The 142,226-nt window shown below is 37.6% G+C and overlaps 11 protein-coding genes across 22 annotated transcripts in view; 6 read left to right on the top strand and 5 right to left on the bottom strand.

Moving 5' to 3' along the window:
* The window catches only part of LOC131770168 (uncharacterized), a 34,643-nt gene extending 7,730 nt beyond the window's left edge, over positions 1 to 26,913 (top strand). Inside the window, exons 1-4 of one of the 4 annotated variants that reach the window (XM_066160114.1) lie at positions 20,929 to 21,006; positions 21,638 to 22,102; positions 23,111 to 23,581; positions 24,504 to 26,912. In XM_066160114.1, the coding sequence (XP_066016211.1) occupies positions 20,949 to 21,006; positions 21,638 to 22,102; positions 23,111 to 23,581; positions 24,504 to 24,604 (1,095 nt within the window). In that variant the 5' untranslated portion in view covers positions 20,929 to 20,948 and the 3' untranslated portion in view covers positions 24,605 to 26,912. Of the gene's footprint in view, positions 1 to 20,928; positions 21,007 to 21,460; positions 21,482 to 21,637; positions 22,103 to 23,110; positions 23,582 to 24,503 lie in introns of those variants that run through there. The other 3 variants (XM_066160115.1, XM_066160113.1, XM_066160112.1) reach the window with 3 other exon arrangements.
* Positions 1,332 to 6,552, bottom strand: LOC136277678 (uncharacterized). Of its 2 annotated transcripts, none has more exons than XM_066160116.1 (6): positions 6,433 to 6,552; positions 5,648 to 5,698; positions 3,937 to 4,269; positions 3,482 to 3,580; positions 2,520 to 2,627; positions 1,332 to 2,100 (listed from the first exon to the last, which is right to left on the bottom strand). In XM_066160116.1, the coding sequence occupies exons 1-6, from the start codon at positions 6,491 to 6,493 to the stop codon at positions 2,051 to 2,053; spliced, it is 702 nt and encodes a 233-aa protein (XP_066016213.1). In that variant the 5' UTR covers positions 6,494 to 6,552; the 3' UTR covers positions 1,332 to 2,050. The 2 variants fall into 2 exon arrangements, with proteins under 2 accessions (XP_066016213.1, XP_066016214.1); XM_066160117.1 differs by lacking the exon at positions 6,433 to 6,552 and adding an exon at positions 5,964 to 6,027.
* Positions 26,914 to 28,224: 1,311 nt separating the features above from the next.
* Positions 28,225 to 32,794, bottom strand: LOC131770165 (uncharacterized). Of its 3 annotated transcripts, none has more exons than XM_066160108.1 (5): positions 32,664 to 32,794; positions 31,912 to 31,962; positions 29,986 to 30,312; positions 29,379 to 29,480; positions 28,225 to 28,951 (listed from the first exon to the last, which is right to left on the bottom strand). In XM_066160108.1, exons 1-5 carry the CDS (start codon positions 32,776 to 32,778, stop codon positions 28,902 to 28,904), a joined length of 645 nt encoding a protein of 214 aa, XP_066016205.1. In that variant the 5' UTR covers positions 32,779 to 32,794; the 3' UTR covers positions 28,225 to 28,901. The 3 variants fall into 3 exon arrangements, with proteins under 3 accessions (XP_066016205.1, XP_066016206.1, XP_066016207.1); XM_066160109.1 differs by lacking the exon at positions 32,664 to 32,794 and adding an exon at positions 32,090 to 32,332; XM_066160110.1 differs by lacking the exon at positions 32,664 to 32,794 and adding an exon at positions 32,134 to 32,332.
* Positions 32,795 to 38,382: 5,588 nt separating this feature from the next.
* On the bottom strand, positions 38,383 to 43,359 carry LOC131770156 (N-alpha-acetyltransferase 20). The gene is made up of 6 exons (XM_059085860.2): positions 43,195 to 43,359; positions 42,114 to 42,138; positions 41,813 to 41,903; positions 41,090 to 41,225; positions 40,137 to 40,273; positions 38,383 to 39,524 (listed from the first exon to the last, which is right to left on the bottom strand). The coding sequence occupies exons 1-6, from the start codon at positions 43,272 to 43,274 to the stop codon at positions 39,439 to 39,441; spliced, it is 555 nt and encodes a 184-aa protein (XP_058941843.2). The 5' UTR covers positions 43,275 to 43,359; the 3' UTR covers positions 38,383 to 39,438.
* A 309-nt stretch (positions 43,360 to 43,668) lies between these two features.
* On the top strand, positions 43,669 to 52,595 carry LOC131770162 (uncharacterized). Its single transcript, XM_059085869.2, has 7 exons — positions 43,669 to 43,863; positions 44,288 to 46,641; positions 47,169 to 47,378; positions 47,927 to 48,087; positions 49,167 to 49,470; positions 50,044 to 50,248; positions 50,695 to 52,595. The coding sequence occupies exons 2-7, from the start codon at positions 44,316 to 44,318 to the stop codon at positions 50,963 to 50,965; spliced, it is 3,477 nt and encodes a 1,158-aa protein (XP_058941852.2). The 5' UTR covers positions 43,669 to 43,863; positions 44,288 to 44,315; the 3' UTR covers positions 50,966 to 52,595.
* Positions 52,596 to 55,956: 3,361 nt separating this feature from the next.
* On the top strand, positions 55,957 to 79,829 carry LOC131770167 (uncharacterized). Of its 4 annotated transcripts, none has more exons than XM_059085876.2 (7): positions 55,957 to 56,061; positions 72,702 to 74,219; positions 75,476 to 75,529; positions 76,533 to 76,686; positions 77,344 to 77,435; positions 77,744 to 77,835; positions 78,804 to 79,829. In XM_059085876.2, the coding sequence occupies exons 1-7, from the start codon at positions 55,981 to 55,983 to the stop codon at positions 78,982 to 78,984; spliced, it is 2,172 nt and encodes a 723-aa protein (XP_058941859.1). In that variant the 5' UTR covers positions 55,957 to 55,980; the 3' UTR covers positions 78,985 to 79,829. The 4 variants fall into 4 exon arrangements, with proteins under 4 accessions (XP_058941859.1, XP_058941863.1, XP_066016691.1 ...); XM_059085880.2 differs by lacking the exon at positions 55,957 to 56,061 and adding an exon at positions 56,141 to 56,292; XM_066160594.1 differs by lacking the exon at positions 55,957 to 56,061 and adding an exon at positions 59,359 to 59,516.
* A 1,112-nt stretch (positions 79,830 to 80,941) lies between these two features.
* Positions 80,942 to 95,862, top strand: LOC131770155 (uncharacterized). Its single transcript, XM_059085859.2, has 17 exons — positions 80,942 to 81,073; positions 83,083 to 83,206; positions 84,276 to 84,374; positions 84,812 to 84,877; positions 85,304 to 85,369; positions 86,150 to 86,241; positions 86,938 to 87,035; positions 87,262 to 87,389; positions 87,515 to 87,571; positions 87,853 to 87,927; positions 88,972 to 89,034; positions 89,568 to 89,624; positions 90,042 to 90,113; positions 90,542 to 90,601; positions 90,749 to 90,787; positions 91,684 to 91,775; positions 94,032 to 95,862. Exons 1-17 carry the CDS (start codon positions 80,961 to 80,963, stop codon positions 94,147 to 94,149), a joined length of 1,419 nt encoding a protein of 472 aa, XP_058941842.1. The 5' UTR covers positions 80,942 to 80,960; the 3' UTR covers positions 94,150 to 95,862.
* Positions 95,863 to 99,532: 3,670 nt separating this feature from the next.
* Positions 99,533 to 101,504, bottom strand: LOC131770154 (chondroitin sulfate N-acetylgalactosaminyltransferase 1-like). The gene has a single exon (XM_059085858.2). It carries the CDS (start codon positions 101,444 to 101,446, stop codon positions 99,716 to 99,718), a length of 1,731 nt encoding a protein of 576 aa, XP_058941841.2. The 5' UTR covers positions 101,447 to 101,504; the 3' UTR covers positions 99,533 to 99,715.
* Positions 101,505 to 108,380: 6,876 nt separating this feature from the next.
* Positions 108,381 to 114,087, top strand: LOC131770170 (cingulin-like). 2 transcript variants are annotated; one of them, XM_059085884.2, is made up of 6 exons: positions 108,381 to 110,471; positions 111,321 to 111,508; positions 112,202 to 112,286; positions 112,887 to 113,033; positions 113,561 to 113,647; positions 113,951 to 114,087. In XM_059085884.2, exons 1-6 carry the CDS (start codon positions 108,705 to 108,707, stop codon positions 113,954 to 113,956), a joined length of 2,280 nt encoding a protein of 759 aa, XP_058941867.2. In that variant the 5' UTR covers positions 108,381 to 108,704; the 3' UTR covers positions 113,957 to 114,087. The 2 variants fall into 2 exon arrangements, with proteins under 2 accessions (XP_058941867.2, XP_066016279.1); XM_066160182.1 differs by having other exon boundaries at positions 113,561 to 114,087.
* A 115-nt stretch (positions 114,088 to 114,202) lies between these two features.
* Positions 114,203 to 128,583, bottom strand: LOC131770163 (uncharacterized). Of its 2 annotated transcripts, none has more exons than XM_059085871.2 (7): positions 127,821 to 128,583; positions 122,643 to 123,106; positions 121,046 to 121,865; positions 120,000 to 120,270; positions 118,652 to 119,537; positions 117,520 to 117,984; positions 114,203 to 117,052 (listed from the first exon to the last, which is right to left on the bottom strand). In XM_059085871.2, the coding sequence occupies exons 1-7, from the start codon at positions 127,942 to 127,944 to the stop codon at positions 115,904 to 115,906; spliced, it is 4,179 nt and encodes a 1,392-aa protein (XP_058941854.2). In that variant the 5' UTR covers positions 127,945 to 128,583; the 3' UTR covers positions 114,203 to 115,903. The 2 variants fall into 2 exon arrangements, with proteins under 2 accessions (XP_058941854.2, XP_058941853.2); XM_059085870.2 differs by having other exon boundaries at positions 121,046 to 121,868; positions 127,821 to 128,581.
* Positions 128,584 to 139,415: 10,832 nt separating this feature from the next.
* Positions 139,416 to 141,270, top strand: LOC131770164 (multifunctional methyltransferase subunit TRM112-like protein). The gene is made up of 4 exons (XM_059085872.2): positions 139,416 to 139,553; positions 139,753 to 139,854; positions 139,964 to 140,056; positions 140,935 to 141,270. The coding sequence occupies exons 1-4, from the start codon at positions 139,479 to 139,481 to the stop codon at positions 141,034 to 141,036; spliced, it is 372 nt and encodes a 123-aa protein (XP_058941855.1). The 5' UTR covers positions 139,416 to 139,478; the 3' UTR covers positions 141,037 to 141,270.
* Positions 141,271 to 142,226: the final 956 nt, after the last annotated feature.

Below are 142,226 nucleotides of genomic sequence, written 5' to 3'. Positions count from 1 at the left end.
ACAGTCAGCACTCAAATTTCACCTTTCTGCACTGTTTGGGATTGACTGACAGGCATTCTCACCCAGTAAGCATGCTGTAATCATTTATTGGACATTATATTTGATCATTTGTGAAGGATTTTGTGCAGGACTTCCTGCTGATTGCAATGCACAGTGCAATCATAAAAAAATCCCTTGTTTCCCAAAAAGGTGTACAGTGCTCTTAGAGCACAGATAACTTAAGTACTTTCAATTGCTGGAGCTCAGTGGCCACAAGACACCAAACCTCAAATTGGGTTCCATACCATACAGGAACTAGGAGCATTACTACTCCTTCCTCCTGGACAGGACCTAAGTCAATGCAGAATCTCCCATCCCCTGGTACCCATTTCTTATCCGGGAGAGAGGCTCTGTTGAAGGAGTGCCTCCCCTTAGAATATGACAATAACTGAACCATGGCTGAAATAAATGGGACTTTTTGACTCTTAGACCACAAGCAGTCCTTCCTTTTTCAGTAAAATGCATTGCAAGTAAAAAAAATCAGAAAAAAAAATATTGATGTACATATGCTATGCAGAACTCTGGGAGTGAGGCACATGCAAAGTATGTGCTAGTTTTCGAGGTTATTTTGAGGCCACATCGTATTCCCTTGATGTTGTCAAACGTATGATTACTTCTTACTTTCAACATTGAGAATACCATTAACTGGAGCTGCTTGCTATCGAGAGGATCACTTTGCACTGTGTTGCAAAGAATTCCAACAGGTGTTGTTCCAAGATTGTAACATGCACTGTTTCTATAATTACCTGAGGTTTGAAAGGTGGTAGAGAGGATGGAGAAAGACTTCAATCAGGTACAATTAAGTACTTATAAAGTTTGTGTTTACTCAGACACAAGTTTGAAGGTCCTACATGGAAGAATTGCCCTTCCTTATGACTGGTGTTTTGTTTTTGTGCCAGTGAGATCAGGATAACCTTTCAAAGTTACTAACAACTTAGACTTAGTAATAATCTAGATAAGCTTTGCATGTGTTTTTTTTGGTAGCTTTGTGACATACTACTCCCTTAACAGAGGAAATTGCTAAAGCCCTTTGTGGTATTTCACTATTTTAAATACCAAAAAGGTATTTGACATTACATAGAATGACATAACTGATGGTCACCAGCATACTTTTACAAATCCCTAGCTTGCACCTTCAGGGATACCTCTCCAAAGTAATGGAGGAAATGATGAATGTCAGGTTGTAGGCAAGTCCTTTGCTAATTTTGAAAAACAACTCTGCCTTTACTACTCCCCTCTCCAATAGTTATGTTCACCCAGAGTGGATTCACTATTGACCAACAATTCTCTCCTTTTTAATCAAAAGTTAAGCAAAATTTATTTCCTATTAAAAATGCTCCTACATATACCTAAAGACTACAGAACACTTTTTACATCAACACTACCAAAAAAAGTCTACTTTTTATAACACTAACTCATGTTCAAGCATGTCTATCTTTAAAAGCTTCCTAACTTGGCTTTCATGCACCAGCTGACAGCAAGAAAAGGTTGTCAGTAACATTTGTTACTATGTATTTTGACCAAAAGCGAATGAAACCTGTACAAATATTTCTATAAAACTAATTTATGCAACTGTACTTTGTAAGCTTTGGTAACTGGTTCAAGGGAGAGGCTTTTAAACAACACCTGTAAAATCTCAGGAATCTTAAAACTCTTAAAACTGAGTAAATTGAATGGTGGGTTTAAACCCTTCCCTTTATATTTTCTACAAAATTTAACATTCAAAACACAGAAGAAGAGTTGCAGATTTGTTTTATAGCAAAAACAGATACATAAATGAGAAAGAAAAGGAAATTCATGCCCAGATGGGCTCCAAATTGCAGTGAGCAGCTATTTCCCACAAAAAAATAAATTTTAACCTTTAAATACAGTATCCATTTTGTGATAACAATAACCTCTACCCAAGTTTACACTGTACAGTCATGCAAAATTTGAGCCAAATCAGTGAACCTGCCTGTCCTCAAATTTTAATCTGGCTCCTTTTTGCAGATTATCAATCTTAAGCTGTCAGTTAAAAAACCCAGTATAGCACAACAACCATTGACACAGATGTTAACTTTGCTGAAAGTAAAAAGAAAAGTCACCATATAAGTAAGCATGTTGATTATACTTATGGAAAGTGATAAGATTATGGTACAAACGATGATTAATCAAATTTGACCAATTTTTTTAAGGCAAACACTGAGCTGATGAGAATAGTGTAACAAGGTAGAACAAGGGTGTTATCATGATGATAACTAACACCACACAATTTCCCAACTAATTTACAGCAAAATTTGTCCACTGGCCATAGGTTAAGAATACAGGTCTTGTAAGTTAATTAAAGGAGTAATGAAATTCATGACATGAACTTTGCTGGCTTTTTGTGGTAAGAATGATAAAACAACTTACACTGTATTTAAAACAGCATGCATTGGCCTAAAAACAAAATATTTTTCTGCAGAAGCTGAGGATTTGCATATGGCTCAAATTAGCATTACCTAACCAAGGTGATTGTTGAATGTTCATTGCAGATCCAGTGAAAACCACTTGTGTGGGGCTTTTCTCAGAAGTATTTCCTTTTTTTCCTTGTGGAGTGTTTTGCTCATCTGAAATTATGAAAATAGGAAGATTTTCTCGGTGAAGTTTAAAGGAATAAAAGAACTTTGGGGTTTCATCTCTTCCATAAATGTAGGAAAGCAAACTGTATGAGGGCACTCCAAGTGTACAATTTCTTTGGAAATTAGTTATTGTTAACTACAGCTAAAATTAGTTATTGTTAACTACAGCTAATATCCCATATAGGCTAAGCTACTTGTCCATCACAAACTACAATAGCTCATTCTTGGTCAAAAATTGGGATCATCTGTGTTTATTGGCAACAAATTATAGTATGGTCAATGTTAGGCTCCATTTTTGCAGAGTATCACTCTCAAGCTGTCTGTTGAAAAAACCAGTATGCACAATGATCATTATCAAAGATATTACCTTGGCCGAAAGTAAAAGGAAAAGTACCTATATTAGTAAGCATGTTGATTATACTTTTGTAAAGTGATTGGATTAGGGTATTTCTTTCCCAGAATTAATTAAAAGACCATTAAACATGCGATGACTGATCAAATTTTAACAATTTTTTTTATGCAACCTCTGAGCTGATGAGAATATAGTGACAAGGTAGAAAGAGGGTGAACTTATCATGATGATGATTAACACCATACAATTTTCCAACTAATTTACAGCAAAATATACAGACTGGTCATAGAGGAAGAATACATGTAATTCATCAGGTCTTGCAAGTTAATAAAAGGGCTAATGAAACTCATGATTACATGAACTTTACTGACTTTTTGTGGTAAAAATAAACTAACACAACAAATACTGTATTTAAAACAGCATGCGTTTGCAAAATCTTTTTCTGCAGAAGTTGATGATTTGCATTTGGCTCAATTAAGCATTACCTAACCTGATTGAAGAATGTTCACCACAGATCCAGTGAAAACCACTTGTGTGGGACTTTCCTCTGTCATATTTTCTTTTTCTCCTTGTGGAGTGTTTTGCTCATCTGCAATTAGGAAAATGAGAAGGTTTTCTCAGTGCCGTTTATAGGAATAGTAGAACTTTGTGGTCCATAACTATATGAAGAAAATTGCATGAGGTCACTGCAAGTGTACAATTTCAATGGAAATTACTTATTGTTAACTTCTGCTAATACCCCATATAGGCTAAGCTACTTGTCCATCTCAAACTACAATAGCTCACTCTTGGCCAAAAATTGGGATCATCTGCATTTATTGGAAACAAATTATGGTATGGTCAATTTTTGCATCACATTTAGGGTAAGACAATGTACTAAGTGACCACTGGGGTATTCTAACAACAAATGAATTATCTTAAAATAAGTAAACCATCTGACTTTACCTTCAATGATTAACCCAAATGTTTTAATAGCCCCATCTCTGGTACAGTTGTGGTTGCCCCAATAGCAGAAGTTGTACAGTCCATAAACACCCTCCATCGACTTTAAAAGTAGTCTAATTGTGATTTGTATAACATTTTCTCCAATGTGGTGAAGACTGTAATACTTGTGGCATTCAGGTGCCGGTTTGTAACATGTGCCATTTCCAGATTCACCTTTGTTAAGCTTTATGAGGCGATTTTCAGAATGGTTTCTACCCTCTCTTTTGAGGTAGATGTAATTTACCCTTGGGTCTGTTATGTGGAGTTGTATATTCCATGTTCCTCCTAGAGGAACTGTTGAAGAAAATTTTGAAGGTTTACCAAATAATTTATCAAAAATATTTTCTGTCACTTACTTGATTTACCCAGCTTTGAAATTCATTCAATAACTAACATGCCCTCTCTGATTAGCCCCACCCATCCCCTCTGAAACACACCCTCTTTTCTCCCACTTTCCCAAAATAAAACCTATGAAATCACCGATTCATATTAAGTAGCATTTCTGTGCAAAAATGTACATGACATTGTAATTAATTGACCACATGTAACACTGTAATCCTGTTTTAAGGTGGTTTGCCAGCATAACATTGCACACCATTTCCTGTTTATAATAACACATGCAAAAAGCTAAAAACTTGCATGTTGGCACCCTATCATTTCTGTCCAAAATCTTTAACCCTGCAACCCCTAAGAGTGACTAGCATCTAATTTCTCCTGAGAATATCATCCCTGCATTACTCATTAAGGCTACAAGAATAAATGAAATGATCACCACCTAAAGAAGATCTTGATTGTGAAACAAATTCTCCTTGTGAATATTGTAGAAAATGTATAGAAAACAGTATTCTGTCCCAAAGCTTTAACCAAATATATTTACATCAAGGAAAAATTAGTGATCTTCAACAAAAAGATGCCTATAGTATATCAGGTATTCACTTATTCTGGCAGCCTCCACAAAGTTTTTTGTTTTTGGTAACCTCCCTTGCCCTTCTCTAAGAAGAAACCCACAATGAGACTCTGGGAAATTAATATGCTCCCAAAAGCATGTTCATTTGAAGCAAATAAGGCAATTTAAACCTTGGTACATACAAGACACAGTCCAGAAACTGTCTTGTAAGAGAATAAGTTACTATCAGTTGCATATCCAAAGAAAAGTGGTGGAGAGGGTATGCTTTTAACACCACAGTCATTTTCAGTTTAATTATACGTAGGTAAAAAACATGAGTTATATAATCATATAAAGGCCCTTCTTTGATGGTAATGGCTGATGCCTAGCTGGAGCATGATTGAAAGGCAGTCTGGTAGTGGGCTACAGCTAAGTCTTTGTAAATGCACAGAAGGACTGATAGGTGCAAAAAGGAAACGTAGGTTCACATTTAACCCTTTCACTCCCAAGATCTGATTGGTAATTCTCCCTACTGTCTGCCATACAATTCTTCTGAAGTTAGTTTGGAGAATTTTGGTTGATATTTTTCTTAATTCTCATCTCTTGTCTTCTTGATGTTATTTTGATATTGTAAGGAGAACTTTTGTCTTCCTCACCAATGGGAGTTGAAGGGTTAAAGTTAATTAATGGACATAGAATTGAGCTTGACATCAAACATTTATATATGCCTTAGCAAATCAGTGCTAGTGAGATGAATTTTAAACAAAAATGTAGTTGTGAACTTGCCAGAAAAGTTTTGAACAGCTGCAGGCTTGACAGCACCTTGTCCCATCACACCTGGGAAGTAAATGGAAAACATTGCGACTGTGAACATTAAAGGAAATCATCCACAGGTGAACTGCGGATAAAGAAGTAAATATGAGATAAACATTGTGTTACCAAGGTCTTTTACGGGTCCCTTAACGTTAACCCTGTGGACATACTTAAACCCAACTCCAAGTATCATACCCTTTGTGATGGGGTAGTTCTACTTATATGAAACAACTAGTCGATAACACAGTTAAAATAGGAACAGATTACTGATCTAACTCCTACGAAATACCCATATTAAGTAGATCCCAATAGAGTCTACTTTACAGCCGTTCTTAGCAAAGTAACCAAATTGTTGGAAAATCACTAAACAGCAGTATTTGAGTCAGCTTTGAGTAGTTTAACGGTAATCAATCATTGAAATGATGAGTGGATAGCTGGAAAACTGATTGCGCATGTAGTGTTGAGAGGGGTTTCACAGTCATGTGACAGTAACACCATGTGCTTGGCATTCTCAATAATATTTCCCTTCGTTCGGTCGAATACAGGCGATCAATAACAGCAGGTCAAGTAAGATAATAGCGTATTAAAGCCTTTATGAACATGGGGCTGTGTGGAAATTTTTCCTACCGAGCTTATAAACCTCTCTCCTTGGTGGCGCTGGTTCGACTTACTAAACATTGTATACTCAAAGCCAGCTAAAGCGAAAATAATCGAATAAAAAATACCGCGAGTACTCGCTATTTACAATGAACACTCACCTACACAGATGTATATGAAAGCACTGAGCCCAAAGATAATTGTTTTTAGCGTAGAAGCCATGTCTTCACTCCACAGGAACGAGCGAAAAGAGGGCTAAAATTTCACAACAAGGAAATTTATAACCCTATACACGTATGACGTAACCCAAGAGTGAGGCTCTAGAAGGTTCTACAAGGGTTCTAGAATAATCCTTTTGATCTTTATTTGACAGATGTTCAATTTTCAACCAATCAACAGACCTCGCAACTGCAACATACAATCGCATTCATTTCAAAAGCAACGTGAGATCACCGAAGCGCCCTTAACTACAGAATCAGAAGCGATTTTTTAATGATTGCCAATTTTCCATTAAATTTCCTCAATAGATATAAAACATTTTCTGCCAAAAGCTTGTCTTAATATTATACTCATCCAATTCACGATGAAAATCGAAACGATATATATTTTCATCGGCTATTCATTTCGATTTTCACTTGTGGTTACTCCAAACCTTTGCCGATATGCCTAACGATTTTCTACGCCGAATTTGTACATCCATGTGATGTGTTTCACAAATATTTTGTGGTTTGTCATCACTCCCCCGATTGACGAATTGAAAATTTGGCAGAAACAAATTTTTTCGAGACTTTCGGTGGAGCTAAACAAATTTTGTCAGCCCAGCTTCCCTGGGCCCTGAAACACAGAGTAAATATTAACTGGACCTTAGAACTATTAAGCTAAATTTTGGCCATTTTTTTCGCCAATTTTTTTTTTAACACTAATTCTTAGAGAAGGGTGAATAGGTATATTTTTCATCTGTGGTGGAGGGGGGGGGAAGGTGGTTGTATAATAAAGGCTCTTGATTGACGGAAATTTTGCAGGCTCATACAAATTATTCAAATCGATTTTTTACCATTGATTCCTTTTTTAGTCAAAATGTTTGGGGAGGGTTGGGCAGGTATATTTCTTTACTTTGTTTTCGTGCAAATGTAAAACAGGCATCGAAACACACAAGCGAGCTGTTAAACATTTGTCGGAAACAGGATAATTAGTATTTATTGGAGCTAAGCTTAGCTGATGTAAAGATTGTGGAATGTCTGGCCGGAAATCGAGCGTACGTCTGTCTGCTCTCAAGTCTGGTCTGGTCTGCTCTGATGAATTAGCTTGTTTATCTTTTGTCTGGAAAATCTTTACAGCCAATCAGCTTACGTTTTGATCAAGGTAGTTTTTTTTAGTCAGTCTGAGATATAATTTGTTGTGCACGCGAGAGGATCTCAAAAAGAGAATTAAAATCTGGAAGAGAAAAGCGGCAGTGTGGGTTCCTTACTTATTTCACACACATTGTTGATAAATATATCACCGCAATTTGAATCTACAGTTAATTTCGATCGACTTGTGCCAGTGATAAATGTTGCTTAAAGGTTATCATTTTATCTACAAATTGCGAATCACCCACCAGTTGCTTAGAATTTCCCTTTGTGAAGAAAATCATTACAAAATTTATTTCAGTAATAGTTTTTGTCAGCGATCTTATCAGTGGACGACAGACAACAGAGATCATGGAATTTTTTGTCCTGAGATTGACAAGCGCTCTCACAAATTCAACGTTTACAGCTTTCAAGACGTTCTGGGTACACTCGTACAAAGCAATCTTCTAAAACAAGACAGTTCTCGCTTTTAAGATACACTTTTAAACTCTTATCTCTTTCACACATACTTTGATTTTAAAATAAACAAAAGCTGATTACATATTATGTTTCAGAAGCTATACAATTATGTAATTTGCGAAACGAAACGAAACGAAACTAAAAGGAAATATGTAAGTTGCGAAATGAGAGATCTATAATCAGCGAAATGAAAATCTGAAATTTGGGAAACGAGAATCTGTTTGGAAAACTTCACCGGTTGGAAGGATAGATCGGTCAGTTCACCTCTAGTGTGGATTGCATACGAAAGACTACCCAGCAAATAATAACGACTATTACTAAACATAACTGTTTTTTTATGGAGTCATACCATCATCGAAGCTTTTCTATTTAAAAATGGAAAATGGCATGAGTTTGTTTTTTGTGTTTGATGGAGAATTCGAATGCTTGACGCTTCCAATTTTCTGTCGAACAGTGAGGGAAAGTGTTAGTCACCCATTCAAATTATTCATCGACGATGTAAATTGACGACACCTTTAGAACAGCATAGCTACAACGCCAGATAACTTTTCAAATTATAGATTTGCATTTCGTGGTTTAATGGCGCAATTCTTTCTTCTCATATGAATAAAGGGGTAAGTTTCTAAAGAAACTGTGGTGCTGCGTCGGTGGGAGAGTATAGCAGGTAATTTAGTATTAACAACTGAGTTGAAAACGTAACGTTAGCCCTTCGTCTATCGCTCTGACGAAGGGCTAACGCTCGAAACGTCAGCTTTTTTACCCTTTACGGTGACTAATTTACGTTTTTAACTCAGTTGTTAACACTAAATTATCTTTCTTCTCATAGCCGACGCATAGATTGATCCAATCCACACAAGTGGTGGAATGACCGATTCATCCTTCCGACCTGTGGAGTTCTCTCTTCCAAACCGGAAAGTTTGAAGAAATTTTCGGCCCCCCATCCGCCTTCCCTTCGGTGATGTTTTTCGCAACAAGCACTTTAGCATCCAGCTTCTACTTGCCTCGGCCACAATCTTTTCCATAACTTAACCACGCTAGACAATGAACGGCATAAGTAATGATTTAATGAAGATGGTTTGCTATTCCGGCGATAGCTCATATCCTACTCTACCATTTCAGCCAGTGTTTCGATGCCTGTTTTGCATTAGCGTGACAACAAAATAAAGAAATATACCTACCCACCCCTACCTAATAATAAATGGTGAAAATAAAATGGTCCAAAAATTTTCCCGAATGGCCCAATCCATATCTATTCAGCTCTTTTTTAACTGATGAATGATCACGTTGCGAGCAGAGGTGCCAAGCTTTTAACTGTTTTTCATCGGTAAAGCCATAGAGCGTGACGCCCACTTCCTGTCTCAAGATCATGAAGAATGAGGTCTTCGTTCTTGGTTTTCTGGGTCTTCGTTTTCGCTACAACCTATAAAATCGCTGATCTGGCATGTCAGATATCAGCGTTTTTACCGGCCATCAAATCTGCTGCGATCGGCGAATAAAATTGTCAGGTTGTCACCGATTTCAGGGAAAAATAGACGTTATTGAAGCGATAACTCGAGCTTCCTTTAGAATTTGTTGTGGACTAAAAGGCGATTTTCATGCGAGGTGGCAAACTAGTTTTCGTAGCTGGTGGTTTCATTGGGGAGAACCTGAGCAAGCTACGAAGCCGCGAGGGGACTGATAAACAAACAAAAAAAGAACGTCGTAACGCAGGTTACACAAATGGTACTCTTAGCGCAGCTCAAACCAACATTACAATCGCTTGTACAATAATAGTAGTGACTATAAAGGCAATATTTAAACAACTGTTGTTAAGGGTAAAGTTGACTTAGTTAGCGAATTTTGCTCGGAACGTCAGCTTTCAAACGCTTTACGGTGTCCAAATTACGTTGTCAACTTAGTCGATAACACCAATTTACCCTGTTATACTCTCCCACCAACGCAGTACCGCAATTTCTTTAGAAACTTTATTCATTAGTTTGCAATGAAATTCTGACCTAAAAGCAGCTTATGTTTTTGTCGCGTCTGAATGAAATTAGTGGAGGTTGGGGATCATTTTGAAGGAATTTAAAAGTTTCTTAGAATGAACGAATTTAACTGCATGCGTGATTGTACATTACGAAGGTGAAATGTGTACCGTTTGTAGTGCTGACTGTCGCTCAATTTGTGGGGTGCGGTGGTGGCCCTCTTGAACGACAGAAGCAGGGTGGCCACGTTTTTCGAAGAACTGGCACACCGACTATTATCTACTGGAAAAACCAAAGACGTCGCTACGTAAACGACGAGGTCTGACAGACATGCTCGTTCCCAGAATCCTCGTCTTTATCGGTCACATGGTTGATGGAAACAAATGTCAGAATGCCTTACAAATAATAGTCTGGTCATGCGCGATGCCATCTCCACGCTCCACGCAGGGAAGTGGCTCGCTTCCAGCCGATTTCTGAAGAAAAACGGGTGACTGATAAAATAATTATTGACCTTGCTTATCGTGAAATATCGAGACTCGTTAGATCGACCTTCGGCCTGGGAAAACTTGTGATCTCCACGCCACCGCGATTTTTTAGTTAAGCTCGTCTCGTAAGTGTTTCAACAATCGAGATGTTTCTACCCTTTTTGAGAGGGGTAATAGCGAGGATAGTTTTTTAAAGTTCTGGGGTAATCTGTGGGGAATTTTGATGAGAAAAGCGTTAGCTGGGAAATCTTAGCGATATCAGTCGGAAATCTGACCAGCGGTGTCATATTTCATAGTGAAAGTTTTTTTATAAAACAATTCAAATAGTACGCGCGCTCTGATTGGCCATAAAACCATTTTACATGAGCGTATGTAAACACGGTTTTCGTTCCTCTTTCATTTGTTATTTTATAAAAGAAGTGTAAAATGGTTTCCGTGTTTACATAGCCTGATGTAAACACTTGGGAGGTTGGGAGAACATGAGATAAGCGTAGGAAACCACGACACGAAGCGGAGTGGTTTCCAGCTTATCGAGTGTTCTCCCAACCTCCCAAGTGTTTACATCAGGCTATGTAAACACGAAAACCATTTTACATTTCTTCAGTGTCAAACATACATATTTTCAATCTCCATGTCGCACGAAGCGAATTTTGAAAGCTAGAGGCTCTTCCGTGCAAGTGATTGATATCATGGGGGCAAAAAATTGGATTAACTTGCAATCTTTCTGACGGAATTTTAAGTTAATTTTTTAAAGAGGTCGATTGAATCGGATTTAATGAAAAATCGGATAAAGTACGTACGAGAAATTCTCTGGAAAGAACTGATGTTGAAGCGGATTTACTCAGTTCGCAAAACATAAGCGAGGAATGGTCAAATTCGACGTCGACTAGGGGGAATTGAGCTTTGACTAGATCTTGGAGAGGGGTGGGGTGGGTATTCCCTCGTAATAATCTCGTCCTCAGATTCTACCGTGTAACTGAAACGTAGTACAACCGCTTGGCCGTGGAATGTCTGGGTATAAAACTGCCCTCGTATGGATTCTCCAATCATTGCTTTTGCATCGTTTTGTACGGAAGCCGAAAAGGGACAATCCAAAAATATTTTGCAAATCCGAAAAAATATTTAGAATCGATATCTTTAAGAAAAATCGCTTTTGAAAAGATTGTCAAATCGAGAAAACAATTTTAAATCCTGGTTTTATTCGCAGATCCACCAATAACCTTCATGAAAATTAAAAATAGTTTACGATCCAGGAATCTTTCCAAAATTCCAGAAAATTTTCGCAAATCGAGAAAAATATTGTGTCACGTGACACTTGTGCCGGTAGTCAGCATTTCGTCACGATACAGTACATCGTGTCGCACTAGGTTGCACTTAGTCGTTTTGGAGTCACTACGCGAACGGACTTAACTGTACCAAGTGTATTTCGATGTTCTGCAACAAACTTGGGAAAGAATTTGTGAGCAATTAGCTATTCTGCCGTCGATGTATTGTTCAGTTTTTAGAAAAATATCATGGCATTTCTATGAACTTAAGGACTCTAAAGAGAAGGTTGCGTGACTTTGGGTTGAGAAAGAGAAATGAAGTTTATTTAGAGCACGAAGTTTGGGAGATAATTGAACGTGAAATCGAAGGCCCTTCATCGCATCTTTTTCTAAAAACTTAACAATAGTATCATAACGAAATCCTCTTTCAAATTAATGTTCAATGGCAGATCTTTCATTTGACGAAGTTCCATATCGACGGCATAATAGCTCATTGCTCACAATGACCAAAACTTTTCAGTCGTGCTAAATTTTCTAGCAAATCCTACACATTTTGAAATTCTCTACCTCGGCTAAAATAGCGCTACAATAAAGCCAGTCAAGCCAGGTGACAAAAGGTTTCGTACTGCGCATGAAGTTTCAATAAAACAATACTGATTTATTTGACCCATGAGTATTGACCCCCACAGCATCTAAAACAAGAGCTACACGTCAATACAGTGGTGAGATAATAAGTTTATTGAATATAACACTGGAAGATCCATCATCGTTTCCGGACAAAAACTTTCACAACATGTTTTTAATCTATACGAGTAAACACGGCAACGGAAAAATTTATCACGGACCAACTGCAAGCTGACAGGGCAAGATGAAAGAAAAGATTTATGGCGACTTGGAAGTATGCTATTTCCATATGTATTAACATTCAATAGTATCAACGGATGAACAATTGCACCTTTGAACAATCAAACAGAACAAATATACTTTCAATCTCGCGTAATGGTTGATCATTAATACCAATAGAAAATCAATTGCATAGTATGACAATCAATTGCGTATTAGAGACATTCAATAATACAATTTGCATAGAGACGTACATTCAATTGCACCTTCATACAATCGTTTATTCGATATGGTCAATCATTAACGTGAACTGACAAACGTGTGTAGTAATAACAATCAACTAGGGAAAAAGAAATTTCAAAATTGTTCGATTACAGTGTACTGTAATGTAATGTTTTGTAATTATCCTTCAATTTCTTCATTATTTAAACATCTTGGAATGTACGTTTGCATAAATCTGTACCACTGTCCATATTTAGCAGCCGTGATGGTGCCTATGTTTCTCTGCAGGGCCTGAAGTAGCAATTGAGTGCGGAAGTTGCCTAACGCGATTCCTTGTCGTCTTGCCTTAGGGTTGATACATTTAACGAAGCTAATTAGTTAAGCAAATAGTTTTTGCATACTCACTGACTGATTATCTCTGAAGTCCAGAAATCCATGTAAGTTTAACAAGTGTGACAAGTCAGTCATGCACGTTCATTCAAGAAACAGAAAGTTACATAAAAAAGTAATATATAGATTTTCCCAAGCCTAAAAGCGGAGCTAGCATTTTTTTTTTCTCGTACGTCTCAAGGGCACAACGCCTTGCCCTAGCCAGGACTAAAACCCAGGTCGTCTGACTCGGAGCCCAGTGCAATGACCACTAGACTACTGGACAAAGCCGTGGCATTGGCGTGCCCGCGGTACAGTTGACCACGCATGTTAAAAGTAGCACCCTGTGCGGTCGTAAATCCAAATTTTTTTCGGCTTGATGGGTTACTACTATTTTTTATAACTATGGGGCTGCGCGAGCTCCACTGTCATTGGTGTTTACTTTTGTTGCAATTGTTGTTTTGTTTAATTTGCTTTCAGTGAATTTTGTTGCATTTTTGTTGTTACTTTCTTTCATCCAATTTTATGAGATAAGATTTTTAGGTTGAGTCATGAGAGCAGCTCAGAGTTAAAAAGCCCCACAGAATTGCAACCATATATCCTCTGATGGCACCCTTTAATTTTGGCCCATTGTTTACCCCAAGTTACTTCCAAAAAAGACAGTTACAGTGAAAATAATTAACAGGCTTGATTCTTTTGTATAAAAGTTTCGACTTTGTATAAATGGTTGTAAAATGTTCACCCACGATTATACAGTACATCACTAAAAACAATTGGTGACTCTAACAAACTTTAGAGAGCCACCTTTAAGGGTATAGTTAATTTCATCATAATATTGACTCCACATACAGCCCCACACCTGCAACCCTACGGAGTATTAATGAGAGCTAACATGTGTGGAGCCAAATGGGTTGACATAAGCCTGACAAAAAAACACCATCTAGCCCAGCACTCTTGACCACAACACTCGTACTCTATTCGGCACACAGGGAACGCACATGTTAAGTAAGATTGACTTCCAGTTTCGTACTCCATTTGGCACGCACAGAAAACGCACAAGTCGAGTGAGATTGACTACAACGCTCGTACTCTATTCGGCACGCGCACAAAACGCTCGTGTTAAGTAAGGCTGACTTCAAGTCTCGTACTCTATTCGGCACGCACAGCAATCTCACATGTTAAGTGAGATTGACAACAACATTCGTACTCTGTTTGGCACGTACAGAAACGCACATGTCAAGGAAGTTTGGCTTGAGTCTCGCACTTTATTCGGCACGCACAGAAACGAACATGTCAAGTAAGATTGCCTCAAGTTTCGCACTATATTCGGCGCGCACAGAAAACGCACAACGGTTAAAGGGGATTGACCACAAGTCTTGAACTCTATTCGGCGCGCACAGAAAACGCTCATCTCAAGTAAGATTGACTTCAAGTGTCGCTCACACAGAAACCTCACACGTCAAGTGAGCATGACTTGTCGCACTCTAATCGGTGCGCTCAAAAAACGTACATGTCAATTAAGGTTGACTAAAAGTCTCGTTCTCTATTCGGCACGCACAGAAAACGCACATGTGTTAGAAGAAACTTCCTAACACTCGTCGTTCAGTTGCCTATTTCTTTTATTCCCTCTTTTATTACGCAAGTTAATACAACGTGGACTAGCTCTGATCTCTCAAGGAAAGGTTGGGCACCGCTTATAAAGTTGACGCTTACTGAGCTGTCAATCTCTAACCTTCGTTATGTTTTTACACTACTTAACTGGCGAATCACGCTAAGCTACGCAGAGTGGAGTTCACATACTAAGTAGATACCTTCGCGATTTTCACGCTTTACAAAACGACCTTCCACCTTAAATTCCTCAGTCTTACGGTCAAGGTCGAGCGAAACAAAAACAAGATTGACAATATAAAAATTATAATAAACTCACCAAAGGAATTAAAACCATACTTGAAAAGATATCTTAAGAGATAATAAACTCCACCTGTAAGGTAAGACCGCCAAAAGGAATGAGAAATGATCAGCTGGCTTATTACAATGTTTACTGAAAACTGCTATTTACCCAAAAACATCTGTCTCCATGTCAAATTCACGATCATAATAAGAAAGATACAAAAAGGGGCCAAACTCCACCTGTAAGGTAAGACCGCCAAAAGAAATGAGAAATGATCAACTCAGTGGCTTATTACAATGTTTACTGAATGGCTTATGATAATATATTATTTCCATTTATTTTCACGTTCAAATAAGTAAAAAATCACCTATAATGAAAATTCTTGCTAGATGCCAATTTTGTCTTTTAACACATGTCAAGCAAGATTGCTTCAAGTCTCGTATTAGGCACACACAGGTTGTGAGGTTAAACTTCAAACGGTTGAGCTGATACGATCATCTCTTACTTCATTTGAGAGATAAGTTTTGATATCTTTTTACAGGGACATAGCGAAGGATTTTGCAACTTAAAGAACAAGTTACGAATGGTTCTGTTTCGTAACTGAGAATGCATGTAGATATTTTCGATAGCGCCTTTGATAATCTGCAATCGCAGATCGTTTTTACCAAAACCAGGGTTTTCGTTATTTTAGTTTGTAATTACACACTATCACTGCTATGTGACTGCATCGTGGTAGTGATAGGTATTACGCATTCAATTAGCATTCATCCACCATGAACACAACAAAGAATAGCTACAGCCAGCACGGCAAGTTTACGGACGACTTCATCACGCCGCCGTGCAAAGTGTGATGAAAAGTACGAGAGTGTAAACTAACACAGTGGGTTTAGTACAGAACAACAATGTAAATAAGTCTCGGCCTTAGAAACTTCGAACTTTCCTTGACAACTGCGAAAACTACGTCTTACTTTGATTCTCCATGATTTCAAAAGCAATTTATTCATGACAGTGCGCACGTGCAATCATTTGACCGCTGTGTACGCTGTGTTGTGCCTCGCCAGAGACCACACAATCTCGAGCCCAGAGTAATTTTGGCTACTTATCAGAGGTTTGGTCGTCAAATAATGACCTCTGGGATAATCGCAGAAATCGTGGGATTCCGGTTTTAACTGCGCATGTCTACACTGTTTAGTTATTGCTTCCTGTTGACTTCTGTGCGTGCTCAAAACAGAGCACGCGGTCCGCTACGCCAGCAGAAAAAAAGAACAAATTACCTTTGTGTACGTGAACTTGCGATTCTTCGTAACTAATCAAAAATGTAATTTATAAACCAGAAGAAAATTCCGAGATTTTTTCTAGTGCACCTCCTAGTGCTCCTGGAAGTTTGGAAGTGAAAAAAAAAAAGGAATAAGCGACAGCCTTTCACGCAGCTTTTACGCTGTTTCCAGGTTTTCAAGCTAGGGGTTGGTTTTGTTTATGAAGAAAAAAAACATTTGGAAGGTGCAAATTTTGCAATTTTTAAGCTTGTGATGTTTCAAGGTCAAAATTATATCATAGCTTCACTGAAAAGAAAGGTAACGTAAAATTATTTCTTTCAGTCTGTTACAACTTTTAGCTCAAGTTCTATGTTTCAGATATTGCTTGTAGTAACTAAAATGATACTCACCTTACAATTGGAGTGTTTAATACCAAGAATGATAGTAATGAGTTTTTGTACAAGGTTCAGCTCCCAGCATTGGGTATTCATTGCATAATCATATATCACACACAATGTACTTGACCTCCATCTTCTTGTACAATAGTACACTCACAGTGGCCATGAAATCAAGCAAGTCAGGAGCTCAACCTCTCATTTCTTTAATAAGCTGCTCCAACTGAAATCTTCAAGGGAAGACTTGGTACTATTCCTTGTTACATGTAAGACATAAAAGCCAGCAGTCCCAGGTTTCTGCACACATAGGCTTCTGCACTGTTTTTCAGTCTCGTCCAGAAACTGGTATTTGGCACATGCTTTGACAATAGAAGTAGGTAGCAACATAATAATTTTTGCTTTTGCAGCTTGAAAGGCTTGTTTGCGATGCAACTCATAACATATATGCTTCATCCTTTCTTAATTGCATGTATTACACGTATTTGCATGTTCTTTTAACCAAATGTAAACAGAATGTAACTCTCCATATATTGGTAAATATTTCATTTAGAATGAATTAAACTCTGGTGAATGTTTCTGATCGTAATAAATTGGACAAAAAATATATTTACGTTCTAGCTCGTTACTCTCAAACGAACATTACTTTTCCCTTCAATACTAGAAAGACATAACCACAACAGCTTGATGGTTGATTGCTCAGGCAATCCAACCAACGCATAGAATTTTAAATGACACACGTGTATTGTAATTGTGAAAAAAAAATGCTTATCACGATGCAAACTAGCTGTAAATGTAGCATTATGTAAACCTTCATACTTAGGGACCTCAGGATTTCGATGGCCAGCCTTCTCAAGTATTTCAATCCCTGTTGACTGCTTGGTTAAATTAGAGAGTCCCCAGTAGGTTTTTCGGGATCCGGAATCGGGCTTATTTAGAGGCCGGGTTCCGGGAATTTAAAGCAAGAGGGGAGAGATGCGGGATTGCTATCATGAACGGGACACGAGTATCGGCGATTTTGAGGTGCGGGATTCGGGAAATAATCACTTAAACGAACCTAGGACCGATATTCGATGTCGAGAATTTGTATAGGTAATCACATGAGGCCAAGTACTATTAAGGATTAATTGCACGAGAGTTTTCAAAATTTTCCAAAATTGCCCGAGTCGCGAAATTACGCCTTACGGTGACCATAGACTTCAACAGATCAATGCTGATTGAAAAAATCATCACCCACCGAAATGGCTCTGCTAGGGCTAGGAATAAGACTTAGAGAAAACTGCATGATCGGGATTGGCCGGTATAAACCGTCGGGATTACGGGATTGTGAGAATTTGAGTCGGGATCGCGGGATCGAAGAACCCTATTGGGGGCCCTCAAATTAGTGTTAAAGTATAGGTGATAGAAAGAGCAGATTGAATGTGTTGCAAGATTCGTAGATAAATATGAAACGATTACCTCAGTGTTTCCATCAGAAGTGTCTTCTTGGAGTACCCGAGACGTGGGTATAACGGATCTCTTGAGTAGTTTACTTGCGGTAAAGCAGATAGTGAAACTGTGGCCTGAGAAGGGCTTTGGATGGCAAAAGACCTTATTTCTGTTTTTTTTTTAAGAACGGAACCCTTTTCTTCGCGATTTATTTACATATTTAGGCTTCTCGATTTCTTCTTTGATACTCATCACTAGGCTATTCTGATGTTGAACTCTTTTACTCTAGTACATTCCCGTACGCTCGCAGGACCTCAACGATTCCTTCTTTTCTGTGCTTTTCTCTCAAAACAAATTAATATAATGATTAATTTCTACCTATACGTCTCTGACAATAATGACAGCAATCCATCGTTCCATGAAGAACAGCTTCCCGCCATTGCAGCGCGCAGGGGCTCATGGTGGATGTTTTCTCACGCATCGACAGGCAGTTTACAAGTGAAAACTTTCACACAAAAAAAAAAACAACAACAACAGCAACAACAACAACAACAACAACAGTAAAAACAATTCAAACTTATCGTTGTTAATGCTCTACTTACTCCGATCAATCTCTTCTGTAAATCGCACTTCCTGTGTGGAGTCTATTGTTTTCCTATTAACCAATCGAAAAAACTGAATATTTTGTCTCCACTACACAACAAATAACAAAGTAGTGTAAACCAAATAAGTTTATTTAGGGAAGCCTGCCGAGAACCAACCCGAGGCATATATTGCCCGAGGCATACATACATACACTCGCAACTGATATACCATATACAATCCTGATATACAATAAATTCCCTACACATTCAAAATTAGGTATACACACTAACATGTTAACTTCACCAAGTAGGGATTAACAGAGATGGGCAACCGTTTACAAGGACACTACTATGGTAGTACGACGGCCAGAAAGAGACCTGCCAGAAAAAACTCCTGTGGAGAAAAATATGCCAGGAAATCTTGGTAGGAACCATGGCCCAAACTCTACGAGGCTTCACATTCAAACAAAATAAGTTTTCAAAAAAAAAATAAATTTGGCATTAGCCAAAGGTGGAAGGTTGGAGGCCTAGATGGACATCACGTGCTACACTTCCCCTTATACACCACCGCATCATTACCCATGATGCTCGGGCCTTAGGCCAAGGCCTTGTCGTATCTCGTGCCGACAAAATGTTCATTTCTGCCTTATTCGCAGACTCAATCGTCAGTAAAACCATTAATCGATTATGCCAGAGATAGAGAATAATACATGGGCGTGTGTAGATATGGAATTACTCTTCGAGTGTTTAACTCGATAGCTCACGAGTGAGATGTTGAACACGAGAAGAGAAATTCCATATCTACAAGCAACCATGTATTATTTTGTTTATCATATAAACACAATAGCCCTTCACTGGGAAGAAAAGTCGACTTCATTAATGAATGAAAGTAAAATGAATCAACAATTCTCGAATAACAATCATAGAGTGCGTTGGCGCTGACTCTTAAGATGGAAAAATGCGTTGAATCATGATTACAAATACAACAATGGTCGTAATTTTCGATTTACAAAATTCTCATTTATTGACTTTGTCCTTACCGACAGAAGAAGTCTTTCAGGTACACGGCCAAAATCGGCTAGTTGCAAATCTTCCAATAACAACAATGATAATAATAAATTACTAGTATTATTATTATTATTAGCATTATTAGTATTATTTTTAGTAGTAGTAGTAGTAATAGTATTATTATTTTTACTCCATGGCTCACAGGTCATGCTAGGCGCCCTTCGTTGGTAGTTTAATTTTTAGCATACAATAGGCCTTGTGTTAGCTGAAATGGTTGGCAGCATGTATTCTCTTATCAGAGAGATTTTACAACTCAGTTTTATAACTGTTCCAGGCTGTCTTGTGTATATTTGTGATTTCCATCGAGAACAAGCATGGGTACAGTAGATCAACAACTCAAAGAATGGCATTAACAAAGACAAGAAAGACAACCTCCTGAACAGTTTGCGAAACCTTGCAAGAACTTCCACAGAAGGGGACTTCAATTTAGCACTTTCCTCAAGGCCGGAAATCCTTGTATAACACCGCAGTTTACGTGATAAGTAATTATTATTTGGCAACCATACCACTGACAGGGTGCCAAAATGACCCTGGGCTCGAAATTGACTCAAGACCACGCCGTCACTGGCATAGTAAACTTAAAAGTGGATACTTCGCAAAAATGAGTTCTTTTCAACATAGTAAGCGGTCAGCTAACAAGCGATGCTCTGTAAGGTGAGGTACTTTTTTTATTAAGAATTTGACTTATTATATATTCGTAAGAGCGGTCGTAAGTATTCCCATGCATACTCTTATAATTTCGCCATGACTCTTATTCCTCAAGAGCCTGCGCCCAAAACCGATAACGTTTTGGAAATAAGTGTAAGAAATTACAGTCAACTAGGGAGGTGAATATTGTCTTGAAAATGGTGCAAGGGGAACAAAAAATGGCCAAATGTTATTTAGCAAAGCGGATTTCTAGTCAATTACCGTACCCAGTTGCTGGGTGCTATGATATTCCTGTAAAGGCTTACGCGGTTCAACGAATCTGTAGTTTGCGTGACAAATATTGGGTGACAACATGGTTTCGATTGCATAATCAGTCATAAATTATGAATATAACCGTGAGAGTATGGTACCCGATGATACATGCTCGTTTGTTAGGAACAGAATCTAAACAACCATGCATCCGTACGCTTTGATTGTGATCTATGTTTTTTTCCATACTTCGTGCACGGACGGTGAGGAACCTTTTAGTTTTATATTTATACAAGTCTCGAACTCTATGCGGCGCGCACAGAAAACGCACGTTTTAATTAAGATTGAATTCAAGTGTCGCACTCGCAGAAATCTCACACGTCAAGTGAGCATGACTTGTTGCACTCTATTCGGCACGCTTAGAAACGCACATGTCAAGCAAGATTGCCTCAAGTCTTGCACACTCTATTCGGCACTCACGGTAAACGCACATGTCGAGTGAGATTGACCACAACACTCGAACTCTATTCAGCACACAGGGAACGCATATGCTAAGTAAGATTGACTTCAAGTCTAGTACTCCATTCGGCTCGCACAGAAAACGATCAAGTCGAGTGAGATTGACAACAACACTCGTACTCTAGTCGGCACACACACAAAACGCTCGTGTTAAAACAACCATGCATCCGTACGCTTTGATTGTGATCAATTTTTTGTTCCATACTTCGTGCACGGACGGTTAAGAACCTGCTAGTTTTACTCATATACTGGTATGATTAGTCAGCATTTTTCGTAGTGATATCCCACATGGCTTGATCTCGTACATTAAAAATCAAGCTAACTTAGTACATCAAAGGAGTTTTAATTAAAATTACGTACGCTTTATGATTGTAGGGCAAGGTGTGAGGAACGACGATGGAAGTTACACCTTCCCTACTGAAACCATCCAGGTAACGAAAAGTCAACACAACTTAACAATAATGAATGTTATGGTACTCACGAATGCCATCATTTCGGTGGACGAAGTCCAGCTCTATATCTACGCAGAATCCGAAAATAAAAGCGGTAGCCTCGTTTCCCTACTTCCCAATTCTGCTGGAGTGTTTGAGGCTAGGGTGAACCCGATAGTGGTTGGTAATTTCGAATTGGAAGAAGCTGATATCCTTATGAAAAGTGAAGTAAATGTTACCTCAACCGGCCAGGTGCAAGTTTCTACAGAATTCACTCTCCGCCTCTCAAAGACCACACTAGGAGGAAATGCAATCGTTGTACATAAACTTGTTTTTGTTGTGACTTCTCACGACAAAAATAAAACAGAACATCGGCACGATCAAATGTATTCCCTGGAGTACACAAAGGGTAAGTACCCTCTTTAGTTGCTTAATTTACGTTGACTGCCCCCTATTTTTACACAAGGTGATTTTATGATTTAAATTAAGACAATAGATACCTCTTAACTGGATATGTTTAGATAAGTTAGATAAATTAGATAAGTACTTACAAAGTACACTCCTTATATTTAAGATTGACAAAACAAACATGAATACTACTGTAGACATGACATCAGGATGGTTTTACACTTTTTTCTTTGAGGGGAAAAATTCTAATCCCAAATGCTGCTCTTCTCATTTGCCCTTTAGTGTAATAAATGATTAAGATATAATGTAGCAGTAGAGCACTGTGTGAATAGGTTCATTGTGGCATCATATATTAATAAGAAGAACATCAAATTGGAGTGTTGGGTGTTGAAGGTGTTGTATTTCATTGGAGCTAAAACTATTTTGCCACAAATTGTTAACAAATTTATCGCAAGATGTACTTATTATTACCTGCAGATGAATTGGAAGAGCTATTTTTAATCATAAAAGTCATTAATGTCAATTTATCAAATTAATTGTGGAGCTCGCAGAGCGTAGCCCCCTAATTGTACAAAATGGTAGTAGTAACCCATCAAGCCAAAAAAATTTGGACTTACAACTGTACCACTGTATGACCGACCATACAAGGTTCTACTTTTAACATGTGTGGTCAACTGTACCGTGGGCATGCCAACACCATGGTTTTGTCCAGTAGTCCAGTGGTCAGTACACTGGGCTCTGAGTCAGTCGACCCATGTTCTAGTCCTGGCTGGGGCAAGGCGTTGTGCCCTTGGGATGTGCGGGGAAAAAAAAAATGCAAGCTCCGCTTTTAGGCTTGGCTAAATCTATATATTACAAAATGGTAGTAGTAACCCATCAAGCTGAAAAAAATTGGACTTGACACCATACAGGCGTCCGTACAAGGTGCTACTTTTAACATGCGTGGTCAACTGTACCGCAGGACTTTTTAACTTTGAGCTAAGGAGATATTTATGCTATCTGATTATAGGGCAAGGTGTGAGGAACGACGATGGAAATTACACCTTTCCACCTGAAAACATTCAGGTGACGGAAGGTCAACGTGACTTAACAATAATGAATGTTATGGTACTCTCGAATGCCACCATTTCGGTGGATGAAGTCCAGCTCTATATCTTTGCAGAATTTGAAAAAAATGGCGACAGCCTCGTTTCCCTACTTCCCAATTCTGCTGGAGTGTTTGAGGCTAGGGTGAACCTGATAGTGGTTAGGGATTTTGAATTGGAGGAAGCCCATATCCTTATGAAGAGTGAAGTAAACCATACCTCAACCGGCCAGGTGCAAGTTTCTACAGAATTCACTCTCCGTCTCTCAAAGACAACACTAGGAGGAAATGCAATCGCTGTACATAAACTTGTTTTTGTCGTGACTTCTCATGACAAAAATAAAACAGAACATTGGCACGATCAACATTATTACCTGAATTACACAAAGACACAGGGTAAGTACCCTCCTTAGTTGCCTAATTTTATTACCTGTAGATGAAGTGGAAGAGCTATTTTTTATCATAAAAGTCATTAATGTCAATTCATTAAATTAATATTGTAACAAATGGAATGATCTACTGAACAGTTCCTAACAATGGTCCACAAGTGGAATTTTCTCTAGGAATCACTAGCAATTGATCACTTTCATGATCAAAATATTAATTCCCTTCATTGTACTCCATACACTTCTTAAAATGTTGGCTTGGATATATGGTTGCAATTCTATAGGACTTTTTAACTTTGAGTGGCCCTCATGACCCAACCTAAAAAATTTGATGAAAGAAAGCAACAACAAAAATGTAACAAAAATTCACTAAAAGCACATTAAACAAAACAACAATTGCAACAAAAAACAAACACTGATGACACTTTTTTTATGTAACTTTCTGTTTCTTGAATGACTGGTTTGTCACACTTATTAAACTTAAATGGGTTTCTGGGCTTAAGAGATGATCAGTCAATGAGTGTACAAGAAGAATTTTTGTAACTAATCTTTATTAAATGTATCAACCATGGAAATGGCTATAAAAATGATATGCATTGTTTACTAGCTTTCTGGAAGTGACAATTTTGACCAACCGACCATGCATAGTTCTTTTTTACAGCAACACAACAACATGACAATGCATCTCAAATCATTCAATACCAATAATTAAAAATTTTAACTTCAACTACTCAGAAATGACATAATTAAGAAATTTATAGACTGAAGAAATGACTAACTTCATAATATTAACTTGCCTTCTTTTTTTTAGGTCAAAAATATGGTTGTTGAAAATTGCTTAGTGACTATCAACTGATTACTTGGGGGCAATTTTTATCCTAGAAGGTCTCTCTAATTTGTTTTTTCTTGTCATCGCTTTTTGATATTTTTAGGAAAAGGAACTTCAACTAATCAGGCTGTGCCAACTGCTGCAGCCACATTTTTAATACCTGTGGTAATCATGCTCTGCATTGCATGCATGGTTCAGCAGTAACAAAAAGACTCCAAAATCATGCAGCAGATGTTGCTGAAAATCCCACCAACACATTGATGGACAGGTTAAATGAACAGTAGGAATTACCATAGTTTAACAATGAAATGAGAAGTTCCACCTTTTTATGAAAGGCAATTAATTACTAAAAACTGCAAGAGTTTATTCTGACTAACTTATACCAATACACCGATGTACCAATCAAGGGAACAGTGCTAGCACTGTTGGTTCTTGCCCCCACTCTAGGGGTTTTTCTGCAGGTCCTTTGGTTTTTCTTCCTCCACAAAAGCTAACATTCCAAATTTCAATTTGACCCGGAAAAGTGAACAAGAAAAGCTGCAAATGTCAATTGCTAAATTCCCATCTATTTTTTTTTCCATTTTATTTATTTATTTATTTATTTAATGGCAAATTGCAGAGTCCACATCTTGTAAACTTGTGAATATGATTCAAATCTTTAGAAACTACTGTAAGTTAACCCTTGAAACCTAAACATCAATATGCACATTCTCCATACTGTTCTCTATACATTATTAACTGTGCTTGCAAGGAGAATTTAATCATTTCCTTTATTCTTGTGACTTAAGTTTGTGATCAGGGGTGATACTGAAAGGAGAAATTAGATGCTGGTCACTCTTTGGGGCCAAAGGGTTACAGGGTTGGTACTGTGGGCTTCCTCATCATCTTCTTATATTTTGACAGTTGATTGTCAAGTTCTCAAAACTCATGTCAAGGTGGAACTTCTTGTTTAAATTTGTTACTGGGGAGAAGTAGGGTTAAAATTACATTATAACATGTTAGTAAATTTGTCTAATCAAATTCAATTGGGTGAGTGTGCTTCATATTCCTTGGTATGAAGCCCCTTGGGAAGTTTGGAGAGCACTCAAGAAGCCAGAGTTGCTCTTGGCTATGCCTCAAGCAACTCTTATGCATCTTTTGTGCTCTCCAAACTACCCGTGTGCTTCATATCTCAATGAATGCACGCTGACATATGAACCAATTGTTGAAGGCTCCAAGTCTCAGGGTTGATTTTGAGAAATACTTCAATCCAAATATGGAACTATTTTTAACAAAACTTCCATGCATTTTTGATACTTGATCTAGCTTGTGATTTGATTGGGAGAAACTAGATGTATAGTTAAATGTTTTAAGAGGATGACTCACTGAAACACAGGAGAAAACATGTTGCAAATCATAATTTGTCACATGGATACTTTTGTAACCATTTATTCCTGTCATGGAATGCAGTATCCAAAATATTTAAAAGTTGTTCAAATTCAATCTGGTTTTGATTGTATTATCATTATGATAAATTATTGTAATGTTACATTAGTCAAAGCTAACATAAACTTTGAGAGCAGATCAACCCATTTTTGTTTGTAGGAAAGACTTGATAATCAGTGAGTTGTCTCATCCTTTCCACCACATTTATCAGGTTAAGCTAAGGGTTACTTTAATTTAAAATCACATTAGTATGATTTTAGACTAAAGTTTGAACAGCACAAAGTGCAATTACCACTTTATTGCATCTATTTTGAAATCAGGACACTCAGTTGCTTAGTACAAGTTTTATAGCCTGATCCAGTGGTATTGAGCTGGTTTCTAAAAAGTTCCAAAAGTCGTCTTATTTTCCTGAAATTTGATTGATTCTTTAAACAAGGGTTGAAATTTAATTAGTTGCTGTGCTTTAGTAAAGCTGTCTGGCTTTGGCTGGGGAAATTAAAATGGTGCAATTTGTGAATAAATAACACCGTTGAGAGCCAATCAGATTTCAGGGAACACAAGTGATTTCAAAATGGATGTAATAAATAAAAATAAATGTGGTAACAGTTTCAGAATGATTTAACTGTGGTCAGAGGTGAATGATTGAACTACTTTTAATTATTTATTGTCACAGTAGTTGGCTGGAATAACTTTATATGGATACTGAAAGTGTAATATATTCCTATCATCTGTGAAAATACTCAGTTGTTCAACTATGAACAAATTCCTTAAATTGTAAGAAATTTTTTAAATAGAGAAAGATGTTTTTCATCATCATGAGCGTGGGACAAAAAAAAATTTTGAGTCTCCATGAGGCATCAACACCTCAGACCTTGCTTCAGATTTCATGTTCTGATGCTCTCTCATTAATATATTTTTCAAACTTCTTACAAAAAAATAGTTTTTTTTTAAGGAAGAGTCAGATAAAATCTAAAGGGGAAATTATTTTGTTTTAAACAATGAAGGTCATTACTCTGCAACATTGATAATAAAAGTTATATGATAATCACAGTTGCTATAGAAATATTCTCTTGGCAGATTTGCTGCCTTTGCAATTAGGAAAATTTGTGGGAGGAAAAAGTCATTGAACTTCATGCTAAGTCAGTAAAATTTTAAAATGATAAAAAGTCAGGAACATTTTAAATTATAAAACCACCAGTTTAACACATGGACCACCATAGGCTGTAACTACATTTTTCATTCATTTTGATCTTGTTATTCAATTTTTTTTTAATTCTGACATTCTTTCATTTTGTTTAGACCATAATATGGTTGCTTTACTATAAGGGTTTTTATTGAATACTATATTAGCTAGATTAAGGGTGAAAGAGGAGACTGCTGGCTGCTAAATTTAATTTTATCAGCCAACAGGAAAGTCAGCGAAGTTATGTTAGATGTGGCCTCAACTTTGCTTTGAGGAAGCATCAATCATACAGTTTGTAAAATGTTTTATGTGGCACAGTTTAGCATCATCAATATCCTTTTATTTTTTTGGTTATTACTCACGATGTTAATTTCATAAGGTGTTCCATTTCAGTTTCATTTTAAAACAGATCTGGCTCACTTAATTGTTCCCAGGATAACAATACAACAGTGGAGTCAGTGGACAATGCTTAATTCAAACTTTTCTGTTGGTGATATGAATTGTAACTACAGGTAAAAGTTAGGAACACTTTCAAAGCATGCTCTTGCCTCATCTATGGGCTTGTGTATCATGCAGTGCAAAAGTTTACAGTTGGCACTCAAATTTCACCTTTCTGCACTGTTTGGGATTGACTGACAGGCATTCTCACCCAGTAAGCATGCTGTAATCATTTACTGGACATTATGTTTGATCATTTGTGCAGGACTTCATGCTGATTGCAATGCACAGTGCAATCATAATAAACCCCTTGTTTCCCAAAAAGGTGTGCAGTGCTCACAGAGCACAGATAACTCAAGTACTTTCAATTGCTGGAGCTCAGTGGCCACAAGACACCAAACCTCAAATTGGGTTCCATACCACACAGGAACTAGGAGTATCACTACTCCCTCCTCCTGGACAGGAGCAAAGTCAATGCAGAATCCACCATCCCCTGGTACCCTGGTATCCATTTCTTATCCAGGAGAGAGGCTTCATCGAAGGAGTGTCTCCCCTTAGAATATGACAATAACTGAACCATGGCTGAAATAATTGAGACCTTTTGACTCTTAGGCCACAAGCAGTCCTTCCTTTTTGAGTAAAATGCATTGCGGGTAAAAAAAAAAAAAAAATCAGAAAAAAATAGTTATGTTAACCCAGAGTGGATTCACTATTGACTGACACCTCTCTTTTTTACTCAAAAGTTATGCAAAAGTTTAATTTCAATAAAAATGCTTCTACTTATGCCCAAAAAACTACAAAACACTTCTTGCATCAACACTTCCAAAGAATTTCTACTTACAAAAACTAACTCATGTTCAAGCACATTTATCTTTAAAAGCTTACTAAGTTAGCTTTCATGCATCAGCTGATTGCCCAAAAAAGTTATAACATTTGTTACTGTTTATTTTAACCAAAAGAAAAAAATACCTTTTCAAATATTTCTTTAAAGCTAATTCACGCAACTCTACTTTGTAAGCTTTGGTAACTAGTTAAAGGGAGACTCTTAAACAACACCTGTAAAATCTCAGAGATCTCGAGACTCCTTAAACTGAGCAAACTAAATGGTGCATTTAAACCCTTCCCTTTAGATTTTTCTACAAAATTTAATAATCAAAACACAGAAGAAGAGTTCCAGAATTGTTTTATAGCAAAAACAGATACAAACATGAAGAATAAAAGAAAGTCCAGGCATTGAAAGTTACTCTTAGTAAGCCTTGTTTCCATGTCCTAGACAGGCTCCGAATGGCTGTGAGGTGTTATTCCCCACCCAAATAAATTACTACCTTTAAATATCCATTTTGTGATAATAACCCCTTACCAAGTTTACATGCAAAATCAGATAGAAATCATTGAACTGTCCTCAGATTTTTGATACCGCTCCATTTTTGCGGAGTATCAATCTAAGACTGGCTGTTAAAAACCCCAGTATGGCACAACAACCATTAACAAAGATGTAAGCTTTGCTGAAAGTAAAAAGAAAAGTACCTATATTAATAATTATGTTGATTAAACTTTTTGAAAGTGATTAGATTATGGTAAACACAATGAGTAATCAAATTGGAACAATATTTTTAAAGCAAACACTGAGCTGATGAGAATAGAGTGACAAGGTAGAACAAGGGTGTTAATATGATCATGATTAACACCACACAATTTTCCAACTAATTTACAGAAAAATGTATGGACTGACCATATAAGAGGAAGAATGCAGGTCTTGCAAGTTAATCAAAGGGCTAATTAAATTCATAATGACATAAACTTTGTTGGTTTTTAATGGTAAAAATTAATAAATACAACATAAACTGTATTTCAAACAGCATACATTTGCCTAAAAACAAAATATTTTTCTGCAGAAGCTGAGGATTTGCATTTGGCTCAAATAAACATTACCTAACCAAGCTAATTGTTGAATTGCAGATCCAGTAACAACCCAAAGGGAGGGGCTTCTTGGAGTTGTGTTTTCTTTTCCACTTTGTGGAGTGGTTTGCTCATCTGCAATTATGAAAATGGAAAAGTTTTCTCAGTGCAGATTACAGGAATGGAAGAACTTTGGGGTTCATCTCTTCCATATAATTATGTACAAAAGCAAATTACATCAGGTCACAGCACACAATAAACACAAGCTAAGCTACTTGACCATCACAAGCTAAGATAGCTCATTCTTGCTCAATTGTTGGGATTATCTGGTCAATGATTGCCTCTAATCTGGAGTAAGGTCTATTAACCATTTACCTCCTAGAGGTGATTAATGTGTAACCTCTCCCTATAATATCCATACAACATCCAGTAAAAATGTAATGAGAATACTTGAACTCATCAGGTTGAAGTTGTCATCTTGATCTAACACCAGATTCTCATAACTAATTGACAAGAAATTGTGTAGCAGCAAGAAGGGAGAATCAACAATCAGATCTTGGGATCTAAAGGGTTAAGTGACCACCAGGATATTCTGACAACAAATGAACTATTTCAAAAGAAGTAAACCATCTGACTTTACCTTCAATGATGAGCAAAAATTTCATAATAGGCCCATCTCTGTTACAGTTGTGGGCAGTCCACTTGCAGTAGTAGTACAGTGCATAAACACCCTGTACTGACTTTGACAGTAACCTTACTGAGATTTCTACTACATTTTCTCGGATGTGGCGAAGACCGTAATATTTTTCGCACCCAGGTGCCTGCTTGTAGCAGGTGCCATTTCCAGCTTCCCCTCTGGTGAGTTTTATAACACGATTGTAGTTTTGATCCTCTTTTATGAGGTAGATGTAATCTGCCCCTGGCTCCGTTAAGTTGATTCGTTTATACCACGTTTCTCCTACAGGCACTGTTGAAGAAAATTTTGAAGTTTTACCAAATAATTTATTATCAAAATTATTTTCTGACAATTACTTGATTTACCCAGCATTGAAAAAATCCAATCCTTCACTCAATAACTCCCACAACCTGCATTTAAAAAATAAACTGTCTGATTAGCCCCATCCACCCCCTCTTTAACACACCCTATTCTCTCACTTTCCCAAAATATAACATATGAAACAACTGATTTGTATTAAGTAGCATTTCTGTGCAAAAATGTACACGACATTGTAATTAATTGACCACATGTAACACTGTAATCCTTTTTTAAGGTAGTTTGCAAGCATAACATTGCACACCATTTCCTGTTTATAATAACACATGCAAAAAGCTTAAAGCTTGCATGTTGGCTCCTATTATTTCTGTTCAAAATGTTTAATCCTTTAACCCCTAAGAGTGACTAGCATCTAATTTCTCCTGAGAATATCATCCCTGCATTACTCATTAAGGCTACAAGAATAAAGGAAATGATCACCAGCTAAAGAAGATCTTGATTGTTAAACAATTCACCTTATGAATACCATAGGAAATGTCTAGAAAACAGTATTCTTTCCCAAATCTTTAACCAAATATATTTACATCAAGGAAAAATTAGTGATCTTCAACAAAAAGATGCCTATAGTATATCAGGTATTCACTTATTCTGGCAGCCTCCACAAAGTTTTTTGTTTTTGGTAACCTCCCTTGCCCTTCTCTAAGAAGAAACCCACAATGAGACTCTGGGAAATTAATATGCTCCCAAAAGCATATTCATTTGAAGCAAATAAGGCAATTTAAACCTTGGTACATACAAGATACAGTCCAGAAACTGCCTTGTAAGAGAATAAGTTACTATCAGTGGCATATCCAAAGAAAAGTGGTGGAGAGGGTGTGCTTTTAACACCACGGTCATTTTCAGTTTAATCATAGGTAAAAAAAAACATGAGCTATGTAATCATATAAAGCCCCTATTTTGATGGTAATGGCTGCTGCCTAGCTCAAGCATGATTTAAAGGTGGTCTGGTAGTAGGCTACAGCTAAGTCTTTGTAAATGTACAGAAGGACTGATAGGTGCAAAAAGCTATAGGATACATAGGTTCACATTTAACCCTTTCACTCCCAAGATCTAATTGGTAATTCTCCCTACTGTCTGCCATACAATTCTTCTGATGTTAAAAGGGTTAAGTTTCTAAAGAAACTGTGGTGCTGCGTCGGTGGGAGAGTATAGCAGGTAATTTAGTGTTAACAACTGAGTTGAAAACGCAAATTAGCCACCGTAAAGGGTAAAAAAGCTGACGTTTCGAGCACTAGCCCTTCATCAGAGCGATTCTGATGTTAGTTTGGAGAATTTTGGTATTGGATCAACTATGAATACCCAATTGATATTTTTCTCAATTCTCATCACTTGTTTGCTTGATGTTATTTTGATATTATAAGGAGAACTTTTTTCTTCCTCACTAATGAGAGTTGAAGGGTTAAAGTTAATTAATGGACATAGAATTGAGCTTGACATCAAACGTTTATATATGCCTAGGCAAATCAGGACTAGTTAGATGAATTTTAAACAAAAATGTAGTTGTGAACTTGCCAGAAAAGTTTTGAACAGCTGCAGGCTTGACAGCACCTTGTCCCATCACACCTGGGAAGTAAATGAAAAACATTGTGACTGTGAACATTAATGGAAATCATCTACAGGTGAACTGCGGATAAAGAAGTGAATATGAGAAAAACATTGTGTTACCAAGGTCTTTTACGGGTCACTTAACTTTAACCCTGTGGATATACTTAAACCCAACTCCAAGTATCATACCCTTTGTGATGGGGTAGTTTCTACTAATACAAAGCAAGAACAGATTACTGATCTAAATCCCACGAAATACCCATATTAAGTAGATCCCAATAGAGTCTACTTTACAGCCGTTCTTAACAAAGTAACCAAATTGTTGGAAAATCACTAAACAGCGGTATTTGAGTCAGTTTTGAGGAGTCTAACGGTAAACAATAATTGAAATGATAGCAAGAAAACTCACTGCGCATGCGGTATTGGGAGGGGTCTCACACTTACAGTCATGTGACAGTAACACCATGTGCTTTATACTCTCGATAAGATTTTTCATCGTTCGGTCGAAAACAAGTGATCAATAACAGCAGGTCAAGTAAGATAAGAGCATATTAAAGCTTTTATGAACATGGGGCTGTGCGGAAATTTTTCTTCCCGAGCTTATAAACCTCTCTCCTTGGTGGCGCTGGTTCGACTTACTCTACATTGTAATCCAGCTAAAGCGAAAATAATCGAATTACAAATACCGTGAGTACCCGCTATTAACAACGAACACTCACCTACACAGATGTATATGAAAGCATTGAACCCAAAGATAATTGTTTTTAGCACAGAAGCCATGTCGTTCACTCCGCAGGAACCAAAGGCTAGAAGAGGACTAATATATCGCAACATGGAAATTTATTCTCCTCTACATATGACGTAACCCAAGAGTGAGGGTTCTAGAAGGTTCTAGAAGGTTCTAGAAGATTTAAGAAGCCTGGAACAATCCTTCTGATCTTTATTTGACAGATGTCCAATTTTCAACCAATCAACAGACCTGGCAACCGCAACATACAACCGCATTAATTTCAAAAGCAACGTTAAATCACCGGAGCGCTCTTAACTAGAATCAGAGGCGATGTTTTAATAATTGCTAATTTTCCATTAAATTTCTCAATAGATAGAAAACATTTTATCCCAAAAGCTTGTCTTCCTATTATACTCATCCAATTTACGACGAAAATCGAAACGATATATATATTTCCATCGGCTATTAATTTCGATTTTCACTTATGGTTACTCCAAACCTTTGCCGATATGCCTAGCGATTTTCTATGCCGAATTTGTACATCCATGTGATGTATTTTACAAATATTTTGTGGTTTGTCATCACTTCCCCGATTGACAAATTGAAAATTTGGCGGAAACAAATTTTAGTCGAGACTTTCGGTGGAGCCAAACAAATTTTGTCAGGCCAGCGCTACTGGGCCCTGAAACACAGAGTAAATATTGACTGGACCTTCGAACTATTAAACTATATTTTGGCATTAATTCTTAGAGAAGGGTGAATAGGTATATTTTTATCTGTGGTGGAGGGGGGGAGGGAAGGTGGTTGTATAATTAAAGCTCTTGATTGACGGAAATTTTGCAGGCTCAAATTATTTATTTTCCATTGATTCCTTTTTTAGTCAAAATGTTTGGGAAAGGTTGGGCAGGAATATTTCTTCACTTTGTTGTCATGCAAATGTGAAACAGGCATCGAAACACACAAGCGGGCTGTTGAACATTTGTCGGAAGCAGGATAATTAGTATTTATAGGAGCTAAGTTGATGTAACGATTGTGGAATGTCTGGCCGGAAATCGAGCGTATGTCTGTCTACTCTCAAGTCTGGTCTGGTCCGCTCTAATGAATGAGCTTGTTTATATTTTGTCTGGAAAATCTTTATAGCCAATCAGCTTACGTTTGATCAAGGTTTTTCAGTCAGTCTGAGATATAATTTGTTGTGCACGCAAGAGGATCTAAAAAAAGAGAATTAAAATCTGGAAGAGAAAAGCGACAGTGTGGGTTCCTTACTTATTTCCCACACATTGTTAATATTTATATCGCCGCAACTTGAACCTACAGTTAATTTCGATCGACTTGTGCCAGTGATAAATGTTACTTAAAGGTTATCATTTTATCTAAAAATTGCGGATCACCCACCAGTTGCTTAGCATTTCCCTTTGTGAAGAAAATAATTACAAAATTTATTTCAGTAATAATTTTTGTCAGCGATCTTATTAGTGGACGACAGACAACAGAGATCATGGAATTTTTTGTCCTTAGATTGACAAACGCCCTCACAAGTTCAACGTTTACAGCTTTCAAGACATTCTGAGTACACTCGTACAAAGCAATCTTCTAAAAAACAGTTCTTGCTTTTAAGATACACTTTTGAACTCGTATCTCTTTCACACATACTTTGATTTTAAAATAAACAAAAGCTGATTACATTTTCCTTTCAGAAGCTCTACAATTATGTAATTTGCGAAACGAAACGAAACGAAATCATCGACGATGTAAATTGACGACACCTTTAGAACAGCATAGCTACAGCGCCAGATAACTTTTCAAATTATAGATTTGCATTTCATGGTTTAATGGCGCAATTCTTTCTTCTCATAGCCCACGCATAGATTGATCCAATCCACACAAGTGGTGAAATGACCGATTCATCCCTCCGACCGGTGGAGTTCTCTCTTCCGAACCGGCAAGTTTCAAGAAATTTTCGGCCCCCCATCCGCCTTCCCTTCGGTGACGTTTTTCGCAACAAGCACTTTAGAATCCAGCTTCTACTTGCCTCGGCCACAATCTTTTCCTATAACTTAACCACGCTAGACAATGAACGGCATAAGTAATGAATTAATGGCTGTAATGAGGATGATTTGTTATTCCGGCGATATCTCATATCCTACTCCACCATTTCAGCCAGTGTTTCGACGCCTGTTTTGCATTAGCGTGACAACAAAATAAAAGAAATATACCTAGCCACCCCTATCTAATAATAAATGGTGAAAATAAAATGGTCCAAAAATAGTCCCGAATGGCCCAATCCATATCTATTCTGCTCTTTTTTAACTGATGAATGATCACGTTGCGAGCAGAGGTGCCAAGCTTTTAACTGTTTTTCATCGGTAAAGCCATAAAGCGTGACGCGCACTTCCTGTCTCAAGATCATGAAGGGGTCTTCGGTCTTGGTTTTATGGGTCTTCGTTTTCGCTACAACCTATAAAATCGCTGATCTGGCATGTCAGATATCAGCGTTTTAACTGGCCATCAAATCTGCTGCGATCGGCGAATAAAATTGTCAGGTTGTCACCAACTTTAGGGAAAAATAGACGCTATTGAAGCGATGACTCGAGCTTCCTTTAGAATTTGTTGTGGACTCAAAGGCGATTTTTCATGCGAGGTCGCAAACTAGTTTTCGTAGCTGGTGGTTTCGTTGGGGAGAGCCTGAGCAAGTTACGAAGTCGCGAGGGGACTGATAAACAAACAAAAAAGAACGTCGTCACGCAGGCTACACAAATGGTACTCTTTGTTCAGTTCAAACCAACATTACAATCGCTTGTACAATAATAGTAGTGACTATAAAGGCAATATTCAAACAACTGTTGTTAAGGGTAAGAGGGAGGTGCGGATTATGAAACAAAAATCTACTTATACTGGTTACTACTCTTATATAGTAATTACCGGCTTGATACAATCGCACATTACCTGTAAACAAAGCTGCAGCCAAATCCCGAAAATATGACACCAAAGAGAGTTGATACGTATAGCCGTACCCACCCACCCCCGTTTCACTTTAGGGGAGATTGTACGGCTACACGTAATTAGTTGCACGTGTCAAGAAAAGTTTTGGCCGACAAAACCTTCATGATGAAAAAATTCACACGATGCGAAGGAACAATCACTTAAGCGAGGTAGGTTTGTCTTAATTAAAAACTAGTTCAGACTTTTTAAGTTCGGGTTGATCATTAGTTGACTTAGTTCGCGAATTTTGCTCGGAACGTCAGCTTTCAAACACTTTACGGTGTCCAAATTACGTTGTCAACTTAGTCGATAACACCAATTTACCCTGTTATACTCTCCCACCGACGCAGTACCGCAATTTCTTTAGAAACTTTATTCATTAGTTTGCAATGAACTTCTGACCTAAAAGCAGTTTATGTTTTTGTCGCGTCTGAATGAAACAAGTGGAGGTTGGGGATCATTTTGAAGTATTTTAAAAGTTTCTTAGAATGACGAATTTAACTGCATGCGTGATTGTACATTGCGGGGGTGAAATGTGGTGGAGGATGGAATCGATCGTTCTTTTCCTTCTGTGCCGTTTGTAGTGCTGACTGTCGCTCAATTTATAGGGTGCGGTGGTGGCCCTCTTGAACGACAGAAGCAGGGTGGCCACGTTTTTCGAAGAACTGGCACACCGACTATTATCTATTGGAAAAACCAAAGACGTCGCTACGTAAACGACGAGGTCTGACAGACATGCTCGTTCCCAGAATCCTCGTCTTTATCGGTCACATGGTTGATGGAAACAAATGTCAGAATGCCTTACAAATGATAGTCTAGTCGTGCGCGATGCCATCTCCACGCTCCACGCAGGAAAGTGGCTCGCTTCCAGCCGATTTCTGAAGAAAAACGGGTGACTGATAAAATAATTATTGACCTTGCTTATCGTGAAATATCGAGACTCGTTAGATCGACCTTCGGCCTGGGAAAACTTGTGATCTCCACGCCACCGCGATTTTTTAGTTAAGCTCGTCTCGTAAGTGTTTCAACAATCGAGATGTTTCTACCCTTTTGAAAGGGGCAATGACGAGGATAGTTTTTTAAAGTTCTAGGGTAATCTGTGGGGAATTTTGATGAGAAAAGCGTTAGCTGGGAAATCTTAGCGATATCAGTCGGAAATCTGACCAGCGGTGTCACATTTCATAGAGAAAATTTTTGTGTCAAACATACATATTTTCAATCTCCATGTCGCGCGAAGCGAATTTTGAAAGCTAGAGGCTCTTCCGTGCAAGTGATGGATATCATGGGGGGAAAAAATTGGATTAACTTGCAATCTTTCTAACGGAATTTTAAGTTAATTTTCTAAAGAGGTTGATTGAATCGGATTTAATGAAAAATCGGATAAAGTATGTACGAGAAATTCTCTGGAAAGAACTGATGTTGAAGCGGATTTACTCAGTCCGAAAAACATAAGCGAGGAATGGTCAAATTCGGCGTCGACCAGGGGGAATTGAGCTTTGACTAGATCTTGGGTGGGGTGGGTATTCCCTCGTAGTATTCTCGTCCCCAGATTCTACCGTGTAACTGAAACGTAGTACAACCGCTTGGCCGTGGAAGGTCTGGGTATAAAACTACCCTCGTATGGACTCTCCAATCATTACTTTAGCAGCGTTTTGAACGGAAGCCGGAAAGGAACAATCCAAAAATATTTTGCAAATCCGAAAAAATATTTAGAATCGATATCTCGATTTTATATAGAAAAATAGCTTTTGAAAAGGTTCCCAAATCGAGAAAACAATGTCAAATCTGGGACTGCACTAGACACATTCAAAAGGAGCCTCAAGACCCTTCTTTTTAGACAAGCTTTTTATCGTTTTTTGTAACTTTTTATTTATTTTCAAAATTGTAAAGCGCCATAGAGCTTTTAGGATATGGCGCTCTAAAAATTTATATATTATTTATTTATATATTAATCCTGGCTTAATTCGTCGATCCACCAATAACCTTCATGAAATTCAAAAAGTTGCACTAGGTCTACTTGAAGTCACTACGCGAACGGACTAAATGGTACCACGATGTTCTGAAACAAATTTGGAAAAGAATTTGTGAGCAATGAACTATTCTACCGTCGATGTATTGTTCAGTTTTTTGAAAAATACCATGGTATTTCTATGAACTTAAGGACTCTAAAGAGAAGGTTGCGTGACTCTGGGTTGAGAAAGAGAAATGAAGTTTATTTAGAGCACGAAGTTTAGGAGATAATTGAACGTGAAATCGAAGGCCCTTCATCGCATCTTTTTCTAAAAACTTAACAATAGTATCATAACGAAATCCTCTTTCAAATTAATGTTCAATGGCAGATCTTTTATTTGACGAATTTCCACATCGATGACAGAGTAGCTCATTGCTCACAAATTCTTTTCCCTTTTCGGCTTCCGTGGTTTTGTTCAGAAAACGGGTATAAATTTTGAACGACCAGATCGAGTGTGGTTTTCAAGAAAGCATCGAAAGCGTATAAACATATTCGTCTTTTCAACTCCAAAAGAAAAGCGAGTGCCGATGACCAAAACTTGTCCCTCTTGATAAATTTTCTTAACCTCGGCTAAAATAGCGCTACAATAAAGCCAGTCAAGCCAGGGGTGAGAAAAAGTTTTGTTCTGCGCATGAAGTTTCAATAAAAGAATAATTAATTATTTGACCCATGAGTATTGACCCCCACAGCATCTAAAACAAGAGCTACACGTCAATACAGCGGTGAGATAAGTTTATTAAATACAACACTGGAAGATCTATCATCGTTACTGGACAAAAACTTTCACAAGACGTTTTTAATTTATACGAGTAAACACGGCAACGGAGAAAAATTTATCGCGGACCAACTACAAGCTGACAGGGCAAGATGAAAGGAGAGAGTTGTGGCGACTTGGAAGTATTTGCTTCAGTTTTAACCCTTTACTCCCTTACATCAGTATGCATATTCTCCGTACTGTTCTCCTTACGTTTCCGACAGTACCAACAAGGAGAGTTTGACAATCAAGGGCTTCTTTAGTTGGTGATCATTTCCTTTGTTCTCGTGACCTACATGTGTGATTCCGGGATGATATTGTAAGGAGAAATTAGATGCTAGTCACTCTGAGAAGTCAGAGGATAGTTAAGCCTCACTCTTTTCATCTTAGCTTTAACTCTCCCTACGAGATTTACACACTTCCTGGTAGATTAGTAAGGAAAATTTGCTGTTATATTAACAAAACCTTTGAATGAAAAGGCGTGATATTTGTTATCACCTGTTTTTATTGAGTGTATTGATTAAGTAAAGGATGCTTTTGAGTTAATAGGCATCTTATAAGGACGAGCCCGCGTTGCTAGCTCTCTATTGATAATCCGCCCGCCAATGTATGATTTAGAGTTAGAGTGGACGACAATGGGAGAGGGTAGCGAAAAACACGATTTCTATTGCCCTACCCCTCCCCTCTCATTTCTTTTGACCATCCCTCAATCCCTCTCCTCTCTTTCTACCAGCCTTCCACTACAGCAAAATTAAAAGATGGCAGTTATAATTTACTAGCTCCCCGGTATCACGCCTGTTCTGCAGGCTACAAATTTAAAAGATGAACATTTGTCCTAACCAATAAATAATGTTATAGGGTAGCAAAAAGCAAAAAGTCACAAGAGAAAGTGTTCAGAAACTTCTTAAAATGTCCTTAACCCTAACCCTAACCCTAACCCTAAGGTGTGTGAGAAAGAGTTCAAGCAATTCCTCTACAAAACCTTAAGTCCTATCTGCTGGCAGTTGGTCCCTTGTTTTATTCAATATCTTCAGGTCTAACAGGGTCCTTTAGTGGGACAATGGACTTCTGGTCTTTGTCACGTGACAGTGCTTTACGCATGTCTATATTCCATAGAGAAAAAATACCATTAGTGACTACCACACCATTCAATTATCTTGTGTTCTCCAGGGAGGAGGAGTTTCTGTATGAATGCTAGGCTGGTTGTGTGCCACAGGGACTTGGGAATACCACACCAATTTCAGATGAGTTTTGCAATCCTTCTTTATAAACTTGACAACTCTAACTAACAAAGATATTCTTGCATACCAAATACACTTAACTGGGCCAAAGAGAGATGATGTCTGTTTGTTACAGTTGAAAAATACAAATCAGTTTCTGAGATTCTTAAGTGGGCAGGACCTTGATTTAGAGCATTTCCTGTCCTGGCAGTCACTGCCCTAGTCCAATTGTAGAGTCATTCCATTTTATCAGTTTATTACTCACCATCAGCTTTGTCAACTCCATTCTCCAATGGAGGTTAACCTCCTGACAGAAAGTTATTTTTCATCTGCAAATTTGCAGTCTAGCTGACCAATTTCAGTACATGACTTATGGCCATATAAAATGCCAACTGTTATCAGATTACTCAGTTATTCACTCCTAGGATTTAGTTTCTTGCATGAAAGACAAAACCATCTTTAGAGTAAATTTCAAATTAGAAATAGAATTCTTACCAAAGGCATCTTCATCTGGATCTCCTGAATAGTACTCAAGGACTCGTCTATAAATCACATAACCTAGTTGCTTGTACATGTCTACAGCAACATTGTTACTCATGCGCACAAATAAGTCCACAAAAAAAGCATCTTTCCTAAAAAAAAGTTCAAGATATATATATTGAGTGCATTAATTGAGAGAAAAATTATTGTATCTATGATAACACCCTTGTCACAAAGTAACATGGTCATTAGACATCTAGATCAAAGAACTATCCCACAACATTTCCAAATCCACAGCTGTTTCTTATCCATACCTGAAGGATGTTCAGGTGTTGCTTTACACTACTCTCCTCTTATTAAATTTCTTAACCCCTACAAGTGATAAACATCTAATTTCTCCCAACATTCTCACCCCTGAATCAAACATTAAGGTCATGAGAATAAAGGAAATGACCACAAACTCAAGAAGTACCTGATTGTTTGACTAATTCTCTACTTAAGGATCATAGGAAATGTAGAAAGATCAGTATGGAGAACTTGTATTCTCATCTTAGTGTGCAAAGGGTTGAAGTGAAGACCTCAAGAACTGTATTTTTGCGTTTGAGTTCCCAAACCACACAATCCTCTGGAAATTTTATGTCCAATGCAGTGTCTCTGATAACAGCTACTTGAAGATCAGCTTTTTGATCAGGACTGGACATTTAATTTAAGGTAACTTATCAGTCCAGGTCACTTTTTAGAATTCAGTCTTAGACAGATGACCAACAGGTCCTTTTTTTTTAAGGTTAATAAGCCTTTGACACAGATCAATTTTGGTGTAAAGTAAAGCACAAGTCATCTCTGGCTAGCCTCTAATTACTGCATAGTGATCTATAGTTTATCCACTAGATAGCCTTACACATGTTATACATTATCAGGCTTTCCATTCAGTGAATAATTCTAACTCTTTCAAAAATGCAGTGCCTTACTTTTCTGAGATCTCTTCCAAGTTGGAAATCAGCTTTGCTGCTAGTCCAAGTCGTCGATACTCAGGGGCTACGGTTACTGCTGTCACATGACCATGCCATTCTTCTTGTTGCACACTTCCTTCAGCTTTTCCCATAACTGAAATTTAAATAGTATTGGAATGCTTACCATTTACACCTGAAAAATGGTACCTCTAGTCTCATGGTAAAATCAAAATAGATTGATAAAGTTGTATGTTGTGGGCCACAAGATAGCATCATGGTTTTTTCTTTCTACAGCATCTCAGTGGGTTGGAATCATAAGCCCTCTACTTTAATTGCCTGAATGCATGCTTATAGATTGGTGCAATTACAAATGGTTTGTAGAAAGTGCATTATAAACAGTGTGGTTCATAGCTAGTAAAGATGACAGCTTCTGGAGCTTTTAGAGAAATATCCCCAGCCCCATCCCCACCAGAGTCCAACATGCTGATAACTAGACCCTGAATCAAAATAGCCTGTGCTTATTTGCCTTCACTTTCATTTTAATTGGTGACATTGAAGACTTATAATGTTAAAATGAAAAAGTCACAAATGTTAATTTTCATCCCTCTCAATATAATCGGTCAGACTTTAAGCCACTATCCAACACTAGTTCAAGGCGTCATTCGGAGTCTCAATATTATCATAATTCTGACTTAAAAGTACATATTAAAAAGAAAAACAGTTCAATATTTTAGCACTTACTGTAACCCATAATTTGTCCTGTAGGTGATTCTGTTACTTGAAAATACTCTGGCCAGTGTGCCAGATATTGAAGATAGAATGCTAGTCCATACTGCAGTAATGTTAAGAAAAAAATTTGGGAAATGTTGCTATAAATAAAAACTATTGTATATTAAATTGTAATTACTTCATTTTTTTTGTACAAATACATCATAAGATCCATTGTTCTTATTTTTCCAGAGGTTCTATTCCAAAATGGGCAAAGTTGGTACTGGTTTAATACTTCTAAACTTTTGGAAATGAAAATTACATCTAAGGATACAGTTTCAGTCAAGGGATCTAAGTTCCTGGAAAAAGAAATGGAAACAAACACAGTCACAAATTAAGTTGATCGCATTTTCTTGAATGTATTCAAATTGGAGGGCAAGGAGAATAAATTTATCCTTCTGTCTTGCTAACTTTCCAACATAATTATTTCATTTTTTTCACGTTCCCCTCATTTCATTCAGTCATCATCATCACCATTTGATTGCTGTCAAGATCATCACACATTGCTCTACCACTGGCTCTTCAACCACATGACTGAATTATTCCAAGACAAGGCCAATGTCATGTTAGGGTATCAGGGTGTGTTGGTTGGATGATATAAAAAGTTTTCTAACTTCAGCAGATTAAAATACCTCATTGTCAAAGGATAATGTTACCTGGGGTAATGAATAGTTAATGGTAGAGTTAATTTTAAGAAAATTTCCATGAGAGCAATAGAGGACTTTTTTTCCATGTTTACATAACTCCATCTTAACACGATGGGACTGGGGAGAATTCGAGAGAGTTATTCAATTCTGAGACACAAACCTACCCAAAGGGTCAACTTAAAGCTATGTTAAAAAAAACCCAGAAAAAGCATAGAAATAACCATAGAAACCATGTCACAAGTGAAGTGCAGGCTTGCAAAATTTTGACCTTGATTTTAAAAGAAGTAGGAATCATACAAAGATGTTGTAATGTTGTTAATTAAATGCAAATTAGAATTTGAAGAGTTTTGTTGCAAATTCTGCAGCTTGGTCAAGATACCTTGGTCTGTTCAGTAATCAATGACTGAAGAAGTCAAAATGGGGCAAGAGCGTCAGTGACACAAACAACTGCGCCTCTTATACCACTATTTTGTTCATACCACATTTTGATATCATCTACGATCTACTACTGAACGGACGTACGGAAGTATGAAATCTATTTGTTGAAAAGACATCAGGTCATAGTTGCATTTTATGCCATTCACTTGGCTAAGCAATGTCAATGAACTGAATATACACTGTGCTCTTCTGATATTCAACTGTTATTCCCATCGCATTTACCCGATATCAGACACTTCAACGTTAACGAAAATATATCATCGTACTCACACATTGCTGAAATGAAACATATCCTCGCATCTGAAAGGTCTAACAGTGGTCATTTTAGAAAAAGAAAATTGGCCACACATTCACAGATACATTTGAAGCGAACAACTGGCAAATACTACAAGGCGTCAACATACTCCTGACGAGACTAGTAACCAGTCTCACCAATCACCCCTCCCCTGAAAGTAGTACGTGACATCAGCATTTGGCTCTCCCATGACAAAAATAAACGTAAAACAACCAGATTTCTTTTTGCGGTTAAAATTCCAATGCGCTAGACGTTAGTGAAGTCTGATATCCACAACGTAACCGCGCATTATGAAAATAAAATGTTTACAATGTGAAGTTACCAAATTTCATTACAAATTATTTGTAGGCGGGGGCTTATGCAATTACGCACATCCGATTCCATCTCAATTTTTTAAGTTTTTGATCCACGCTGAGTCGATAAAATGGCCATTCTAAAGATATGAGTCCAATTTGAGCCAGCGAGGGCTCACGTTAACGTCAGTTTATTTAGTGATAAAAATAGTAAGGAATCAAGCAGCTGCCTTGAGAAACTGAATTGCGTGACATCACATCCGTTGTAAATTGCGTTTTCATTTCACAAGAAACTTCGAACCTTTTAAGGCCGTAAGAGGGGTTAAGCTGCCGAAGAATTCTATTGCAAAGGTACCCACAAAATTCCCTATTTCAATAATTCTTAGCTTGAACAATTAGTTAGATTGATTCCCCTGCGATGCGACATTGTGGAAACTTTCACCACAGGCGCGATATGTCATGCGAGACATATGACTAAATCTTGTCACGACTCGCCAACGACAGATCGTTTTTGTCCCAAGTGAGTAGCACACGACATTGTATAACATTTTTTACGAAAAGGACGCCGACTTCGTCAACTGCGTGGAAAAAATATTTTAACCACACAAGTTTGTTTTCCCACTTCAATTTTCGCGGCACGTGCAGAGTCGATTGTCATAGAAATGAGGCCGTGTCATGTTTTGTGAGGACGAAAATAACATGGCGGTCGCTGTTATTTTGGGGAAGGGTTGATAGGGTTAAAACGGTTTTACAGCCATATTTTACTGAATTGAAGGATTACAAGATATTCAAGCCAGGTAATCATGTTTTACCTTTCTCCATGGACGCTTTTCGGATTAATTTTTTGTACCGCCTACTTCGTTTTGGTCTTGTGTGGTTTCGGGAGAAAAGGCGATCAGAGGAAAGTGAGTCAGAAATCCAATGAGGAATCGGTGTCCTCGACGAAATACTGCGACGATGAAATCGAGGAAACACAAGCGAGGATAGCCGACCAGAAGTTGAATAGCATTGATCTTGGAAATGACTCGCAAGGCGGCAGATCGGACACGCAAAGGCAAATTCACGAAGGCACGTTATCATGCGAAATACCTTATGCTAACAATTCGTTAGAGAGTTCAAAACAAGCACCTGCCCACAGTGATGAAGGGGACAATTTAACAGTGAAACAAATTCTTGCACCTGTGAAATGCAATGCTTCTTTGCGCAGTCAAGATACCTTGAATCTACAAGAGTTTAATATCTCCGAGGACTTTGTCACAGAGAGAGGGGAAATCCGAGGTCGAGGGAATAACACATCGAACTCGAACGCGAACGAATATTTTTCAGAATTTTTAGAAGGGAGTACCAAGCATTTTGAAGAATTGAAATTTTCTCGTGAGAATCAGGGTGAAATATCCAACATCGTTACGAAGACCTCTGTGGGCACGGTTTCATCAGCTCCGGAGGAATATAACTTTGCAGCGTTTGAGAATGAGCAACCAATATTGCACTCTGAACCATGTGTCGACGCTGTGGAAGCAAATTATTCCGAGACAGATTTAAACAAAAACAGCTTATTCGGTGACTTCGCAGAATTGTTGGTTACCAAAGCTGCGACAAATGCCTTAAGTGACGTCGACCTGGAATTGAGAGCCAATGTTTTGGCTGAAAACATTTCCACACAGATAGTTTATGATGCCATTGGTCAGTTATCAGCTGATTCTGGCAAAGAAGAATTTGACGCAGAAAATGTCCAGGAAATACACAGTTTTGCGGGAGATGTGATTAATTCTTTGTTCCAAGGTGCCACTGGCAAGGTTTCTTTGGTTAAAGATGTTGAGAGTTTTGCCAAAGATTTGAGTGAACAAATTATTAGCGAGGGTGTACTCATCTACACTGCAAAACAGAAGTTTGAGCAAGGGAGAAAGAAAAAGGTATCACTCGGTGAAATCAGAATTTTCAGTGAAGATGTTGTGAGTGAAGTTTTATCAGATGGCATTGAAGAGGCAGCTCTACTGAAAGATGAACACATGGAGGATTACTTGAACAATAAAAACACTGCCCAGGTTACTGGCTTGGAGGACCCAGTTCCACACAATGCTGACAGTTCAGGTGATGAAGTTTGTCAAGCTGCTTATCAAGAAGTCGCCATATCAAGCTCCTTACAACCCCATTTCAGTGGTGTAGTGGAGAATCTGGTGAATGGGGCAATCTATGAAGCTTCCTTGCGAGTAAGGGCTCATCCAGAGAATGAACCATTACAGGAGTCAGAGTTACAACCATACTCACAAGATGTTTTGGAATCTCAAGTCGATGAGACAGTGAAGGAGTTAATTTTTTCAGCTGTAAACGAAGCTGCTGATCATGAGAACCAAAAAAGCAGCATTGCCCAGGAAACAATGCCAATGATTCAGAATGAGCTTGAATCTCAAGTGGGGTCATATGTGGATAATGCTTTACAGAATGCAGTCAGCGAAGCTTCTGTGAAAGTTCTAGAAGGACATAGTGAAGCTACTCACCAACATATAGTATTAAATGGTCATGTTGATCTCTCTCAACACTCTGTTGTGGAGTCACACAGCTGCCAAAGTACACCTGAAGATGTTGGTCCAGTAGAAAAGGAAACTGAAATTGTAGACCAATCAGAAGGATATGATATTGTGCCTTCTAAACACAAAAATTTACAAACAGAATTAACAGGGCAGAAAAGTGGTGATAATGGTGACTTCTGGAGAAGGAGTTTGATTTTAGACTTAGAAGGAGATGAGGAATTTGATGAGGCAGTTGAAAGTGAAAAATCTTTGCCAAGTGCAGGAGATTCAACCTCACCTACCAATGATGACGAACTTATTTCTGATGAAGATGTAGAGTTTATAGATTCTTCGGAAGATGAAGTCATTGATCATGCAGAGGATGCCAAACTGGGAGCAGTTGGGGGGTCAAATGCAGCAAAGCATGGAAGAAGTGATGATGACAGACTAGAAATTGAAGATGACATTGATGATGTCGATGAGGATGATGATGATGACACTGATGATGATGATGAAGAGTTGTTTGTACCACAGTCAACTGTAGATGGATTATGTGTGAGTAAACCTAAAGATAAGAAGAAAAAGCATAAAACACTTCCAAGAGCAAGGATACAATCAGGTTAGATAACTGTTGGCAACTTATTTCATTTATTTTATTTGCTAAAAAGCAGTCTTTAATTACAAGTAATATTGCATTGATTAAAAAATTTGTTAACGATAAAAAAATAATTATAAGTAATGTAGCAAGGAAACTTTGACTTATGCCAAGTTTTTTTTTCATCCCTGGTTCAAATTTTAGTTCCTAAATAAATGTTTTCTTGTGTGGTAATTCTTGGAAATGTAAATACCACCAAGAGCATCTACCCTTCCATGTATGTCATACCAAACTTCTATGTTTTGTAAGTCAGTGAATAATGGTACACCACTCTTGAAAGTACTGCTTTGTTTTTTTACTGCAAGCTCAGTTTAAAAAAATGTCTTCTTTGTTTGAAAGCATTTGCTTGACTATCTTGAATTTAGCATTCATGAGTTAAAAGGTTGAGATTTTTTAAAATTACATGAACTTTAGAGCTTGACTTTAATAGGAGTTCTGTTGACCAGTGTCTTAATGAGTCAAAAATTCTTTATTCAATTATTTACATTTAGCTGGATCACATTACAACAGTGCTGTGGTGATAGACAATGGCTGTGGTACCATTAAACTCGGCATGGCTGGGGAAAAGAAACCTAGTGTTGTACAACCGGCTTTGTATGGAATTCCTAAAAGATATTCATTGCAAATGGCTGGACTGGACAATAAAAAAGACAGACAATTTGGGGATGCTGCTGCTATGAAGGCTGGCGTTATGCAACTTGGTAAGTTAATGACAGAATACTTGTATGCCAGTTTATTTAGGAAGGTAAAGTCTGTTAGCCAAGTGGCCCATCCAGCTGGAGCTGATCTCAGTTTCCAGAAATGAGATGACTAGGACTATTACTACTCCTACCTGCCAGTCAATTGCAAGGTTACCCACCAGCATTTCTTCAGCCTTCCCTAACAATTGGCCACTACCCATTTATACTCCTTTTGTGAGATGACCCAGAATTACTCAGCTAAGCCTCAAACCCAGACCTGTTGACCAGGAGTCCAGCGCACAAATCATTAGGCTGCAATGTCTCACAAATGCTAGGTTCTGTACTCCTTGAAAAATTTTGGTTGATGTAACATTTTTATATGTGAGGCTCACTGAAGAAAATCCAATCAATAAATGAATATTAATCACATATAATGTTAAATAAACTTTTCAAAAATATATTTGATCCTGGGAAAAGCAGTGATGAAACTTATGAAGGAGTTTCCATTGTGATCTTTCTTTCTCCAGCCTTTAAGAATGATTACTTAATTTTTTTTATTTCATTTGAAGAGTACCCAATGAAAGCAGGACTTATTGAAAACTGGTCTGACATTGAAGATATCTGGGAATACATGTTGTACAGTGAGCTTGGAATTGAGGAGGGAAGCAATCCAATTTTGGTCACTGAAGTTGCCAATACTCCAAGGAAGAACAGAGAGAAAATGGCTGAGGTGAGATTTCATTGGATGTGTGTATGCAATGCAAGGACTATGTTCCTGTGTCTATTGATACCTTGATTGGCAATGTCTTGCACTAGTGAAGTTCTGTCAATATGATGAAAAATTTCACCAAATGAATTTAATTATCTAGAAATCCTTTGCAGGAAGATGGTAGGGGTTTAGCTGTTTTAACTCCCAGAAAGAATTTCACCCACAATGTAACGATATCAAATTGAATACAATATCAAACATGCAAATAATGAGGAAATAGAAAAATATAAATTAAGGAATTATAAGGTGATCCAAAACCAAACTCTCTGAACTAACATCAAAGGAATTTTATAGTCAAAAGAAGGAGAATTACTAAATAAATGAGATCTTGGGAATGTTAAGTTTTTCAGTACTATTCTCATCAATTAGTGATTGTCAAAATCTCTATCTGTTAAGAAAGGAAAGGAACTGAACTGAGAAATATAGAACTTTCTTTTGAATAAGGACTGAAATATTAAATCAATTGTGTAACTAGGTTACTTTGTCAGAAAGTGGTTTTAAGCCATCTCAGTGTTGTTGTTTTTGATAGCCAGATTCAGTCAATCAACTTACTGATCACAAATATTGGAATACATGAAACAATTTGGTAGACTTCAAACTAGGCCAAATTTAATATTTAACTTAACATAGTTTACAACACTATACAATTTATAACACAATACAAATATTAAAACTTAGGTAGTGAGTGCGAGTTGAGGTCATCCAAATAGCAAAGCTCCCACCCCACCCTCCTCCCCTAAAAAAGAAATACGTTGACACATGATATAACAAGGTCCATACTAGGTAAAAATGATTTCTTAATGTGCAAAAGTTATAATAAACCTGTATAAAAATTAAGCATAAAGGTTTTAAGAGTATTATGAAATAATTTCTTGTGAATTTACAGTAAATTTTTTGATAGAAGGAAGTAAATAATTCTAAAATGCCAGCCGCCAAATTTTAACGAGTGTAGACCATATTGTGAGGCTGACTCCTGGTTGTCTCTTTGATGGTCTCTAGTCTTGCAGATGTATAGTTGTGTATCATATTTTGGATTGCAGATTTTATTTGAGCACTTAAGTGCTCCTGCCATGTATCTTGCCAATCAACTTGTATTGTCTCTGTACGCCTCTGGCTTGACAGTGGGCATGTGCCTGTCCTCTGGGTTCTCTGTCACTCAAGCTGCAGCAATTTATGAGGGATGTCTGCTGGCACATACTGTCCAGGAACTTGACATTGGAGGCCAGTCACTCACAGACAACCTCCAGAAACTGCTAAGGGATAACAAAGGTCACAACTTCAATTCCTCTTCTGGCTGGCAGATTGTGAATAACATGAAGGAAAAAATGGCATATGTGGCTCAAGGTAAGCTTAAAATAGGTGTAATATTTAAAATTTCAAAGAGTTTTACTCGTGAGTTTTTAATTTTGTAAATAATAAATGTACATTTTGAGTGTGGGATATTTTAGATCACTTCAATTGTCATCTAGGTACAAACAACAAGCTGCTATCTACTTAATAAAAAAAGATGGAAAAGTTTGTATTCTGTTACTACTTAGTGAGCCAAAGATTCAAGTCTGAATTTGTCTACTGAAGTGTATCATTGCTTCTCTTGCATTATGACACAAGGAATGTTTATTTATTACTGCTTTTTGATGGAAGAAAGTTTGTTGATAGTAACCCCAGCTCCCCCCTTCTCATAAACAACCTTCCACCTCCTGCATCCTTGACTTCATCTCTTTATTTAATGATGAAACACAACTGACTACAGATTAGCATATGCTCACAGTTTTGCCCCTCCCCCTGCATCCTACCCTCACAAACACCTGCACCCCTCACACTCTATTCACTGGACCTTTCACCCCCTTGTTTCCCTGTCCCAATACAATATACTATAGTTTCGTTGTCTTTTTTTTGTTTGTTTGTTTATTTTTACAGATTATCCCAGTGAGTTGCGTCAGCACAAGACAAGTGCTGCACTGACTCAGCACTACAAGCTGCCAGATGGGCAGTTTGTAGACATCAGCAGTGAAATGATAACCACTGCTGAACCTTTGTTTACTCCTGAAACTCTTCTTGGAGCAGATGACACTGTTGCCTCACAGTTCCCTATTCACAAACTGGTCAACAATGCATTCAGGAGGTGAGATGAATTCCTTTATCTTTTTTTTCTGTAAATGAATTGTAAACAAAGCCTAAGCTGAGTGATTTTAAGCCTTTTACTTCCATGAGCGACCAAGACAGAAATTCCCTTTACAATATCAATACAATATCAAGCAGACAAGTGGTGAGAATAAAGAAAAATATCAATAAGGGGACTGTTAGTTGATTCAATACCAAATTCTCCATAATACAATCACAAGAATTATATGGCAGACAGTAAGGAGAATTACTAATGAGATCTTTGGGGTGAAAGGGTAAAGAAGTTACATTTTCTTTAACTTTAGTCCTTTACCTATAGCGTAAGCTTGATCACAAGATCTGCAACTGGTTAGTTTTAGAAGAAAAATGTTTTTAATTGAGCTTTGGTTTATTTTGAATCCTGGATTGTTTTAATAAAGGTTCTATGATTATTTGCTTATTGCCCAGATGTTCTCCAGAGCTTCAAAGTGTTATGAGCCGAAACGTTGTATTATCTGGCGGTACGACTCTAATGAGAGGACTGGTGCCAAGACTCGAACACGAACTCAGCAAAATCAACCCCAAGGTACGAACCGTACGTGCGCCTGACAATAGAAGGTATTCCGCTTGGATTGGAGGCTCAATATTGGGTGCCCTGTCGACTATAGACAGTATGTATGTCACAATTGATGAATATGCTGACTATGGAGGGCGAATTGTGAATCAGAAATGTTTCTGACGTGATTATTGCAAGGAACATCATGTCCACAATCCATGAACATTTTTTTTAGCATATAATGGTTGTAGCCCAAAGCGAAGAAAGTAATTTTGAGCAATCACAGTTTGTGGCAAATTAAAATAGTATGCCGTGTCATTGTTAGTAAATCAAAATAGAAGTTGCTTGTTTTCCCTGAATTTGATATACATAAAGTGAGTGGAGTGTTTTGGATCAAAGTTTTTATTAATCATTCTATACAAACCCCAGGAAAGGTTAAAACAAGCCGATTTTGACTGAAATTTATGGACGAGTGTCTATTGAAATGGAAGAGTCACTGGCCATTTTATTGATTTAAGGAAAACTTTTTGATGACCCGGGAATAGGTATTGGTTATTATTACCGATTAAGTTGTGGACATTTTTATAAAAAATATCACCCCCTCATAAAAATGAATGAAAGAAAAAGGAAAATAACCGGGAAAAATACTGGCTCAAAGCCTTCTCCAAAATTGTTTTCGGACGACAAACAGTCGTTGAAAGTTAAAGTTGAAATTAGCCATTCAATATTCGTAATTATGATAATGATAATATCAATGATGTCTCGAAAAGCTCAAAACTAGTTATAATTTTTTTTTAGTATTATACATAAAGGATTAGTCCACGCCTATTATTTCTAATTCTTGTAGACGAATTTCTAGAATGCGTAGAGCTGAAGTAAAATTACAATGTAAGGTTAATCGTACAAAGTTCATTTCTATTGGTGTATTTTAATGTATATGGCAGTCCTTTGCCTGTAGAGTTCCAATTGTTTGCAGTTTTTGGAAGCAAAATTTTCTAGATATACATGTACACGATCGAATAATTTGTAATCCATGTTTAATTAATGCCTTACATTTCATGCAACTACATGTAAATGTTGCATGGGAAGGATGGTTTAATTGCTTTCTTCCCGCCCAGTTTTTCGTAAGGTAGCTCAGTATTGGTTTAAAGATTTTCGCTGTAAGTCTGCGAAATGGTAGGATAGTCTGCGTAACTGGTGTGCAGTGAGAAGGGAGAGGGGAAATTTAATTTCCAACGCTGGAGTTTAATCAGGCAAAAGACTGTATAGATCGATGGGAATTAAAATTATCTGAGAAGCTATCCATGAATATTGGATAATTTTTGGTACAGTTGTGTTACGATTAGTTTGAATTTGAAATATATGAGTCTGTAAGAAGCGCATGTACGAAATATAAGCGAAAACTTGTAAAAATTCCTTAATTTCGTCATTAAGATAAGACGGAACGGAAAAACCCTGAATTAGGGAAAAATATAGAAATTTCGAAAAGGAGGTTTCTTTGGAATCCTCAAGATCGAGCTGTAAGATGTTCACGTTATTTCAAACAAGGGTTATGCACGAATTAAGGCAGTCGTGTTTTTAATCATCTTAAATGCCAAAAGTAATGCAAAAATGTGACCCAACAACTAATTATGTCGGTGTGATATGAGATTGTCATCAAAAATTTGAATTATCCTGAACATCTCCATGGATGATTTTGGTGGCGTATTAAGTTAAGATCAATTCGGAAATGCTACACAAATGCACAATTTGCAAATTCAATGATCAATATTAATATTCGTAGTTAATCAATGCTATTAAAATTTTAACAGAAGATCGTTCTTTGTTGCCGTAATTTTTGTTATTAAGAGTGAAGGGTCGAACCAGGATGAAGATTATTTAAAAGTTTAGACCGGTTTTCAATTGAGTATCGAAAGCGATCCTAAATTGCTTTGATTTTGCTTTACTTCGCTCGGTGATCAAATACTAAAACAATTAATAAAAATAATTAAAACAAATCCTTGGTCACTCGCGTTTTCCCACGCTTCAAGCAGGTTGCCTGTTTTTACTCTGAATTTCAATGGTTATGATGGTTTTAATCTTTGTTCTGATTGGTAACTGCGATCACTTTGGTTTTTATTTTTTTCGAAACTCAATTGAAAAACGCTCTCATCGGTGTAAACAATGCTCAGGGAAAATTAAATTTAGCCGTTAGTTTTCAAGTTGGTCAATTAAATTCGTGTCAATACTTTCCATCCTTGGCTCTCCTTTTCCCTTTTTAGTTATTATTTTCATTTTTGTAATTTTTTTCTTAACCAAACTAACCTCTTTCATACTAAAATTAGTTTTGCATAACGCAGAAAATAAATCAAAATATCTTGGTGTTGTTTGTTTTTTCTTGGAATTGCGTTGTTATCGTAATTAGCAAAATTCCTCGAGTGATTCAGTACATTCACATTTAATCAAAGATTTTATTCGGGCCTGTGCTTCACAGTTTGTCAGAACGATAAAGTTTTAAAGTAAAGATTTATGATCTACAGGGAACTATTATGTCTAGAAATTACATGTAAATTTCGTTAAAATAACAGATACTGCGAGCGCCCTGATTGTTCAAAAACCTATCGTTCATTGCACCAGTAAACCGACTGAAAATTAAAGGTTATTTTATAAAATGCATAGAGTACACCTACTGTCAAATTTCGGGGCGTAATAATCCACTTGGAATGGTGGGAGAACGCCTGCAAAGTTTATAAATCACTCGCCTCCGTCTCGTCGTTTACAAACTTCTCTCGTGTTCTCCCAACATCCTGCGTGGTTTACTATGCCGGTAAACCGATGAAAAGTGCGATCTATTGTTGCTGCCCCTGAAAAAGCAGGGGAACCCCTTGGTTCTATTTAAGAAAAAAACGCAATTGCAAAAGTTTTGAAAAAATGAAACCGTCCCTGTAAACATTCGTGGGTTCCCGACTTATTAGCCTTTGTAAGCATGGTATAGATGTTAGGACGAGATGGCTTCTGCATTTCAAGAAAGAAAATGGTCCAAGTGCAAGTGAAGGCAGTGTAACACAATAACACTGAGATAGATTACATGACGTCGCGTTAAATTTTTAATTTATCCAGTCAACCTTGAAACAACATCGCGCAGTACCTCACAGTATGTAGCCCACGGCCAAATTACGCCATATATGCAGTGTTGCGTGAAATGTTACGGTTGGTTAAGATTTTTGCGCACAAAGCAACTTTAACTCGCATCAGAACACACGTGTACACTGAAAAGCTCATCTCTAGGCCTGTTATCTGAAAAATATTTATGGATAAATCGACAAGTTATTTTGGGTCGTTTTCCGCGACTAGCAAAATCCTGCTAATCTTGAAGGGAATCACATAATGTAAAGTTGACGAGATAGGAAAAAATTGCAAAATGAGAGGAATGATATTAAACAAAAACAGGAGCCATTACTTAACTAATGGGCTCCTGACAAAATCGAGAGTAGAAAAGGCAGATAATAAACGCCCCGGTTGTTCTAAGGTTGGATAAAGGTATTAAATCTCTGTCCAGTGGAGAACGCAGTACGTTTTGCCGTCCCTCACAGTTATCCGCTGGATAGCGACTTGTCCTGAGGATATTGGAACAAGTGAGCCCTGAAATTCCCAATATAAACACAACGCTTGAAATACGCCCTTAAATAATTTTACGAGAGGACGATTAGCCAGAGAAGCGACTCGTACAATCCAGGCCATGGACAGTTTTGTCTCTAACATGACGTCATGAAACATAGTTTTCCATCGACAACATTAACGAGTGCAAAACTCACGTTTCCACGGGCTTTATTAAAAACCTTTTACCAGCTGATTACAGCCCCCTATAAGACATCTTATCACCTTCTGTTTAGCGTGCGAGCAAAATCTTGTGTTTGGGTTTCATGAATCGCAGTGCTCAAGGGCCGGGAGTATTTTGTGAGAAGAAAACAAGAAAAACCCGCTTGATTTAAGCTGCAACTGGTCTTAAACCCTAATGCAATTGAAATGGTAAAAAATAGGGCTTGTCCGTTAACTTCAGTCATAAATGATTCAGTTGCACTTTCACTTTTCAGGCTGATTAGTATTTCGTTAATGACAAGAGTCAGTTGAAACAAGAAATATCCTCCAACTTCCGGTCGCAAACTGCCGAAAATAGCCTTTGACGTTGCCATATGTTTTGGGATGGATATTCAAGACAGCTTCGAATTGCAATCATTCTGGGAGATAACCTATGAGTTTTCACTGAAGAATACTAGGAACAGTCTTATTTCATTACCAACGCATGTTGTCAGTAAGACAAATTTTCCCATCAACAAATTCTCAGACAGCGTTTTCGGGGAAATACAGAATCATTTTCTATTGAAAGCTAGGAAATAAAAGTGAAACTGCTGTTCGGGCACTTCCTAATGTTGTTTTCATGATTCCACACCCTGTCTAACGTGAGAAGAGCGATTTTTTTACCTGCTTTTTTTTTTCCCCCCGAAGGCTTTTTCCCTTTTTCAGGGACCACGGCTGCTTGCTGTAACGGTCTATAACGGTAAGTCTGCATCAATTGGTGACGTACAGGGACGAGTACCAAATGGGATTGTGAGACTGTAACGCGAACCAATTTGTCTCATATATTTTTATTTTAGTTTCTGATTACGATGTACTGAAGCGACAAAATTAAGGTTTGGCCTTTTAGAACTGACTGAAGGCGGCATTGTTATTTCCAGGAGTTTTATACAAGCTCACTTGTATTCATACTAGCTTACTACTGAAATACGTTGCAACTCGCGTAAAATCATAATTGAGTGTTCAAGTCCTCAGATCGAACGTTTTTATCCTGGCGCACTTGTACTAAAAGAAAACATCCGAGGAAGGTAATGCATTTTAAGTATCAAGAATTGTTTAGTGGCAAATAGGTTATGATTTATTCATTGAATCAAAACGCAAGCAGTTACCGGGTTATTGTTGATACAAATAGAGACTGACACATTTTGTTTCTGGAGAAGAGTGTGAAAGATTATGCCCGAAAATTAAATATCTCGGTAAAGAGAAATGCGCTGTGCCAATATAAAATGTTTCCTTTATTAGCTGTCTAATTTTTTTGTTAAAAAAACTCTAAGTTTATCGCCATAAAAACTAACATTTAACAGAAACTCATTGTCATGCATACGTCATTTCTCCACCAGTTTGAAGGGAAAAATAAATTCAATATGGCGGCGGCCAGGCATTCAGAAACAAGAAAGCTTCGCAGAGACAAAGAAGGCACCCACTTCAGCTCTCAACTCAGACAGGTTGTGTGATTTATATTTGATATTCTGTCTAGCCGGTTGAATAACGAAATTATTCATGTGAAGGTCTAAAAATCCTAATCACATTTCGTCGGCCGGTCACTGAGATCGTGTGAGCCATGAATGATCAGTAGGAACAATAAGCCGTCAGTTTAAAAGAAACAGCACGTTTAAAGAGCATTATTTGTGACCCCTTTTGTCATGATATGATAAATATATACATGCATAAGAGAGGTAAGTGGTTACTCTTTAGTCTTTTGTAATGCTTGAAGCCTTAAACGTCCAACTTTTAATGCAACTCAAATTGGAATATTCTGAAGTGTGAGTGTGAGCAATGTCGGTTGGTGTTAATTACGACAAAGATTCAATGTGGAAATTTCATTTTCAGATGAATACGCATGTTATTGTATCAGGGCCGTTTAATGATAAGCCACGGATTTCATACGTTTATTTACAAGATAACGTTATTATCCTATACTGTTTATTTTTTATGATTTCTGTAATATGTGCGATCAAACATTTGGATTTTCAATTGAGGGCCAGAGTTCTCGGCCTTTGACGCCGGCTCGCTGGTGTTCCGCTCAATCACTTCCCAGTTGTATTTCGTTCCTCTTCGGTGTTGAATGCATTCCCACAGTTTGCCCGCAGTTACCTTTACTTCTTTCTAGAAAGAAAAAAAAAGAGTGTATCTCAAATTATCCCATGTGGCTATCACACAACTGTCACCATGAGCTAACCGCCCGCAAACCATATCTTTCCGGCCTCGCGGCATGTGACGCCGACTGGATGTTGGCTGCCCAAACCTACTCACAGACCCCTACAAACATTTTTTTAAACTTCTTAACAATGGTTTTAAGCCACACATGCAGTGCTGAGCGTTGCCTGAAGTACCGATTTGAAAGACAAATATTTACTTGTCGGCCATGATCACTCACATGTTTTATACGTGACAGTGGCGAGTAAACACGAATTGATAGCAAATCAATCAAATTTCTTTATTCTGGCCAACTCACGACTGCCTGATTTTAGAAGTTAGTTAGGACTCTAGTTCGAGTAAGAGCAACTAATACCCGATCATCTCACCAAGATCGCCATTCACCGGGCCTTCAGTCTATCCTGATAATGAAGGACCAAAGCGTAGTACTTAACCTGGAAGAAACGCCAAGTTTTTGTAAACTGAGCTTACTTAACTTTAATCTCGCAAAGAAGCTCTGCGACATATTAAACAAAGACTTTGAGCATTGCCCTGTTGATCTATTTTTGTAAACCTGTCGGCAGTCCGAACATCTCCGAAGACACACAGACTTTGTATGTAGAAAGATCTTGTAACCTTCATCGTTGAGTTGTCGTTTAGAGCTAGTGCGACCAGTTTCATTTTTGTTTCGTGGTTTTGTTAGTTGTGTTATTATACAAAGTACCTTTTAGTGAGTGTGCGATTTTCAACCAAGAAAAGGCAAGGTAATTTGGTATTACCAACTGAGTTCATGATAACGTACTTTGGCCACCGTAAAGGGTTTCAAAGCTTACATCTCGAGCGTTAGCCCTTCGTTAGAGCGAATGAAAGAAAAGACATCCTTCTTTGCTCAACTGATTATTATTACCGTTAGGGAAACGGTATACTTTTCGAGATACCGAGAAGTTCGAGTTAGCTGATCATTGAAAATGTCTGTTCCGCAAGGGAAATGATTGAACGCTCGGTGATGAGCAGGAATGTTTCTGAACGCTGGTGGTCCTGAGAAAAAATCAGCCGAGATCGATATGTGATGTAGGCTTGTTCGTGGTTTATATGTTAACTCCTTATACCTCAGGTGAAAGATAGCAAGTATACCAGGTATTGTCTTATCTCAGACCTTTGTTAGTTCACGGTAAGAAAAAGTACTGTATCTTGTCTATCTTGTGCGCCATGTCATGAGCTCAGTCAGAAGTTAAAACGACCGGCTAACGGTCCTTTCACTTTCTTTTGACCTAAGTCGATCCTGCTTGCAATCAGTCGCTCTGACGAAGGTATAACGCTCGAAACGCCAGCTTTAGAAATTCTTACGATGGTCGATTTACATAATCAACTTAGTTGATGAAGCCAAATTGTCCTTTAATCCTGCTTGTGTCGACCATTTGATGGTAGGACAACAGCAAGACAAGCCAATGGCTATCGAGAGCTGGCATACGAAATTTGTTTATCAACTGACCGAAGTTACCGGTAGAATTTTTACCACAGCTAAACTGGTTACGTTTTTACTACTCAATATTTCAATCCTGCCTCTGAATTTTGAATTTTGATGTATTCATTTAAATTATTCATCCGTGTGCAATTATCCTGAAAAATTGAACTGATTTACAACTGATCGGCTTGAATCACTAGTTGATTCACATTTTAGCGAAGAGAGAAATTGTTGTAAGAGAGAAATTGGTAATGAAACTGGACTGACTTGAAACAATCGCCTTCACATGGTGGCCACGCAATATTTTCGGTGCTGACCATTCCGACAAAGAATATACTTTCATGGATTTCTCTGGAGAAGAAGTCCATGACTAATGCCGGTCTCCCCAGGAAATGAATTGAGGATGAAAATTTCGGCTGTTCATTTCTGAAAGAGGTCTATAAATAACATGCTCCAATTATTGTTGGTGGAAATAAAAGCGCATTGATGAAACAGTATGTTATGGACTAAAAAAAGGAGATCTGATTCCCCTCTCTATTTGAGAGGCCGTTACCACAGGTTAAACATCATTAGCGAGATGAACAAATTAAAAGTGATGCGTCTACAATTATTTGAATAACAACGACAGTCTTCCAAAAAGAAAAAACAATCGTTTTTGATGAATGGTGGAAATGGCTCAAAATGATGAAATTCATAAAGAGTTCCCGTGCACATCATGGACACATTGTTAACCCTTACAAATTCCCATAATCCACACCCTTGGAAATAAATAACTAATTTAAGATTTTTAGAGAGTGTTAATCAATATTTACAACTTAACAAACTCCCCGGCTGACAATCATTTATTTATGTCTAACAAAAGGAAAACAGAGGGTGGAGGGTGCTATATTTAGCACAAGCGTCATGTGACGAGAAAGGAATTCAGGAACTAACTGAGACCGACAGAGCTGAGACAGATCGAAACCATGAAACTTAAGTTATTTGCGCTGCTATTTCTGTTAACATTAAACGGCATATAATTAGCATATGGGAAAAAGTTCCAATTAAATCTGAGGAAGATAAATATTTTTTACGATTTCTCGATCTATGCTACTAGCACTAAATGAGGATATTCAAACGACGACGTGTCGAGCATCAGTTTCCAATTCCGTGTAAACAAGAGTGACGTGTAAGTTTTTTTGTTGCACATCAATCACATGATCTTGTTTGGATAGATTTTACTGTCCTTGATGCCGTCACTTTAGTCAAATTTTGGTTCGTGTTGGATAAACAGGCCCCTACCATCACAGAGAAATAAAGGTAAGTTTTGTCTCGAGATAGACCATGAACATAGTCCAACCGGTCTGACTGTTCCGCACAAACAGCGGCACTGAGGCCTTACTGATTTTACGTATGCAAATGTTTGGATGTTGTTTTGAACTGATATCAGAATAAACTTGCGGGCTGCCGAGGCGAGCTAAGTTTGCTGCGACGTGGGAAATACACAGTATTTGTTGCGTTCTATTTTAAAGATATAACATGCTTTACAGCATTTATTAGGTTGTATTCGCCAGTGCCGATCAGTTAAGCAGTGTCTTCTCTAATACTTCCTTGATTGGGTTCGATTACTGCTGGAACGATGAAACTACCAAATCGGAATATTGTCATGAAATTTGTGTGCAAATTAATTTTGTTGAACGTCATCTTAGGTGGTTGTTTTCTGCTTTCAGTGGATTTGAAGCAATAACATGCTCTTTGCGGCCTCCTGCAAGCGCCAATTCTACGTTTTAAAGTCGTGTAAGATTTGAATATAATTTGGTTGATTACGTTTACGGTCAATTCATGACATAGCAATATCATTGTGCATGTGCATGACTACCTTTAATTCGTTCCGTTTCAAAACATGATTTCAAGTGATAAATATTTTTGCATGATAATTCGTCTGAAGGATTGTGAGTTTTCCTGAAATCGGTCTCAACGAGTGGTTCACTCTTAAAATGAAAATGTATGCAGCGACCCTACTAAGAATGTAGAAGAGCCGATGGACCGCAGTACGTTGCTTGGTGCTCACGGAAAATTCGCTGTTAACATCAAACATTTATGACGTTTTTTTTTTATCAAACTTCTTAAGATTTCTCATAAGGGTTACTACAAACTGCATGTAAAATTGAGTCTCTTTTAAAGCAGCCCTACATCAAAAATGAAAAGTTGGGCGCCACTGAATTAACATTCGTGCCCTCGTGTAAAAACTGTCTTCTGCACTCGTATCCGATGATGTAATACGATTATCCAACAATTCAGTATGTAGTAGGTGGTTCACTGCTGTCCTTATCAAATCCAGCGAAATACGGCAAATATTCTTTTAGGCGGCTCTATCAGTAATTTCCGGATAGGAGGAACTGTTCAAATAGATGTAATGTGTCACGATATAAGTTGCATTACACTCCGCTGTTGAACAACCTCCTTTACCATGGCCGAACTTGACAGTGTGCATTAAAAACTCAGAAGAAATCAAGATGAAAATTTACACAAAATACCCTTAATGAGGAGCGCTTGAAAACTGTGGCCTTATGAAAATTTAATGAAACGTCTTAACTCTCTACTTAAACTCTTACTAAGGTCTGATTATTTAAACAAAGTTTAGCCGTTGTTTCACAAAACCGCGTCCTAAATTACCTCAATTTAGCTGAACCTTTTATCTGTACATTTATTCTATGAACAGCGTCAAAAGGAACAAAAGCTAACAATTGAAAGACATTCATTTAATTCAATCAACTCTCTTATAAAGAAAACCTGAGCCCCTCTGATTAGATAAATCCGCGGTTTGAGTTAGATTTCGTGCAAATAACCGGTCCTTAACCTTTTCATTCTTAGGGGGTGACGCGAAAGAAATTTCGCCCTACAATGTTAAGCAGAAAGGTAACGAGAAAAAAGAAAATGTATAACTGCTTCCATTTTTTGATTCAACACCAAATTTAATTATAAGAAATGCATGGCTCCTTCACTTCATTTAGCTCCTTCACTTTAAGGTTTAGCCATACTAATGAATTTAAATTCCGGAAGTTGTTAATGCCAATGTGTGACAATCTTTTTCCATCCTTAACTCTTTACACCCTAACATTAGTGTGCAAATTCACCATGATGTTCTTTATTTATTTCCCGTAGTTCTGAGAGGGAGAATTTGTTGAATAATGAAATTTCTTAAGTTGGTGATCATTTTCGTTATTCTCGTGACCTTAATGTGTGATTTAGGGCTGATATTTTTAGGAGAAATTAGATGCCAGTTACTTCAACATCTTCGCTTTCTTCTCTATTCATTCTCTCAGCAGTTTTCCATCTCACCAAACATATTTTTTAGTAAATCTCGCTCATAACTGAGAAAGTTTTTGGCATCGCGAAAGAGTTTCTCCGCAACATATCGTGTAGTTGTAAATCTGAAAAGCAGAAGGCGTTTTTATCACTAGGTTCGTCTACGCTTAACCCTCCTGTGTTTGTTTTTTTACCAAACTGACCACGACAAAATTAAAGAGAAAAAAAACACATTCTCACTTGGTAATTGTGACCGAAGGGAAGAACAGATTAAGATGATGTAAATAAACAGAACATTTACAAGTACAGGAAGGGTGTAACTAATATCTACATTCCTTTTAGCCTTGCCCTGCACTTAGCAGCTATCAACAGAGTCTCAAACTGACCAAAATTTGAAAACAATTTACTTTCCTGCTTGCTTACCCCAATACTTCTCACTTTGCTAGTAAGGATTCGATACGAAGAGGTTTTGTCAGAAAGCAAAAAGTTGAAAACTATATCGCGTCCACTTGTAAATAGCACAGTCTACTTCTGCTTCCTCGTTCCAAGATAACCAGAGAACATTCGCTATGCTCCTACAAATGATATACACACTTCTAGCAATTTCCAAGATCTGTTGACTTTAGTTACTGATTAACCGTGGCAAGTTAACTTGATAAATCTCAGACCTAGCAACGAAGATATAGTCGTCGATGAAAAAGAAATTTTCTGGCGGACAGTTGATTAAGATTTCCTCTGAGTTGAGCTGCCAAGCTTTTTCTTGAAACAGGTGCGGTCTGTAAAGGGAACATGCCATCTTGCCGTATATGCAGTCCTCAAGGAAGGAAATTTCACCGCTAAGTTTTAGTGTTAAAGTTACACCAGCCCGATCTACGAATGTTGCGTCCAGAGTATTTTGCACAATAAAATCCAAAGTAAAATTTTCAACAGAATTTAACACTTACATATTGAACACTAATTGAACCTTGCATCTTGGTGCTTCGCCTGAAAGCTGAATACAACAGGCATAAAAATTGTATTTATTCATTTACTTTGGACAAATACCTGGGATTACGCGTGTAACACAAGCTACATTTTTTTTAGATTATAAGACGTTGGTTCGAATCCAGGAACTTTCACGCTAGTGACGCGTTTCCTTATCATCTCCAAACTCCGGATACACATTTCCTTTCGTTTTGAAAAGTTCTGTAGAATGCAATGCTTTGGAGGCGTTGGCAGACATTTTACACAACTCGCGCGAATCTTCATGCGTCACTATGACGTCAGAGTAATGCTTTCATTTCTAAAATTTTCGTGTAGACAGATTAAAATGCAAATCTAGAGAAGACGGTTTAGTTGAACCTTCTTTCGATCTCGGAGAGATTTAGCAGACTGCGATCAGTGTAATTTGATTCAGAATTATAGGAATTACGGTGAATAACAGGGTAATGTATATCATTCAACTGCCTTTTACCTTCGTAGAATTCGTGTTCTAATTATTATTACACTTTCCAACCATTGAAAGCCATAGTCAATCAACCCTTATGTTGTTACATCTACTTTCAATAGTCTTGAATCCTGTTCACTCTCAATCTGTCCAATTCAATCAGAACTGCTTTCTGAATTTACTCCCATTGAGAAGGACCGCGGAGTTTAGCCAGCTTCGAATGATTATTTATTCAGATGTGCCAATAACATAATTAAGTTTGAGTATTTTGACTTGTTTTTTTGTACTTCATAATATCATGCTTGCCGAGTAGATTACATAATCAAACGACATTCAAGGGTCATTTGACTGCAACTTTCGACCGTGCGAACTTTAGCTACAAGTGAACAGAACAGGATACAAACACCACTGCTTTTCCAGATATTTCGTTTTCTACTTTCGCTATTACATAAACATTTTGCCACCTCACAGGGCAATTAAAAATCCTAACTGATAACAGAATTAAAACACGCACTATTATTTTTAACATCAAGCAAAGATATCACTAAAAATAAATTTTACCCAGACAGTTGGCTGTCTGTTCCCGAACTCTTGTGAACGTCGTTCGCCTTTAGGCTGTTTTCTGCTATCCGTGCGCTTAGTCGAGGAAAGCCTGTTAATCCGGTTCCTTGCAGTTTAACATAATCTTCGCGTGGTAATCAGCGCTCTATTGATTGGAATAGGATTAACTTGATAACGGAACTCGTTTAGCAGGAAGAAGAAACACTGACCTCTGCACTCATACTTTTTTCATTCTGAGCATAAAAAAGCCGTCAGCAAGCTCATAGAATGAAAAAAAAGTCAGAGCGGAAAGTCGAAGTGGAATTTTGAACGTTGGCTGAGAGGATCTAGGATACCAATAAATCAGTTGACTCAACGTATCTTCAACGGAAATTCCAGTTCTGCTCAGCTTCCTTTGCTTAGCTCAAAGTAGTTAAGAAGATTACAAACAATGAATGAATCGAAGACCCAGCGCCAACGCGGAGGTTGAATGATCTTCTCACAAATATACTTGAGCTATGCTCGACTGATCTGCGATCTAGACCGTGAAAAAACCGACGTAAAACTTCTCCCAGGTTTGATAAAAAATGTGCCTTTTTTTTTAATGTACTTTTATTTTATTGCAGCGAAAAAAGTACACTTGCCTCAGCTGTCATTTCTGAGGTTGTCTGTTATCTGCCGGATTTCACTCGGCCAAGTTTTTCATTGATCATTCCGACTTCCTTTTCAATTTCGAACCAAGGCGTTCTTGACGGGAAATTGTTTAGCGAGTTAATTATGATTAACTGACTCTCAACGACCTTGCAGCCGACGGCTCCAGTTTAAATGCTTGAGATTTTTTCACCTAAGATACTTGAGTAGCGACGTGGAGTAGATAGCTGACGAGTTGTTGCAAGAGATTCGAGATGCTTATAAGGTCCCACATGAGGCAATATGGAATTTCATTTCGCAGTGTAGTGACGTTGTGCGGTTATTTCAAATTGACTGTGGTGACTTCTCGTGAGGTCTATCTTTAACGATAACCTCTTGAGGGCCCCGGTCAAACTTTGTGAACTGCGCAAATAAGTCTAAATTTTTTAAGGTCGTAATTTACAATTAGTGTTGAGCTTACCAATTCGCAAACGTCTGGGTTCCTCTCTTATTCCCTTTATTACATTTTCTTCCTTAATACCAAACCATAACCCTTTAATTTTTCATAGCGCGATGCAGGACTCCCCGCTTTTGAGCACCGAGATAAGGAAAGATAATGCGCAAGGCGCGCTTCTGAATACGTTCCAGCTCCTATTTTTCGTTTCATTTCAGCTAAACAAGCCGGTTTTTGATACTGGGATCACCTGCCTGCGATCGAAGTACAACTAATTTTACTCGGAAATCTAGAAAGAAAATAGGACTGGTCTTCTGGGCCGCACTCGATCAAAAGAAATTGATGAATTTGTTTGTTCGGCATCTCTTCAATTCGTTAACTATGTTACCGGAGGCGACAGAATTGTTCTAGAAAATTTATGTTTACCGCGAACAATTTATGCGCTGGTATGTATATGCTTGCACAGACTTGAGTTTAACACACCCAGTGACGTTCGTGACCCGCGGTTACCTTAGAGAAGAAACGATTCAAATTGGCGATGCACTGAATGACTCGCTCGTTTATCACAGCGTCGATATGACATTTTCAGTAATCCTGATAGTATCTGCTGATTCTTTGTACTTGTTTTGTTATCATTATTATTCCCTTTCTACCTCGTTACTTTCTTACTTCCTGGCGTACAAAGAAGAACTGAGTTAACCAAGTAGTTATTGAAATTACCTCGGCTTTTTCCGAGATCGATAACATTTTTGAATATTTTCGAGACACGAAAACCTGAAGTACCAAAAGCACTAGTATCTTCTTGAAAGTTATTAAAAATACCATTTAAATCCTTAGCAGCCCGACTCAATATTAACATGGAGCGTTTTTGAGTTGTAATTATAATTGTTTGCCTTCCTATCCATGGCCCAAGATAAATTGTTCCTTTTTTACAATATTCAAAAGCACTTCTGTATGATTTTGTCGAAGTCAATTATTATTAAATGGTTGGTAGGTTGTTTCATCTCCAGTCTTTTAATACGACAGAATCTTGGTTATTTGTACTGTTAGCCAATCTAACTTCCTTGCATATCAAAGACGCATTCACTCCTCTACACGAAACAATGAAAAACCGTCCGACTGAAACTTGGTGTGCGGCAACAAATAATTATCCATATTAACCAAATGTAAATTACGACATTTATCTAAATTAAACGTGGAATCACCAGATACAGTGTACGAAGTTCGATTCACGATTGGACTATTTCAGTCGATCTTTTTTTATTTGTACAAAATTGTCGTCAGAGTTAAGCCGGCTAATGTTTTAGATGAGCGTTCATTTTCCCTCGCGCGAATTGTTAATTATAGAAACGTGTTTTCCAAGCCAGCTGGCCAAGGACGTAATTTTAAAGCAAGTGTTATCTGTATCGGTGATAAAAAAAAGGAAGAAGAAAAAAAAACATCTGGGAGGTTGGCAGCCATATCATCGTTTAGTGTTTCGTGAAAACAATAAGATTTATCTCGGAATAAACGAACCGACTCGCCTAATACTCACATCTGAAGCCATTTTGATGTCAGATCATATTGTTAGGAACAAGAGAAAATGAGGAGGAGGTATCGTGGGTTGAAATAAATAACTTTTCACGCGTCAAGTTACAGTTGGATGGCAAAAGAATTATTTTCCCTTTCAGAGATGAGAGGCAATTCATGTTGTGGTGATCTTTATGTTTTTTTTTTCAGTTGATTTAAAAGGTGAAAATGGCGAAGTTTGGTCCGCCATTTGCCCGGCATAAATCCGGGCGAAAAATAGCGGCTAATTATTACGAAGGAAGCGAGATCTTTTCATTGCCGTCAATCAGTCCGCTGTACCTCGGCTGTTCAGGTTTTAAATTTAAGCGCCTTGAGACCCTTATACATTAAAAATTTCAATTTGAATGACTGTACTACAGACACTTACCGAAGACACGCAGGGAGAACAAAATTTTAGTTTTAATGTGTCCTTTGCCCCCAAGATTTCGACACTCATAGTTCTAAAAACCCAAAAATAAAGAAGCGGAAAACGAAACGTTATGAACTAAGTTTTGAACTGGGATCTGCTCCACCATTCCACAGATGTAGCTGTATTTTAAAATGTTGATTCGCGGCGTGCCCGCAAAGTTTCTTTCGAGAAAAGGGCCTCTGGTTTAGTCCTCGAGAACTCGAGTTTGCTTGTCTAGTCGTAAACTTAATTTTCAACATCATAAATCTGTATCCATGATGAAACTGAAAAAGAAAATTCTACAAGTTTTTTTGAAAAGAAAAGAAAGTTACCGGGCAATAATTCTAATCATGTTTTCGTCTACAACTTCCTTACACGTGGCTTTAACCTATGCCTCGTTACAGTGTAAATTTCGCCTTCGCAGTGCATCGTGGGACTCGAGGGATCTCGAAGTTCACTCGTTAAGTTCAGTCAGGGCATATGTAATAGCGTTCGTTTCAGCCAGGTTTGTCGTGGTTTTTATTCAAAATTCCCACGTAGACGTATCTTATGAACAAGTATACCTTCCACCTGGAAAGATTTTCCTCAAGGTAAGCTCTTTCGCGCCGAAAATGTCGCTGCGATAAGGAAATATCGAGTGGCACCCGCGTAATTAAGTAATTTATTCAACACGAATGGCGCCAGCCGCTTGTTTCGTTTTCTTACAACCCTCGTGATATCACTCTAGCCGGTCTTTTGGCAAAAAAATTCAGCAAAATTTAAGTTATAGACTAATCTGTCGTATATACGAGCTTTTTGTAAGCTTTTCCGAGGTATTATCGGTTCACGCGTGAAAAGGTTTTGGGCGCGAGTGGATTTACTGTCACACTTAAGAAGAGGCTAGACGATTTCAATCGGTTGAACTGTCCGTTATCAATGTGACTTGGCTTTGAGAACTCTTTATTGAAATACAAAGTTACTGAAAGCTGCAAGGTGTCTGAAAACCTACAATAGGGGAATCAGTGACATATTTTGCCTTTAATCCGACGATATTGAACATCTACTATACTACGTTATTGGATTAGGTAGACAACTGTGCCCAATGTTACTCAGAAAAACGCGAAATCGGGTGTTTTCGCACATCTCTAAAACTTGTTATCCATTAGTTTAACAAGTTCAGTAGTTTCTGCTGCTTTGTGGTCAAAATTTCCGTTTGGAAAGGAAATTCCTTTCCTGTCTTCACCCTAAGGAGGTTTCCTTGGGATGTTGTTAAAACCCTAATTTGGATATTTTCAAGTGCGTTGTTTTTTGTGATAAGCGTTGTGGTAGAGGAAGTAGCTAAAAGAGATAATTTATGAAGCCAGTTGAAGCTGAACATGCTCTTATAGTTGGGCTGCATTCAACTCTATGGGATTCATATCCTGTTTTGAAGGTGTCATGGAAGACCAAGCTTTCCTCATCACAGAAAAAAAGGCTTGGAAAGGGTGGATGTTTTTTGTGTTGCCAAGGCAAGGATGAATTGTAATATGTAATATGTTAGAGTTTCTCTCCGCCCGATCCTTCGGACCTAGCATTTCCTAAAGAAATCTCTAACAGCCATCATTATGCTGTACCCTTCCTGTCTGTGAGGTTAGACAGAATGTGACCCTTTATTGCCATTCATCCTTGCCTATCTGTTTTTTGTCTGTAGTGTGTGCAGAGTTTCTTTTAGTTAAACTTGAATAAAAACTTAATGAAAGCTGGGTTATCACCAGTAAATTTAAATATTCAATCACATAGTGGAGGGGAATGTGTCTGAACAATGGTTTGTTTATTAAGCTGGTCTGAAAGTCACCATGACCTAATAGCAATGATAAGTTTTTGTTGAGAGTTTCACATACTTAAACCTGTATTTCTTAAGATCTGATTTTAACTCTCCCCTCTAACTGCTGCACATTTCCTCGCAAATGAGTCACAAACAAAAATTTGGTGTTGGATCATGATAACTTTGAATGTTCTTGTTACTTTTTGGATGGTTGTTGTATGGATAATTTAGGGAGAAGTTACATGTTCATCACTTTTGGAAGTTAAAGGGTTAGAGTTGAGATTAGTTTAAGGCTTTCGATATTTAGACTCAAACAATGCATGGGCACATATTTTGCCATGACTTGTATTTCACAAGATGACCATCTCACAGCTGGAGCTTGGGCCATCTGTGATTGGATATGAACTGTCCTTGCATTCTAATATTGTAGCCAATGCACATTGAAACTCAAATGCTGCCACAGTCCTAAATTTCTTATTTTTATATCATTCTTTTGGCTCTTTTGCTATGGCAAATCACAATCTCAGATATGTGTTTGATCACAAAGATTTGATATAATATTTATCTGAGGACAATTTAAGCAAAATTAACAACTGTAGGCCTATCTATTAGTTAATGTATTTTTGTGATGTGAGGAAAGTTAGGAGCTTTCACTTCCTCATTATGCATCAAACACAAAGGTGTCAAGCTGGGAGGTATTCATGTGGGAGTTAGCGATCCATACAAATTTTTGCGAGGAAAGCTAAGAGCATTAACTCAAAGTTATGTCCTTAGCTGGTCATGATAATTTAAGATGCCAATTTTTCTCAAGCGCTTAGCTTTGTATTTGGTTTCATTCAAGCATTTTCAGAGTTTGAGCATCCTCAAAGGGCATATCTGCCAAGAAAGATATTGTGAAATGATCTGAAAAGTCCTGATTTTCGTCTGTTAGGGAATTGCTTCTGTGAGTTTGTCTTTTTTATCATGTTTTATGAAAAACTTGATAGCAGCAATTAGTCATGTCCATTATGGTCTGTTGACCAAGGAGAAGATGTGCTTATGTTTTGATTGGATAAAAGGTGATTGTCACTAAAACTTGCTTAATTTTAATAATGTTGCTTCATCTCTTAGATCAGAGTGCAATGCTTTTCTTTGTTATGCAAATTATGCCCAGCAGCACACTGGGTGTTTTTCACATGAACAGCAACACCTTGAGCCTTTAATAACCTTGGGTTGGCTATCTAAACTAAATGTTGAATGTTTTTGATTACTAGTCCAACTTATGTTGGGATTGTGGTACTCAAACTTGCTACTTAGTTCAAGTTTATCTGGTTTTCTGACTGAAGAGAAAATTGCTTTTTTCCTCTTCTGCCTATCATCATAACCATCATTTACAAATGAAATGTATTTTTTTAAGCAACTACTGCATTTGACTGATTGCAAACAACAAATCCTATCACAGACAATAGAATAGTCCAATCTTGTTACTGAACTTTTAATGTTTACAGCAAAGGTCCTGTTGAAAAATAAGTATAAGCGTGCCACTAGCTTCATCCAGTCAATTCTAGTAAAAACAGCATTCTGTTTGTGTTCAGTGAGCAGAAACTGATAAGGTGTTTTGAAGTTAAATTTCGAAAAGCACAAAACTGTTAGATCATTCCTTTTATGTAAGGTGAAGTCATTTACGGCTATATTTGACTCTTATCTTTTTGTTGAATTGATTACTGTTTCAACAGCCATATTCTGTTTTCGTGACGCTTCTTTCGAGTCTTTTTTCTCACCGTGGTCAGGCAGAGACATCCTCTTTGCACGTTGTTTATTTTCAGTATGATTTGATGTACATTCGCCAACATTTCAAGGGCACTGAAACAGTATCAACTGATGAAATAACATTGATTTTTCTTGCCCAATAAGAATTGGTTTAGGAAGTAGAACACCAAAATATGGTCCGTCAGAGTAGCAATAAAAGGGTAAAATTTTGTAAGTATTACTATTTAAACTACCATTATAAATTTCTACTCAACGCAAACAAAATTGTCGTCAAATTTGAAGAGTTTCACTGTGATGACCGAAAGCCGGGTTTTTGTTTCCTTCTGAAGGCGCTCTCTGCTTGGACTTGATATCAACACTAAAATATTTACAATCTACGGCTGGCAAATGTGATATTTTATTCCACTTAAAGTGAGTGATTGTGTAAATGAATTCACCAGAACTTGTGTCTGGAATGATACATCGTAACTGAAGAACAACTAAGAGAAACATGGGATTCCGAGTTTGCCTTTGTCCCTAGATCTCAATAAGTGCTAAGTATTTTCACCTCTTTGTTCGACGACCCAGCGCACACAATGAACAATTTTTCCGACTGTTTCGACTCAGTGCGCTTTCGTTTTTGAGATCCTCGCAAAGAACTTGCCCAAGCTCATCAAAGGGTTTTTCAACTGCAAGATCGGAATGTTCGCTGATGTCAGTTCCCTCGCGGACGACCTAGTGTTTTCTTTGTCACACGCTCGTGACGATTGTGCAACATCATTCTCGAAACCCTTAGGATATTGCGAAGAATCTTGCCGTATCACTCGAGGTATGTGTGTATTACACAGGTTAAACCGGTGTTAGCAGCTCTAAACGATTCAGTGCCAAAGTAAGCTATAGTATCCGTGACCTTGATCGTGGGTGGGAAGTAATGTTTCACACCTCAATGATCGCATATTTGCTACTCTTGACTGTGTCTTACATAAGAATACCTCAATATATTAGTTCGGTTAGAAATTAATAAACAAAAGAGACCATGATGAACGCCGCTTAGAGAAGAAGGAACAAGGATGCCAGAGGATAAAGAAGATTGACACCGATGGCGAATGATGAACTTGAAAACTCAGCGCGTAATTGTGTTAATTCCAGAACTGATCTCCGTTGCTTGTTTCTCCCAATCTCTCCTTTTGTGAGTAACCAAACGGTTTTGTTTAGATTGTTTCATTTACGCATTACGGTCCTTCCTTCCTGTTATCTTTCATGTAAAATGCCAACTTGCAAACAGCCTTGAAACAATTTTTTTGCTTCCACCGCATAAGGGTAGGAAGTCAGTGTTGGACAGCCGCTCATTTTATTGTCTGATCATTTTGTGTGCGGCGATGACCTTTTTGTAAGCCGTTTTACGGTGAAATTACTGAACGCTTTTTATAAGATAACGCCGCTGATATGAACCAAGGGAAACGAGAAACAGTCAGAGATAAAGGTTAGCTCAAGTGAACTGATTGTAAGGGCTGTCATGGCTCAGAAAGGCACTTAGGGAAATGTGTGTGGTTACGTTTTGGCGATAAGTTAGTGTCAACGAGTTTGAAAGTTGATACGAAGCCTGGGGTCTGATTGCGTAACGTTGTAATGATTTCCCTCTGCATTATGTTAACTTCACGCAACCAAAGGATTTTCAAGTTGATATCGAGTGCTGAATTCCTCGAAGTTCACCAGAATATACAAAATTGGTTTCGTTTTTTATTTTTTATTTTTTATTTCTGTGGATTTCGATTCCGATTTGAGAAAGAAGCTTACATTTATTGCGGGCAAATTACGTGGGAGATCTTATTTGCATTTAAGTTTTTCAAACAAGAAGGTGCCAACGCATGTTATGCAAGAGTTATCAAGTTTATTTTTCGTTTTTTTGGTGGCTTGCCTGATACGACTTGTTGAGAATTCGTGTAATGAATTTTATAATTAAACACAAAGCAAGTTTTTGTGGTCAAAATTAGTCTGAGCATGTAATTGCAATTGTCAACTACCCGGAAAAAACTTCTACTTGGTTTGTTTGTTTTGACAATTTTTTAAGAGCTTCATCACGACTGTGCCTCATTTTAATTTTTTAACTTCGTCATCTGTGGCAATCTTCTCCATATTAAGACATCTTTTTTCCTTCCTCTGTTTTAAATTTCCCCAGGTGTGTTTTTCTATCTCACCTGACTAACATTTTGTAGAGTCCTTCGAGTTCAACATAATTTTTCTCGTCGTGGTAAAATGACTCGGATTATTGTGACGCAGCCCCGTGTTTTGATCCTTGATTTCTGATTATGATGAATTTTAACTGACAACGCGACAGCACCGTAAAGTGGCGAATAAGGTCTTATATCGTTGTGTGCCAAACCCTTTAGAGAGACCTAACAAACATGTATAGGTTACCTAATTTTTATGTCGTTTAGCATCAAGTGCAAACCAATTTTTCGACAATGAAAACATGGGAGTTTTTTTTTCTCCTTGTCGTTATTGTGTATTTGTCAGTATACCCATAAAACAAGAGTAAATACTTGTAGATTGGTAGAAGTTTGCGCATCAAAGTTAATTTGTCGGAAAGAATTAGTAAATGTTGTAGTATTGCTGTCTTGGGATTTCATGGGTTTTTGCGCCGCAACTTATGAATAGCTGGTTTTTCTTCATTTCAGACACGATCAGGAAGGCAGCTTGAAAAGACTTTCAGTGAACAATATCCAATATTAAGACGAGCGAGAAAACCAAAGTCCCAGTTAAACGAGGAAGGGAAGAAGCAGAGTTGGATTAATAGTGAATTACACAATGATCACAGCGTAACCACGGATTCTACTCACTTGGAGTTTCTCAGTTACGCGAATTGCCCCACATCAAAATTACCGATCACTGAAGAGAGCATGGAAGTACAAGAGAGACATACAGTGGGAAATACAGTAGATAACCCACCCTTATTTGACAGTGAGAAAGACTTAACAGAACACAAACGTACGCGGCGGACGCGAGCGCGGCACACGTCGATGTTGGAACGTCTGGCGCCCACACCTGGGTACGTAGATAAAACGCCTGTGGACTTTGAGGGCGGTTCTCTGGCGCAGAGGCGAACGCCGCGGATGGCGAGTTTGAACGCTGCGGCGAAAGTAAATGTGTTTTTTGAACCTTCAAGTCCCTTGGCTGGTAGGAGTATGTTTGAAATTCAACAACACGCCACAAAGAAACCTCCTGGAAGGCTTCCATCTGAAAGGAAGCTCTCAGACAGATCAAATTCGAGTTCCAATGCGGCATATGGAGCCGACATAAAATTTGACAGAGAGGATTTTCCTGAGACAGACGTGTTTCTACAAAGTGAAGTTACTTCTACATGGGACCCACCGGCGGGCGCTGGAGTGATCGTCAGTCCTAAGGGACTGGGCACCTCACTAGATACGGAACTCGCCGCTAATAATTTAGAATTTGTTCCCAATGGGCACAAAGCAGGGAAAGAAAACCACAAGCGAAAACCTGAGGCAGACTCTACCTCTGAAGGTGAAAGGAAAACGAAGAGGATATTCCTGGAAGGTAGTAATGAAACAGATAATACTGCAGAGAAAGAAGAATTGTTTGAGTTTGAAGACGAGCAAGAAGATAAGGACATAGAATGCGACACAACTACTGACTCACCTCCTAAGACAATGAAGGACGCGTGTATCCAAGTAGACCTTCCACGTCCCCCGCTCAAACATGTGCGTGTGCTCTCTGTACCAATTAAAGGACAGCTTGTCACGTCAGGCGGTCCAGTACCCTTCACAAAGAGTCACTTGGTCACGCCTGTCACGCCATCTAAACCTCCACCTGAACTTAAAATGAGTAAGACGGCCACTACCAAGCGCGCTGTCGGGCTGAACCATCAGGCGATGGAGAACGTATTTTCGGCAAATGATGGGCCTCTTGGCCGTTTTAAATCAGTGGGCGGATTGCTTCACGAGCGCAACAAGGCTAGGAAAGCCAAAGAGTTCATCAAAATGCCCGACTCCTCATCTTCTGTGAAGCTTAAGATCCCTAAAATAAACTTTGCGGCGACTTCCACGTCCACTATGAGTGCGGGACGAAGCCGACCCGCGGGAAACCCGTTAAAGAGCATCCAGCTAAAGAACTTGAATATTCATCTTGAGAAGCTGGCTGCTGAGAGAGCCCGCGCGGAACCAAAGCAACCCAAGGTTTGTACGAGGAAAGCAAGGGAAAGTCGTAAAGATCTTGCTAAAGCTATCCAAGGGTATCCTTAATTAGCCTGCGAGCATTTCTTAAATAATTGGTGCTGCAGCACGCGAGTTTCTCCACCCGCGAGAAGATTTGAAACATGTTGCCGGCGAGGTCTGCCGGGAGTTTAGCATTATCAGCCCCTGACCCCTCGCGGACCTCTCGCGGCTCGCGTTGCTCAAAGATTCAGACTTCGGGCAAAGCTTCGGGCAAAGAAACGCACGTGCAGAAGTGCTAAAATTGAGGTTGGCTCGAAGGCTAATCCTCAAGTAACATGTAGCACATGGCAACTTGGGCCTTTAGCAGTGAGAGTATATCTTCCAAAGTTGTCCGATTTTGGCTTCAGAGCCTTCAATAAACAGCAGACGGATTCGGCGAACGCGTTTACATCATCGTCTCCACCCGATTCAAATGATTTGATAATTGCTTCGGAAGGTTACACTTGTGCAGTGTTTCACACAGATGAGTAGAAGCGAGTATGTGTGAACAACACAACTCTAACATCCAAAATGAGCGATAAAATGATCTGAATTCGGTGGCTTGTATCGAAGATGACACGTTTACGCTTAGTTGAATCCGTCTTTTGTAGAAGCTTCTCTTTTAATATTCCGCATCCAAAAGAAAAACTGAAAAAAAACAAAAGCCATTAATGACTGTACCATGATCGATTCAAGTCTGTGTTAGAAAATAGTGTATTAGCACGAGCTGGTACCCTAACCATAGGGAGAACTGACCCTTATGCAGGGGTTTCAATAATTTTCGGTTGCCTGCGGTCTACCGCTGACTGTAAGACCTCTTATAGCCGTCTGTTTAGCCTGCGTGTAGGCTCTCGTGTTTGAGTTTCGCCTTACGGCCCCTCTCCAGGTACAGTCGCATATTACACCATTGGCAGCCACTTGTGGGAAAGTTTTTGAAACCCCTGCTTATGCTGTTATTTGGTTGGAATTGAGTGGTATGCTTGTGACTTAAATCGAACGCTTCTCTTATGCGTTAACTATAAATCAGCTTTCACCAGTAATTGATGGGGCGGACATGTCAACTGCTATTGTTTCTTTCATTCTCAAACAAAACACGCCGATTTATTAACTAGTTATGTTTAAGGTCTTCATCATTAGCGCTGCGAGACGAGCGTTTCTCCGCCTGTGAGAAGTTTTGAGACGATTCGGTATGCTTGCATATCGACTTATTGACGAGATCGTTATTGTTAACTTTACAGAGAACGAATGGTTGGATGTTCATCGGCGAGCCTCTTGACAAACCGTATTGCTACGTAAGTAACAGTACATACGTTTGCTACATTCAGTTAAATCTGTCTTATTATTACTGCTGTAACCAGTCTCCTCAAGGAAGGTTTTTGAAAGTGTCCTCCCCTGATACACTCTTAACTATGTAGATATGAAGTATGTGAAACACAGTTGCATAAACAGTTATGGGAGGCACACACCAAACAAGTCCAGCGTGCAATCATTGGGATAAGTGCCGAGAAATTAAATTTTAAATTTGGAGGAAGTCGTCACAGACATATTTATAGATTAGGCATATACTTTACCCAACACAGATGTCAAACGTCGGGCATAGGCGAGAGGAACAATTCTGATCGGCCAGCCAATTTCCCGCGCAAAATTTTAAAGGAAAACATAAGAAAAAACGGCCATTGTCTCGCAAAATAAGCGAAAAAAAATTGATTCGTTCAAAAGTAATAAAAGTAGGGAAAGGTAAAACTCGAGATTTTTCGAACGCAAAGCTTATTTAAGTACGGGTGTCCAGTTGATTTACCAGTTTGTTTTGAGTTTTGCCTAAAAATTAAAAGTTTTTTTTACAAAACAACGTGATTTACTGGCTTGTGTGGTCGTTTGTAACTCGTGTGAGACAACTTGGTTCTGACGAGAACACTGCCTTGGTATTACCACGTTCACACATGCGCAATTTGACCGCTGCCCTACTATACAACAGCCCCGTTAATTTCTGTAAATATGATAACGTTCAGGCCGTCAATTCTCCAATGATATGACTTGTATTGACCTTACATGTTTTGTACGCACTATTTGGATAAATTACCTGTTACAATGGCTTTAATGTTTCCTCATGATAATTTTAAATTTGGCCGTCTGTTCGGTAGTCTCCTTCGCAGCCGTTCATGGGTTGTCACTCAACATCTCTTTGGGGTAGTGTTGCAGGGTATTTCAAAGAACAGCGACAAAGGAGGCTATAATGTTTGAAAAAAACTCTCGAATTTCGTCCTAACAACTAACAAGACGTGACCTCACTTTCAGGACGAGACTATAGTGATACGGCGGTATTACAGCGGTGTTCAGCGTGGAGATGAGATCATCAATGTGCGCGACTCGGTTCTCCTCAAATCAGGAACCCGAAAGAAGGATCCACCTTTCGTTGCACGTGTTTCAGGACTGTGGGAAGAAGACGAAGGTGGGTTTGTTGCTCCTTGTTTTTTTAGTTACGCAACCAGTGCCTCTGACTTTTATCAATCTGCATCGTTTCGATGGGGAAGGCTTTGATATTAGTTTTAAAAAAAAGTCTTCTCACAAACATTTAAAACAGATACGACCGGTTTTGCAGGATCACTTGAGATTGCATGGTAGTCAGTTAAATTTGATAGCGCAACTTAATTAGGCGCCGTTTTGAATTTTTGACCGAAGGTGACATTTAGAATGTTTGTTTGTGTTGGACGACTGCAGCTCCCAAAATAATTTGAAGACTATCGCACCCTTTTATAAGGTAGATGCTATCACAACCATGGCAGAATTCCTTTACTCCATGTTAACAAGGATCAACATATTTTTTAGCAAGTAGTAATAGAAGTCTTCTAAGTAAATTTGTTACTCTCCAAACTATTAAATTTTAAATCATTAACATTAACCTTGTTCCTCGGGTTAGTGTTGTTCTGTAGTGGCCGCTTTATTATGTACTAATCATTAGGCAGGTGTTTCAGTTTATCAAACTAAAAGTAAAAAGGCAAATAACTTTTTTCTTGTGGCATGGCCTGTACTCGTGAAAGAAACCTTCTTTTCGTTTACACTTTGGCATTGGCATGTGTCGACTGACACCGCCTTTTCCCGATTGCAGGTCCGAACGCTGGCGAGATGATGATGAGTGTGTTTTGGTATTATCGACCAGAGCAGACTGAAGTCGGGAGAATTCCAAACTTTCATGGCGATGTAAGACACCGTTTTTTTTAAACTTCATGTTCTAGTGTTGATTGAAGTAGTTGAACGTAATATTTCATGAAATGTGTACGGCTGCTTTACCTCGGCAATGATTCCTTATTCTTTTTTATTTTTTCCTTCCTTAAACACTTATTTTTGTTGTTTATGGACTATAAGTGTTTCATGTAACACTGTTTTAGAAAATGTCGTTCACGTTGCAATTCGTGCGTTCGTGCGTTTGTTATCCGTAAATTGTAACGATTACTCTAACTTGTCTTAGACAATGTTGCGATCGCCTTTTTTTTATGAACTATCAATAGATGGAAGTGATGGCATCGAGGCACAAAGATGATAACAGTGTAGCGTGTATTGTAGACAAGTGCTACGTTCTCAGTTATCCAGAGTACTGCAGGTAATATTACTTAAGAAAACAACGCCTTCTTTTATTTAACCTACATGTCGTATTGTCTCGTCTCTCGGCTTCTTCGCCATATTTTTTGAATTATGTATGCTTTTCTAAATTTTAAAACATATTGAACATCCAAACAAAGAGCCGGCATGGGAATGCCCTCCACTCTTCACCTCCTTGTCGGTCACGGGATAATTAATATAGAGATTTAGCCACGCCTAAAAGCGGAGCTCGCATTTTTTTTCCGCACGTCTCAAGGGCACAACGCCTTGCCCCGGCCAGGACTAGAACCCAGGTCGTCCGACTCGGAGCCCAGTGCACTGACTACTGGACCACTGAACAAAGCCGTGACGTTGGCGTGCCCGCGGTACAGTTGACCACGCATGTTAAAAGAAGCACCTTGTACGGTCGTACAACCAAATTTTGTCGGCTTGATGGGTTACTACTATTTTGTATAATTATGGGGTTACGCTCTGCGAGCTCCGCTATTAATTACATTGGACACTACCTTAGACTAATAAATAAAGGATGTAAGTTTGTAAAGAAAGTGTAGTGTTTTATCGGTGGCAGAGTTTAACCGTAGACTGATGTCATACTCTAACACACTTACACATGCAGCTGTTTCGAGAAAGTTTGTTGGAAAAGAAAATACTAAAAGTACGCGCAACAATCTCGAAAAGTTACCTGGGTATCCGTTTATCAACGAATTTTAAAGAGTCAAATAAATAATTAAATAGATAAATATATTCATCAAACCCTCGTCCTTGCTGTGGCGTTATCTCAGATTTCCTTGAAATCCAGAGGTCAAGAAACCATGATCTGACAATTACCCACGATATATTTCGGGGTTGTCGCGTGGTACTTTTACGTATTATTTAGACAACCTTTCTCGAAACAGCTGCATAACAAATTTGCTGTTAACTTTAAGCTTGATGTTAATGGCACTTTTTATTTTTTGTCGTACTTGGCAGGTTCCGTGCTCTTAATAGACTCTTTCGTGAATTCAGAGAAGCTCCACTCTCTCCGGTTCCCCCAGGAGAAAGTACGAAACCTGGCTCGGTTCCTCAGCCTCGAACAGATCCCAATCTGGTGTTCTTCTGCCGGCAGGTGTACGATTATCGTATGGGTAGAATCATCAAAAATCCCGTGTGACATACCTCAGGGATAAAAACCTGGAAGTACCGCACTTGTGGCGCGTGACTCAAATATAAATCACTGTAATTAGGTCGCACTCTGGAGCAATTTCTTCAACACTACTGAATAAATGTCCACGGGGCAAATAGCCATGGCCACTTATAAAATGGTCAAATTCGAGTAGTATTCGTAAAGAGAGAAAATTACACTTGATCACGAAACTTCAGGAGCTCATCAAAATGGGATTTTCCTATGATAAAACTTTCTATTCATAAAAATTGACACGTCAGTTCTCTTGTGTTGGTTGATTTGTACCATTTGTTTCTATTTAACCAGAAACTCGCTCAAAGCAAATTTATAGACAATTATTTATAGACGAAAACTAAAACAGTTCACCTACCTCGGTAATTATGTATTTTGTGTTACTTTGTCAACGACGGTTACTAGTTGTAGTGTAGAAACGATCCAAATGATGTTTACAATGTGATAACGACTATTGGTGCTGCACTAATGAGATATAGACCCCGTTTGTGTCACTTTTCTTGTCAACAGTGTAATTTTTTAAGTTTTCTGCCCAAACTTTATGGATTACTTTTTTGACGTGATGAGGATATTCATTATCCTCTTTGGACATTCCATAAGTTAATCTTTTAAAAATTTAAGTTGCAATGATTATTTTTAATTTGTAAAACAAATTAGGGAACAACGGCGATGTTATTCCAGCGAGTGTTACGAGTTGCGCGTTACTTGATTAAATCGAAGGTTTCCATATCTGATATTGTGTTTTCTGTTGGCAATCATGAGTGATATGCCTCGGAAATGTTACTTTAGAGATAGAGATAATAAAAAAATGTTTTGTAAAATTGTTTCCAAACATACAAGTTGCCATCAGCAGCATTTACACGCGCAACTTTGAGTGTCTTTGACAAGTTCTCTTTTTCAATAGCTTTTATACCAGATCCATAACGAGAGGGTTTGTCGGGGACGATTTGTTAAAGTGTAGATGTCATTATCCTCTCAAGAGACACGTTCAAGTTGGAATCCTCTTTCCTATTGTACTAAATCTTGTTATTTGTTTCCTTGTTTTATTATTCATTGAAAGATATTGATCTAAGGAAAGGGTGTCGCAAAAGTCAAGAAACATCTTTTTAGCCGAGTGCTTTTATGAAGGAAGACCTTTTGGCTCTCATTTACTTTGCAATTTAGAAACACATTGTCTCACACTTCTGCACCATACGTTTGTTCCTAGATTTGTTAGATTACGTTCATGAATGAATCCATCGTCCTGTTTCAACGCCCCTTGCAAAACCATCCGAAGTGGCATGGCCTGCGATGTGGACTGACGTATTTCTGCGTGGCAAGAAAAACGATGGAAGCGTCACATAAGAGAAGACCTCGTGGGGTAAAAATTCTGTGCAAATATATTGCCTTGTGCCTTTAGAGGAAAGTTCGGATGTTTGCGCTTCGAGCTTGGATTAAAATTTCCTTTATTCTTTCCCATTGGGTGTCGACAAGCTTGGTTACCTTGTCACACGCTGGTTAGTCTCGTCACACAAAATGCTGATTGGGGAGCGATGGAGAATGCAGACGGAGCCTAGAGCTTTGAGTGTTTTCAGTGTGTCAATGCCGATATTGTCCTTTTTTCTTCGATATCTATGTCTCTGTTAGCCATTGCATTCGTATGCGATGCCTAAGTTTATGAGTACAAGTTCGCAGCCGTTTTTAAGAAGTATCGCGCGACTAAATTACTACTATCGTGGCAGAAACAAAAGGATTTCGAGAATCTAGTTTAAATGACAGCGGTGAGTTAGATGCTCAAAAAGCTGTTCTTCGTTTGTTGGTCATTTTATTTATTTGCTCTATCTGTTTTTTTTTGTTTTGTTTTTTTATACCTTTGCGTGACAAGTCCTCAAAAAAAACTTGCGTTACAAGAGCTTGAACTTGTTTGAAAATCGCCTATTGATTGAAGGAAGACTGGGTAGGAAGATTTCAACATGGCAAGCAACTCAAACAGGATTCGTATTCACGACAGAGATGTTTTTGCTGCAATAACCGAGGGTCCAGCAAATGTATTTTCAAGCACTCCTTTTCTTCTCGTAAAGGCCAGGTGAGAGCCAAAATGCTAAAGATATTAAAGTTGTTTTCCCGCTAATTGTATTTTTGTGGGCTCGCTGTTCATTGATGGTTGTAGGTAGATCGGAGTCACCCCCTGCGAGTAGTGGCCTGAACGTTGTAAGAGTCGCTATGCAGCATTTGGTTAAAAAAAAACAAAAATAGTGGAACAGATTTATAAACTACCTCGTTCGTTATATAAAGCAATATACTGTTTTATGTAGGGGTCGAATTTAAATTTAAAGATGGGCGCCTTAAGTATGTAAAGTAGGATTAACAGGCCTCTGCCCACAGCTCTACTAATGGTCGATCAAGCAAGTACCTGATCGACCTAACAAGTGATCTACCAGTCTATCACAGAGTTCTTTCTTCCAAATACGTTACAGAGGCTTAGCTTACAGTCTAAACAAATATTTATTTGTCTCCAAGTTGAGTTTTACTGTCAACATAATTGCGAAGCTCTCGAGCTCTGTCTTGGATATACTTACACGGTTTTGCGCTGGATTAGTAAAAGTTTTCCGCCAGCAGCTTAGTATTTCGCCTTCACTCTTTAAGAATCAGTCGATTGGGAAAGGAATAGTAAATGTACCATTTTATATCGGAAATCTACTTCAATACAGCTGACTTTCTTCAAATAGTAAACTTCTTTGACTTGTATACTTTATTTATTTTTCCAAGGCTAATTGTATTCAATTCAATCGGATAAAATTTCACAAACATTTTATTTATATTCTTGCTCATATCTGAACTCATTTCAGTTTTTGAGCAAGACTTTGCCTATGTAACTATTAATATTGATTTCTATGCCTATAAATAATTTTGCCTAATATGAAGTTATTCAACACCCATGCAAGGGGATAAGTGTGCTCTAGAAAAGAAACATATTTTTTTATCTCTGCCGTTGAAAGTCTTGAAAATTATCTTAATTTACATATGTGATTTTTTACGCTGAACATTTAAAAATTGTCTTCGAATGTGATGAATGCTGTTGTTTTGATAACAACTTAGTAACCAGGCCATGTAGGTGAAACGAAACGCTCAGTTCATAAACAGCTCTGATAATTGTCAATGAGCTATGATTGGAGTCAAAAATCCCTGTCTGCCTAACTCCTAATTGTTATCTTAAAATGGAAATAAGAGGCAAGAGACTGTGTTACAAACCTTTCTTTAAATATTCATAAAAATTAGCCCTTTTGGCTCTGACAACATGTCTGGAAGCATTGTGTTGTAAGCTAAATCATATGCACATTTCAAATGGTTTTTACTTATGGAGTGTTAGAGACATAGATGACATCACCATTAACAACATTTTGCCTTCTTTGTTATATATAAAGCAAATAGATTCCATGCTGCTATGGGTTGGTTCAGTAATACATCAAAGAAGACATCAAAATGTAGTAAAAACCCTTTAACTCTCAAGATCTGATTGTCAATTCTCCCCTGTAGCTGCTGCACATTTCCTTGTAAATTAGTTATAAGAACTTTGTGCTTGATCAAGATAGCAGCTTCTACATGATAAGTTTGAATATTCTCATTACCTGTTTGCTGAAGAATGTATGTATATTGTAGGGAGAAGTTTTATGTTAATCACTTCTGGAAGTTAAGTTTTATCAACTGAGTTGATAACATAAATTGGCCATTGTAAAGAGTTTAAAAACTGACACATTGAGCATTAGTCCTTCATCCTTTGAATCCAACGACAGGTCAATGACATTTTGACATCATCTGTGATCTATTAGTGGACAGATGTGAAGCACGAGGGAATCCATTTGTTATAAAGAATGTTTCCTGAAAAGCAAAGCTAAGAAGGGTTATTTGAATGAGCATTAGGGAATTATTATTATGCTGACCATGTCAAATGTGACCAGGCTAGTGAACAATGTTCATATATGTGGTTAAATTTCCCAACAAGGTTTTGACAAATTATATCTCATTTTTATTGCTTTGCTTTAATTATATCTCAGCACACCATATGATGATCAACTCCAATATATTTTTTTTCAGGTGGCTTGCAGATGACTCAGCCCAAGTCTGTCCACTTTGCTCTCAGAAGTTTACACAAATCCGGAGAAAACATCACTGTAGGCAGTGTGGAAAAGTTCTTTGTAGCAAGTGTTGCAATGAGAAGGTGACTCAGTTAACTGTTAACTTCACCCCTGTTATCATATAATGCCTTCTTGGAGTGCCTTCCTTGTCGATTAAATACCCTTTATTCTCAGTTACATTACAGTGTGGTTTGCATGGAAATGTTGTTTTAAAATTCTTGTGTTCATCTCCAAGTTAGATTTAGTATAATTTGTTTTAAGTCTCCAGTTCTTCATATCATGGTAAATTAACCCTGTGATCCCCATAACTGATTAAATTGTAACTTCTCCCTGTAATATCCATACAATATCTAGCAAACAGGTGACGAGAATACTCAAACTTATCAGGTAGATGTTTTGTTCATTAAATGCCAAATTCTTGTCACTAGTTTACAAGGAAATGTGTATAAGCAAGAAAGGAGACTAAATGATCAGATCTTGGGAGTTAAAGGGTTAAGATATTATTGGGTAGTGTGTAGGGTAAGGATAAGGTGTAGTGAACACACCAATAAATTCTCAAGTTTTAATTACATAACCAGTGGTATCTGAAATACATGAAGTATTACACATAATAGTAATTTACAATGAGAACAAATAAGGTAAGTGAAAATCAAACAATGAAAAGGAAGCAAGAACTTACCTGACAGTTAGGAGACATGTACTAAATGACACCCAAGGATTAAGGATAATTTGCGCGAAAACTATTTGAATAAGGTGATGTTGTGCAGAGGTTGGGGACCAGCTAACAGCTCAATGACATCACAACACTAGGGGTTTCCATAACTTTTTCAGAAGCGGCTGCCCATGGTATAATAGTCGACTGTGCCAAAAAGGGGGCTGTAAAGTGAAACCCAATGGCCATTTCATAGTCTAATCAGAGTAAGGCTGGGGTAGACTGCTGTTGACAGCTTTTACCGAAACTCAAGGTTCTAACTTTTCAATTGTGTGCTTGTAAAATATTCATTTGCCAAATTTGCTGTCTTCATGCAGCCATATAAAATTTAAATTTGTTTTGTTAAGTTCCCCTTCCACAACTTGAACATGTTGGCATGTACAATATTAATCTGAAATTTACTGTCTTCAGTATTATGAAATAAAAATGTGTTTTGCTAGGTTCCTCTTCCACAACTTGGATTTGATGAGCCAGAGAGGATCTGTGACTACTGTCTTGAAGTAACTTCTCTTGTCACAAAGTCAAGATCACTTCAGATGGTAAAAATAATTAATACAACCTTGTAATTGCAATGCTTCTGTTGAATGGTTTTTCTACTTCTTATTTACTGGTCACCAATTTAGCCTTTCAAAGCACTTTTCAAATGAGTGTCAAAAAACCAAAACTAAAGTAATCACAGAGGCCAAGCAGAAGAGAGGAGGAAACTGCTTAACAGCCAAATAGAACTCAAAGTAAAATGGACCAAACTGTTTAATGCAGAGGGAAATGTGGGAGAAAAGTTTTTCTTGTTTTTTTTATTTTGTATCTGGTTGGTTAAAGATGTGGTGCAAGTTTTCTGGCCCAATTATAGAGTAAAATAAACCAAAAAAAAGCAATCCAAAATTGCTTTCACAACTCAATTGAAAACTGCTCTATTACGAACATTGAATAATGTTTCGATGTTACAAACAGTAACCCTTGTACAATGTATCTGTAGACATTCAAACTAGAAGCAGCAAAAGCTTTAACAGAGTTATGCAAAGATCCTGATGGACTCACAAAGGTAAAACATAGTTAAATGCTTTTTTTACTTTGTTGTTTTAAAAGTGTTGTTTTGTAAATAGCTTGGTAAGTTTTGGCAATGGTGCACAATGGTTTGAGAATGTCTTTTAATTTTTCTTTATTGAATTAACATGTATTGAGTTTTATTTCTGGTTTTTGATTACCCAGCCTTTCAATTATCCCAACTTTAATTCAGCTCAGTCTCCATGAGTCTGTAGTTTCCTGAATTTGGCTGAAAGAAGATTTTCTCCAAGAAATCAATAATGGTTAGACTAAAGACTTACATTCCAAATCAAATGATAATTTACATTACAGCCAATGGATCATATCATAGCAGTCTGTACTATTGGTGTCAAATGTTTTCAGAAGTTCTATAAATTACAAACTGCCTAATTCAAAGATCTTGATGTTTGCTTTTTTAATGTAGGTTGTGGAGATGGGTGGGGTGCAGACTCTTATATTTCTCAGTCAAAGTGAGAATTATGACGTAAAAGTAAGTCTATGGATTTAACGGCTCTCATAAGTTAGATTAGTTGAATTTTGTCCCTGTTTCCCTTTCAGGTTTTCTAGCATGTTCACTTTTATTTTTGCTGATGTACTTGTAGGTTGCACACATGACATGGATGATTGCTGGAGTAACACTTAATTTCTCCTTGACCAGTGTGCATTTGATTGCATGTTACAAAACAGAAACCAAAGTTATGATCAAGTTATGGTCAATTAGAACAAAGTTAAATACAAGAAACCCTTGTATTAGAACTCATAGTAAATTATATAGATTTGAGTGGAAAAGTGTGGAGTTGTGTCAGTTTGTAACTGATTGGTCAAGAGTGCTGTACAAATTTGTGTAGCTCATGTTAGAGAGTGCTGCACTGCCATGTGGGATGGAGGGCAATTTACCTGAAAATTTTGGAATATGACTGGCAAAAGAACATACTCGTGATTGCATTTCAACAGGATTTCACACCTTTCATGCGCATGATCTGCGCAATTGTTCACCAAAGTGGAGGCGAATAATTGTTTTAGTATCTACCACACAAAAACCAAAAAAATTACCATTAAATTATTCCTATCAACATACCAAAAAAATGGTTGGAAACTAAATTGTTGACGAGTGATTTTGTCTCTATGGCTGCTCAGAGGTGAAAAGTACTTGCTAATCACTTCCTAATTAGCCAATCAGGGCACACAAGAAGCACCATTCACCTGTGTGGTATAGACTAAATATGGCTAAGGTCCATTGTAACTGAGGATGTTAATTCTCATTTGTTAGGCAGCTGTTGCATCAGGACTTCAGATCCTTTCTACTCATCCTCCATTGCACTCAATGTTGGCCAAATGTGGAGGCATTAGAGCCTTGTGCAGGTGGGATTAACTGTGTTTTTATTACTACTTACACAACAAGTGCTCTTACAATAACCACTTATATATAATAAATATCCTATTGTTTTAACTGACCTTAATGAGATTGAAATTTTAGAGCACACAGTGCTCTCTTGATTTCTGTTGACTTTATTAACACTCTTAATTACATCACTCCACTGTTTTGTTTAAGTTAGAGCAAAGCTCTGTAAGATTAGCCATGGTGTGACTTCTCCAGAAGGATGCAGTTTTTTTATTAGCTGTTTCAATAGCAGCCAGATAGCTGGTAGATTTGCTGGATTGTGATAGGCTAGATACTCGCATATAACCTTTACATGTGGTTGTCATTTTACTCCTGACATACAAGCAGTTCTCTTCAAATCTGTTTAAATTGCTTGACCTCAAGGAACAATGTAGACACAAATTTGAGGAGACATTGAAATATAGGAAAATGTGGCTGCAAGAGTGTCAGTAGCACTTCAAATTTTTTACCTGGGAAACTCTGGACAGCCCTTGGAACAGGAGGCTCTCCAGGCTGTCGAAATGTTTTGCCTGTTATTCTAAACTACACATTTATACCAAATTGTATCAAAACCACTGTGATAGACTTGATATACCTTTCTGACTACTTCCTTGTTTTAGAAGTGTTAAATGGGTTATTGTTGGTTAATATGAATTAAATTATTTTGTTTATTGCAGCATACTTTCCACTGTCAGTGAGAGTCAGGAGCAAACCTTGATTGATGGAATCAGTGCATTGATGATATTTTGTAAATCACCTGAATTAAAAGCACAAGGTCAGTTTAACCATTTGACTCCCATGAGTGACTGAGACAGAATTACTCTTTACAATTTCAAGCAGACTTTTTTCTTTGTCACACACTTGTGGCAAGAAAAAAAATCTTTCTCCAGAGTTACAATACTTTATGAAGCTGTAGTTGTGAGTTAGCCTATGAAAAGCTTTGTGTAATTCACAGCAACAGACATCCACTAATTAAAAGCACTGCTTTCTTTTTCTTCTAGCCTTAGCTGATGGTGCATTAGATCCTGTGTTAACAGTGTGTGCAATGAAAGAAGCCATTGCCCTCCTTGCCCTGATGACATTGAGTCACATTGTTGAGCATCATGGCAATGTAGCTCCTCTTATAGAGGTTTCAATTTGTCTTTTGAGCTTCACATGTTTGTCATAATTATTTTATTATTGATTTTTGTACAAGCATTATCTAGTATTCTAAAAATGATTTTTTTTTTTTACTTTTTTTCATTGTGCTGACAGAGCAATCGGAATGCCCTGCCAAGAATTCTAGCTTTGACAAAAGCACAAGATGAAAAGGTACATGACTAAAGTATTAGTGGATTAAACATATGAACAGATTTATCTTTTTTAATCCCAAATTGGAACTAATAAAACATTTGTCTATATTCCCTTGAAGTCAACAGAAGCTAAAGAATTTTTAAGTTTGTCTTTACCTTTTCATAAGTTTCAACAAGAATTCTGATCATCTTTGTTTTGGTGTTGCACTGTTACTAATTTTGCACAGAACTTGCAGATAGCTCTGTACCCTTTATGTTTGTTACTTTATGAGATAAAATGTAGATGTACATCCATTATAGATTCAAGAAATATCCTTGAGAATTTTGGCACAGATGTCTGTTGGTACAGACTGGCAGAGGCATCGCATTGTTCAGGTGGTCTTGCCTTTTTAAAATTTATTTTATTATGTAGCTGGTAAATATTAGAAGCAGATCGATGTGCAATTAATATGTGTTAAATATCATGATCAGTGCTGCCTTTTTTCTAAATTCAAAGAAGATTTAATGTTGTTCTCATACTGAATTTTTAAACAGTGATTGATAAGAATCAATTTGTGCTTTAAAAAATTAGTACTTAATTTAAAAATGGAGTTGAATATAATTTTTTTGGTTGTTAATGAATGGAGTGGACTTTGACATTCTCTCCAATGAACCCCCCTTAGGCATTTGAACTTTAAAAGATTGATTTGTTTGCATTCCCATTCCTCCCATGGGGCAAAAGCTGTGTTAAAATGCCTCCCCCCCTTCAAAAAAATGAAGGTAATTTTTTTAAAGGCTAAATCAGTGACTGTGACTCTCTACACATTGACAAGGTGATAAAACCTAGACCTTATAGACCTTTTCTTCTGAGCCATTTGCTTGCACAAGTGAACTATTTACCTTCAAACTCCCCCATATTTAAATATGAAATCCTTGTATTCCACTGGAAAAACTTGTAACTTCAGGTTCAAATTCCCAACCCCATCCAGTCAGGTAAGGTTCAAATTCCCCACCCTAGAAGATGGTTATGCAAATACCCATGGGTTGCCCAGAAGATGGGGGCAGATAATGACCTTGGCTAGTGAAATTATAGATTAATTTAACCTTTTCATTCCCAAAATCTTATCCCTTTCAGCAAATCTCCTTACTGTCTGCCATACAATTATTATGATGTTAGATTGTAGAATTCATTATTGGATCAGCTAATAATCCTTAATTGATATTTTTATTACTTATCTGCTTGATAATGTATTGGTATTGTAAGGAGAAAATTTTGTCTGTCATTTGTCAGTTGTCAGTGTTTATTCTGTCTCCGTCACTCATGAAAGTTAAGTGGGTTAAGATAATGATATAATATACCATTTGATTATTGGTATATTACTTGAGGCTTTCTTTGTAAGTATAACAGAATAAATGTAGCAGCACTAATTCTGTTTCCAGGAAGATTTCTCAGCTGGTCGATGTTTAGTTGAAGCCCTTACAAGAGGACCAAAAAATTTACAGGTAACAAAAATTGTATTTGGAAGGCCTAACTCACAACTGCTCATTGCCAGATTTTAATTTCTGTAATATTCTGACTACAAGAATTTCCAAGTTCTACCTCAGCTTGTTGTTACATGGCAGTCTGTGTATTCATGAAACATCTAAGCTCCCATAAGTGGTTTCCCTCCAACCTCACATTTTGATATCAGTCATGTTTTCCATGATTTAGTTAATGAAAATATCAGTGAAAGGTAAATTTATTAACAATTGAGATGTAATAGAATATTCTCTCATGAAACCAATTCTTGATGAGGAGAATTGATAATCAGATCCAATGTGTTTTTGAGATTTTTCTTCTTTTTTTTGTTATGGTTTATCAACCCATAAAAAGTTCAGAGGATACCTAACTCTTTGTACTTGTTATTTCTTTCTATCAACAAAGTGAAAAAGAAAAGTGAGACTTTAAGGCTGACACTCAAAACATTAGCTTTAGAAAGTCTTTAGAGTGGCTAATTTTACAATAAACATATCAAATAATGTCTTTTTCTCATAAGGTCCTTGTAAATGCATCCTGTCTGATTGCAAATTTGGCAACAGGGGACCAAGATCAGGTACAGTGCCTTGGCAATGTACATTACATTCACATGTTTAAGAGGATTTCAGACGAATTGATCTGGAAGCTTAAATATGTACCAGACATCCTCCACTGTGAATTTTGCTCTTGTTAATAGGTCTCAGGCCCTTTCAAAGACCTGGTTTCTTAATGTAAGCATGAAGCTCCTTCATGTTGCCTCTGATATCTGTACTTCTCTTTTTCATCTTGATTTTATTTCTTATAAATCTTTAATTGCTTTTCCTATGGTCCAGCACTTCTTTAAGCTTCCAAAGTAACAATATTGTATTAATCATGTGTTCTCTTGACTTCCCATCTTATGAAGTGTTCAAATGGTTGACTCAATCACAATGTGTAGCCTTTTAAAAGGCTTGTCAGCAAATATTTGTTTATTTTCTTGTGTTTGTTTATTCAGATGTCCCTTAGGGATTGTTTACAAGCCATGTGTTCTCTGACGTCATCTCACACTGGTCATAAAGATGTCCAGGTACCCAATGATTAGTAGTTGATAGCTCTTTACTGAGAATTACCACTACCTCCATATTATGATAATTTGTCACTGACAGTATATTCTTTGACTCTTTACACCCTAGCATCAGTAAGCATATTCTCCATTCCGTTCTCTAAACATTTTCAAAGCTGCTGACAAAAAAAACTTGTTTAACAATCAAGAAATTCTTTTGTTGGTGATCATTTTCTTTATTCTCACAAATTAAATGTTTGATTCAGGGGGGTACTGTGAGGAATAACTGGATGCTAGTCAATCTTAATACTTCTTTTATGATCTTAACTGTTCTTAACTATGAATTTAAAACTCTTGACTTTTAAGAGATTTTTGGAACAGTTCCTAATCATTGTCACTATTTGAGTTATTTTATAACATCATAGTTAAAAACAGTTTACATATTTTCACAGACACATGTATCCAGAGCCCTTGGTAACTTTTCAAAGTTTCATCAGAATTCATCTATTATGGTATGTCTTTATTTTTCAATATGGTGCGGGACTGTATTGGTAACTTTTCTCCAAAATTCACTTAGTTTTTATACTTGACTCTGTTTGCATGAAAATAAGAGGTTGTCATTTTTTATTTTGTAATAATTTATCTCTTTTTTCTTTTAGATACAATATCTGCCAAGAATTATAGAGACACACCTGAAGGTACTTGTAAATCTAAAAGTTGAAGAAGCTATACATTACTGACTGAGGGCAGATAACTATAATCAACCTATTGAAAGGTTCCATTACTGGTCCATTAAGGGCTGATATTTTGGCACTATTGGACTAAGCATTCTCCCAAGTGATTCCACTTCCTTCAGGGGAGGAGTTTTGCCATTTCAGACAAGACTGAAGTCTGTAGGGATGACATTCTTTGGAGAAATTGCACTCAGCCAAAACTCCATCACCAATTTCCATGATTATAGTGTCATGTTCTCACCTAGAGCTGAGAGAAATTGAAAGATGTTGAATTGAAAGATTGTTCTCATGAAATCTTTAAGTAATGAGTAGCAAGCAAATATGTTGGGTGAGCCCACCTGATTTTCAAACACACTTCACAGTGGGGCATGTATGCAGACATGCAAAATAGTTATTGTTCGATTAATTTTTGTTGTTAATCATCATTTCCAAGAAATACCTGGAAGCAGCTTTCATTTTGCTATAACTTTGAAATGAATCACTAAATGGTAAATTTAGCAGTTGGATAATGAATTACTTACAGTAAAGAAGCTGATGATCATTGTAAGTCTATTGCAAAATTTTGGGTTTGGCTTTTGAGTTCCAGAAGAGCTTGTAAATCTTACAAAAGCAGGAAGACAAAACAGCAAAAAGTTGAGAAACCAAAGGCAGTCTCTAGTCATGTAATAAATCTTTTACTAAACAAATGTGCTAAGTGCCATACTGGTGGAATATTGGCTCTTGGTTCCTTATTCCCTAAGAATTTTTTTTCCAATGTATTGTGGACCCTACCATCCTTACTCACTTTTTCAATGGTCTCTTGACTGAATTCAAAGTGTAGGCCACAGAAAAATTTTTGATGTAGCAACTTGCTTTTGTAGTCAACAGACAAGACGATCAAGTGTCATGGCCTAAGGACTGTCATGTACCTTCTCAGCCATCAAAGAGAAAAGGCTGTAGATGTTCTGATAAGGTATGAAAAGAAACTAAACTAGGCATATTGAAAGAGGAGTAAGCATTCAAAACATTACCATAAAATAGTGTCCTTTGCCATTATAAATTAAATTAAAGGTGGTGATAAAAATTGAACGGTGTACATGCATGTTTCTTAGGGCAGCTACTCTAGGAAACCTTTAACTGCTAAGATCAAAATATCAACTCTTTGTACTGTTCTTTATAGTTACATTGTTTACAATTTTAGCTCTTATAATTTGATGTCATATCAAACAATATCCCCAAATTTAACCCTTTAACTCCCATAAGTGACCAAAAGAGAATTTCTCCTCACAATATCAATATCAACCGGATAAGAGATGAGAATAAAGACAAATATCAATTTGGGGATAATTAGTTAATCCAATGCTAAATTCTCTGAACTAACATTATGAGAATTGTATGGTTGACAGTAAGGAGAATGACAAATTTGATCTGGGAGTTAAAGAGTTAATGTTTTTCTTTCTTTTCATCTCCTTTTTACTTGTAAATGTTACAATATTTAATGGAAAATTTTCTTTCTGATCACTCCTTGGAGTGGAAGGGTCAATGCAATGCATTCATATACATAATTGCAAGTATAATTATTGTACTGTGCAAAAGCAGGCAAGCCCCTTAATTCCCCACCCTAGTTTTTTTTAACTCATCAGCTGTTTTGATCACTTTTATTTACCAGCCTGGTGCTGGATGCCAAATGCTTGGTCATTTGAAATACATGCTACAAACTGAATTATGATTTGCACCTCACTGGTAAAGAAGTTATATATAAAAACCCAGTGACAATGTAACGAGGAATCATGCTTTTACCAATTGGTACATTAATTTGTTTTATTAGTCAAAGCTCTTTGATAATAATGTTAAGTCAAATTTATATAAGAAAAACAAAGGTTGTGCTTTCTCTGCTTGAGATTGCCACTGTTGCGAAGGACATTTAAGCAAAGTTTTTTAATTGTGTGAGCAATATTTAATCCGTTAATTACGTAACCGTATTTATTTGATTAAACACCGCCCTCGAATAAATACTGCATTTTAGAGCAGAAATATTGATAAACACTGTCCTTGAATGAATGCCACAGCATGAGGCTATGTTTATTCAAATAATAGACTCAAAAAGCACACAGCAATCATTGCTTCAATCACAGTTGGAAATTTAAAGAGAACCAGACACAAATTTTTTTTGAATGTACAAGTTCTGACGTCGAGAAAGTGTATCCAACATAAGGTCTTTATTCACTTTATGTATTGACATGCAAATTGTGAAATTGAGAACAATATAAGAAATGACTTTTTAGACAAGAACTAAAATAAGTTTCTGTTTTTTTAAGTTAAAATGGTCAGTTACCATACTATTGTTTGCAAGAAATAAATTGGATTTTAAATGCCACCTCTTACATACCCCTCCCTTGAATAAATGCTGCACATGAATCACAGAAAATTTGATAAACGCTGCAGCATTTAATCAAATAAATGCAGTAATTATGTCATGTTTGGACTGCATTATCTTAGAAAGAAATTACAGGAATTACTGTAGAGTAACTTGTCATATCAACAACGATCAGATGCTTATTGGGCTTTCATGGACTTCAACATTGAATTTTTATAAATGTTATCACATTCATATAAATCGTCATTAAAGATTGGGACATGTTTATTAGCTATGTTCTAAAACTTTAATGTTTATCAACTAACATATTTACCAACAGTTCTAGTTATCAGGGTAAATTTGAGGCAAGAGAAAGTAAAATTAGTTCAAATTAATGGGAAGTTTGAGCTAATCGGGAGTTCAAGGTAGCTGATTGTAAATGATTTACTGAAACAATAAGGTCAAATCCAGAGTAAATCTGATTTTGTTCAAGTTAGTAGGGAGTCAAGTAAACAGAGTTTGAGTTAAGGGGGTAATTTTTTAAAGAAACTGTGGTGCTGTGTGGGTGGGAAAGCATAACAGAGTAATTAAGTATTATCAACTGATTTGATAAGTGAAATGTAAATTTGCCACCGTAAAGAGTTTCAAAGCTGATGTTTCAAGCATCAGCCCTTCGTCATTCACTCTGACAAAGGGCTAACGCTTGAAATATCAGCTTTGAAACTCTCTATGGAGGCCAATTTATGTTATCAACTCAGTAGGTAATACTAAATTACCCTGAGTTTGAGGTAGCAGTGTTCTACTCTATTCACATTGATTGTCAACTTTGTCCCACAATTGTTTTCTTTTTTCTGCTATTCATGTTCACTTCAGGGAAGGAGCTCATGAAGTCCTTACAAGTTTAGGATCATTTCCTGGCATTGTTGATGCAATTCAAACTGGTTTGCTAAAAGTAGTCACCACCATTAGCGACTGTACAGTCACAAAATAATAGTCATATTAATTAGTGCTGAAGGATACTGTTATTGTCAGTCATTTTAACTTGATTATATGTACATGTATGTTGTAATTTTTGTAGATAAGAAAGTGATTGCCTTAATTTGCTATTTTGACTGAGATAGATTTTTAAGCCGAAATGTATCATGTAAAGGTCTTCATTTGATGCGGATTAGGAAAGTTATTTTGGAAAAAAAAACAGACTGGAAACACAGAACTTAGAAATCTTTTATCTATAAAGGCTTTCAAATGAGCTTGTTCAAATTAGAATTAAGTTTTAATGAGGAAAACCTGGGTGATCTTTTCCAGCTCTTGTAAAATTTGCAGATTAGAATTTTACTTAAGGGTAAATGATATTTTTATATCAGTATATTTGTAGAAGCTTCCTTCAGTACAGGGCTCTTAAATTGACTTAATTACAAGTCATCCAGTTTCATACCAGCCACAAAGAAGAACTAGTAATCAGTTCTTGAGGATTAAAGGGTTTTAAATCAATCAAAAAGAAACAAAGGATGAATGTGGATAGAGATGATTGAAACAGATTATGATGACAATCTGGAAATATTTTAGGTTATAACTTTTCAAGATGCTCAAATGGTGACATGTATTGTCCTTTTGTTGTTTAGGCCAACAGATGGTTCCTTGTAAAACTGTTTAGATCTTAAATTACTTACTCAAGAAGCTATCCTGAATTGTTTAGGGTTTTAACTAGACAAAAGTCTCCCATTTATCATGTTTAAGAATTGCTGTGCCAAATGTACCACATTTTGATGTCATCTGTGTTCTACTACTGAACAGTGGCATGGCAATGTGGAATCTATTTGCTTTATATGATACTAGAAAATGTTGTAGATTATCTTCTGTTGACCACTGTAGTAGCATGTGAAACCCCAAAGATGAATCATTTTAGTTAACTGCAGACTTGTGCATTCAAACCTATGGAAAGTATTTGGCTTATTGACTCTCAGTGTGATTTAATTATTTTCATTCTTTTCACAGAATGAAACAGTCAGTACTTCTCTCACTAGATTATATAAATGAAAAGATATTGCATAAAAAAGTCTTCTTTTTAAAATACTGTTTCCAAAGACATATTTGGATGATGCAGCAATTTTACAGCATGAAAATAATGGTTTGCAGATGTAAGAGAAGAACACCAACCTAATTTAGATACAAAGCCCCTGCTTTCTGTAGGCAAGGACAGTTCTGTGTATTTTACATCAAATTCTGCATAGTTCAATTTTTACTGAGTAAATTTTCATTTTAAAATGGCCAACATTGAGCTGAGCAATATCAAATTCCACAAATTTTAGGATCTGTAATGTTATCTTGATGTGATATCATCAATCTGTAAAGTTTATGCAAAAATTAAATGTTATTCTTAGACACCACATGAAATGATCTATACATGCATATGTTCATATATTGTAAAACTGAACAATATTTTAGAGTTCAGATATATACGTGCAGAGATTTTCACTATATTGGTCTACACTCAAATTTAATCTATGTGTTAAACAAGAAGCAGTATCAGTTATGATTATCATGATTGTGGATTGTTGGTGTGCCATGTAGTAGTGAATTGTACTTGATAAGGAAATAATTCATGTTTACCTGAATTGTAATTTTATATTACTTCTGTAATTAATAAGGAATGGATAGGAATTACTACACTGACAATAACTGAATAAAGAAAAGGATTTTTTAAGCAATGTTGCTAGAAATGTGTATGGTGTATTGTTAAAAGGCTGTTATCTAGTGTTAAATTTGCCCAATAAATATAATTAATTACCAAATAATGTAATAATGGCATTAGCAGACTATTTGAAAGTTTACAGCCTTTATGATACTAGCGCAGTCTGTTTTTTCTTTAATTTATCACAGTTTTCTTTATGGTCTTGCTGTAGGTGGATGTTGCCAAAAAAAAAAAGGGTACATTTTGCACTCAGCCTTCTGGCCTTCATGGCTACATCTTGGGTTGATTAGTGAAGAGACTAGGGATTAAACCATGCAAAAGTATCGTGTAAAACTCATTGTCTGGCAGAAACTCTGATATGCTGTGCTGTGCTCTATGTATGCCTACAATCTGTGCAACAATTGAATCAAATTTTTCTGAAATTTTTCAGCCAACATTGATCGAAGCCAACAAAATGTTTGATGTCATTTTCTGATGCTGAATGTACAGAATACATATTAAATTTGCTAGTAAGCCTAGGAGAATTTTTGATAACCATTTTATCCAAGGTCAGTAGAACAATTTGATAAATATGGTGTGTAGTGTGTTAAGTACATTAGGTAGGTGAATGAGTGTGTAATCTGCAGGTATTTCCGTTTTGCATTATATTTGCTGTGATAAAAATGATACGTAAACAATACAGCAATACTGCACTAGTCTTGTAGTTTTCTGATGCAGCAATTTAATTTAGAAGCATAATGTTACTCTAACTAGCAGATAAACAGTTAGGTGTATGCAATTGCATTCAGAGGGCCAAATTGAATTCTTTATGGTTCCTAAGAAATGATTAACTAAATGAAAAATGTGTAGTTTTTTTAAGTAAGTAGTGATCGCACATGTGTATGCTAGGGTAGTAAAATGTATTGTTTCCTGACCTGAATTGAAATGGTTAATTATATTCCAGGTGTCATTGGTTTTTGTTTGAGGTAAAATTGGTCATGCAGGTCCATTGCTATCAGTGATTTCAGTGTGCGGCATAATTTAAGGTAGTAAGTGAATTCTTGTCATCATAGGAAATTGTTTAAAAGAGATTTGCTCTGAGTGATATTCAGTGTACATGAATATAGGGAAGGATTGCCTTGGGCCTCTACATGTGCTGGGTTTCCATTCAGGATGATAAAATGTATTGTTGTCATGACCTGATCAAATTAAGTGGGTCAATTACACACTTCTTGGTGATGTTGTGTTCTGTCTGAAATTCAATAGTCAGATGCATCCCTTGAAGTGTGAAGTAAAGAGTGAAATAATGTCATTACAAGGGAGAAATTATTAGTCATAATACCACTGAATGTGCAAGTGGTCAATAAAATCTTTTAATACAGAGCATATAACTAGCTCAATGATAGTTTAATTACCAACAATCAATGGCAAAAATGAGTCTGCTCTTGCTTCTTGTCTAAACATTAAAACAATTTGGCACAACATAGGATGAATCACCCATTCACTGTCAGTGCTAGTTTGAGAGAAGCTGAGCAGATGGGGTCTGGCAAAGGTTCAAAAGCTTGCTTTAAATGATATGTTTCAGCACTGTTTTGTTTTGTTCTTGATTTAAGTTTCTCTTAGCATTCAAGTGTCTCTATTACCTGTGCCGTTATATATTTACAGAAAACTTCAGATCATACCATTGTTGAAGCTCAATATAAAGGAAATAGAAATGGTGACATGGTTCCCTGAATTGCTTGTAGTCAACAAAAGTTACATATTCAGTAGGTAATAACATTCTTCAAGGCAATTGGAATTAATGGTGACAATAAGAATAATAAAAAAGTGAGATCTTTAGATGGATTCATCAATCACCATTCCATCAAATAAAAGTTTACTCGGAAAGGGTTGATTAAAACTTCATTTGACAGTGTATAATTTACAACAGTCAGATCTTCTGTGCCTGTACCTTTCAGAGCTGCAATTGACCGACAAAAACAGTTCCCACAATATATACTTGTAGAACTTGAAAAAAAATTATCACTTATTGAAGATGTCAGAATAATGCTTTTCAAAACCTAGCTCTTTGAACTATGGTATCTATTTTATTATTTTTTTCTTAAAGTGAGCTGTGGTGAAGCATAAAATCTCAGAAAACTCAGTCTTGGAAAACACTCTTCATTTTGCAAACCCATAGCATTTTCACAAAGTGGTTTTTAATTATTAATCAAATCTAAGAGTATTTGAATTAAGAGATTGCCCATTATAATAAAACGTTTTCAATGTCTCAGTTATACTTGTATGTTTGATCTTTTTATTTAGGTGTAACATATGAATAATTCACTTTTCCCACAATTTGTTACCATCTTCTATTACAGTGGCTAAATCTTCAATTCCAATCCTAAAAGGTGAAGTGAAATGAAAGGCACAGGTCATGAAATAATCCATGCTCTCAATAATATGTTGAAATGTAATTTTTCATGTTATGTGAACAAAGTTAAGAAAATTATTGCAGCTGAACTATTGTTTTAACACCATTCTTAATAATTAATCATTTTAAGTGTTTAAAAATGTACATAGTTAAGTTTGAACTTGATTGCACCAAAGGAGATGTCTTTGTGGCAGCAATCAATCCACAACCATAGGTAAACAATCCCCCCAAAAGTGGCTAAATTAAATGGAGTTTTAATTTGACCACAGTTGATAGAAAGCCTTTGTAATCAGAGTTTAACTCTTCTGTGTCTGACCTAATGATCTCCAATGTGCAAAACAGCTGGCATTTGTAAATTTTAATTTTGGAAATGAAAAAGACCTTGACAGCAATGTCAAATCAGGGACTTAAGTTTCCCTTAATTCAGGGGGTTCTTGACTCTTATCCATTGCCCCTTTCTAGAAATTTTGCATTGATACAGTTTCTTATAGTGTTAAGTATTAAAATAATTGTATTAACTCATTTTTCCCCAGAACACTTAAATTTTTAATTTACAGCCAATGATTTTAATCCTAATCAAATTATGTTTTTCTTTCATATGCTTGGTTCTATATTGTCTTTTTTAAGTTGTCTCCTCTTCAAAGTGTTTCCTGTACAGGAAAATTGGAGCTCTCACAGACACTTCCTTTACAACAGCAATAAATAATTGTACAACTCTATTCTAGTACAAAGTTTACTCAAGACCCTTTCATTCATATTAAATACCTTAAACCACAAACCGGTTTGTTACTTATTGAAGTCATCATCAGAGAAAGATCTCATAACTGTTCATGACAAAATCTTAGCTCCTAAATGAACACAGGATTATTATCCTCAAAATCCTCTTGTGATAATCACTTCCTGAAACAATTCTCAATAAAAAGATCAATCCGCCTGTGCACCTCTAGACTAAACTGGACTTGCTCCAGAATTCCTACCTCAGGGCAAAAAAAAAAAAAAGAGTGACATCACATAGGCTAAAACACAAGCCTCAAAGGTGGAAATTACCTTAAAGATTATGTAGCTTGGAGTGCATTATCCATAAAATAATTTCAAATGTGGAGACTCAGAATTGCTAATTTTTGCTGTGAATTTCAGGGCTTTAAGAGTTTTCTCTATTTCCTCTGACTTTCCTTCTCCAACCACACTAGGTATATTGTTTGGTTATGTTTCACTTCAATATTACTCAGATTTTAAGCAGTACAAAACTCTGATGATATGTTAAATAAAAGTATCATTTTTGTGAACTAAGACCTGGAAAAATTCACTTTATTTACACCACTGTTATCTGTACACATCTTTGTGCAGGGAGACTTTTAAATACAGCATGTGTTTGCATTATTTACCTGTACATCAACAATTGCAAGGATTTCCCATCATTTCTTTGATTTCATTGGTGCATTTACACATTGTTTAGTTTTTAGATAAAGGTTCTCATTGAGAGGTGGTTGCTGACTTTTTTCCCTCAGTAATTTTATTTTTCTTTGAAGCCTTAAGCTGTTCAATCCAGTTAGTTTCTTTTTCATCAAAAATTTTCCCACCAAAAGCTAGAAGACCAAGTTGTGAGTGAGAAGCTTCTGACTTCACTTTGCTCTTAATACAGGATAAAAACTGTGACTGAGTTAGATTTCGACTGCAGTACTTTGGATGCCATGTATGAAAGATTCCTCTGTCTGCGGCCCGAATAACAACCAAGTCACTGGCAAGGTAGCTTCGATATAACTTCACATCTTCCATTCCCCATCCTTTGATTGAAAGATCAAAACCACCAATTTTTATGAAGTCATTTCTGTACTGGCAAGTCATTCCATAACCAAAATCTCTCCAGTAACCAGTGTCACGATTTATGCGAAATTGGTTCTGGTTTGGAGGCGGTGATCCTCCATATACTATGGTGGGGTTGTAGAGACTAAATACAACTGGGTAGTAGAGTTTCACCCCAGGGGTAGAGTAAAATCTACAGCGATCTAAAAATTGAGATGTAAATAACACATCGACATCACAAAAGAACATGAGGACATTGCCCTTCTCCCAGGAAGTAGCACCCTGTTGGAGACCATAGCCTCTGGAAAATGTCTCATTCGAAAATATGAGTTTATAGTCTGTGAAATTCTCTGCCTTGGAGACGTTTGCCATCATGGTTTCCAATTCTTCCTTACCGGCCTGGCCAAAGAAAACAACAGTGAGAAAAACCGATCTGTCCCATCTCACACAAACGTCGACAAAATTGTCCAGGAAGGCTTTAAATTTATCCAGCCTACCCGATAGCGGCAGAATCAAGTTTATAAGCTCGTTGTTTGTGTCGACTGTCTCAATGCTACCTGCGAGGTTCAGAGGACCAAATGGGCGTTCAATTTTGACTCGGTGAAAAACTTTGTTGTTTGTTGATCTGAAATAAAAATCGTACTGTGAACCAATGATCCGATCGACGCGCATTACTCCATCCACAAGATCTCTCGCCGTGATTTCCATGTTCCTGCCCTCGTAGTTTTTAAGAGCATCAACGGCAAACTTCATAACCTCTAGGTAATCTTTTCCTTTGTGTCCATGCGGTCTTTCGGCAGGATTACCCGAGAGACCGTGATAAATCTGATAAATCGCATTGTACGCTACGCCGTCGAACGGAACGACCTCAAATTCAGTTCTTAAAGGTTGACCTTTCAAAAATTCTCCTTTCGCCTTTCGGCTTTTTTCTCGGCTGAGTTCTTGAGCGATGGTGAATTTCTCCGCGTTTTTAAGCCGCTTTAAACGCTTCGAGATGTCCTTGTTACGTGCGGTTAGATCGCGAATGACACCACTTAAGGCATTATTCTCCTGTTTCAGATTTTCAACATCGAGATTCAGGAGTCGAATTTTTTCCATCAACGAAGACAATTTTTCCGTGGGAATTTCAGCTTGCCGTTCATGATTTTTCGAGTTGAGCTCGTCATCTCCTAGTCCTTTACAGCGTGTCAGTGCAAACAATAAAATCTGTCCCATCAAAATGAACAAAACCAACGCAAAAGTCGCTCGGAAAACAACGACAGTCGAAATCCTTGGCATGGCATATTTTAAGCGCCTCTTGCTTGTTCTCCAGAGCTCCTGAATATCAAGGTTTACTGTGTTTTGAGCGACATATAAATTATATATTGTTGGCTTTTCCGCTAAGTGATCGTCATCCAACATTTGAAAGACCAGTCAACGCAAATACAAGTCAGCTGTGTTTTCTATTGCCACATGTTTGAATAGCACAGCGTGACATGTAACGCAATGTTTAACTGTGTAGTTGAAGAACCACGCGAACGTGTTTTAGTGTTTAAAGTTCGTAACTTACGAGTTGAAGAAATATTGTTGAGTAGCAACGTTCTAGTCACTATAGCGTAGGTTGTCGCCGCAAGATTCCGAGTTGCCTTTGTAAACGAATTCAATTGACTTTTAACTACTGTCAAATTTGAATCGTTTAGGGAATTGCTTTTTGTGTCTTTTGGCGGAACAAGATAAACCATTTTCAATTGCAAATGTTAGGAGGTTTAAGCATAAAACTATACTATTGTTGCTGCATTTGATGAAAACAATATCTGGAATTTTAATTAAAACATTATGGCTGGTAAACAATCTCAAATAAGGGAAATAAGTTGTTTTTTTTAAAATTTATTTGACGTACTTGTTATCATCACATATTTGTATTCATTCGAGTTGCTCGGTAAATGAGTTTAGCGGTGAAATTGGGTAGAACCTTACTGATTTTTGCAGCATTTATTCTTGAGACAAAGGGGATAAAAACAATACAAAAAGGAATATGATGAGTTCCTCTGTTTCGGTGAAACACTGTAGGAACACCGTGATAAAATACAAAGAGTTGATTGCGTTGGCGAGAACTTAAGGGTTCTCCTCCACTATCACACTTCCTTAACGAATCTTTAAGAGAAAAATACTGTTCAATATGCCATTGATAGCCTCATTCTTAGACGATTGCCGCTCTCATTAATACCACCAGTATTGTCTTCGTGGTGTTTCAGAAACACGCCGCCAAAACAAGGAAAAGTTATGGTGTAATTGAAGGAATTAGGAAAAACAGGCCGTACATTTTTAACAATATAAATCAACAACTGCCATAATCACCCTTAATAACGACATTTAATGAAATTCAGCTTGGAATCATGACTTTATTTTCGCAGTTATTTTGATGGGTGTAACGGAAATTCATCACCTAATTCTTGAGATTTGTTTTTGTTCATTATTATCTTACAACACGATTGAGATAAAGCAGGGTTAATAGTGCAAGACACTTCTGTCAGTCAGAAGAGGTTTTTACATGTTTTATGATCATTTTTAAAAAGTATTTAAATATATGACACCGAGAAGGCAGGCAACATGCACGAATTACCTTACCCACTCACATTTTCTTTCAAAGACACTGGAAATCAATACTTGTAGTCGTTCACATTGTTTGTATTAATTCGTGCATCCCCATTTACAAAGAAAAACTTTCTTTCGGTTTGAAGAGGAATGGATTCTCGGAACACAGCAAACGTAGGTCTTGAAGAGAGCTTATAAAGATACTAAAACCTGAGACGGGTTTCAGGATTTTATTTCGAAAGAGGTCGAAAAGAAACAAATACTCTCTTGATCAAGGTTTTTCGGTCAAGATGAGTGGCCTGTAACAACATTCTTATTTCTTTTATCAATGCCTTTTTTACGTTTTTGAAAGGTCCGGAAAGAAACCTGGCCAATATTTTTGCCACTCTGACTTGGCACGCTTATTTGAAACTGTGCGAGCAAAGTCCAAGTTTTGAAAGTTGATGAAATGATTTTCCTGCTCTCAAAAATAGAATTTGATTGTATTGTGCTTTTTTGAAGGCTTTCCTTGAAGGACCAAATATTTTATTTCTTTGTTTTTCTTAGCTGAATGAAACCCAGGATGTTTTTTCTTTTCACATGCAGGTTTCAATGTCTCGTACGCCTCATTAATGCACTGTTACCCCTCCATTTTGATCTGCAGACGTTGTTATTTCAGTTGGTGATTAGGGGCAGTTATAATTGTTTTGATCATTAAAAGCATTATTTTTTATCATTAGAATTGCTTGGGAAACAAATTGAGCTAGAATCTCACATACTGCACCAAAACACCAGATCAATTATGAAATTATCTCGTTAAAAAACAAAATTATGATAATAAAAGTTAAAAATAAAATTTTGGTTTCCGGTGCGCCGTGGAGATCCAGAGAATTCAGTAAAAGGTAGCCTAAATATGAAAGTGACATTTCAGTCTGTCTATACTAACAAAGCATCAATACAACCTTGAAAAAGCATCACGTACGAGGAAAGGATAAAGATGTTAAAAAGAAAAATGAGAACTACAATGAATACTCAAATAGGAAAAGGGGGCTTTAAGTCCCTACAGACCCATCGCCTCGCCTTGTCTATATCTCGATTACAGGAAACTCCAAAATCTCGGAATCTTAAATGATAGCACATTTGTTGTTTCTAGTGTTTCCAGATTCATAGTAGTTTACAAAGGGGCATTAGGATTCCAAACTGTTTTCACACAGCGAGACCCCTTGCACATCCCTCGTGTTCCTCAAGGCCTCGTATTTTCCCGCCGTTTAGGAAACACTCGCGCCTAAGAACTTATAATGAGGCGCTGCTCGCAGACCATGGTAAATCCGGCGACATTCCATGGTGAACTAGTGATTTACCAAACTTTTCGGTTCGTGCTTAGTCCCTAGTAATTTAGAGCGGATGCAAATTCCACAAAAAACCGTCCTTGTCTTCGTTCGAATTGTGATGAAGTAAACTCGTGACATTCTTCCAAGAGCTCGAGAGTGTTCGTATTTTTCCTACAGGCCACCGAACACGATAGTGCAGGATATCGAACCACCCAAAAAGCTGGGAAAGGTTTTTGTAGCTGGTGTCTCTGCCTGAGTGTAGTGAAGCTTACCCCATGACGTGAGGGGTAGAACACTCTGAGCAAAAGCACAGACAAGGCAGCGAAGAATCGTTCCGTAACCTTTGAAGTAATCGGATGCAAAGCCAAAGTCTACGCCAAAAGAGATTTTCATGGATTTTAAAATTCTTACCGCATTTATTGCTTTTAAGGTACTGGGATTCAAATGTTTACATTAGAGGGGAATGATTAGGAATCTCAACTGTTTTCGCACACCTACAAATCCGTTGACATTCCCCGGTGACGTGATTTTCAGCTTGACTGTTGTCCCAAAATAGTTTAGAATGGATCCACAGGTAACAACAACTGCTTTGGTTCGACGTGTAATACAAAATTTACGTAGCACTGATACTATAAAGAAATTAAATATTTTAAAATTCTTACAGCATTTATTACTTTTAAGGTACTGGGATTCATAGATGTTTACACCAAAAGGGGGATGATCAGGAGGCTCAACTGTTCACACACATCTATAAATCCGGTGGCATTCCCAGGCGAACTGATTTTTCAGTTCGAATGTCGTCCTAGAATAGTTTAAAATGGATCCACAGGCAACAACAACTGTCTTGGTTCGATATCTGATACAGAATTTACGTAGCACTAATACAAAAAGACATTCTCAAAGGCGCTTTATATTCAGTGATATTCATTACCTGAGAGTTTTCCTAGATATAAATGTTTTAAGTTATTTTTATTAAACGGCGAGGCTGCTACAAATTCGGATCTATGATACAGCGAGTTGCAAAAAACAGGAGTAGCAAAGATGAAGGCCTGCTGGATCCCCAAATGTAGAGCAGATGACTTTTGGAACGCACAGAAGATTGTTTCTAAGAGCGGAGAGCATAACTTGGACAGAAGATCTTTCTTGTAGAGTGAACTTACGTTGTTGAAAGACTTAAACAAAAAGAGACAATTTAAACTGAATGTCACACTAGGCCGATGAAGGTCGATAAGAGTTGTGATATGATCAAATTTTTTAATCTGAAAAAGTCGCGGCGTTCTGAACCTCATGGAATGGAGTAAGAGCAACGAACTATTTGGACTCTTCCTTAAAGAAACCATTAATAATAGATCGCAATAGAGTAAAGTCTTCAAGCCCCTCAAACGATAGAAAAGATATTTTCAATCGGTATCTATATCTAGAAGCAGATTATTCCTTTGAGTTAGGGAAAGGCACAAAAACGAAGAAGAAAAATAAAAAACGTTAAGATTTGAGATAAAATCGTTTGCACTACAAATAACCAAATTTTAGTGTATTCGAAAACTAAGTATGGCAAAATCTCCGAAATCGCGGCAAAACCAGAATGTTTTTCTTACAGACTCGTTTATTGATGTGTGAAGGGAATAACGAATCCGGTGATTAAAAACCTCCCGAAGGGGTGACGAAGCTTGAAAATCTGCTTCAGTGTAGACCTATTCGCTGAATAACAGATCATAATTGAGTATTCATTATTTAAGAACCAAATGGTTGATTGGAGAGATTGAAAGAAACAATTAAACAACAAAAAAAATTCACTAAACGAACAATCAAGCGAAGAATTAATTTTGATCGACTTAAAATCCTCCACAGCGCCCAAAAGAAATATAAAAAAAATTTACCCGTGAAAAGAAGATAAGAAAATTTGGTCCCTCTGTTTCACAAATACACTCTGCGAAAACACTCGTGACGCACTAAAAAGAGGATGTTAGCACTGCCAGATATTTGAGAGCTTTTGTCTCCGTTGCCACCTCATTTCCTGTGACCAACTATCCACAGTTAAATACCGACCAATATATTAATGACATCTTTCGATTCACAGACGATCACCGCGGCTATCAATATCACAAATATTATTCCTGTGGCATTTTAGAAACACGCCGCTTGAAAAACTATTGCAAAACAAATTTTCCAACATGTAGGGAAAACATGGTAAACTTGTTTTGACACAGTATTTGCAACTACGTATATTTGCTCCATCATAATATCATATCTCATATCATAGCTATCATAGTTATAAACTCAGTCATCTTAAATTATTTAAAACTAGCTCGGGAAAGTCTTAATTAGGAAAGATCATTTTTAGCTACTGAGCTCGAGGTCTGTACTCGCTCTTAATTACGGACCTATTTTTTTCCCCTAAGATCCATAACCTAAAGACAGGTTAGGAGGAGGATTTCTAGTCACGCGCAACGCCAGGCCTGAAATCACTAACGCACGTGGAAACAGAAAAAATAAATTCAAAATCGTCGCTCAGTCTTAAGCCTAAGAAAACAAACGACTTGACCTTCGTGTGCCAAGTTGCGAAAATTGTGCATAAATTAATGAGAGATTCGGCAAAGCTAGTGGGAAGCATGGCTGACTAAAGCAGTTAAATTGACAATGGAATCAAAGGGTGTGTGGTGACTGAAAGATTTAAGTCGATATATCGTTGGATAGAGTTGGTTGCTTAATTAAGAGGAGGTGGGGAATTGAAATAGACGGGGCATATCAGAGAGGTTCGAGTTAAATAATTGATCCTTCACTTTTTTTTTCTACTCCCGGAACAGGCTGAGATCTCAGTGTGACTCTTGAGTTCCTAGGATGTGAATCGTACTTTGCCCTTCAAGCTCCAGAACACTCATGCACCTCAATAGTCAAATAGTTAAGAGAATAAGCCGATATGCTTACTTATTTGTAAAACTCTTTGGTGCGTATTGTATTGATATTGTAAAGAGAAAATGGATATTAATTGCTCCGGAGAGAGAAGGATATCAAAAAGCATGAGCTACTATGCGCAAGTCGATTTCTTCCCAACCCCACGCCTAAAGAGTGATCAAAGAAAGCGAGACTCTGAAGGGAGGGCGCAAGTGCAATCTTTGACCCCTACTTTTATCATATAAACTACGGTGTTATACAAGGATTTCCAGCCCTGAGAAAGGCCGTAACAACACGCGTGAAAAAATATCGTATTTTTCACGTGTGTTTGTTATCTCCAATTAGCTGCTGACACGTCACTTGCCTTTCGCGCCACTCGATCAGGTTGATGAATGAACGGCGAAGCCTTCACTATTCTCAATCCAAGGTCGTTTGTCGAAATGTTTCGGATTACGACTACTAAAACACTTAAAAAATCCGTATCGCTTACAGTCAGTGACGTTCAAACTTTCCTATAAGTTGAAGAAAACCAAAATACGGATAGAAAAACCGAAAGTTACGTTGTCGGTGGCTTTGGTAATATCATTTCTCGAGGCTGAGAGCGAAAATCGACAACTGGAAGATTTGCTACAGGCCGATTCTGGCCGTGTACCTGAAAGATTTCCTCTGTCGGTAAGGACCAAGTCAATAACTGAGAATTTTGTGTATGGAAAATTACGCCCATTGTTTGTTTTCATAGTGTTTCAACGCATTTTTTCATCTTGAGCCTTAGCGCCAACGCACTTTACGATTATTACTCGGGGATTGTCGATCCTTCTATTTTCATTCATTAATAAGTTGACTTTTCCTGTCAGTAAAGGGCTATTGTGTCTATATGATAAAGAAAATAATACATGGTTGCTTGTAGATATGGAATTTCTCTTCTCGTGTTCAACTCCACATCTCACTCGTTCGTTTCCGCTCACTCGTGAGCTATCGAGTGAATCACTCGAAGAGAAATTCCATATCCACGCTCGCCCATCTATTATTCTCTATTTATCGTTTGAAGTGGGACATATTTGATCGGTTCGCGCATGTCATGTAATGAGTGAACTCGTCTTCATTTTTTTTTCACCCTCCAAAATGGCGACACTCATTCATATAGATAAAGGTTGTATCACCATACCATTGCCCTTTTTACGCTGCTGCGATACGCACTGAAGCTATACGTTCGAGAAGTCAGAGATAGAAATGATCTTTTTTTGCGGACTGATGACCAATTCGACACATATCAAAACACGAGAATTTGTGTGTAATGGACACACAAAACGGGGACGAGTTCGGGATGAAAACTCGGGAAACTGGTATTGTACAATAGCAAAACTTAGAACTTGTTGCCGGGATACATAGTAAGGCATGTAGTGCTTGTGAACAAGTAAAAAACGGAAAATGTATTCGCAACTCGACAAATCTTTGACTCCTTTACATGCAAAAAAGTGTCGCAAAATGCAACTTAAAAAAATTAATTTGCAAAAGCGGACCGAGTGCGGGAGCAAATATAACGACATTTTGCACAGAATCAGACTGATGTTGGAATTTATGGATCGGATATGAGTTAAGGTGTGAAACGCTTAATTACAAGTACAAAACTGATATTGAATTCGCATTTTCCGAGTACTTTGACTCATTTGCATTCTTTGCTTTGGAAAGAACAGCGCCAGCGATCAAATTCGCGGTAAATAAAGGCTATCAATTAAACATGCGCGATACCTGACCAACCAGAACGTGCAGAACTTCACAACTGAGTGACCTCACAATCGCTAATTGTAACTTAAAGAGCCAGTCTTAAACACAAAGTGGCTTCCGCGCCGAAAGATAATAGTCCTTTGCTTGGTAATGCCAACATGGCTGAGCAGTGCACTTCAGAGAATGTCTCCGATCCGAGAGCGGAAGGTAAAGTAGAAATCGAAAACGTTCATGTAAGCGAGAAACAAAAAATAAGGGAATCTACTGTTAATGAAAATATACCAGAAATCGATATAGATAACATTAAAACTGATCAAGCACATTCAACTGACTGCGATGACTACGATGACTTTATTGGAGAAATTAATATTTCAGTAAGGAATGAGCTCGCTGAGGCTGAGAAAGAGCCAGAGAGGTGTTGCAATGATAGAAAATTCTCCACACGTAGCCGAGACAGCTCGACCTGCAAAGAAGGACGGCGCAGCGAAATGAAAGATCAAAGCTCTCAGGCCAGTTCTTTGCCAGAAGACGCTGTAAGCGACGAAGTCAAAATACTGAAGGATAAGCTAGCTATTAATAAGAAAGACACTGAAACTTTGCGGAAATTACTGGAAGACGTACGAACAGACTATGAAGAATTACAGAAAAGTTTCGATAAACGCACTAGTGAGACAAAAAGTGAGGAAGGCGAAGTGCCGATGAAAGAGAGCAATGAAATGAGAAAGCGGAAAGCTGAGAAAAAACGATCGAAAAAGGTTTATAAGGTTTCATCTTCAGATGAGATAACGGAGTGGAGATTTTCAGATAGTAAGACATCGGGTTTTACTAAAGAATCTTCAAGTGCTCTTCAAGTAATTGACAGTGGCGAAATAGCATGCCCCTGTCTTGAGAAAAGTATTCGTAAAATCGTTAAGGATATCAGAGAAGAATTCAAAGACACCATTCTGGACTTCAAACGATGCTTTGAGGAACAGTGCACAAGCATCGGTGAAGAATTAGCCACGTTAAAACATGAATACTTGAGCGCTGTGGAAAGAAGGGATTCTGAAATTATCGGCTTTGAAAAAATCATCAAAGGCTTGCAGTCACGATTCCTGGAAGAAGACAAAGAGTTGATAACGTTCAGATCGGTTACTGCATCTGTTTTGGAAGAGAAGCAGAAATTATACGACGATATTCGTTTGCTGAAAGATGAACTCTTGCGAAAAAAATTCGAAAAGGAAGCTAGCCAAGCAGAGTTAGGGAAAATGAAACAAGGTTTAAAGAAATATTGCACCGCTGAAGAATATGAAGATTTGCAGAAGTTAAATTTTCAATTTGATGGAGACTGTGGAAGTAGAGGAATCGATGGCTGCGGTCAATCTTCTGAGAATATGAAGGAGTATGATAATGTCGGTGAACTTCAAAACAAAATGGAACAGTTCCACCCAGTTTTGAAAAAAGCTAAGCAGGAAATTGCAAGGCTAAAAGAAGAAAGAACGGAGGCTCAGAATCGTTTGGAAGAAAAGATTTCCGAAACGGTTAAATTAGAGAGTTATTTTAACAAACAGTTGAGCGAATCTGTAATGGAACTGAAGCGAAAGGAAAGAACAATTACCGAACTGAAAGAGCAGTTGTCCAGTGCAGAGCTGAAAAATTATCAACTAAACAGTAAAATAAATCAGCTGGAGAAAGAGAAGGAAGATTTGAATAAAAAGTATATGCAAGAGTTGGAAGAAGTTAAAGGTGAGTTGAGGCCATTCAGCAAGAACCGTCAACTAAACAAAAAGAGGGGCGAACAATTACAAAATGGGAATGACTTGCCTAACGATGATTACATTGGACCGAAAAATCAACTTGAAGACAAAGAAGCGAAAATGCTTGCAAGAACGACAGAGACTGAAGAATATTTATTTGACGAAGACTACCAGAAACGATTTCTTCAGGTAAGAAAAAATTGTAAATCTGTAAAAGTAAATCTGAGTCCAGGGCTGTAGGACTGTTTGCTTTAAAAGCAATGCCCAAAGTTTGAAAATCACAGGAATGAAATGAAAGGGAGAAAATGGAGGGAAGGATAGGAACTAAAGAGGAATAGTATTTTAGACCCAACTGGCGGGCTACCTTACCAGGCTCAGGAAAAATAAGGAGGCGAAGCGTGCATTCCGCAGCGGTTTCGTTGGCAACTGCCTTCACTCGCTGGTCTACTCGATAGTTTTCATTGACTGAAGGCCTTAAAAAGGTTGGTTTAGGTAGCGTTAGAGATTTTTAATGACGCAAGCTGTTTGAACGCAAAAAATTCTTTGTTAGTACATCACAAACGAGCTAGCGAAATACAAACAAAAAACAAACGTACAATAATGTAGAAAATCTCTTTCGTTTTTAAATTTTAAGTTACGATTTTTCTCTTTCTCTCCCCACTTTGTATTCTTTTTGTATTCACGCGCGGCGTGCGTGATTTCCCAAATTAGCTGAGCACGTCCGATAACTTTAACCTTGACATTGGAAAACTGTCATGGACATTTTTCGCGTAGTTTTAGTTTGTTTTCACGGAGTTTTACTCAGTTGTTTGTTCGCGTAATTTGTTACGCCTTTGTTTGGAATTTTAAGAGGTTTCGGAGATTTTATTTCAGCCAGATGTTGTGGTTTATTTAAAAAGTTTAATACATATTTTCTACGGAGTTTGGACTCTAGCTTCTTTTTTCGTAAATGGAATTTTTACAAATAACTACAACGACCAAAAATTTGGTTAAATCTCCCACGTGATACCGTTGGCTTCCGGACCTTTCTCTCGTCAGGAGAAGTCCTTGCTTAAGAAAGATCTTGAGGCCGAAAAGAGAAAAAATGAATTGTGCCTGTTGGAAATAGAAAAACTTCAGAGAGAACTCGATCAGTGGAAGGAAATCGTCCGAGATGATATGGATGTGGGTGTGGGATTCCTTAGGATCGAAAATGAAGATTTGAAAGATGAGTTACAAGAGAATCAGTAAGTTTGACAGAATTATTTCTGTATCATGTGTTTTTTTTAGATGTAGCTTAGAAAATGTTTTGGGATTTACAATATCCACATCACCTTCGGCAAATAATGACGGAACACGACGGGGAAAGAATAGTCGTAAGATAATCAGTGGAAATTTGCCGCCGGCGTGGCTTAAAGTACTCCCGCTGGTTTAGACCAGAAACATACCCCTTTGATTAGACTTGAAGGCATCACTTATTTGTTCGTCACTGTCGAGCCAAAGGGAACTTAAGCGATCAGGACGGCAACGCCGAGGAGGACGTCAATAAAAAAATGAGTTTACGTTTTTGGCTAGAATTTCGCGAATGTCCAAATATGTTTAGCGTCTTTTATGGCGCCACACCTCAACTTTAGCATAACATATGTGAGCAGCGTTGAGTTCCAAATGGAATCTTTAATGATTTGTTGTCGGGGTTTTCCGTTCTCAAACCATGTAAATTTTGTATTGTTATGTAAAACACTCGTGCTGACCTACTTTTTTTCCCCATTAGAAGCACTTCAAATTTCCTAGCGATAGAAGTAACTTCGCACGCAAGACTGTCAAGAACGACCTCTGACATTTTTTTTAAGCTTTACGTACACAATCCAGTCAACAGAAATATTGCAATATGTCTTGGTTTACGCTGGATTTTAACTCTATGATTTCTCTTGCACATCCAGGATATTCATTAAAGAATTGATGTCAAAGAAAAAGCGACATACCCAAATAATTAAGAAGTTGCGGGCAGAAAATGCCATGTTGAAGGTTTGTTTTATCCATTCCTAAAAAGACTACATCATGTTCCTCGTTATGGGAGTGTTCCATTCTAACCACCACCCCTCCCTAATTTCCTTTTGGGATAGCTTTTTGGTAAAAAGGCTCGGATTTTTCTCGTGAGAAACCGACAAAAATTGGACCAAGAAGAAGCAATTTCGAAAAGATGTTTAACGATAAAGAATGACGATCAAGTATTTTTAAAAAGATTATAATACATTTAAATCAAACCCCTTAACTCAATTAAGATTACGGCCTTTCCCCCAACTCTCTCGATTTCATTTTCTAAAGAAGCCGACTGAACATTGAGGAACGTTTTCCTTTCTGTAGGATTGGGGGGGGGGGAGGGGAGGGAGGGGTGACGGTGGGACTGGAAAGTGGGACGTTTCATGTTCGCTATACAGTTTAAAATACTATTATAGGTCAAAGAAAGAGAAAATATACTAAGAAACGTTTTCTAAATAATTCAATTTCATCATTTTAACGTTTTAACCTTTTACTTTTGTCAGATAGAAAATTGCACATAACACATTTCTTTGTAGATGGGAATTCAAGGTTAAAACCGAGAATTTGTTCTTTTTCACTCATTAGAATTCTAAGAACACAACAGAAGATGAATATGACGATTTAATTTCATTTGAATCCGACGACGGAACGTTTGATGAGGGGTTTAGTTTCGAACAAACTACAACCCAAGAACAGAGAGTAAGACTGGACAAGAATGGGAAAATTGAAATGGTATAACATTCTGATTGACATATTCATTTGTGTAGCACAAGAGCAGGCACCTGACAGTCTAAGATTTGGATTTTTCCAAAATGACACATCGTAGATGAGGAAAATTCTTATGGTTAACTTTTTTACGACTAACGGTTAAATTTTGACAATTTTTACGCCTATAAGCTGATCTTTTGCTGTAAACCCAATTAAGACTCCTTTATGAAGACCAAGTTATGCTATGCAAAATGTACCTTTAATAATCAGGGAAAAAAATATAGGCCCAGTGAATCTCAATTTTTAGGTTACTGACAATGAATCAATACATTTTCCTGTCATTTTAAAGTTAACTTTGCCTTTCAAGCGATAAATCTTTTAAAATTGGCAAACTTTCTGAGATTCCTGAATTCTCTAAGTTAAACTTCCGCAAGAATTCAATGTGTACTTATTTCATCATGCTCTTTAAATTTATGATGTATTTATCTGTTGGGCGTCCTCTTAAGCCTGGATGCTTAGAAGACAAAGAATTATTTGATTTGATCAAACAGGGAGCTCCACTTAAAAATGAGAGCAAAAATCTTTACACTGATTCCAGTTTTGACTTCTTGGAGTACGACACAAGCATTAGCGAAAAGGTAAGAGCAAGAGAGAGAAGTATTATAACCGGGAACGGAAGACCCTATGTTTTTGAAGTCAAAGCCTAAAAACTCTTAGATAAAAACTTCATTTATCTTCCATGCTGATGGCTCTAACGACCGAGTTTGAAGGGCGCATGCTCAGATTCCTTTTTCCGTGTTATCATCCGCCATTTTGATTTGTTGTGCAGATTAACGCTGTACTTTCGGTCCCAGACTCCGGTTCGCCGTTTCTGGTTTTTAGTAACATCCCGTAGCAAAGTTGATAATTGATGATTGATCCTATTATCTGTTGTTTTTCAGGAATAGTCCAAGGAAAATAGTATGCTGTAAGCAAATGGACCGACCTATAAATTTATAACATTACTTATTGTAAACGAAATAAACTGTGAGAATCTTTGCGTATTTGTTAGATACCAGCTCTCTTTGTCATCTTAACTATAGCCTTATGATGTTATCGGTTGTATTATAATCATATAAGCTTTGTGGTTTGCTACATCATGTGCTTCTGTTTATAGGTACTAATAAAAGAAAAGCATCTTCTTTTACTCTGAATATCTGAAAAAATGGTTTTATTACCTCTGTTTCCTACTATTTCTTGAAACAGTTAAAAAACTATAATAGATACATGTTTACTAAATTCACTGATTCTGCTAATAGCTGGCTGCCAAATTTCGACTTCCAATTGTAGGGCTGACTCGTTTCCAGCCCTATGACATCGGAGACTGGGTGCAAGTCAGCTGCTGGGTGACAGTTAGTAAATATATAAGAATACTTAACACTAAATAACGTGGTTAATAAATACGTTTCTATTTACAGTTCGAGTTACTTAAAATATTTGGGTAAATATCCTTCAGTTATTGAGACCAAGAACTCCTTTTCCCCTCACTTAGGAGAGAGAATCGGACTCTTAAGTTCACAATTGCGATGATTCAGATAATTTTCAAGCCTTCTAGAATAATTCATGTTGTTCGCTTCAAAGTTTAAAGTATATTGCTAACGGTTTCTTATCCGAAATACTAATAGTGGGCACTTGCGATGATTTTCTACCAATTGCAGGACATGGTTTGGGCGACCAATCAGAAACGGAACCAGGGGGATCACTGCGATTGACTGGTACGATCTTCTCGAGCTTTCTCCCCTTTGCATAGTTCTGTGTACTAAAACAATTCCAAAATCCCTAACATTGCTCCAATCCAATTTTTTCCTCATAAAAATATGTTATCAGGCGTTAAGATTTCCTTACTTTTCAAAATGTTCATGTTCTATAAGATGTGTGCAAGTTTCCTTTCTTATTTCTCACATTGAAGCAATGTTACGTTGTAAATTGAAAACTCTTTGGCTTGCTTAAAAACACTCCTGATCCATGAAAAAAAAAGAGGAAACCGACTGCTCACTTAAACTTTTTAAGCCTGTTTAGGTACTGGCTTATTGAAATTAGCAAACATTCTCAGGAATGAAGCATAAAATCTCGTTACTATCTCATAATGGCAAGTTTAACTTTTAAGTCACCTACTAAACTAAGGGTTATCAGTGGACACGTTCAAGCATTTTTAAGTCCTGTACTATACTATCTACAATTATGTTTCAGTTAACAATACAGCGCAATGTCGATACCACGAAATTTCTAATTAATTTTGGCGATTTCCCTTAATTGTGTTTACATAGAATATGGGCGATAAAAAATTTATAGGATTTTTATGTCTCAGAGCAAAATTTCCAATTTACTCCAGCATAAAGACCCTGAGAAGTAGGCAGTATATACTTTCTTCATGGCGGACAAAAGTGTAAAAAAAAAAGAGATATTATTCTCGATTTTGTGGGCTGCATAAAACCAAAAATAAGAGTCAATCTTTAAAATTTTTTAAGTTGATTGTTTGGGAAGTAGTTTTCTGTCTTTAAAAAAAACATTTACCTTCGTTTTGGAGATATCAACGTCATTTCACCAGAATCAAATTAAACCGAGCTTAACTTACCATGAACAAAATTTTGTCTGGGGCAAGTGGGATCGTAATATCGATATTGCACTATGATTTCGTAATGTTCGTTCATAACATTAAAGAGTGTCCAAAATTGTCTCAAATTCACGTATAAATGTTGTCTAAGTATCCAAACATGTGTTCACGTTACACATGACTGCCAAGTGCCTCACCTCAGTGATCATTATGGCTAATCTGTGCGTCGGCGCTCAGTCCGATTGACGTATGTCTCTCCCATCAGCAGAAATTGTGGTGGTTTCAACTGTTATCTGTAAGATTACATGTCTTTCGCGATAAAGGGAGATTTCTTCCACTTGATGCCCGTGTTCCTGTTCAAAACTTCCACCATGCTAGTTCCTTGGGTCGGTAAGGTGGTTCTGTCCTTGAGTTGATAGAGAGCTGTGTTCGTATTTTCGTACCAAAAGCGGTCTCCGTCACGTAATACTCGATACTGGAGAGCAATAATTCGAGCGAAAGTTTCCCCGACACATCCACCATCGACATGTGGCTCTGCTAATCCACCGATCCACAGGTCAACATCATCTATATCTGGGTAAACTTGTGAAAGTCTTTCTTGAAGATCCTTATCGGGCGTTATCTCAGCAAAGTTTTTACGTCTTGACAAACCAAGTCCTTCCCGCACTGTGTTGTAATCTGGAATACCGTGGTCCCTTCCTCTCTGTATATTGATAGCCACGAGGTCGAGACCCATTGTGTTGGTTCCAAACAAGAAGTTTCGCACAGAGTCTGAAAACTTCAAGTCAACTTCCTGAGCCTTCTGTGTCAGCATGCCTCTTATCAGCGGTTCAATTCCACCTTCACGTAGCACGCGCCCTGGATTGAAGTACGCGTCACGTAGAGTTAGGTGACCATGTCCTAACATGGTCCAGTTTTCGTTCAGTCGCGGCATGATGTTTCCAACCTGACTGTGGCCAAATCTGAAGGCCGCCGTGGCGAACTCGTTGAAGATGCCAACCTTTATAGAGGCGTTGTATCCCTTGTAGGGGCCCAGTTTGTCATACTCCGCCAGGCCAATGACAGTTGGCAAAAACTCGCTCCAAACTATCTTCTGCCACTTGGCTCGAGCTAAGGCTCTTGCGTGCTGGAACAGAGTTTCGTCGTCCATATTTTCGTTTCCTGGATGTTTCATCAGCTCATCGCAGATAAGATTGTGTTCGCGTGACCAAAGCGTGTGAAGGGCGATGAGGCCAGGCTGCACATTCACTCGGTTGTCCCCAGAGACGAGCATTTTGTCACGTGGTCCATTCAGAAGGTTCAAGTTAGTGACTTCTTTAGTGTTAAAGTCGAGGATATCACTGGATTGGTGCTTCAATTTACCGTTTTCCATCGTTCGTAAAACTTCTGCTCGCCCTTCATCGCATCCATAAACTAGGGACAAGTCAATGAATGCTGTAACCTTGTTGATCTGATGATAAAAATTACACTGATTAACATCTGATCATTAGAAAAAGAACATGTCTTAAACGCCTGGTTTCCTTATGGTCATCTGAAAAGCCAAAATGTTCAACAAGATCGGAGAATGATCCTGTTTTGCGGAGATCAGGCCTAAACACAAACTAGATATTGCACGTTTTGTGTTCTCGGCGAAGTTTGCCGCAGAGTTTGAGATCCTTATCCTCCTTGAACAAAGCCAAATTTAGCCGTAAAATTTTCAGGCATAAAATCTTAACCAGATGGTTTGAGTAACAGAGTAGCCTTGATTTTGGAACAGTTCTGATGACGTAGTCCATCATATGGAAACAAAGCTCAAAAGAGGAACTACTAGTCAAATGTTGTGATTTCAAGAACGATTCTAGGCACGAACTGCGTATAATCAAACATAGCGGGGGAAAGGGGAAGAAGGGAGGATAAATCCCGAAATCAAACATTTACCTGTTCACGTGGTCTACCATGCATTTTCCCGCTCGTCTGAAGGATGCCAGATCTTCTAAATCGCATTATTTCTTTGCCTGTGCCATGCGGGTCGAACCAAGGGTCACCTTCTGGGATTTGAATGCCGAGGTTATCAGTGGTCAGGAAATTGGCGTACGGTGTTGCAAAATCAGTGTCATGAGCTAACATCTGACCAAAGTGCATATGGAAGTCATTCAGACCGGTTTTGCTGAATATGTCAATGCGCTGATCGCAAACAACATTGGATATAAGTCGTGGGCTTGATCTGTTGGAGCCCGCGGGTGCATCGAAGCTGTCAGCGTATGCTGGGGGAAACAGACGCTGTAGCGGCATGAGTGGCTTTCCGCAGTCAGGGTCGATCGGGTTGTTGTTGACTGCGTCCAAGCGGGCAAACTTTTCTGACAATTGCTCTGGGGAAGGAGCGGGGGTCTCCACTTTAGTGACCTGAGAAAACATACAACATCATGTCGTCTTTGAATTTATACAACATCGTTGTGGCTCATTATGCAGCACAAAAATGCGAAACCAGCCTAAAACTACTTTGCAAAAGATTTTTAGCTATTTTCCATTCCTTTTAAACACTCCTTATAAGGTATCTTCGGAGAAGAGGTTTCTCTGATTATTGTCTTTCCTCCTCCCGGCTAAAATTTATTAATCATATAATTTAGAGATCGACTCGGAGCCAGCTCAGGTATGTACAAGATATGACAATATTTTCGATTTTTTTATTCGTTCATGTTTTTCCTCCTATCTCTTCTGTTTGAAAGAGTGACATCAAGGTTTTTGGGTCTAATTTTTCTAAGTTCTTTATAAGTGAGCCATTTTAATCGTTGCAACATTAAGATATATTTCCGCAAAGTATCTGATGAGTCTCTTTGCCAAGACGAAAGACTGCGTCATACCAGCCACGAAGTATTTTTTCACAAGTATTTGAAAATTCTTCGGGGCATATATTTTTTTCTTCCTGTTTTATCATTGTCCTGCTTTTCTAACCGAACTTTAAACCAATTTTGTCAGTCTTTTAGTATTATTTATGTAAAAAAATAGTATTACTTGGCAAAAAAATACCGAGAAAATAGCTCCTCAAAGCACAATTTAGCCATCTCCCTACCTTGACTTTCACTGTAGCAATAGCTGTGCCAACTCCGTCACTAACAGCATAGTTAAAGTTATCTTCGCCAAAGAATTCTGCGTCTGGATAGTATGTCACGTGCTTGGGTCCTACCATCACCTGACCATGCTCTGGTTTCCGGGTCACTTCCTTCACTAATAACTTGGTGCAGCCTGGAACCGACTCACTGGGGGATGTTGTCTCCTCAACTGCATTGCGATGACCCCAGATATCTCGTACAACAAGGGAAGATCTCCTGGGCACGTCGTGAATAATCCGTGTATTGTTAGTGGCTGGCCAATAAACGCGGATTCGAAAAGTGTCGGCGGTTTCCGCACCCAGCCCATAGTGGACAACGTACTCTCCTTGGGCTGAAAACCCGGATGAGCTTCGCACTTCACGGAGAACTTCTTTCTCTAGCCGAGGCGAGTACAAGTAGACGCATGCGCCATGACTTTCCCTCTCGACGCTGGCCTCCATAACTTTGACGCGGATGAAATCAACTTTGTTGCCGCCAATGTTTCGATAAAGGACAGGACGGTTTGCGTTGTTGGCGATGAAAACGTCTAAGTCCCCATCTTCTTCGTAGTCGAAGATGAAAACGCCTCTCCCGTCGAAAACATCAGTGATGCCCAGTTTTTGGCCAACTTCCTCAAATCTAATTTGGCCGTTATTGTCCTCAAAATACATATTTTGATACAGACGGGTTCGGGTGTGATGAAGAAAATCTGTGTCCGTCACCTCTGGATCATCGAAGCCATTCGTATGGATGAGATCCAGGTCGCCATCGTTGTCGAAGTCAAAGAAGGATGCGCCCCATCCCCAGTTCCCATAGCGAACTCCGACCGAGTCAGTCTGGTCCGAGAATTTACGACCTCCTTCGTTCCTATGAACAGAAAGTACCGAATCAATATAAAAGGTAGGAAAGAGAGGATGTTATCATTTCTGACGTAGCATGAGCAACTTATTACCATTTGTACGAAGTTAAGCAAAATAGTAGTTTTATCACAACTTTCGTACGAGACTCTAAACCAATCAGGGCTTTCATTGGATTTGCTTCAGTACACCATGTGATCAGTCGAGAACACCGGTGCCACTTTCTCAGAGGTAATACTGACGCTAATCGCAATTCGTACATTTTTTTTTCGCATTTACTTGTGAAAAATCAATTAAGTCTCTTAGAGAGCAAAAGGAAACTCTTGGCATCCATCAAGAGCTGGTTAAAAGAGACATGAATAGCACACTGAATTCGTTTCAAATAATGTAAATTAAGTGGAATAGAGTGTTAGTTTGAGTGACTCCTCTCAGAGGTGTCAGACATTTTTCGCATACATCACGGGTTACAAACCTGTAAAGCCTGTTTCCAGTATGCCCAAAGATGATTCCTCCACCGAGATAGACTTCTCTAAATGGCTCCATTTGTTCCGCAGACATGTGAATACTGCTTAAAAACCAATCCTGCCGGCCATCAAGATCGTAGTCGGCTACTGTGGAACCCATTCCATTCTCGTCCGTTCCAACGCCACTCGACTCGGTCGCGTCCGTGAAAGTTCCGTCCCCATTATTCCAATATAAAACGCTTGTTTTGAAATCCCCATTTATTATCAGGTCTTGATAACCTACGAAATATTTAAACATTGCGATCACTCTCAAAATTATTTGATGTATTTCCGCGGTTTTTGTGTGAGTGTATATAAAGCCTAAAGTCGTTTTCATACACCTTTTTTTCATTCTACGACCAATAATTTTCAGAAGGCGCTCGATATATAACCTCAGTTTGCATTGGAGGAAAATTGCTTAACTGAAAATGGTGATGTGTAATTTGCAGTTGGGTAAGTTCTGTATCGCACTTTGACTATGGACTAGGTCAACTTTGAAGATGGAGCAATTGCAATTTTGTATCAAGTATAATCCAGCGTTGAGTTTCAGTTTCTTACGCGCTATGATTCATCTGAATAAAACCTTGCGCTACCTCTCGACCAGTAAGATACAAAGTTGCTTGACATGTGAGTCATTCCTTTATATCCCTCATGGTTGAGGCTACTGATATCTATCCATCTGTTAATTTAAGTTATCTTGGGCTCCTTTACGATTGGGTGCTGTGATTACTTTGGAACGATTTTATGACACTCATACGAAAAGCGTTTAAAGACTTGTTTGCTTATCGTAGTCCATACAAGCTCTTTAAAGCAGTCGGAAATCCGCATCGAAAAAAAAATAGGCCATCTAAAAGACCCCCTATATAGTAGAAATGTTTAAGCCACATCTAAGCTATTATTGTGTTATAATAATTAGAGACTCGTTGGTAACCTAAAATGAAAGATTTTTGTTTGACCCTGCGAATCGTTACTTGTCAAAACCACAATATATTTGATGTTCTCAGTTTTTCCTTACCGTCACCGTCCAAATCAGTGAACATGGCTGCCAGCTGGAATGGTCCTGGGATGATGTCTCTGAGAAGCCCTGTGTTCATTACTCCATAATATCTCACATCCACTCCACCAAATCTGTCTGCAGCTACGGATGGTTCCTTGGTGATACCCAGTCCCGCACCTTCGGTTACATCTTCAAAGTATCCCGGTTTGCCTTGCGCGCCAAGGTTTCTAAGCAAGCGACAGTTGGAATGAGTGTAGTTTTTGTAGTCGAAACCAAGATCAAGATGAGGAAGCCACTCTGTTGTGTAAACATCCAGCCAACCATCTCTGTCGTAGTCTCCTACTGCAATTGTCATGGTACTTGTTTTGTAGGGTGATATTGCAGGCCTTAAAGCAACGCCCCTCTCCTCTGCCTCATCTTTAAAATGGCCCATGCCATCATTTATGTACAAAAAAAATTTGCTCTCTGCCATGGTGCCTACATAGAGATCCATATCACCGTCGTTGTCAACATCCAGCCAAGCAACTGCCGACGAACGATGGAAAGCCGTGGAGCTCAGGTTGGCAGCGGCGGTGAAGTCTTTGAAAGTTCCGTTGCCAAGGTTACGCCACAATTGATCTGGACCATCCATACGAGCATAGTAAATATCCATGAGCCCATCACCATCGTAGTCAGCGGTTGCTGCCGCTCCGGAACTGATTTCCACGATGCAAAAGGAGCCCGGGATCCAAATTTTCATGTTTGGATCGTACTGGTCAAACAGACAGTCTGGAGCCTTGGGCGGCTGTTGTTGTATTGCTGTCATACCTAGACTGACTGCTATGTCTTCAAACTTTATCTGCTGGATAAACAACAATTTAAATTTTATTTGAAAATACAACTTCTGGATGGCAATTCTGGCCATGAAACAATAATGTAACAAATCGTTCCAATGGATAGCCGTAAGTGGCTTTCCTGACTGTATACTTTAGTTTGAATTTAATTTATGTGAAGGAGAGACTTGAAACTCTTTCAGTTGTCAGCCTGCACATCACAGTGTTTTTTTTCCTTTCCAGTTGAGAAACGGTTGTTACATTTAATGAAAAGTCTAATTTTGTATGTCGAAGTTAATCTATAGCATATGCTGTCAGATTTTTTGAGGTTTACAGTTTAAAAATAAGCTATTCAATAAAGACAATATCAGGGAACGAACCAATTCTAAAGATCTCAATTAAAGACACGAAATATGCGAATGTGATGTCACCGTTAACCTACATGCTTACTTATTAGAGCATGTATGCCAAGAAAGATCACTTACTTAACAGAGCTCTTATTTTTCATGTAATAAGAACAGTTCAGTTGCAATTGGTGTTCATTTAAGACAGATTTTGACGTTGAGCTCGGCATTATGCGGAGTAAGAACATTATAAGAATGCACAAACGCAAAAAGGCGTTAAATGCGCACCAATTACGATCACACCACATAACCTGAGCCCAGGATTGCCGGAATGAATTGAAGTAATTAGATAATTCAACTTTTTATAATCGTTTATACGCTAGTTGTGCGCGAGAGGAATCGTCTAAGAAAAAGGTTATTTAGAAATACTACTGTAAATGGTTACTTTTGGATAAATACCTGTTTGTTGTCCGAGAAATGGTTCTCTTCCTCTGTTGTTATACACACACCGGAGCCATCCTTGCTGTAATCGTTCTTTAAAACTGGGATGTGCACGTGACCTTCATCGGAAGTCATAGTTACTTCATCAGACCGAGCCACAATTGCATCCGGCTTTGGTCGGACAATGATTCGAGCCTGAAGACTTCCGTCAGTAGTCGTCGTAAGGTTTTCGTAAAGATACGAATAAACGAAGACATCTTCGCCTGAAAAGTCTTCATACGGTATGTATGTTGCTTGAGCGTCACAAAGTTCATTTTGTACGTTGAGATTGCCGTCTGGTGAGCTGGCAAACGCTCCGTACTTCGGCTGCTGGATGACGACAACCTTCGGAGCAAGTTTCTCAGATGCTTTAATGTATTTTAAAAAGTCGAATGTCACTGGTTCATCCTCGTCTGTGATGATTGTGAAGGAGTCTTGTAAACCTTAAGAAAAAAATTGTCATCGATAAGTCCAGTACTCGTTCGAAAAGAAATTCTTAACACTTGCGTTTATTTCCGAAAACTAAATGAAAACGGAATAAAGTGAAACAAAAGACAAATAACGTAAATCAATGATGAAAGGTGTGTCTTTGAAGTTGGGACTTATTTCTGACTTTTAAGTAATTCGAAATTTCCCAAGGAAAGTGCATCGTGTTAAAAGGTTCGATCAAAAAATAAATATAGGGGAAAATAAATGATGAATTACTCAAAATAGTCAAAATAGAATCCTCCCTATAGTCTGCAGTGTTTACAAAGTTGCAAGTTCAGATGCTGTAAGGTAAAATGTGAAAAGTTTTTGGCTGAACTAACTAATCTTATCTCCGCATTTTCATCTCTGGACTTGTCTATACTTTCACTTTTTATTTTACTTGGCGATATCGTAATGTCATTGAGAAATATGTGGAAGACTTGAAAATATGATAACCCTTTAGCCAATGCAAACGAGCTACAACTGCAAATAACGCGAACTACTTTTTTAAAGTAAAAGCTTGGCCCTTGAAAATCATGGCGTGCCGCTAAGATTGTTTTACAGTTAACAATGTTTGTTAGTAAATGGCGCAGTGTCATACTAGATTGATGACCCAGTTTTCGACCTGGTAATATGGTATTATCAACTGAGTTGATAACGAAAATTGGCCACCGTTAAGAATTTGAAAGCTGACGCTTCGAGCGTCAGCCCTTCGTTAGAGCGGATGCAAAGCAATTTTCGACCTGAGTTAGCAAAGAAGAACTAGGTAGACAACTAAACCTTACTCAAAACACTAACCACACAATTAGTTTATGATTAGTGGGGGGCCAATTACTGAACTTTTTCAACTCAGCGACTCCTCTTTCATTAGCAAGAGAGGTTTAACCTCAAGGTAATATTAAAAAGGTACAGGTTTTCAAATTGTTGACATGTGTTTCCTTCCATGTAACGAAGAGTGTTGTTTCTAGTTGAGCTCAATTGTATTGCACCGCTTTAATTCTCAGTGGGACAGCAATTACACTTTAAAGACGGAAATTAGAAGTTGAAGGGATTATGGCGGACAGTGGTAACAGTCGATGAAGGCGGAAATTTGTTCAATAATTTTCCTGTTTATTTCAAAGAGCTCAGCGTGAAGATTTTGAACTAGTGATTTTACCTGGAGTTAAGGAAATGATTCTCAGTGCTTTTGAAAAACAACGCCTCTTAAATAGATTATTGTGGCGGTAATAAACACCTTTGTGCTGTTACATGGAATGCAGCAGATTTCCGCACCATTTTTGTCTCACTGTTTGCCCAGGTTCCTCAGGCGCTGAGAATTTAAGTAATATTGTCATAGTATTCAGCAAAACAAGAAAAATTGAATGGAACATTTTTCTGTGAGCGTCTTATGAAAAAAAAGCCGCTGCTGGAATACTACTTCGTCACCGCGGGAGGCACTGCGTAGATAGTACTAGATAGTTTATCTAAATCGAGGAGACAGCGAAAACCGCTCTGTGGAAAGGAGAATAATATATGTCCTTGCTCTAAACCATATTGAAGTTAGAGATGTAAAACGTAAACAAAATGGACCAATAAAGGATTCATTTTGGTACAATAGTGCTAATTTACTAAATAATTTACTACGTTTACTGCTTCTTTCAGTTATCTCTCTCTCTCTCTCTCTCTCTCTGCAAATGTTGACACACTGAAATTAGTAGAACTGGAGAAATGATGACACAATTAGAGACGTAAGGGGTGGTATTGGCCTTCAGTAAGGAGTCTTGTTCTGTCAGGGATATGATGTGATAACGTTTGTACATCCCGCTAGAGAATATAAACGCGAAGAGAGAGCTAATTTTCCTGAGTTTGTTCACAAAAAACTTCAGCACCTCAAACGTCTGATTGAGAGATGCATTCTGTTTTGTAGTTTACTTCATTGATAAAGCTAACGGCTTTCTCATTTGCATTTACATGTACCATGTAAACAGCATGATAATCCAGAGGACCTAGAGATCAGCGACATTTTCTCGTTCTGGGCTATCAGTTTAGCAGTTGACTTTGCTTATGGTTACAGTTCTTCATTTAAGGAGTTCGAGAAACTTATCCCAGTTAAGGTATGCAATGAAGAAACTTCCTTTAAGGTGTGCACATTGTTGAAAAACTAATTGAGAACCCTTCCTCTGTTTTATATCTTGATACTGAATTCAAAATGCATATTACTCAGCACAGTGATGTTGAATACATCCTTTGAAAAGCCACTATTGACATGATATTACCATACTTCAAAGCTATATATACACACACACACATATATATATTTATATATCCCACCGTTTCAGAAATAGGATAACTTTAGCTGCTTTGGGCGTGACAAGCAGCATGAAACGTAACATATACTGAAGACTACTTAATCAAGTGTTTCATTCATAGTCTCGATGTACTCATCGCTTAAAGTTGAAGCTAAAAACTTAAAGCGAACGAACTTAGAGCAGAGTTGCTTAAGGAGCAAATCTCGTTCGGTGATTGAAGGCCGGGCTTTAATTACGGCAGACATCAAGTCTCTTCGTCCACTTGGCAAACCCTTACGCGAAGAGCAGATATTTTGAAAACTGGAAGACGTACATTTTTCCTGTTTAGCTAGTAACCTTTCCTGGTTACTATATGATACAAGAAGTATTCAAAAGTTACTGAGCAATTATAAAAGCTGCGTTTGTGAAGGGCTTACTTGTAAACAACTAATTCCATATATGAAAGCGAACATGACAAATGACATAATTCGAACTCTCCTACTCGTATCGCTTGACGCTGTGAGATTGTTTTGAGCAAATATTTTGTTAAAAAGAGGCGATGAAAAGGCGGCTGTAGGATCCTGTTTCGAGAATACAAATGAAACTTTCTTTAAGTCTTAAGACGCATTTCCTCAAATAGCAGCGACCGTAAAAGCGGGAACTCTTTTTCTTACAAGTGCCTCTACCAGCTAAGCTTATCTGATCCTGACGAAATTTAGTTTACTTAAACGAAATCGTTTCGACAAACAAAGTTTTGCATGACGATAATCATTTCAAAAAACTTTGGATACCAACAGGCAAGTCACTCAAAATATCGTAAGTGCACTTTAAAAATGAAATGCGAAATCTACATATATAAAGTCTAATTTTCTGCCAGTTTCCTCCAATTCTCTAACTTTTCAATGCAATATTTTTCTTTCAGGTCTATTCACACATGTCAAAGTAATGACTCGGTTATTTTCAGAGCGAAGAAAACAAATTAACGAATATTAAACATCCTTGACAGACTGCCACACCACTGAGCTAAATACAAGCTCGTCTTGGACTTAAACAAATAATTTGAAACAAGTTTGAAAAGTATTTGAGAGCACCCCTTGAAAAGCTAAAATGTCGGCCTAATTAGTTTGGAAACAAAGAAAACAAATTAAGTTAAAGCGCAAAAGGATCCGGCTGCGGTTTTTGTCTTTAAGAAATCACCGCGATGCGCTCTATATAAATTGAACGCCCACTTAACTAGCTCTCGTATTATCATCTGCCCTTGAAATAATTTTACAAATTGGTACCAATTGTTCTCTAAGCAAACATTCCAGCTTCTCTGAGCTTCAGTTTGTTACTGTTGTGCAATAGAAATAGTTACAAAAGTTTTGCACTATAATCTTATCAATTAACGAAATTTCAGTCCAGTTAAGATCGTGGTTAATATCAAGTTAAGAACCATATATCGCTTAAAGAACGTAAAATACCAATACTACTTGGAATTTTCAGGCTCCATCTCGTTGCTTTTGTCAAATTGAGCGTCAAATATCGCAAAAAAATTCGAATTCCTTTGATGGCAAAAGATAAAATTTAGTTCATATTCTAAGTCATCGAACAATATCGTATTTTCTTGAAAGCGATTTCCTAACGTTTGTGGTGAACCGACTAACCACATGAGCTTTAAGTATCTTTTTCATACACCAAGATAGATTTTTTGCATAGCTTTCTCTTTACCGGCTCTTTCAGGAAAGCCGTAAGCGGATGTACGAAATGTTGGTTTGACTAAGAGAAAATACGCTTCACTTTCGATTCAAACAAAACCTTTCTTTTTTTATTCATAATGCACAACTGTGATAGAAAACAAGCTACCATTGTTTTGGGTCCAAAATACCACTTTTCATCAGCTTAATATTTTAAGTAATGCTTCCCAACTAAATCTTCGTGGTGTAGGGCCGCATTATCAACCTAATTTCCAAATGAGCGCATCGGTAAACTGTTTTAAAATTTCTGTGGTTTTACAGCAATCATCGATCACTGCCCCTAACCGACTGCTCAATTCAAGAACCATCCACCGAAACCTCGACCCCTCGAGATTCACCAAACGCAAGAAACATGTCCATCTCAAATTGTAGTTGAAAATCAATTAAGGACAAGTTTTTGTTTTAAAAGTGCTCCTTCTCGGAGGGTTTTTGAGTGATCCTTTCTCCTTCTTTATACAGGTTTCCAAAGGTTTCCTTGACGGAAAGCGGTTTTAATGATCTGACTGAGATTACGGAGGAAGAATTAAAACGATAAATTACTAATAGCATCCCACGAAGCTGACAAATGATGCGTGCCGTCGAAGAATAATCCTTGAGCCTTATCTCAGATTTGTACTCTCTGTGAAAGGTTAGGAGAAAAATTTTTGAAGCCCATTGCCCAGGAAATCAAAGAAAAATTCACTCACCATTAGTCACTGCTCCTGTTAGGAGGGCACAGAAGAAAAAAAGTCTCATCTTCCACCAGTGAACCATCGAACTCTTATGAGGCGCGTGATGTTTTCTCGAGACTGGACTACTTGTCATCTGCATATGACTGTCCTACTGCCAGCCGTAATCAGCTTATCTCTATAAGTCCGCTCTCCCGTTTATATCCGCTGCTTCAATGTGGATCATGCAGCTCCGCCCCGTTTTCCAGCTCAGTTCACACAGCCTCTCTGACAGAGTGTGAATTACCGAAGAACAGAAATCAAAGCCAATTCTTTTGTGCTTTTGTTTGCGCGACTTTGGCACGTCATCTATAAACACAATTTATTTTTTAATTTGACTGTCTTTTTGAACCTGTCACGCAGTTTCCGAAAGTGTCTTGTTCACTCACTTTGGAGTTACCCCCTCCACCTACGATAAACAGCAAGGTTCTATGCGTAATTATAAACCACTTCGACCTCCCTTGGCGATGAATCCGTTTTGTTATCGCCTAGTACTGTGTAGCTCAACGTGCTTTCCTCTCTTTTGTGTTTGTACTCATTGCTCAAAATACGTCATCACGGTGCAAATCCAGAGCCATTTAGCCCGCCAATCTCGCTTGGCACCTTTTCGTCTAAAACAAGTACAACCAACACCATGTTGCCATTTCCGATTCCTCTTATTACCGTGCGGCATAACTCAGCTCATAAATCAGCCCTGTGTCAAAATGCTTCTAAGAGCTACAAACCCCAATTCCCAGTATGACGTTCGAAGGTGAATTCATTCGAACGCAGTTAGCGGCCATTTCGTTTTAATAGCTTAAATTTGTTAACTTAGTCGCGGCTGTATTAACATAACTATCTACGGTAACTCGCATCGATTGTCCGTACATATCAATGCTTTGAATGGGAAGTATTGGATTGTCTACTCGCAGATCGATAAATTTAAAATTTCGACAATTAAAATTAGCAGCATAGACCTTCATTTTCATGTTTAGCTGGCGTATCGTTTAAATTCGTACAGCGATAAAAGAGAGATTAGGAAAGGAGCTTTTGCCCCCCAGAAAGGTTTTACTTATTTCTCTGTAAGCTACCGAGAAGCTGCTAAATTCCGGATATTGTTCAACGTATTAAAAGCCCTCTCCAACGATGAATTATCCAAATAGACAACATTTTTAGTACGGAGGTATTGTGAATGCCTCTATAAATTGTAAAACAACTCAGTGCGAACTTTGTTAGCTATACTCACAATAAACAAATTGTTAATGGACCGTTTTGAACTTGAACCTCTCTCAAGAGGTTCACTTTTACTTCCACCCTCCGTTCTCGCTCGATCCAGCACATTAAATTTATTTACAGACCTTTGACGCCTAGGATTTTGTTTTTCGAGTGCTTTAAGACAATTTTCAAGTCATTCATCGGCCTAATATCTTTATGGATGTGCATGTTATTTAGCTATCTTGAAAGCCTATGACATACTTTTGACACCTAACTCACTTTACTACACGTGGAGATAATGCTTAGATATTGCTCAGGAAAACTTCTTGAAGAACTTTCCCATAACAAATTCAGTGTCTCAACCTATTTTTAACCGATGTGCGTAAACATTTCTTTGTTCTTTAATTTCGAAATCGATGCTTTGTTTTATTGCTCTTTTTTCTTTTTAACGGTTCAGATAAGTAATTTAAAAGTTCAACGAAAACAATGCGGGAACATTTCCGGAATTCGGGCGAACTTAGCCTAAATAATAATAACACTTGATTTTTGTATCATTCCTGTTATTCAAGCTGCCCCCAACGTCCTAATTCTTTCCGTATGTTCACCAACCTCAAAACTTACACCGGAAAAAGCGACTCCGAGGATGAACAGTGAAAGCTAATTTGATCAAAGTTGTCCTCTGCACGTTGGAAGATGAAGGACACTTGGCTTATTGCACTCACTCCTTGCACCTTCAATATGCTAAGTATTTTTAATGGGGTCTTCAAATTAAATCGATATTTTTTCCAATGTTTTTTGGCAACTTAAAAAAATTATGCTGGTTTTTTTTCATCCAGACGAGTAGACTATTTAAAATGCATGTTTTAGCATGTAAGGTGTTATCTCTACTTTTGTTTTGTTTTGACTGATTTGGTCCTTGCATAAATTTGGAAAAATAGCCGGCGTCTCGAATTAACGGGAAAACTTGTTCCTTTTCTTAGATATACTGATTATTCTGCTCAGGAAAAAAGACACTACAAAAACATTCCTTTTTTGGTTTGTCTAACGCAAAAAATTAAAATAGCTTGATAATTGAGGAAGAAAAATTCTCACAGAGTCATTCTGACAACAAAGAAATAGTAAAAAAAAGGTTTTTCTTTACAGTTAACTTAGCTTGTAAACCGACTTAAAAATAGAAACTTTCGTTCCCTTAGTGAGAGTAAAATGTATGTTTTGTTATCAGTTATGATGCAAAATCTCGCTTTCAGAGAAAACAATTCACAAATAAGGGCAAAATAACTTAAATTTAGAATCTGTCGGCCGACTGTGCGCGGAAGGGCGACACGACATGAGAAGACGGCGCCTCGCGCCTTACTGCGTCGTGCCGTCAAACCACCTGCGCTTCCTTTAAGTAGGCGGTTTAACGGACATGCAGCCAAGTTCATTGTTTAAACCCATTTAGCACTCAAGTATAATTTCGTAAATGAAGTAAAAGTAGATGGAATATTTAGAACGAAAATTTTCGCTCATAAACCTGGCGATTTGGGAAATTGTCAAGGAAATTTTGAGTCCTTTCGATCTAGGAGAGTCGAAACTTTGATCTTCAGATTTTGAGTTCTTCAATTATTTCCAGAATACTGTGGAATGTTTTATTTGCGGTGGAAACTTTTGTTCAATGGCCCTTCTCTTGCGACTCACCTACAGGACCCTAAGGCTCATGAAATGAGCAAAACGAAGGGTAATTGATTCGATTTCCACATGTCGTTGTTTTTATTTCGGATTTTCTCAATTGATAGCAGCATTATTCATCTCTCTATACACTTCATTATCTTAAGCGACCGCAAGGTAAGATCGTTTTAAAAAATATCTTTTCTGAACAGGTAATTGATGGCGCATATAGTTACGTAACGAAGGTTAGAAATGTTTTCCAGCCTTTGCGGTTTACCACGAATTCGAAATCATTGATTTATCTAATTGTCTTCAATCAATCTTCGTTGATTTACAGGCCTTTTTTCAAATTTTATTACGTCAATTCTGTCCTAGAGTAATCAGTATATCAACTGAAATGAAATTATTACTTGAATTAGCTGGGAGCGCCAAGTATCTCGATTCGAGAGCGACACACTTAGAATAAGAGAACAAAACACATTTGGGATCGACTTACAAGCAAAGAAGGAAACACTCAAAATTAAAAATAGTATCCATCTTTCCTTCCGGTATAAGGGCAAGATCTTGAGAACAATTTTGCTTTACCCTGGATGTCGCCAGCCACTACATCTCTGTCTGGAAGCAACAACACTAGCAAATCGCTTTAAGGGTATCATAACTAAGAAACGTATTGAATTTGCAAGATTTTGCCCCTGAAAACTTTTCCTTCAAACAGAAACTTAAGCCTGAACAGAAAATTTTGTCACCCACAACTGAAAAATACAGCTCAAATCTCGGTTGTACTGAAGAATTCCACAATCTTTTCTATATCGAACAGCTTTTAAAATATCAATTTCTCACTTTGAAAAACACGCTAAAGCAAATAACAACTATTTCCTTTCTGCGCAAGCCGAAGAAACCACAAGAGCTTAAAACATTCAGCGAGACTTAGGCTAGTCTAAAAACTTGAGTATTGATCTACGGCAAGCTAACATGGTAATAAAGGTGAAGTATGAATATTAAAAACGTTTCTATTTCTCTGTATTGTTCCCTGTATTTTTCTACAAATTAGTTTTCGGGCGTTCCAAAGAAAGTATGGCTGCAACCACTTCCGGTGCTGTTAATAGGTCAACAAGGTTTTCCCAATGTAAGGTATATTTATCCCTAACAATCCCTAGGTATTACGAATGATTCATGATCAAAAATTTCAGTTTGTTACTGAAATGGTTATCAAATGGAAATTAAAGTGCTTTTGTTTTTCATTTTCCAGAACATAAGTACATAAACTTTTCAATTAGTACAAGTATACACAATGATAAGAACAATTTTTTTCAACCTCTCAATTTAGCATTTTCGCTCCAGTGCTTTGCAAATTGTTTATATTTTAAATTCATATTAAACGACAATTAAGAAATAGATTACGTTTCTTGACATCGACCTTGTTAATGATATCGGAATGACGTTAACTCTTAAGAGGCTTGTCTTTAATATTGCTTTGATCAGAAATTAGTTACAAAAAAGATACCTAAAATGAAAACACCTGTTACCGCCGTGTTGGCGCCTACAATTGAGGCGGGAGATTGAGAACTAATGTGACTTGCTCCGAGAAGATATGAGGCTGAAGTCGTGTAAGTTGGAAAACACTTCCGGTAGACAAAGAGAAACAGCGTTCGAAATCACCATTTGCAGGAAAGCAGAAATAAATCACTGTTAGTTGGATATGATATTAACGGTGACTTGCATGTATGAGGATTACCTGTTATGGTCATTTCTTCTTTGTTTCGTGACCTAGAAATATTAACTCGCTGCCTGGAAATAAATTTTCAATGAACACTGAATTCCTTGTATGATCATTAGCGAAAGTTGAGCGTTATCAATAAAACTTCCGTTAAGATATCCCTTTTAAGATAAAAGTGGTTAAATTGTTGAAATGATAATAATGAAAAAAAATACACCAGTAGAAATAGTTTTCAATGGGGGTCGACCGAAAATAAAATCTAACAAATAATTCAAGCAGAATGCTATAAAAAAATACTTTAAAGACAAATCACAATAAAACTTTATAAAAACTTTTGCCTTTTTCTTTTTGCAGATCTGAACTGCCAAGACTACCTCTTAAACAGAGCAATTTTCGAGTTTCTACCAATCAGATGTAAAACTAAAACCTACGAGGCAGTGTTGTACACGAGGAAGTTTCTCGCTGTTATTTTCAGTTTATTGGTCATTTGAAATATTTAACTTTGTTTCGATCGGCCGGATTGGCATTTATTTCTATTCTTGTAGAAATTTTTTGTAAAAAAAACAGTTTTTACAAGAACAATTAAGAGGACATTTTAGTGAACCAGGCAACAAGCAGATGACGACAGTGACTTACAAAGACTATGTAAAGTGTTTACCCATGCAAGTCAAGTTGTCATTGCACCAGTAGTTCATACAACTACTGTGATATGATGCAAAGTACTTCAAGATCGTTCGTAAGTCTATTGAAAGTCTTGTCAAAGGACACAACAAATGCGGCATTAACCAATTAAACGGTGCGTCTCTAGATTACATGACTGGAAGCACTCTGTCCGGTGTCGGAACCTCCAGACACGCAAGCAGCTAGTCAATATAGCTAGAGGATTAACTCAATGGTTACCAGGTTACAGAGCATCAAAATAAACTGTAGTATTTATCTCACAGTCCTTCCTTCATTCCGTTTTTGGTAAGATTCCCACGAGCTCGTTCATGGCTTTTGTCTACGTGGAACTTTATTTAGCTAAAAGCTCAATACCAAACAGTTACTTCACATGAGAGAGGGTTTAGTGCACTGAACTAGATCTTTGTCAGGCGGACATTGAACACTTAGAAGGAATAAAGACGATGCAACTCGGTAAAACTTTCCTAGTGTAAGATCTTAAGGAATGAAAGAAAAACCAGATTGACGGTTGTCAGGGGCAAATTTAACAAACCGTCTTAAAACTGAAGCTTTTCAAAAGATGGCAAGGTGCACGGATCATTGTAAAGTTATAAAATTTGATTAGAGTGCTTTTCAACAGACTATAAATTTCAATAAACGCAAACAAAACGTCATATTGATAAATCACACTACGGTTTGTAAAGTTACTTGTGGTTGGTGAGGAGTTTGGACAGCCAATAACTAAACAACACATCATGCGATAATGTTCCACTTCTGCGATTGTAACAGTTTTGTTAGATAACTAACTCGTGAGAAACATCTATTGGTCGTTAATATCATCCACATGCACTTAGTTTCATAATTAGCAGATTCTGTGTGATATTGCCGCTGAGTAGGAAGCATTCTTTACAAGTGTCTCTTGAGAGCAAATCTGTTAACGTTAATGGATCCAATTAATTCATACCTTGATTGATCGCTGTGCGCACGCACTTCCGTTAAGGTGTAATTAGAGACGTGACTCAGTATATAATCAAATTCTTACCAGTTGAAGATATTGTCTAAACGTTCAGCCTAGCATGACCATGGGAAAGTGCACGAATTTGGCTAAATTATTGAAGCCGAGCAAAATACCATATACTCATTCACCTGTGACAAAACTGGGACATGCAAACCATCATGGAGGTTATCTTGCTAACATCATGGGCTAAAACTTCATCTAGTCATTCCAGAATAAGTATGAGAGGTCGTATAAATTTCCAAGTTCCAGATGACACAAAATGTCTTATATCCAGTACGTAAACGGCAGGAACAGTGACTGAATACTACACGCAAAAGTTGCATGAATATTGTTAGTCTAAATTTCAGTACAAAAATAAAAACATATAAGGTACTCATTCTGCATAAGGTATATAAGGTACTCATTCTGCTAAAGCAAGCTCAGAACGGACATCCAACCTAATATTCTCATCGAACCTAATATACTCATTTAGTGAGTATGACAACATCGTTGCGGACACGAAATGCTACACGAGTCTCTTCGATCTAAGATCGATACATAAAAAAAAAAGAAAAACGGAAAAGCACTCATTTCTTTGAATAGCCAAGAAAGCACCATAAAAGTTGTAAAAATTTTATGTGTTATGAATCTGACAAAAGTGTAATTTTTCCATCTTCATCGAACCGTGTAAACCTTTCCGTCCAAACTAAAAATTTTTGAGCACTTCTGACTATTTCATTCATCAGTTTATGTGGAAAACCCGTGGAACTACAAAAGAGTTTGGAATTATTGTTCACATTCCTGCTTTGATTTTCTTATTACATACTGAGAGTAATATTTGTGCACTTAAAGACAAAAAAAAAAAAGATTCAAACTTTTACGTCTATAAGCGAAACATTTTGTCTTCGTATTTTGTAACATAAGTAGATATCAATAGTCCATCTTACTTAGGAAATTGTTCAGTTTGTCTCTGATGCTTTCTAGGTGGTACACCATATCATAGAAATAATAAGGATTCCTGTGGTTCAAGGGTAATTGTGAGCACCGTAAAATATATTTCGAATATTACATGGTAATTTCAAATATAGAAACCCTGAAGGTTTATATTTTATTCACCAGCATAACTCATAACTGGTTACTGATAAAATCTAGCTGCTATTATCTCAATATTTCATATCTTATGATCTTAGTAACTTGGTTTGGGTCAGTAAACATACAAACCCTGCCATAGATTATGCTTAAGGATTATGAGTCCTCTTTCGTTTTCTATGTCAAACCTTAGAGCGTGATCTAACAGGATAGTAAAATTGTTAGGCGGGATGGAAGACCAAGGCCGATTCTCTGTGTCTTGTTTGGACCATTTTTTTCTCTTACTACAGCTGAGGTTCCACAATCTCGGAGGGAAAGTAAACGCATTAATGAGTATCAGCGGGAAGGCTCTTGGTGGAGACCACAAAAATCGGCTCTTATCGCCTTAATCTCTTCTCTTTCACGCTCCAATATAAAGAGGAAAAAAGACACTCTGCTGTTATTCTATCGCTTGTAAATCGTTACCACCTCTTTTTAAGATGCAATCCAGTTGAAATCTAGAAAAGAAGGTGACCTCGTCATGATTGCCACCATAAAACCGAATAACTCAGCAGCCTATCTTACATGAATTGATGCCCAAATCGTCTGAATAGCTCTCCGGAACTTCTCCAAAATACTTTCTAAATAGAAAAAAAAAAAACCGTAATATATCGAAAAAATAATCCGGCTATAAATAAGGGGGCATCGAGCTTTCGTGAACTTAAATACCCCTAGTAATAATAATGATAATTGTTTTTTCGTTCCATTTTCCCCCCAAAAAACTCTATCACTGATTTACTTTGCGTTGTACCAATTTTGCAGATTACAGGCTTTTTGTTTACCTAATTCATATGACCAAGAAGACGATCCTTAGAAGGTGTGGACTTCCTTTCGCGGTCATTTATTTGGAATGACACTACAGACACTTAGAAACTATAATCTAAGAAGGGGGAGTGGGTGATTACTCTTTAGAACAAGGGTCTTTGGGGATGTGGTCGTTGAGATGGTTTCTTATAGTGGGTCCGCATTTTCCCGACTAGATTGACAAACAATAGGGTTGCATTTCCTACAGAGTAACTAGAATGGGAGAAGCACATTTTCGGGATTTTGGGGGGGTAAGAAAACTATGATAAGTAGGGATTTAAAAATGGGAAGATTGCGGCGTTTAAAAAGCTGTTACATTCGCCAAAAAGTAACTACGATGGGGTTTTAAATGGCCCCAGAATATACGATAATATGGTCGGGTTTCTGAAGAGGCCAGTGGCACCTACACAGCAAAAATTGAACCCGAGTTCCCCTACCCCCACGGGGCTATAATATAAGAACTAGCTATGAACTGGTTTTAAGACAGATGAAACGGAAGTAACTCATAGCAGTTACATGTCCTTGATGCACAGCAGCAATTACAGTCTCCTATTTTCGAGTTAACTTTTGAACAAGGACAAAAACAAATTGTGTCACTAGTCTGTATATCTTGGTTTAAAGAGCAAATTGTCTCAGAATCTCAAATTCCACTTGTTGTTATCTCTAATATATTGTTCACCCATATCGAGAACATGAGAAAGGGTAAGCACGTACGCGGTCAAGGCATTTTAGATCCTCAAGGTAAACGAAACACAACAATACATGGAAACAATTTTGAAACATACTGAATTAATAAAATATCAAGGAGTTTCACTTCAAAACACAATACAATGTCTCGAATAAACTTCAGGCGGAAGGGATGTAAGTGGAACAAAAAATTGGGTGCCTTTTTTTTACGAGCTGTATCTTTCGTTGCATTGGAAATCCAGCTTATTAGAACCATTGGCCGAGAGGTGCCTGGAAAGGCTAGGCTACTGCGAGTTTACGTATCAAATTTCAGGGGCAACGTGTTGTTGAAATTAAGCTGATTACACGGGGTTGGTTTCATCCCTCACTTACATAAGTAATATTGACCTGAATATTCAGCTCCTTCTCGTGGTGAGGGATTGTTCTTCCAGCTCACTACCGACTTGGGTAGTTGCGATGGTCATATCGAACAGAAGAACAAACTTAAAAATAAAAAGGGGGTGTATATTTTGTTTTACAGCAGTTTACTAAGTGTGACTTAACCTGCAGAACCTCACTTAGCCAGCGGTCATTCAGTTCAAGATGGGACCCGAACCCTGAAATCGCACAGCATCTGGAAACCACACGAATAATATGCGCTGCTCCTTAACCACCTAACCTACTTGGCGGTTTCTTAATGAGTCTACGGAGTCTGAGGAGGCTGTGGCTCTCTTTTGGACTCATTTCACCTCAAACAACTGTTTAAACAGTTCTTTTAACTGATAAGGAGCCCATCGTTGGTGATGAGCTCCTGCACATGAAATACATGTCTGAGTATAAGCTTAATTTAAGAACCACTTTCATAAGTTGTAACGCGAATGATGTATTCAGTTCTGAGGGATAATTTTGAATGAACGCGTCGCCACGTTTTCAGTAAACCCAAGAGGTGCTGTAATGACATTATAATGGTAATCCAAGAATTACAATCGCAAAATGAAAAACAAAACTTTGAAACTAATTGCGTTCCAAACAGCTATTACGACACCAATACAGCGGTTTAAACGTCGAGCATGGCGAGAGGGGATCAATTATGGCCGCCCACGCGCCAATTTTCCGCCGCCCAAAACTTTTAAAAGGAAGACGTAAGAAAAAACCCCTGTATCGCAAAATTGAAACGTTTCCTAGAAATCTGTAAAGGGGAAAACTCGAGGCTTTACGAGCATAAACAAAGCTTATTCTAGTATGGGTATCATGTCGATCTGCATCTCTGTTTGGAGAGCTTTATCGAAAAAGTTGTACGCTTCTTAAAACACCGTGAACTCAACTGGATTGTATGCTTGTTGTAACTCGTGTAAAACAACCTGATTCTGACAGATAATAAAACTTTCACACACACGCATTCGTTTGACCGCCTTGTTTACAACATCAAAAATAGGTCCGCGCTGCGTATGTGTGTCAAATGCCAAATGAAATGAATGTAGTATTGGATAGTTGCACGCCTACAGCTGTACTACGCTTTAGGTCTATTTGAAAAGTATGATGAAAGATGTCAATGGATGCATGAGTGTACTAAAGTGCAGCAGTTTTTATGGAAGTTGTTTCATGGCCTATTTTACCATGAGACTATGAGTTCCCAGTTCAGCTATATATGCAAATTGATCCACTGTGTAGCAAACACCTTTTTTGTTGTGTGTAACACACGTTTTTGACATTGGCACACTTTTTGAGCAAATATACAGACAATCTTGGAGTTTTTTTTTTGTGACTGATGTGAGGCAATTGAGACAGCTCTTACAGTTCGGTCTTCCAGTTGGATTTGACAATTAAGCCATTTAGTATTCTTTTCGTTTTTCTTTATTGGGGAACTTTTAGTAAAAGCAGTCGAGTACAGTGAATATCAGCAAAAAGAGCTCTGCTTGAAAATGGATAACTGGCAAAAACGGATTTAAGAGAACGATAGTAATTATTCAGTTTTAGAATGGTTGTCAAATCACTCTCCAAAGTAAGTGTAACTCTGTGGCTGTTTTTCTCAGGAGAGTTTCTCATTTAATCGAAGCAGAACCATAGGCAAATCGCACTGTGATCGTGGTTAATAACCGTTGACACGAAACGAGCAAAATCTATGAGGGCTATGAATAAAGCTCTGAAAATTGTATATCTACATTACATATTGGTCTGAAAATCTCAATAAAGTTAAATTAAATTTTAATCGACGCATTTGTGGTAGTTTTTCGCCCTTGTAAGCCGTTTGAAGCGTCTTTTACGAAAACACTTTTGGCCGGAGGCACCTTTCTTTTGCATATCTGATCATAACGAGGTGCAGTTCGATTGAAACAAAACACAACACCTTGATGGAGCATAAACATTTAGATAATCATTAAAACCCTGGTCACTTCACGAATGTGTGAACATCATAGGGTAATTTGGTATCATCAACTGAGTTGATAACGTGAATTGGCCACCATAAAGAGTTTGAAAGCTGACGTTTCGAGCGTTTAGCTTTCGTCAGAGTGAATGACAAGGGCTCGAAACGTCAGCTTTTAAACTCTTTACGGTGGCCAATTTACGATATCAACTGAGTTGATAATACCAAATTACCCTGTCACACTCTCTCACCGACACAGCACCACGGTTTCCTTAGAAACTTACCCCCTTTCATCAGTTGTGAACATCACAGCCAAACTACTGCATGTGAAATACGCGCCCAAATCGGTGGTGTTCCTTCAGCCTCATCTCCAAGCTGAGCCCACAGAGTAGTTCAGCGGGTGTCCTGCGGTAGAAACTCTGCTAAACCTCCCCTTATTACGTGATAAAATAGCCAAAAATGCGCCTTTTAACGCATAACATGCTTACATCTCACGTCAAAGGCGTAAAGAATGGATATCCTTTGGCTATAGAGGTAGTTGATTAACTTTTAACGAAGTAGTTGTTAAATAATTGAAACAAAAAATGGACATCTTTGACGTGCACGTGGATACATTCTGGAGTCGCTTTATTTGATCTACAGTGTTAATAGCCTTAAATTCGTTTACTTTGAAGCCGTAATTCATTTATAAAATTTATTTTAGTGTGTTATATCCTCTCCTTTTTTCCTTCAGGTCGTGAATGTTGTTGTTAATGAGGTGGATTTCAACCCTGAATTCATCTCTCGAATGATTCCGAAAGTGGACTGGGGTGCTCTCGTACAAGCAGCGCAGCAAGTGAGAATACTGAAACGAATACTTACTAGTCACTCTTAAGAGTTTAAGGTTTGAACTCAAGAAAAGATCTATACAACTGACTTAATCTATTCTTCACATTCGTTTTAAGGTTGGACGGTCTGGGGGTTTACCTGATGAATTGATTCCAGACTATGAAAAAGATGAAGAGTTCTTAAAGAAAGCACATCATGTTCTGCTCGAGGTATGTAGTTTTGAAACAAATTACAAGTGATTGTACATATTTTTTGTATTTTATATCCACACATATATTCAAGTATGGAATTTTTATGAAAGATAACATTGGGTACCGTGATAAAGTTTAACCTGTGTTAACTGGTCACCCAGTATTAAATGGTGACTTGTCATAGTCCCAAACTGTTTTTGCCATAAACTCTGTAATTTTCACCTTCATTGAGTGGTCACATGGTGTGAACCCCAGAAGCCTATTTGTGTTGTATTCACCTGTTTTGAACAGTCACTCAAATAAAACTGAGAATAATCTCTTAACTAAAATTAATTTAATGTTTTTCTCCTGAAATCAGTGTTATTACTTTGAGTTGAAATGTCTCCAATGCAAAGCAGATGATTTCTCTTCTTAGGACTGTTGAGACAAATATTCTGCATGAACTTCATGCAAGTCATTTGCTAGTCAATAATGACTTGGGGGTCCAACTGCTTGATAACAGTATACTGTGTACAGTAATTCTGCTGTTATTGCTCATTTTTTTTTACTGTGCCACCATTTTGTTGTTGCTATTTATTAACAAGAGGTCAATGCATTTTTTAGTAAGGTGTTGAATGAACTGTATATTAAGTGACCAATTATGGCATAAAATGGAGATTTTTTATTATGGTTAACCCTATTCCAGGAAACCTTTAATAAGTGGTCAACCTGTATTAAGCAGGTGCTCCACTATTCCCAGTGACTGCTTAATACAGGTCCAACCATAATTAGCATGCCAGACTCTGTGGAAGCATTGGATATAAGCATATAAATTCTTGACTCTAAAAAATAAACAAAACTAGATGAAAATTTGAACCAACATTTTTGAAAATGTACTAACATTATTTTTGGTACAGGTGGAAGTTCAAGAAGGATCACTGGTCTGCCCCGAATCAGGGAGAAAGTTCCCTATCAAAAATGGAATTCCAAATATGCTTCTTAATGAGGATGAAGTTTAAATGTGCTGTATTTATTCTCCATGTGGGCTGGAGGACATTGTGTGGGATTGGTACTTAAAGTTATTTGACTAGCTTAGAGGAATGAGACAAAAGTCATGGAGCTATACATCATGTTTGGGAGATTGGCAGTGGGTTGGATTAATCTGAACTGCAACACAGACTTGTATAATGGGCAACAAATTTGCAGGCTCACAACAAGACTTGTATAGTGCTGTAAATAAATATGTAATAACATGTGGCTATTGCACTCTTTTTTTTTTAATATACACCCAGCTGTAACCCTGATGAATAATACATGTACTTCTAAATTAAGAAAAGAGTATTTTTAAAGGTATTCTTTACTAGCAGTAGAAATAACACAAGAAATTTTGATAAATGTCAAGAACAAAAGGAGTAGAGTTGCCCTAACAGATTGGCAACCCACTTAAGACTCTGACCCCAAAGATCTTTGTTGGATTAATTAGCTTGCTTTCTTGGGAAATATACTTAAAAAATGGGTTTCAAAAGGCACACTTTTCTAGTCTGGCTAACCTGAAATTTTGTTTTAGTAAAAATCACATATCCTTTGGGGCTCAAATCATAGTGGAATTTTCATTTTGGAGAATTTTGTGGTTGTTTTATTGATACCCTTGAGTGAGTAATTTGATACTACCAAAGATTTCATGCCATTAAGGTTTCCTTTCACTGCAAAACTGATGTTTTACAAAAGTTTGATATTTGTTCAGGTGCACTTAATTATTTTTCCTTGACATGCCAAATTCAAGACAATGAATGACAATGAATCTCTAACATATGGAAAAACTAAATATCCAGACAGCAAAAGGACTTATCAGCATGGCTTGTATGATTTCCATTGCAAGTGCATAGCCAATTTTTGTTATCTTTAAGAGACTTGTTTTGATTAAAGTTACTGTCCTTGGATATGATGTGAGTTGACTTGGAGCCAGATGGTGGTTCCCCTAGCATTTTTTTGACACATCTTTATAATCGTTGGAGAAACTAGGCACTGTGAGAGTTTGTTAAGATTCTAGCTTAAGAACTATCTTTGAAGAGGCCTCCAATCTAGATATCTTTATAAAGTGAGGCATTGTTACCTTAACCCTCTGACCCCTTAAAGTGACTAGCATCTAATTTCTCCTTACAACATCACCCCTGCATCACACATGAAGGTCATGAGAATAAAGGAAATG

This window comes from Pocillopora verrucosa, chromosome 13 (assembly GCF_036669915.1).
Source record: "Pocillopora verrucosa isolate sample1 chromosome 13, ASM3666991v2, whole genome shotgun sequence".
NCBI lineage: Eukaryota > Metazoa > Cnidaria > Anthozoa > Scleractinia > Pocilloporidae > Pocillopora > Pocillopora verrucosa.
This window is presented reverse-complemented; position numbering and strand designations above follow the sequence as displayed.

Excerpts from the sequence above, each read along its gene's own strand:
- LOC136277678 (XM_066160116.1), bottom strand. The coding sequence starts at position 6,493 with ATGGCTTCTACGCTAAAAACAATTATCTTTGGGCTCAGTGCTTTCATA. Across the intron at positions 3,581-3,936 it reads ATTTGGGTTAATCATTGAAG|ATGAGCAAAACACTCCACAA; the intron begins GTAAAGTCAGAT and ends TCCTAATTGCAG. Across the intron at positions 2,628-3,481 it reads GGTGAACATTCTTCAATCAG|ATGAGCAAAACACTCCACAA; the intron begins GTTAGGTAATGC and ends TCATAATTTCAG.
- LOC131770163 (XM_059085870.2), bottom strand. The coding sequence starts at position 127,944 with ATGCAGATGACAAGTAGTCCAGTCTCGAGAAAACATCACGCGCCTCAT. Across the intron at positions 120,271-121,045 it reads CACTGATTTGGACGGTGACG|GTTATCAAGACCTGATAATA; the intron begins GTAAGGAAAAAC and ends AATATTTCGTAG. Across the intron at positions 117,053-117,519 it reads ATGGTAGACCACGTGAACAG|ATCAACAAGGTTACAGCATT; the intron begins GTAAATGTTTGA and ends TTTTATCATCAG.
- LOC131770164 (XM_059085872.2), top strand. The coding sequence starts at position 139,479 with ATGCGCCTTTTAACGCATAACATGCTTACATCTCACGTCAAAGGCGTA. Across the intron at positions 139,554-139,752 it reads GATATCCTTTGGCTATAGAG|GTCGTGAATGTTGTTGTTAA; the intron begins GTAGTTGATTAA and ends TTTTTCCTTCAG. Across the intron at positions 140,057-140,934 it reads CACATCATGTTCTGCTCGAG|GTGGAAGTTCAAGAAGGATC; the intron begins GTATGTAGTTTT and ends TTTTTGGTACAG.
- LOC131770154 (XM_059085858.2), bottom strand. The coding sequence starts at position 101,446 with ATGTTGGATGACGATCACTTAGCGGAAAAGCCAACAATATATAATTTA.
- LOC131770156 (XM_059085860.2), bottom strand. The coding sequence starts at position 43,274 with ATGTGTGGCCAATTTTCTTTTTCTAAAATGACCACTGTTAGACCTTTC. Across the intron at positions 41,226-41,812 it reads AGGACAAATTATGGGTTACA|TTATGGGAAAAGCTGAAGGA; the intron begins GTAAGTGCTAAA and ends TTTAAATTTCAG. Across the intron at positions 39,525-40,136 it reads TCCAGATGAAGATGCCTTTG|ACATGCGTAAAGCACTGTCA; the intron begins GTAAGAATTCTA and ends TATGGAATATAG.
- LOC131770165 (XM_066160108.1), bottom strand. The coding sequence starts at position 32,778 with ATGTTGCGATATATTAGTCCTCTTCTAGCCTTTGGTTCCTGCGGAGTG. Across the intron at positions 31,963-32,663 it reads TTTCATATACATCTGTGTAG|GTGTGATGGGACAAGGTGCT; the intron begins GTGAGTGTTCGT and ends TTTACTTCCCAG. Across the intron at positions 29,481-29,985 it reads ATTTTTGCTCATCATTGAAG|ATGAGCAAACCACTCCACAA; the intron begins GTAAAGTCAGAT and ends TCATAATTGCAG.
- LOC131770167 (XM_059085876.2), top strand. The coding sequence starts at position 55,981 with ATGGCGGCGGCCAGGCATTCAGAAACAAGAAAGCTTCGCAGAGACAAA. Across the intron at positions 56,062-72,701 it reads TCAGCTCTCAACTCAGACAG|ACACGATCAGGAAGGCAGCT; the intron begins GTTGTGTGATTT and ends TCTTCATTTCAG. Across the intron at positions 75,530-76,532 it reads TTGACAAACCGTATTGCTAC|GACGAGACTATAGTGATACG; the intron begins GTAAGTAACAGT and ends CCTCACTTTCAG.
- LOC131770170 (XM_066160182.1), top strand. The coding sequence starts at position 108,705 with ATGGCTGAGCAGTGCACTTCAGAGAATGTCTCCGATCCGAGAGCGGAA. Across the intron at positions 111,509-112,201 it reads GATGAGTTACAAGAGAATCA|GATATTCATTAAAGAATTGA; the intron begins GTAAGTTTGACA and ends TTGCACATCCAG. Across the intron at positions 112,287-112,886 it reads CAGAAAATGCCATGTTGAAG|AATTCTAAGAACACAACAGA; the intron begins GTTTGTTTTATC and ends TTCACTCATTAG.
- LOC131770155 (XM_059085859.2), top strand. The coding sequence starts at position 80,961 with ATGGCAAGCAACTCAAACAGGATTCGTATTCACGACAGAGATGTTTTT. Across the intron at positions 84,375-84,811 it reads AGTCAAGATCACTTCAGATG|ACATTCAAACTAGAAGCAGC; the intron begins GTAAAAATAATT and ends ATGTATCTGTAG. Across the intron at positions 90,602-90,748 it reads ATCAGAATTCATCTATTATG|ATACAATATCTGCCAAGAAT; the intron begins GTATGTCTTTAT and ends TTTTTCTTTTAG.
- LOC131770162 (XM_059085869.2), top strand. The coding sequence starts at position 44,316 with ATGTTTTACCTTTCTCCATGGACGCTTTTCGGATTAATTTTTTGTACC. Across the intron at positions 48,088-49,166 it reads ACAGAGAGAAAATGGCTGAG|ATTTTATTTGAGCACTTAAG; the intron begins GTGAGATTTCAT and ends TTTGGATTGCAG. Across the intron at positions 49,471-50,043 it reads AATGGCATATGTGGCTCAAG|ATTATCCCAGTGAGTTGCGT; the intron begins GTAAGCTTAAAA and ends TTATTTTTACAG.